At 44.6% G+C, this 140,357-nt stretch overlaps 7 protein-coding genes across 30 annotated transcripts in view; 6 read left to right on the plus strand and 1 right to left on the minus strand.

The window, feature by feature from the left end:
• Window positions 1-6,367: 6,367 nt before the first annotated feature.
• Window positions 6,368-38,426, minus strand: nherf2 (NHERF family PDZ scaffold protein 2). The gene is made up of 6 exons (XM_090195250.1): window positions 37,714-38,426; window positions 34,657-34,968; window positions 11,011-11,220; window positions 10,129-10,282; window positions 9,393-9,601; window positions 6,368-9,128 (listed from the first exon to the last, which is right to left on the minus strand). Exons 1-6 carry the CDS (start codon window positions 37,918-37,920, stop codon window positions 8,967-8,969), a joined length of 1,254 nt encoding a protein of 417 aa, XP_090051376.1. The 5' UTR covers window positions 37,921-38,426; the 3' UTR covers window positions 6,368-8,966.
• A 10,411-nt stretch (window positions 38,427-48,837) lies between these two features.
• On the plus strand, window positions 48,838-65,291 carry LOC110515930 (alpha-2-macroglobulin-like). 5 transcript variants are annotated; one of them, XM_090195251.1, is made up of 37 exons: window positions 48,838-48,907; window positions 49,451-49,538; window positions 49,722-49,902; window positions 50,285-50,441; window positions 51,437-51,489; window positions 52,314-52,334; window positions 52,593-52,758; window positions 52,847-52,931; window positions 53,738-53,888; window positions 53,990-54,110; window positions 54,266-54,375; window positions 54,457-54,630; window positions 55,408-55,641; window positions 56,031-56,097; window positions 56,172-56,317; window positions 56,454-56,603; window positions 56,936-57,088; window positions 57,231-57,318; window positions 57,487-57,637; window positions 57,905-58,130; window positions 58,215-58,341; window positions 58,466-58,587; window positions 58,682-58,733; window positions 58,811-58,894; window positions 59,000-59,176; window positions 59,665-59,740; window positions 59,914-60,070; window positions 60,172-60,246; window positions 62,815-62,977; window positions 63,252-63,442; window positions 63,699-63,914; window positions 64,057-64,181; window positions 64,410-64,500; window positions 64,607-64,675; window positions 64,788-64,893; window positions 65,002-65,055; window positions 65,189-65,291. In XM_090195251.1, exons 2-36 carry the CDS (start codon window positions 49,453-49,455, stop codon window positions 65,040-65,042), a joined length of 4,392 nt encoding a protein of 1,463 aa, XP_090051377.1. In that variant the 5' UTR covers window positions 48,838-48,907; window positions 49,451-49,452; the 3' UTR covers window positions 65,043-65,055; window positions 65,189-65,291. The 5 variants fall into 5 exon arrangements, with proteins under 5 accessions (XP_090051377.1, XP_090051378.1, XP_090051379.1 ...); XM_090195252.1 differs by having other exon boundaries at window positions 57,490-57,637; XM_090195253.1 differs by having other exon boundaries at window positions 56,175-56,317.
• Window positions 65,292-68,560: 3,269 nt separating this feature from the next.
• On the plus strand, window positions 68,561-80,683 carry LOC110493403 (alpha-2-macroglobulin-P). Of its 4 annotated transcripts, none has more exons than XM_090195256.1 (28): window positions 68,561-68,773; window positions 69,793-69,880; window positions 70,064-70,244; window positions 70,627-70,783; window positions 71,779-71,831; window positions 72,656-72,676; window positions 72,935-73,100; window positions 73,189-73,273; window positions 74,080-74,230; window positions 74,332-74,452; window positions 74,608-74,717; window positions 74,799-74,972; window positions 75,750-75,983; window positions 76,373-76,439; window positions 76,514-76,659; window positions 76,796-76,945; window positions 77,278-77,430; window positions 77,573-77,660; window positions 77,829-77,979; window positions 78,247-78,472; window positions 78,557-78,683; window positions 78,808-78,929; window positions 79,024-79,075; window positions 79,153-79,236; window positions 79,342-79,518; window positions 80,007-80,082; window positions 80,256-80,412; window positions 80,514-80,683. In XM_090195256.1, the coding sequence occupies exons 2-28, from the start codon at window positions 69,795-69,797 to the stop codon at window positions 80,658-80,660; spliced, it is 3,462 nt and encodes a 1,153-aa protein (XP_090051382.1). In that variant the 5' UTR covers window positions 68,561-68,773; window positions 69,793-69,794; the 3' UTR covers window positions 80,661-80,683. The 4 variants fall into 4 exon arrangements, with proteins under 4 accessions (XP_090051382.1, XP_090051383.1, XP_090051384.1 ...); XM_090195257.1 differs by having other exon boundaries at window positions 77,832-77,979; XM_090195258.1 differs by having other exon boundaries at window positions 76,517-76,659.
• Window positions 80,684-82,894: 2,211 nt separating this feature from the next.
• LOC149978712 (ovostatin-like) lies at window positions 82,895-85,028 on the plus strand. Its single transcript, XM_090194593.1, has 9 exons — window positions 82,895-82,907; window positions 82,989-83,179; window positions 83,436-83,651; window positions 83,794-83,918; window positions 84,147-84,237; window positions 84,344-84,412; window positions 84,525-84,630; window positions 84,739-84,792; window positions 84,926-85,028. Exons 1-8 carry the CDS (start codon window positions 82,895-82,897, stop codon window positions 84,777-84,779), a joined length of 852 nt encoding a protein of 283 aa, XP_090050719.1. The 3' UTR covers window positions 84,780-84,792; window positions 84,926-85,028.
• Window positions 85,029-90,713: 5,685 nt separating this feature from the next.
• LOC110513015 (alpha-2-macroglobulin-like) lies at window positions 90,714-106,849 on the plus strand. Of its 5 annotated transcripts, none has more exons than XM_090195260.1 (37): window positions 90,714-90,948; window positions 91,953-92,040; window positions 92,224-92,404; window positions 92,787-92,943; window positions 93,484-93,536; window positions 93,873-93,893; window positions 94,152-94,317; window positions 94,406-94,490; window positions 95,297-95,447; window positions 95,549-95,669; window positions 95,825-95,934; window positions 96,016-96,189; window positions 96,967-97,200; window positions 97,590-97,656; window positions 97,731-97,876; window positions 98,013-98,162; window positions 98,495-98,647; window positions 98,790-98,877; window positions 99,046-99,196; window positions 99,464-99,689; window positions 99,774-99,900; window positions 100,025-100,146; window positions 100,241-100,292; window positions 100,370-100,453; window positions 100,559-100,735; window positions 101,223-101,298; window positions 101,472-101,628; window positions 101,730-101,804; window positions 104,373-104,535; window positions 104,810-105,000; window positions 105,257-105,472; window positions 105,615-105,739; window positions 105,968-106,058; window positions 106,165-106,233; window positions 106,346-106,451; window positions 106,560-106,613; window positions 106,747-106,849. In XM_090195260.1, exons 1-36 carry the CDS (start codon window positions 90,903-90,905, stop codon window positions 106,598-106,600), a joined length of 4,440 nt encoding a protein of 1,479 aa, XP_090051386.1. In that variant the 5' UTR covers window positions 90,714-90,902; the 3' UTR covers window positions 106,601-106,613; window positions 106,747-106,849. The 5 variants fall into 5 exon arrangements, with proteins under 5 accessions (XP_090051386.1, XP_090051387.1, XP_090051388.1 ...); XM_090195261.1 differs by having other exon boundaries at window positions 90,736-90,948; window positions 99,049-99,196; XM_090195262.1 differs by having other exon boundaries at window positions 90,736-90,948; window positions 97,734-97,876.
• A 5,287-nt stretch (window positions 106,850-112,136) lies between these two features.
• LOC149978713 (alpha-2-macroglobulin-like) lies at window positions 112,137-129,949 on the plus strand. Of its 5 annotated transcripts, none has more exons than XM_090195266.1 (37): window positions 112,137-112,758; window positions 113,763-113,850; window positions 114,034-114,214; window positions 114,596-114,752; window positions 115,293-115,345; window positions 116,539-116,559; window positions 116,818-116,983; window positions 117,072-117,156; window positions 117,947-118,097; window positions 118,199-118,319; window positions 118,745-118,854; window positions 118,975-119,148; window positions 119,940-120,173; window positions 120,558-120,624; window positions 120,699-120,844; window positions 120,972-121,121; window positions 121,457-121,609; window positions 121,748-121,835; window positions 121,999-122,146; window positions 122,414-122,639; window positions 122,724-122,850; window positions 122,950-123,071; window positions 123,166-123,217; window positions 123,295-123,378; window positions 123,487-123,663; window positions 124,136-124,211; window positions 124,385-124,541; window positions 124,643-124,717; window positions 127,488-127,650; window positions 127,923-128,113; window positions 128,370-128,585; window positions 128,728-128,852; window positions 129,043-129,133; window positions 129,240-129,308; window positions 129,449-129,551; window positions 129,660-129,713; window positions 129,847-129,949. In XM_090195266.1, exons 1-36 carry the CDS (start codon window positions 112,713-112,715, stop codon window positions 129,698-129,700), a joined length of 4,434 nt encoding a protein of 1,477 aa, XP_090051392.1. In that variant the 5' UTR covers window positions 112,137-112,712; the 3' UTR covers window positions 129,701-129,713; window positions 129,847-129,949. The 5 variants fall into 5 exon arrangements, with proteins under 5 accessions (XP_090051392.1, XP_090051391.1, XP_090051393.1 ...); XM_090195265.1 differs by having other exon boundaries at window positions 112,315-112,758; window positions 121,996-122,146; XM_090195267.1 differs by having other exon boundaries at window positions 112,542-112,758; window positions 120,702-120,844; window positions 121,996-122,146.
• A 2,887-nt stretch (window positions 129,950-132,836) lies between these two features.
• Window positions 132,837-140,357, plus strand: part of LOC110513709 (alpha-2-macroglobulin-like) — a 17,202-nt gene continuing 9,681 nt past the window's right edge. For 7 of the 9 annotated variants that reach the window (XM_090195282.1, XM_090195283.1, XM_090195284.1 and 4 more), the window contains exons 1-13: window positions 133,411-133,458; window positions 134,482-134,569; window positions 134,753-134,933; window positions 135,312-135,468; window positions 136,000-136,052; window positions 136,569-136,589; window positions 136,848-137,013; window positions 137,102-137,186; window positions 137,977-138,127; window positions 138,229-138,349; window positions 138,775-138,884; window positions 139,007-139,180; window positions 139,972-140,205. In XM_090195282.1, the coding sequence (XP_090051408.1) occupies window positions 134,484-134,569; window positions 134,753-134,933; window positions 135,312-135,468; window positions 136,000-136,052; window positions 136,569-136,589; window positions 136,848-137,013; window positions 137,102-137,186; window positions 137,977-138,127; window positions 138,229-138,349; window positions 138,775-138,884; window positions 139,007-139,180; window positions 139,972-140,205 (1,539 nt within the window). In that variant the 5' untranslated portion in view covers window positions 133,411-133,458; window positions 134,482-134,483. Of the gene's footprint in view, window positions 133,459-134,481; window positions 134,570-134,752; window positions 134,934-135,311; window positions 135,469-135,999; window positions 136,053-136,568; window positions 136,590-136,847; window positions 137,014-137,101; window positions 137,191-137,976; window positions 138,128-138,228; window positions 138,350-138,774; window positions 138,885-139,006; window positions 139,181-139,971; window positions 140,206-140,357 lie in introns of those variants that run through there. The other 2 variants (XM_090195285.1, XM_090195290.1) reach the window with 2 other exon arrangements.

Genomic DNA, 140,357 nt, shown 5'->3' on the forward strand with positions numbered 1-140,357 from the left:
GTATAGGTTAATATGAGGTGTCCAGGTATAGGTTAATATGAGGTGTCCATGTGTAGGTTAATATGAGGTTGCCAGGTCCAGGTATAGGCTAATATGAGGTTGCCAGGTCCAGGTATAGGCTAATATGAGGTTGCCAGGTCCAGGTATAGGCTAATATGAGGTTTCCAGGTATAGGCTAGTATGAGGTTGCCAGGTCCAGGTATAGGTTAATATGAGGTTGCCAGGTCCAGGTATAGGTTAATATGAGGTTGCCAGGTCCAGGTATAGGCTAATATGAGGTTGCCAGGTCCAGGTTAATATGAGGTTGCCAGGTCCAGGTTAATATGAGGTTGCCAGGTCCAGGTATAGGTTAATATGAGGTTGCCAGGTCCATGTATAGGTTAATATGAGGTTGCCAGGTCCATGTATAGGTTAATATGAGTTTGCCAGGTCCAGGTATAGGCTAATATGAGGTTGCCAGGTCCAGGTAGTGTCCCCCCCAGATTGTATGCTACGCTTACTGTATCAGGTGTTGCCAGGTTCAGGTAGCCTACAGGCTAATATGGGGTTGCCAGTTTTCAGGTATTCTTCCCCCCCGAGCCACTGAAAATCCCTGACAGACTGTGTGATACAATATCAGGTTTCCAGGTCTGGGAAGCTGAATGGGTATGAATGAGTGAGTTGCCAGATATTCCTACTGTATCAGGTTTCCAGGTTCTGTGTAGAGTTTCCCCCCCAGCCATTGGAAATGTCCCAGAATCACTTCACCAGGAACCCCCCTGGCTACTGGGAACAGTCTCACTGTGTGTGTGTCAGAGGAGGCTGGTAGGAGGAGCTATTGGAGGATGGGCTCATTGTTATGGCTGGAATGGAGTCAATGGAACGATATACGACACTTCAAACCACATGATTGACTCCGTTCCATTTACGTTCCTATAGCTCCTCCCACCAGCCTCCACTTGTGTGTGTGTGTGTGTCAATCGCCTAACCACAGACTATCGCTGCAGCGCAGCACCAGGCGCCCCGCAGTAACCCTATCGTCTAAGCGCAGCCTGGACGTGCCAAAATATGCCCTTTCCCCCTCCCTCCTTCAACTAAATGTACTCCTGCAGATGAAGAATGTTTCGGTCTATTCGTCACAATACGAAGCAATTCTGAGGGCGCTGTGCGCTATGCGTCATGTTCCATTCACCGGTAATGGCACGTGGCCCGCTTGGCATTCCAGCACTGAGAAGAAGGGAATAAAGTAACTGGGGAGTAAATTGCTACTACATTGAACAATATCCTTCACATCCCAATATATTCAACTAGATTTAAGGTGCTATACAACGTGTGACATTTAGACCTAGTAGTGTTAAAAAGCTACCACATCTCTGGTTATAGGACACTTACCGCGGTGCAGTGTTTTGTAAATGGAAAAAAATCCTGAACACTATTTACAATTATTATTATTTTTTGACCTTGTTTTTACTCCGTTCTTCTCGCACCCTTCGGTGGCTCTGAGAAAGGTTTTCGGTTAACCCGTCTACTACTACGGGACTGGAGCTGCTAATGTGTGTGCGAACAAAGGCAACGATCAGCGCGCTCTGACAGGAAAGGGAATTCATTTTGATTGACGTCAGAGGCATAGGTCCTCCTTTCTCCGGAGAGAGAGAGCGAGAGAGAAAGAGTAAGTGTGTGTGTGTGTGTGTGTGTGTGTGTGTGTGTGTGTGTGTGTGTGTGTGTGTTTGCACAGCCATACACTATAAGAGACAAGTCAAGGCCACACCATAATGAGGCTAAAGTCACTGTACAACTTTACACTTCGAGGGTCTTTATTGGCATGGGAAACATATGTTAACATTGCCAAAGCAAGTGAAATAGATAATAAACAGAAGAGAAATAAACAATAAAAATGAACAGTAAACATTACACTCACAAAAGTTCCAAAATAATAGATAGATAATGTCATTATGTCTATGCACAGTGTTGTTACGATGTGCAAATACTTAAAGTACAAAAGGGAAAAAGAGCGAGAGACAGACTGACTGAGACAATGAAGGAGAGAGGTAAAGAGAGAGAGACTGAGACAATGAAGGAGAGAGGTAAAGAGAGAGAGAGACAGACAGACTGAGACAATGAAGGAGAGAGGTAAAGAGAGAGAGACAGACTGAGACAATGAAGGAGAGAGGTAGAGAGAGACAGACTGAGACAATGAAGGAGAGAGGTAAAGAGAGAGAGACAGACAGACTGAGACAATGAAGGAGAGAGGTAAAGAGAGAGACAGACTGAGACAATGAAGGAGAGAGGTAAAGAGAGAGAGACAGACAGACTGAGACAATGAAGGAGAGAGGTAAAGAGAGAGAGACAGACAGACTGAGACAATGAAGGAGAGAGGTAGAGAGAGAGAGACAGACAGACTGAGACAATGAAGGAGAGAGGTAAAGAGAGAGAGACAGACAGACTGAGACAATGAAGGAGAGAGGTAGAGAGAGAGAGACAGACAGACTGAGACAATGAAGGAGAGAGGTAAAGAGAGAGAGACAGACAGACTGAGACAATGAAGGAGAGAGGTAGAGAGAGAGAGACAGACAGACTGAGACAATGAAGGAGAGAGGTAGAGAGAGAGAGACAGACAGACTGAGACAATGAAGGAGAGAGGTAAAGAGAGAGAGACAGACAGACTGAGACAATGAAGGAGAGAGGTAGAGAGAGAGAGACTGAGACAATGGAGAGAGGTAAAGAGAGAGACAGACTGAGAAAATGAAGGAGAGAGAGACAGACTGAGACAATGGAGGAGAGAGGTAAAGAGAGAGAGACAGACTGAGACAATGAAGGAGAGAGGTAAAGAGAGAGAGACAGACAGACTGAGACAATGAAGGAGAGAGGTAGAGAGAGAGAGACAGAGACAATGGAGAGAGGTAAAGAGAGAGACAGACTGAGACAATGAAGGAGAGAGGTAAAGAGAGAGAGACAGACAGACTGAGACAATGAAGGAGAGAGGTAGAGAGAGAGAGACAGAGACAATGGAGAGAGGTAAAGAGAGAGACAGACTGAGAAAATGAAGGAGAGAGAGACAGACTGAGACAATGGAGGAGAGAGGTAAAGAGAGAGAGACAGACTGAGACAATGAAGGAGAGAGGTAAAGAGAGAGACAGACTGAGACAATGAAGGAGAGAGGTAAAGAAAGAGAGAGACTGAGACAATGAAGGAGAGAGGTAAAGAGAGAGAGAGACAGACAGAAAATGAAGGAGAGAGGTAAAGAAAGAGAGAGACTGACACAATGAAGGAGAGAGGTAAAGAAAGAGAGACTGAGACAATGAAGGAGAGAGAGACAGACTGAGACAATGAAGGAGAGAGGTAAAGAGAGAGAGACAGACTGAGACAATGAAGGAGAGAGGTAAAGAGAGAGAGACAGACAGACAATGAAGGAGAGAGAGACAAACTGAGAATGAAGGAGAGAGGTAAAAGAGACAGACTGAGACAATGAAGGAGAGAGGTAAAGAGAGAGAGACAGACTGAGACAATGAAGGAGAGAGGTAAAGAGAGAGACTGACACAATGAAGGAGAGAGGTAAAGAGAGACATACAGGTGGTCTCCACGTGTTCCTGTCTGACTTGTACAGTTTATATTACTGCTCATAATCCCTCACTGATGAAAGACAACACACACTATGCTGTTGAAAGACTGTCTGCCAGTCTATATACATTGCCATGTGTTAACATGATCCCTCTAGTCTAGAGGCTACAGATATATGGTAAATACGTGATGGTGTTGAGAGTGGAGTGTGTGTGTGTGTGTGTGTGTGTGTGTGTGTGTGTGTGTGTGTGTGTGTGAAGAGCTGCTTTGTAAAATCAAGCTAAATAAACCAGCACGAAAGTAATGGGGGGAAATGAGGCTGAACGCTACACACACACACGTAAACACACACCAGCGCACACACACACCCGCGTAAACACACCATCGCACACACACACACACATACCCGAGTAAACACACCAGCGCACACACCCGCGTAAACACACACCAGCGCACACACCTACAGGGAGAGAGAAAGAGTGTCTGTGTGTTTACAGTGAACTTGTTTTATGTGTTTGCCTTTTCATGTGTGTAAATGTGTTAGACTTCCTGTTTGTCTGTACAGTGTTTGTCCTCGTTCAATGCTGTTGTTTCCCCTTCTAGCAGATACTGTGTGTCATTAAGCTGCTGTTGTTGCCCCTTCTAGCAGATACTGTGTGTCATTAAGCAGCTGTTGTTCAGGCTGCTCTATCACTTCCTGCAACACGGCCCCCTGAGACACAGGTCTGGGATCAGGTTCCACCACTCACAACCAATGTGCGCAGCTCCCCAGGGACTGCTGCTGCGCAGAAGAAAAATCAGCCGCGCAGAGAAGCACGAGATTCAACCTCCCTCAACTGTCTAGTTTCCCCCTTAGTTAACAATATCAACCCTTTACTGTGGGAATTGTGATCGAATCAACGTAATTATTAGCTACGTTCAATGCAACATACCGAAACAAAACCAACGATTCAAGAGACTTTGTTGTAGACAGAACTCATCAGAGTAGGATTCTAATGCGTTGACATGCACATACTCTAATCTAAACAGACCGGTGCGCCGTAACCAATCAGAGCTGCAGTAGGCCTATATGCAAATAAACCACTGCCATATATGTGCTATTCACGTTGAACGTGACTGTCTTTACAGAATCAGCGGTCGTGAGAAGATGAGCTGTTTTGAGATCAAAGTGAGAGCTGCATTTAGTCACGTGTGCACATTTGTTCATATCCTTTGCTAGTTTGTGAGTTATCAGCCCAGTTATAGATACGTTTGAGTCAGCAATGGGGGAGTGTTTGTTTCCTACAAGACACAACACGTGTGCATTTCTAGACATCATTTGAAAAGTGACTCCGGTAAAGAGCTTTTTTGTCTTAAAGGGGCAGTGTTGTATTTTGAGACAGGCTTGAATAAGCTAAGTAGCCAATCGGCAGAGGGAAGCATAATTAGTCTGATTCTCTGTAATAATGGGATGAGAATAATAATGCATTCTATTTCATAAAGTGGTTTCTTGCATCAAACGACTAGAACAACATTTTCAGTCGCCTCCTTGTCTAAAGGACAAGTGGATTAACAGGTTCATGTCAACAAGCCCTGAATGTGTTTTTCAAACGTCTCATAGAATGTAGCCTACATTGAACACCACACATTGGCTGCTACTGTAGGCTGAATGATAGAACAGATATTTCCATGTTAAAATATTATGGGATGCATTTTCTCCATTGTTTTTGATGGTAGACCTACATTATGATCAAATAGCCACATTAGCCTACTTGACCACTGTTAAAACTGCAACTTAAAGCTGGTAGAGCCTCAGTGTTCACAGTAAAACTGTAACTTAAAGCTGGTACAGCCTCAGTGTTCACAGTAAAACTGTAACTTAAAGCTGGTACAGCCTCAGTGTTCACAGTAAAACTGTAACTTAAAGCTGGTACAGCCTCAGTGTTCACAGTAAAACTGTAACTTAAAGCTGGTACAGCCTCAGTGTTCACAGTAAATCTGTAACTTAAAGCTGGTAGAGCCTCAGTGTTCACAGTAAAACTGTAACTTAAAGCTGGTACAGCCTCAGTGTTCACAGTAAATGCGTGCTGGACCTGAAATTTGCTCAGCCCCGGAAAGAATATTAGAGGGAACATTGCTCACAACTCTGTTGTTAAGGCTCCTCTATCACTTCCTGCAGCATGGCCCCCCTTAGACACAGGTCTCAGATCAGGTTACACCACTCACAACTCAATCATTAATCATTAGGGGAGTCTAATACACAGCTGGCCTTACATCAGTGTCTATGGGCAACTTCATCCTACTTCTGGGGTGTATTCAGGGACGTGAAATACTTTGAACGTTGCAGATAGAAATATATTGAATAGAGTTCACACCATTCTCTGTTCTATTGGACAGGCAATCATGTCTGTTCTACATGATACATTTCTATCTGAATGTTCTGTCGGTTACACCCTCCTGAGAAGACCAATGTTTAGCATATCTCTGTTTAATCAAACTACAACACATGCGGTTCAATGTGCTTATCATAATAATAATAAAGGCTGCTCCTGTAATTCATTGACTGGGGAGTTGTCTCCATCTGGTGGCCACAGCATGTAACTGCATATCTCTGAGCTAGTGAGACCATACACTTGTTCCAGCTTTCACTTTTCACATGTCTACATGTTTGGCATCACTGCCTTTGACAAGTGGGATCTATCTACCATATATCACTTTAAAATATGTGAGAAAATGTCCCCTCAAAACACATTTAAGAATTATTCTAGATCATATTGATTGTGAAGAGATGGTGCAACAAAAGAGAAACCATACCACTGCTCATCTACAGCAATACAGAACGACAGTGTTAAACATTTATTTTGTCATTTTATTTCATATTAATGTCCAGTCCACTTTGTGTTCATATAATAGCCTTGGTTACAGTAGATTCATATTTACAACTGGAGAGATGATCACATTTAAAAGTAACTCAGTTACATTAGATACAAATCTACAACTGGAGAGATGATCACATTAAAAGTAACTTAGTTACATTAGATACAAATCTACAACTGGAGAGATGATCACATTAAAAGTAACTTAGTTACATTAGATACAAATCTACAACTGGAGAGATGATCACATTAAAAGTAACTTAGTTACATTAGATACAAATCTACAACTGGAGAGATGATCACATTAAAAGTAAGGCCGGGATTCACTATTCACCTTTTAAAGGGAAAGTTCCCGCGATCGCAGAAGACCGCATTCTCGGCAAATTCTGCACATGTCGGCTCCATTGTCAATTACCTTTAAATGTCATCCGTGCTACAATGCAGATCTAGCGCTGATCTGATTGAATCCCGGCACTGAGACATCGGTCTGCACTGAAACTAGCTTAGCTTCGTAACCAAACTAGTCAAACGAACTAAAATGGGTCCATTTATGAATTCCTCTAAAAAGAGATGAATGTTTGAGGACAATGAAAGTGGGATTCAACCACAAACAATAATATAATTACACAAAATATAAACAAATCTAGAGCTTAACCTGGCTCCTCCCATTTCTTCCTTCAACTCAGAGTTCTGTTCTGGACAGCAGAGACAGACAAAGCTAGCTGGGTGTGTCTTACTTTCCAACCGGAAATTGTGACAGAATAAAAACCAAATATTTAAATACTAGAAGAACACAGTTTGTAAACAAATTGCTAATAATATCACAGAATAATATAACTCAGTCATAATCACATAAATAGTGGTTTTATCTTAATGGCGAACCGTTCAGGCATTTGTTGGCCTACACATTGACACAAGTCTCTCTCTGCAGTCTAGGCAACATTTATGCTGTAGAGTTCAGTCAACCCAATGTAATGCACCCAATTCCCAATGTGTCTCCTCTTCCCTCATTACAAAGGACTTCAGTAACTCGTATCTCTTCATCTGAAAATCCATTGAGATCCTGGACTTTCCTTCTCTACCTCTGTGACGCCCATCACACTAATTTGAGTGTTTGTCTCTGTTTCTCAGTGTCTCTTCATCTCACGGTCAGAGGACTTTGATTCATCCCTTCAGTCTGTCCATCATTCAGACGTCCGTGTCTATGACCTGATGTGGTTCCTACGTACCTCATTTATACATCTGAGAAGCTGGCTTCTATACTCTCAAAAGGGCTATGTAGAACCATTTGTCCCTGTTGAACCCTCTGGAAAAGGTTCCAGGTAAGAACCAGGTCAGGTCAGACGATAACCCCTTTAGGTTCCAAACAGCAGCCTTTCAAGAGTTCTATTTGGAACAAGAGGTTCTATCTGGAACCAAAAAGGGTTCTTTATTGTGCCTTGGAGTTAGATCTTAGCGCAGCATCTGCTGTGACCGTGAAGTCCGGTCCGTGAGAGGAAGACTCGGCCACAGGGGTCACATCTGTAAGCCGGCCCGGATGTTGTGGTGTCCTGACGTTCTTACCTCAGTGAGATCTAATAAAACTAGGATCAGATCCTTCCCTATACAATTTATTGTATTCATTATGACATAAAAAAAACCTCAAAACTGATCCTAGATCAGTACTCCTACTTTGAGACACTTTGTGGATACAGGCCCACATCTCAGTCTTTTGGGAAACAATCCACCCTGTTTTTCTGTGGAGGGTGAAGAGGTGGGGTTCGGTGTGTGGCGGTTGGGCCAGTGAATGTTTCTTACTAGTTGCTGTAGAAGGAAAAAAAAACTTTCAGTAAAGTCACAGCTCTGAGAAACCTTTAGGAGCCATGGAAACTAGAGCCATGGAAACAAGAGCCATGGAAACAAGTGGAACTGAGTCAATTATCCTGGCTAAATACTTCAACATGATTTATCCTCATCCTAAGGTACTGTAATAATCCATAGTAGTGGTATATGGAGGTGTAGCAGATATGGGACGGTCATGGCTGCTCATGGTCACGTGATGAGGGAGCCCCGCTTGTGACTTCACAATAAGTGTTGGCCCTCAGACACACAGGGAATTTCCTCTTTGTCTAATGGTTAAGATGATGGTTTGTCCCGTGGGAGACCAGGGTTCAGATCCTGCCGGGGACAGAGGCTTTCTGTGTTTTTCTCAGAATTGTTTCGGAGCCACTGCAGCCTTTTATCTTGATTGGCTGGTGAAGCTCTGTCACATGACACACCATAACGAGCAGCCGAGCAGCAGCGGGAGGTCGTCCTATCGCCTCTCACCACAAAACATTGGCTGGTGAAGCTCTGTCACATGACACACCATAACGAACGTCAGCCGAGCAGCAGCGGGGGGTCCTCCTATCGCTTCTCACCACAGAACATTGGCTGCCATTTTCTATTAATTTCCCACAATGAAATTGTCTCCGGGCTGATGATCTACTGCGCACGGCCAACATTGGTTATGGTGTGTCCCTGTGCCAGACCTTTACCAACCTTGAGGTACTTAAGAACATTGTTGTGAAGGTTCTGTGTGGTTCTGTGTGGTTCTCAGAAGTTGCTGAAGATCTCCTGTTTCTTGCTCCAGTCCATAGGGGGCGCTTTCTTCTTGCCATGTTGGGCCCTCTCTTTGGCCTCGGCTGCCGTGGGGCTCAGATGCAGACCGCTGTCCAGGAACGGGTCTGAAACACGGCGCTCATAATCCTCAGGGACCTAGAGAGATACACGTACGCAGGCATGCACACACACACACACACACACACACACACACACACACACACACACACACACACACACACACACATTCAGATACACGTACGCAGGCACACACACACACACATACATACAGGTATTCAGATACACGTACGCAGGCACACACACATACATACAGGTATTCAGATACACGTACACAGGCACACACACACACACACACACACACACACACACACACACACACACACACACACACACACTCACCTGAATGCTCATATCTGAGCTGCTGAATTCTGATTGGGTAGTCGAGCCACGTGAGTACTGGGAATTGGTCTGTGAATTGGGCGAGCCATTTGTGATTGGTGAGCCCATCAGGGTGACGTTGATGATTGGTGGATCCATTGGAGTGAGGTCAGTGGTTGAAGAGGGGGTGGGTGGGGCGCTGTCTGTCATTGGCTCGTCCACATAGACCTCTGGAACGCAGGAACAAACCACATGAGCAACTTGACAAAATCTTTACAGATGAATCCTTCAAACTGAAATATGTTTGTGGTCATTAATGGTTTAGATGCAAATATGAGAGAGAGAGAGCACACACAGAGAGAGAGAGAGCACACAGAGAGAGAGAGAGCACACAGAGAGAGAGAGAGAGAGAGAGAGAGAGAGAGAGAGAGCAGAGAGAGAGAACACCGAGAGTGAGAGATAGATAGAGAGAGAGAGAGAGAGAGCACACAGAGAGAGAGAACACCGAGAGTGAGAGATAGAGAGAGAGAGAGAGAGAGAGCACACAGAGAGAGAGAGAGAACACACAGAGATAGAGAGAGAACACACACAGAGAGAGAGAGAGCACACAGAGAGAGAGAGAGAGAGCACAGAGAGAGAGAGAGAGAGAACACACAGAGAGAGAGAGAGCACACAGAGAGAGAGAGAGAGCACACAGAGAGAGAGAGAGAGAGAGAGAACACACAGAGAGAGAGAGAGAGCAAGAGAGAGAGATGACCTTTGACATGTGTGCTGGTGGGCGTGACCCCGAGCCTCTTGAACAGCTCGTCTGTTTCCGCGTCGACCACCAGGAGGCGTGTCTCGTCCCCCCCGCCACGTATAAACGCCACCACCTCTGAGTGTCTCAACGCCTCGATGTTCACTCCATTCACCTGGGGGAGGAGAGGAGGATGAATTCATGAGTGAATGGATGTTATTAGCCACATGTAAAATGTTTATAGAGCTGCCTGAACCATTGGCCTCCATTTACCTGGGGGAGGAGAGGAGTAGTTTTACAGGCAGACATTGGAAATAACTATTTGTTCTTAACTGACCTGCAGGAAATCTGTCAGGTATCCAGAATCTCTGATTTATGCATCTAGGACTGATTTTAAACTAGATTTGAAGATACTTGCTTTATTGCTAAATGTATGTGTGTATGTTGTGTGTATGTCAATTGTGACAAAAAAAAATTGATGTATATGATCACTACCAAGTTGGTTTTTAGCAAGTTATACAAAGCTGCAGTTACACAACCTGTCCAGTAGTTAGCACATGACTCCAGCCCCTGTGACTGGGATGTAAGCGAGAGAGAGAAGGCAGTGATCTGTAATCTGATTTCGTTAAGCTCCGTGGCAACTTTAATTTTGCATATCTCTCTCTCTCTCTCTCACTCTTTCTCTCATCCTACACATTCCTAATGTGTCCTGAATCACACACACACACAAATGCACCCCCACCCTCCCTCCCACACTAACCCTACAGGGTAACCTAACCTGCCAAAGTCCATGTAATAAGCTCTTATCTAAGCTAATCTCATCTCTGTGTGTGTGTGTCTAAGGTAACACACACACACATACACACACAGACTGTCTCTCTCTCTCTCTCGATCTGGCCCTACCTCCACCAGCCTGTCCCGGGATCTGAGGTCTGCGTGTTGGGCGGGGGACCCGGGATCCACGCTGCGTATGAACTGTCCTCGCCGTGTTCTGTCACTGTGCAGGTTGAACCCGTATCCCAGCTCCCCCTTCACCATGTGACACAGCCGGGGGAGGAGCTCCACCGTCGCCATGGGAAACTCTGTATCTAACGACGCTGTCTCCGATGGCAACTACAGATAGAGAGACAGAGAGAGAGAGGAAACACAATGACAGAAAAGGTTTGACATTGTAATTTAAAATCTAAGTTCTAATTTGGTTCAGTAGTGGTGGAACGTAACTCAAGAGTATTCTGATGGCAGCTTTGAGAGTGAAGACCATAACAAACAGACAGAGAGTGAAGACCTTAACAAACAGACAGTGAGTGAAGACCATAACAAACAGACAGTGAGTGAAGACCATAACAAACGGACAGTGAGTGAAGACCATAATGAACAGACAGTAAAGACCATAACAAACAAACAGACAGTGAGTGAAGACCATAACAAACAAACAGACAGTGAGTGAAGACCATAACAAACAGACAGAGAGTGAAGACCATAACAGACAGACAGTGAGTGAAGACCATAACAGACAGACAGTGAGTGAAGACCATAACAAACAGACAGTGAGTGAAGACCATAACAAACAGACAGTGAGTGAAGACCATAACAAACAGACAGTGAGTGAAGACCATAACAAACAGACAGTGAGTGAAGACCATAACAAACAGACAGTGCAGACCATAACAAAACAGACAGTGAAGACCTTAACAAACAGACAGTGAAGACCATAACAAACAAACAGACAGTGAGTGAAACCCATAACAAACAGACAGTGAGTGAAGACCATAACAAACAGACAGTGAGTGAAGACCATAACAAACAGACAGTGAGTGAAGACCATAACAAACAGACAGTGAGTGAAGACCATAACAAACAGACAGTGAGTGAAGACCATACAAACAGACAGTGAGTGAAGACCATAACAAACAGACAGTGAGTGAAGACAATATCAAAACAGACAGAGAGTGAAGACCATAACAAACAGACAGTGAGTGAAGACCATAACAAACAGACAGAGAGTGAAGACCATAACAAACAGACAGTGAGTGAAGACCATAACAAACAGACAGTGAGTGAAGACCATAACAAACAGACAGTGAGTGAAGACCATAACAAACAGACAGTGAGTGAAGACCATACAAACAGACAGTGAGTGAAGACCATACAAACAGACAGTGAGTGAAGACCATAACAAACAGACAGTGAGTGAAGACCATAACAAACAGACAGTGAGTGAAGACCATAACAAACAGACAGTGAAGACCATAACAAACAGACAGAGAGTAAAGACCTTAACAAACAGACAGAGAGTGAAGACCATAACAAACAGACAGTGAGTGAAGACCATAACAAACAGACAGTGAGTGAAGACCATAACAAACAGACAGTGAGTGAAGACCATACAAACAGACAGTGAGTGAAGACCATACAAACAGACAGTGAGTGAAGACCATAACAAACAGACAGTGAGTGAAGACCATAACAAACAGACAGTGAGTGAAGACAATATCAAAACAGACAGAGAGTGAAGACCATAACAAACAGACAGTGAAGACCTTAACAAACAGACAGTGAAGACCATAACAAACAGACAGTGAGTGAAGACCATAACAAACACAGTGAAGACCATAACAAACAAACAGACAGTGAGTGAAGACCATAACAAACAGACAGAGAGTGAAGACCATAACAAACAGACAGTGAGTGAAGACCATAACAAACAGACAGAGAGTGAAGACCATAACAAACAGACAGTGAGTGAAGACCATAACAAACAGACAGAGAGTGAAGACCATAACAAACAGACAGAGAGTGAAGACCATAACAAACAGACAGTGAGTGAAGACCATAACAAACAGACAGTGAAGACCATAACAAACAGACAGAGAGTAAAGACCTTAACAAACAGACAGAGAGTGAAGACCATAATGAACAGACAGTGAGTGAAGACCATAACAAACAGACAGAGAGTGAAGACCATAACAAACAGACAGTGAGTGAAGACCATAACAAACAGACAGTGAGTGAAGACCATAACAAACAGACAGTGAAGACCATAAAACAGACAGTGAAGACCATAAAACAGACAGAGTGAAGACCATAACAAACAGCCAGTGAGTGAAGACCATAACAAACAGACAGAGAGTGAAGACCATAACAAACAGACAGTGAGTGAAGACCATAATGAACAGACAGAGAGTGAAGACCATAACAAACAGACAGTGAGTGAAGACCATAACAAACAGACAGTGAGTGAAGACCATAACAAACAGACAGCGAGTGAAGACCATAACAAACAGACAGTGAGTGAAGACCATAACAAACAAACAGAGAGTGAAGACCATAACAAACAGACAGTGAGTGAAGACCATAACAAACAAACAGACAGTGAAGACCATAACAAACAGACAGTGAGTGAAGACCATAACAAACAGACAGTGAAGACCATAACAAACAGACAGAGAGTAAAGACCTTAACAAACAGACAGAGAGTGAAGACCATAATGAACAGACAGTGAGTGAAGACCATAACAAACAGACAGAGAGTGAAGACCATAACAAACAGACAGTGAGTGAAGACCATAACAAACAGACAGTGAGTGAAGACCATAACAAACAGACAGTGAAGACCATAAAACAGACAGTGAAGACCATAAAACAGACAGAGTGAAGACCATAACAAACAGACAGTGAGTGAAGACCATAATGAACAGACAGAGAGTGAAGACCTTAACAAACAGCCAGTGAGTGAAGACCATAACAAACAGACAGTGAGTGAAGACCATAACAAACAGACAGAGAGTGAAGACCATAACAAACAGACAGAGAGTGAAGACCATAACAAACAGACAGTGAGTGAAGACCATAACAAACAGACAGTGAAGACCATAACAAACAGACAGAGAGTAAAGACCTTAACAAACAGACAGAGAGTGAAGACCATAATGAACAGACAGTGAGTGAAGACCATAACAAACAGACAGAGAGTGAAGACCATAACAAACAGACAGTGAGTGAAGACCATAACAAACAGACAGTGAAGACCATAAAGCAGACAGTGAAGACCATAAAACAGACAGAGTGAAGACCATAAAACAGACAGAGTGAAGACCATAACAAACAGACAGTGAGTGAAGACCATAATGAACAGACAGAGAGTGAAGACCTTAACAAACAGCCAGTGAGTGAAGACCATAACAAACAGACAGAGAGTGAAGACCATAACAAACAGACAGTGAGTGAAGACCATAATGAACAGACAGAGAGTGAAGACCATAACAAACAGACAGTGAGTGAAGACCATAACAAACAGACAGAGAGTGAAGACCATAACAAACAGACAGTGAGTGAAGACCATAACAAACAGACAGTGAGTGAAGACCATAACAAACAGACAGTGAAGACCATAACAAACAGACAGAGAGTAAAGACCTTAACAAACAGACAGAGAGTGAAGACCATAATGAACAGACAGTGAGTGAAGACCATAACAAACAGACAGAGAGTGAAGACCATAACAAACAGACAGTGAGTGAAGACCATAACAAACAGACAGTGAAGACCATAAAGCAGACAGTGAAGACCATAAAACAGACAGAGTGAAGACCATAAAACAGACAGAGTGAAGACCATAACAAACAGACAGTGAGTGAAGACCATAATGAACAGACAGAGAGTGAAGACCTTAACAAACAGCCAGTGAGTGAAGACCATAACAAACAGACAGAGAGTGAAGACCATAACAAACAGACAGTGAGTGAAGACCATAATGAACAGACAGAGAGTGAAGACCATAACAAACAGACAGTGAGTGAAGACCATAACAAACAGACAGAGAGTGAAGACCATAACAAACAGACAGTGAGTGAAGACCATAACAAACAAACAGAGAGTGAAGACCATAACAAACAGACAGTGAAGACCATAACAAACAGACAGTGAGTGAAGACCATAATGAACAGACAGAGAGTGAAGACCATAACAAACAGACAGTGTGTCTGTGGGGGTATGTCTCTATCAGTTTTGCACATCGAGAGACTGACATTTTTTCCCATTCCTCCTTGCAAAACAGCTCGAGCTCAGTGAGGTTGGATGGAGAGCATTTGTGAACAGCAGTTTTCAGTTTTTTCCACAGATTCTCGATTGGATTCAGGTCTGGACTTTGACTTGGCCATTCTAACACCTGGATATGTTTATTTTTGAACCATTCCATTGTAGATTTTGCTTTATGTTTTGGATCATTGTCTTGTTGGAAGACAAATCTCCGTCCCAGTCTCAGGTCTTTTGCAGACTCCATCAGGCTTTCTTCCAGAATGGTCCTGTATTTGGCTCCATCCATCTTCCCATCAATTTTAACCATCTTCCCTGTCCCTGCTGAAGAAAAGCAGGCCCAAACCATGATGCTGCCACCACCATGTTTGACAGTGGGGATGGTGTGTTCAGCTGTGTTGCTTTTACGCCAAACATAACGTTTTGCATTGTTGCCAAAAAGTTCAATTTTGGTTTCATCTGACCAGAGCACCTTCTTCCACATGTTTGGTGTGTCTCCCAGGTGGCTTGTGGCAAACTTTAAACAACACTTTTTATGGATATCTTTAAGAAATGGCTTTCTTCTTGCCACTCTTCCATAAAGGCCAGATTTGTGCAATATACGACTGATTGTTGTCCTATGGACAGAGTCTCCCACCTCAGCTGTAGATCTCTGCAGTTCATCCAGAGTGATCATGGGCCTCTTGGCTGCATCTCTGATCAGTCTTCTCCTTGTATGAGCTAAAAGTTTAGAGGGACGGCCAGGTCTTGGTAGATTTGCAGTGGTCTGTACTCCTTCCATTTCAATATTATCGCTTGCACAGTGCTCCTTGGGATGTTTAAAGCTTGGGAAATCTTTTTGTATCCAAATCCGGCTTTAAACTTCTTCACAACAGTATCTCGGACCTGCCTGGTGTGTTCCTTGTTCTTCATGATGCTCTCTGCGCTTTTGACGGACCTCTGAGACTATCACAGTGCCGGTGCATTTATACGGAGACTTGATTACACACAGGTGGATTGTATTTATCATTAGTCATTTAGGTCAACATTGGATCGTTCAGAGATCCTCACTGAACTTCTGGAGAGAGTTTGCTGCACTGAAAGTAAAGGGGCTGAATAATTTTGCACGCCCAATTTTTCAGTTTTTGATTTGTTAAAAAAGTTTGAAATATCCAATAAATGTCGTTCCACTTCATGATTGTGTCCCACTTGTTGTTGATTCTTCACAAAAAAATACAGTTTTATATCTTTATGTTTGAAGCCTGAAATGTGGCAAAAGGTCGCAAAGTTCAAGGGGGCCGAATACTTTCGCAAGGCACTGTAGATGTATATGTAAGTTATTAGTTAATCTCTTCAGATATATTTCACTGAGACCCTCCCCACCTACCTACCTACCTATCTACATATACAAATAAAAAAAATCTTCATAATTACATATATTTCAGCAGTTAGGGGGGGAAAAAATGCATGAGCACAAAAATCTATAGTTGATGAGATTAATGAGATAGAGTGAAAGAGGTGTGTGTTGTTACAGAGACCCGTGCTGCCACACAGTGTGTGACAGCTCTCTCCCTCACACACACACACACACCCCCCACACACCGTTCTCTGTCCCCGTCCTAACCCGTTCTCTCTCGCTGCTCCAGAGTTGAAACAGGGATAATGTTGTGGTAATGTGATCAGTCTTCTATAAGCGTGACCCAGTACTCTTTGTGTGACTCAGAATATCTGGAAACACACACACCTGCACACATACACACATACACACACACACCTACACACACACACCTATACACCTACACACCTACACACACACACACACACACACACACACCTACACACACACACCTACATACACACACCTACACACATACACACACACACACACACCTACACACACACACACCTACACACATACACACACACACACCTACACACATACACACACCTACACACCCACACACACAATGCGGATGTGTGTGTCGCCGTTTGTCACAGTTTGTGCCATGGCAACAAACCAGAACACCTTGACGACTGGTTGCCATGGCTGACAGGGTGTTTAAGGTGAGTTGGAGTGTTAATGCTCCAGGACATGGGAGGAAGGGAGGGAGGGAGGGAGGGAGGGAGGGAGGGAGGGAGGGAGGGAGGGAGGGAGGGAGGGAGGGAGGGGGAGGGAGAGAGGGACTTCTGATGTCTTGGTTGGCCTCTTTATGTCCTCCCTACACCAGCTAAATCCAGAACCATATATACACTCTATATCTGTCTCTGTCCTAATCAACCAACCGACACACACCAGTCCCAAAACATCTGTCTGGTACCAACATCAAACTGACCTCAAAAGCTCAAAGCCTGTCTATCTCCCTGGAGGGTATTTATTTGGGGGTCAACTGGGGAATATCTCTGAAGTCACAGTTTTCCATGGCAAGGAAGAGGAGGCTGAAGAGGAGGCTGAAGAGGAAGGTGAAGAGGAGGCCGAAGAGGAGGCTGAAGAGGAGGCTGAAGAGGAGGCCGAAGAGGAGGGTGAAGAGGAGGCCGAAGAGGAGGGTGAAGAGGAGGCTGAAGAGGAAGGTGAAGAGGAGGCTGAAGAGGAGGCCGAAGAGGAGGCTGAAGAGGAGGCTGAAGAGGAGGCTGAAGAGGAAGGTGAAGAGCAGGCTGAAGAGGAGGCCGAAGAGGAGGCCGAAGAGGAGGCCGAAGAGAAGGCTGAAGAGGAAGGTGAAGAGGAGGCCGAAGAGGAGGCCGAAGAGGAGGCTGAAGAGGAGGCCGAAGAGGAGGGTGAGTCAGGATTAGATGTGTGATGAGGGTCAGGGTTAAATTAGTTTCCTGTAGCAACAGATTTAGAAGTCTAGATAATGACGGTTGGAGTTGGAGGTGAGAGATCAGCCGGTAATAGATAACAGTAACCAGACAGTCAGATTGATCAGTCCGTAATAGATACCAGTAACCAGACAGTCAGATTGATTAGCCGGTAATAGATACCAGTAACCAGACAGTCAGATTGATCAGCCGGAAATAGATACCAGTAACCAGACAGTTAGATTGATCAGACGGAAATAGATACCAGTAACCAGACAGTCAGATTGATCAGCCGGTAATAGATAACAGTAACCAGACAGTCAGATTGATCAGTCCGTAATAGATACCAGTAACCAGGCAGTCAGATTGATTAGCCGGTAATAGATACCAGTAACCAGACAGTCAGATTGATCAGCCGGAAATAGATACCAGTAACCAGACAGTTAGATTGATCAGACGGAAATAGATACCAGTAACCAGACAGTCAGATTGATCAGCCCGTAATAGATACCAGTAACCAGACAGTCAGATTGATCAGCCCGTAATAGATACCAGTAACCAGACAGTCAGATTGATCAGCCGGTAATAGATACCAGTAACCAGACAGTCAGATTGATCAGCCCGTAATAGATACCAGTAACCAGACAGTCAGATTGATCAGCCGGTAATAGATACCGGTAACCAGACAGCCAGATTGATCAACCGGTAACCAGACAGTCAGATTGATCAGCCGGTAACCAGACAGTCAGATTGATCAGCCGGTAACAGATACCAGTAACCAGACAGTCAGATTGATCAACCGGTAACCAGACAGTCAGATGTATCAGCCGGTAATAGATACCAGTAACCAGACAGTCAGATTGATCAGCCGGTAATAGATACCAGTAACCAGACAGTCAGATTGATCAGCCCGTAATAGATACCAGTAACCAGACAGTCAGATTGATCAGCCGGTAACAGATACCAGTAACCAGACAGTCAGATTGATCAACCGGTAACCAGACAGTCAGATGTATCAGCCGGTAATAGATACCAGTAACCAGACAGTCAGATTGATCAGCCGGTAATAGATACTGGTAACCAGACAGTCAGATTGATCAGCCCGTAATAGATACCAGTAACCAGACAGTCAGATTGATCAGCCGGTAATAGATACCGGTAACCAGACAGCCAGATTGATCAACAGGTAACCAGACAGCCAGATAGATCAACCGGAAACCAGACAGTCAGATTGATCAGCCGGTAACAGATACCAGTAACCAGACAGTCAGATAGATCAACCGGAAACCAGACAGTCAGATTGATCAGCCGGTAACCAGACAGTCAGATTGATCAGCCGGTAATAGATACCAGTAACCAGACAGTCAGATTGATCAACCGGTAACCAGACAGTTAGATTGATCAGCTAGTACTGGAGCAGAGTGTTCCTATGAAGATAACAGTCTGGTTATGTAATGCAATAAGGGCGTCTGCCAGGATAACACAATATGCTACGGAACAATGCCCGCTGTGTGTGGGTGTGTGGGTGTGTGGGTGTGTGGGTGTGTGGGTGTGTGTGCGCGTGTGCGTGTGTGTGTGTGTGTGTGTATGTGTGTGTGTGTGTATGTGTGTGTGTGTGTGTCTGCAGACAAATGAAGAGCATTAGGCATATAGGTGTTGACCATCACATGGGGAACTATTTATAGTTCTAGAAATTAATTTCAACAAATACACTGTCTCTATAATCCCTCTAACTAAACCATACTGTCTCTATAATCCCTCTAACTAAACCATACTGTCTGTAATCCCTCTAACTAAACCACACTGTCTCTGTAATCCCTCCAACTAAACCACACTGTCTCTGTAATCCCTCTAACTAAACCACACTGTCTCTGTAATCCCTCTAACTAAACCATACTGTCTCTGTAATCCCTCTAACTAAACCATACTGTCTGTAATCCCTCTAACTAAACCATACTGTCTGTAATCCCTCTAACTAAACCATACTGTCTCTATAATCCCTCTAACTAAACCATACTGTCTGTAATCCCTCTAACTAAACCATACTGTCTCTATAATCCCTCTAACTAAACCATACTGTCTGTAATCCCTCTAACTAAACCATACTGTCTGTAATCCCTCTAACTAAACCACACTGTCTCTGTAATCCCTCCAACTAAACCACACTGTCTCTGTAATCCCTCTAACTAAACCACACTGTCTCTGTAATCCCTCTAACTAAACCATACTGTCTCTGTAATCCCTCTAACTAAACCATACTGTCTGTAATCCCTCTAACTAAACCATACTGTCTCTGTAATCCCTCTAACTAAACCATACTGTCTCTGTAATCCCTCTAACTAAACCACACTGTCTCTGTAATCCCTCTAACTAAACCATACTGTCTCTGTAATCCCTCTAACTAAACCATACTGTCTGTAATCCCTCTAACTAAACCATACTGTCTGTAATCCCTCTAACTAAACCATACTGTCTCTATAATCCCTCTAACTAAACCATACTGTCTGTAATCCCTCTAACTAAACCATACTGTCTCTATAATCCCTCTAACTAAACCATACTGTCTGTAATCCCTCTAACTAAACCATACTGTCTGTAATCCCTCTAACTAAACCACACTGTCTCTGTAATCCCTCCAACTAAACCACACTGTCTCTGTAATCCCTCTAACTAAACCACACTGTCTCTGTAATCCCTCTAACTAAACCATACTGTCTCTGTAATCCCTCTAACTAAACCATACTGTCTGTAATCCCTCTAACTAAACCATACTGTCTCTGTAATCCCTCTAACTAAACCATACTGTCTCTGTAATCCCTCTAACTAAACCATACTGTCTCTGTAATCCCTCTAACTAAACCACACTGTCTCTGTAATCCCTCTAACTAAACCATACTGTCTCTGTAATCCCTCTAACTAAATCATACTGTCTCTATAATCCCTCTAAACCATACTGTCTCTGTAATCCCTCTAACTAAATCATACTGTCTCTATAATCCCTCTAAACCATACTGTCTCTGTAATCCCTCTAACTAAACCATACTGTCTCTGTAATCCCTCTAACTAAACCATACTGTCTCTGTAATCCCTCTAAACCATACTGTCTCTATAATCCCTCTAAACCATACTGTCTCTGTAATCCCTCTAAACCATACTGTCTCTATAATCCCTCTAAACCATACTGTCTCTATAATCCCTCTAAACCATACTGTCTCTGTAATCCCTCTAACTAAATCATACTGTCTCTGTAATCCCTCTAAACCATACTGTCTCTATAATCCCTCTAAACCATACTGTCTCTATAATCCCTCTAAACCATACTGTCTCTATAATCCCTCTAAACCATACTGTCTCTGTAATCCTTCTAAACCATACTGTCTCTATAATCCCTCTAAACCATACTGTCTCTATAATCCCTCTAAACCATACTGTCTCTGTAATCCCTCTAAACCATACTGTCTCTATAATCCCTCTAAACCATACTGTCTCTATAATCCCTCTAAATCATACTGTCTCTGTAATCCCTCTAAACCATACTGTCTCTGTAATCCCTCTAACTAAATCATACTGTCTCTATAATCCCTCTAAACCATACTGTCTCTGTAATCCCTCTAACTAAACCATACTGTCTCTGTAATCCCTCTAACTAAACCATACTGTCTCTGTAATCCCTCTAACTAAACCATACTCTCTCTGTAATCCCTCTAAACCATACTGTCTCTGTAATCCTTCTAAACCATACTGTCTCTGTAATCCCTCTAAACCATACTGTCTCTGTAATCCCTCTAACTAAATCATACTGTCTCTATAATCCCTCTAAACCATACTGTCTCTGTAATCCCTCTAACTAAATCATACTGTCTCTATAATCCCTCTAAACCATACTGTCTCTGTAATCCCTCTAAACCATACTGTCTCTGTAATCCTTCTAAACCATACTGTCTCTATAATCCCTATAACTAAACCATACTGTCTCTGTAATCCCTCTAAACCATACTGTCTCTGTAATCCCTCTAACTAAATCATACTGTCTCTATAATCCCTCTAAACCATACTGTCTCTGTAATCCTTCTAAACCATACTGTCTCTGTAATCCCTCTAAACCATACTGTCTCTGTAATCCCTCTAACTAAATCATACTGTCTCTATAATCCCTCTAAACCATACTGTCTCTGTAATCCTTCTAAACCATACTGTCTCTGTAATCCCTCTAAACCATACTGTCTCTGTAATCCCTCTAACTAAATCATACTGTCTCTATAATCCCTCTAAACCATACTGTCTCTGTAATCCTTCTAAACCATACTGTCTCTGTAATCCCTCTAAACCATACTGTCTCTGTAATCCCTCTAACTAAATCATACTGTCTCTATAATCCCTCTAAACCATACTGTCTCTGTAATCCTTCTAAACCATACTGTCTCTGTAATCCCTCTAAACCATACTGTCTCTGTAATCCCTCTAACTAAATCATACTGTCTCTATAATCCCTCTAAACCATACTGTCTCTGTAATCCTTCTAAACCATACTGTCTCTGTAATCCTTCTAAACCATACTGTCTCTGTAATCCCTCTAACTAAAACAACTTCCTACGGGTTTCAATCAGAGGCACATAGCACTTGAAATATAAAAGTACTTTCTGATTGCTTCTACACCTTCAATGCTTGCTGATTGTGGTTTTAGGCTGGGTTTCTGTACAGCACTTTGAGATATCAGCTGATGTACGAAGGGCTATATAAATACATTTGATTTGATTTGATTGAGCTGAAATCTGCAGCGTTTATCGTGAATAGGATATCATTAACGGTAGTTCAATGCGCTCGTCGCCAACATGCTGTATACGGGAAGTATTCAGACCCCTTGACGTTTTAAAACCTTTTGATACGTTACAGCCTCATTCTAGAATCCCCCTCATCAACCTACACACTCCATTATGACAAAGCACAAACAGGTTCTTATACATTTTTGCACATTTTTTTTTTTTAAACCCTGAAATATCACATTTACATAAGTATTCAGACCCTTTACTCAGTACTTTGTTGAAGCACCTTAGGCAGCGATTACAACCTTGAGTCTTCTTGGGTTTGAGACTACAAGCTTGGCACACCTGTATTTGGGAGGTTTCTCCCATTCTTCTCTGCAGATCCTCTCAAACTCTGTCAGGTTGGATGGGGAGTGTCGCTGCACAGCTATTTTCAGGTCTCTCCAGAGATTTTAGATCGGGTTCAAGTCTGGGCTCTGGCTCAGGCTGGGCCACTCAATGACATTCAGAGACTTATCCCGAAGCCACTCCTGCGTTGTCTTGGCTGTGTGCTTAGGGTCGTTGTCCTGTTGGAAGGTGAACCTTTGCCCCAGTCTGAGGTCCTGAGCGTTCTGGAGCAGGTTTTCATCAAGGATCTCTCTGTACTTTGCTCTGTTCATCTTTGCCTCGATCCTGACTAGTCTCCAAGTCCCTGCCGCTGAAAAACATCCCCACAGCATGCTGCCACCACCATGCTTCACCGTAGGGATGGTGCCAGGTTTCCTCCAGACGTGATGCTTGGCATTCAGGCCAAAGAGTTCAATCTTGGTTTCATCAGTCCAGAGAATCTTGTTTCTGATGGTCTGAGTCCTTTAGGTGCCTTTTGGTAAACTCCAAGCGGGCTGTCATGTGCCTTTTTACTGAGGAGTGGCTTTCGTCTGGCCTCTCTACCATAAAGGCCTGTTTGGTGGAGTGGTGCAGAGATGGTTATCTTTCTGGAAGGTTCTCCCAACGCCACAGAGGAACTCTGGAGCTCTGTCAATTTCAAGTCTCAGAGCAAAGGGTCTGAATACTTATGTAAATAAGGTATTTCTGTTTTCGCTTTGTCATTATCGGGTATTGCATGTAGATAGATTTTTTATTATTATTTTTATCCTTAAATAAACTTTCAGAATGCACTGTAGATGTGAACTAGGCCACAGACAGGGGAACGTGGATATAGCAACACTGTGTGTGTCTGTGCTCCCCGTCTGTAAAACAACGCCCCTCCTCCTGCTTCGTTTCATTTCAGAGTGTATTGTAGAAGCTGCAGTACAGTATGTATGTCATCTGATAGGGCTGCATCAGTTCCCCAGCAGTGACGCAACACCCTTCACACCTCCACAGGTAGGCCTACAGGGTGAAGAACATGCAAACAGCAGACAAAAGGGGAGAGTATGTGTTATGTGTGAGTGTGTGTGTGTGTGTGTGTGTGTGTGTGTGTGTGTGTGTGTGTGTGTGTGTGTGTGTGTGTGTGTGTGTGTGTGTGTGTGTGTGTGTGAGAATGAGCAAGAAAAGGAGAAAGGGGGGAGAAATATCTGCTCAGTTTGAATACCTGTAGAATGTTGGGCCACCCACCACAGTTTGAATATCTGTAGAATGTTGGGCCACCCACCACAGTTTGAATACCTCTAGAATGTTGGGCCACCCACCACAGTTTGAATACCTGTAGAATGTTGGGCCACCCACCACAGTTTGAATACCTGTAGAATGTTGGGCCACCCACCACAGTTTGAATACCTGTAGAATGTTGGGCCACCCACCACAGTTTGAATACCTGTAGAATGTTGGGCCTCCCACCACAGTTTGAATACCTGTAGAATGTTGGGCCACCCACCACAGTTTGAATACCTGTAGAATGTTGGGCCACCCACCACAGTTTGAATACCTGTAGAATGTTGGGCCACCCACCACAGTTTGAATACCTCTAGAATGTTGGGCCACCCACCACAGTTTGAATACCTGTAGAATGTTGGGCCACCCACCACAGTTTGAATACCTCTAGAATGTTGGGCCTCCCACCACAGTTTGAATACCTGTAGAATGTTGGGCCACCCACCACAGTTTGAATTCCTGTAGAATGTTGGGCCTCCCACCACAGTTTGAATACCTGTAGAATGTTGGGCCACCCACCACAGTTTGAATACCTGTAGAATGTTGGGCCACCCACCACAGTTTGAATACCTGTAGAATGTTGGGCCTCCCACCACAGTTTGAATACCTGTAGAATGTTGGGCCACCCACCACAGTTTGAATTCCTGTAGAATGTTGGGCCTCCCACCACAGTTTGAATACCTGTAGAATGTTGGGCCACCCACCACAGTTTGAATACCTGTAGAATGTTGGGCCACCCACCACAGTTTGAATACCTGTAGAATGTTGGGCCACCCACCACAGTTTGAATACCTGTAGAATGTTGGGCCACCCACCACAGTTTGAATACCTGTAGAATGTTGGGCCACCCACCACAGTTTGAATACCTGTAGAATGTTGGGCCACCCACCACAGTTTGAATACCTGTAGAATGTTGGGCCACCCACCACAGTTTGAATACCTGTAGAATGTTGGGCCACCCACCACAGTTTGAATACCTGTAGAATGTTGGGCCACCCACCACAGTTTGAATACCTGTAGAATGTTGGGCCACCCACCACAGTTTGAATACCTGTAGAATGTTGGGCCACCCACCACAGTTTGAATACCTGTAGAATGTTGGGCCACCCACCACAGTTTGAATACCTGTAGAATGCTGGGCCACCCACCACCATATTCCCTATTTAGTTCAATACTTTTGACCAGGGTCCATAGGTTAAAAGTAGTGCACTATATAAGGACTAGTGATGTGTAGCTCGTGAACGACTCTTTTTACTGACTCGAGAGTCATGATTCGTTTTTCTGAGTGACTTGTTCATTTTAGTCGGTGGTTTGACCTGCTTGTGCTGGCTGCAGTGAATCCTACAGATGGATTAAAAGCTAGTTATGCTTGATCTGGATGCTCTGACTGGAGGGTGTGACGCAATTGCGGAGCCTCCAGAGGCCAAATTGAGCTCCATCCCACATGATGTTGTAACAATGTGGAGGGCTCCATATAGCTCTGCATTGACATGATTGGTTGAAGGTAGGTCGGGGTGGGAGCTCCTGTGTAAACGCAAACTCACTTCCTTGACAACTTCTTTCACAACAGCTCTGCTCAGCAGCTCAAGAAGTATGAGTTCGCTGACTTTTGCAGAGGCTGTATCACCCACCGTAAGTGCTGCTCGGCCAATGCAGATACTGGCCATGCAGCGAGCGGCTCTAACACAAGCTCCTTTGGCTCAGTGGCTCGACTTTATATCTCAGTGCTCCAGAGACGTGCTCCGACCACCAACTGTCTGTCATATACGCGCAGGAAAATAGACCATGAGAAGAAACCTACATATTTAGAACTGATAAGGTGCAAGAATTAAAGCAATTAATTTGTTATCGAATGTTTTTGATGAACACTGTTTTGTAGAACCAAAACATACACAGCCTCTGCTCAAGAACTAATCTTTCTGGGGAGTCTGCAGTTCGCGAAGGACTTTACCACCTTGCCTGGCAACCCAGACTACTTGCTCCGGTCCAAACGCCCACTGACGTTACTTCTCCGCAATGAGAAAGTTTGTAGCGAAAGACAGAGCAGCGGAAGAGTCGTCAGGCTGCTAATAACCCGGCCGGCAGTCAAGCAATGCATTCCGCCAAGAGTCGTTCACAATCTAGTCCGGTTTCAAATGTATCAATAAATAATCTTATTTGTATGCCTAGCAATCAACAAATGTACATTGTTTAAAGCACACGTTTACAAACCTCAACCACAAATGACAGCTCCAATAAGCCCCCTATTGTGAACTAGAGGATTGTAGAATCATGACTCTTTCGAGTTTTCTATTCGCCGGTAACGGGGCCTGCGGACTCTGAACATTACTGCCTCAAATGAACGAAATATTAGTTTTTTTTAATGAAAAGACCTTAGTTAGTAAAAAGAGCCAAACTTCCCATCACTATAACAGGGATCTTTTGTTTTGGGGATTTGGGGTCCTAAAGGACAGGGTTTGGACCGGAGCCAAACCAGATCAGCAAAGGAACAACAACAAAGCACTGAGGTTCTAAAGGACATTATGACACCTGAGATCTTTGGAGAAAAAAAAAACCTGTATCCTTTCAAATATCTCTGTACATGGACACCATACCAGTTTTAAATGTAGCAGATTGTGATTGGGTTGTATTGTTACCTTGGGAACAGAGAGGCGTGCAATAAACAGGGAGACACAAAGGTATTGAGAGTCTTTTTTGCTGACATGTCAAAAAGGGGTGGTGAGTGATGTAATAACAGGTACCAAGGACAGACTGTGTATCTGACCTGCTCTGGTCCATGGACAGACTGTGTGTATCTGACCTGCTCTGGTCCATGGACAGACTGTGTGTCTGACCTGCTCTGGTCCATGGACAGACTGTGTATCTGACCTGCTCTAGACCATGGACAGACTGTATCTGACCTGCTCTAGTCCATGGACAGACTGTGTATCTGACCTGCTCTGGTCCATGGACAGACTGTGTATCTGACCTGCTCTGGTCCATGGACAGACTGTGTATCTGACCTGCTCTAGTCCATGGACAGACTGTGTATCTGACCTGCTCTGGTCCATGGACAGACTGTGTATCTGACCTGCTCTAGTCCATGGACAGACTGTGTATCTGACCTGCTCTGGTCCATGGACAGACTGTGTATCTGACCTGCTCTAGTCCATGGACAGACTGTGTATCTGACCTGCTCTAGTCCATGGACAGACTGTGTGTTTCTGACCTGCTCTAGTCCATGGACAGACTGTGTATCTGACCTGCTCTGGTCCATGGACAGACTGTGTATCTGACCTGCTCTAGTCCATGGACAGACTGTGTATCTGACCTGCTCTAGTCCATGGACAGACTGTGTATCTGACCTGCTCTAGTCCATGGACAGACTGTGTATCTGACCTGCTCTAGTCAATGGACAGACTGTGTGTTTCTGACCTGCTCTAGTCCATGGACAGACTGTGTATCTGACCTGCTCTAGTCCATGGACAGACTGTGTATCTGACCTGCTCTAGTCCATGGACAGACTGTGTATCTGACCTGCTCTAGTCCATGGACAGACTGTGTATCTGACCTGCTCTGGTCCATGGACAGACTGTGTATCTGACCTGCTCTGGTCCATGGACAGACTGTGTATCTGACCTGCTCTAGTCCATGGACAGACTGTGTATCTGACCTGCTCTAGTCTATGGACAGACTGTGTGTATCTGACCTGCTCTAGTCCATGGACAGACTATGTGTATCTGACCTGCTCTAGTCCATGGACAGACTGTGTATCTGACCTGCTCTAGTCCATGGACAGACTATGTGTATCTGACCTGCTCTAGTCCATGGACAGACTGTGTATCTGACCTGCTCTAGTCCATGGACAGACTGTGTATCTGACCTGCTCTGGTCCATGGACAGACTGTGTATCTGACCTGCTCTAGTCCATGTGTATCTGACCTGCGTGCAATAAACAGGGAGACACAAAGGTATTGAGAGTCTTTTTTGCTGACATGTCAAAAAGGGGTGGTGAGTGATGTAATAACAGGTACCAAGGACAGACTGTGTATCTGACCTGCTCTGGTCCATGGACAGACTGTGTGTATCTGACCTGCTCTGGTCCATGGACAGACTGTGTGTCTGACCTGCTCTGGTCCATGGACAGACTGTGTATCTGACCTGCTCTAGACCATGGACAGACTGTATCTGACCTGCTCTAGTCCATGGACAGACTGTGTATCTGACCTGCTCTGGTCCAAGGACAGACTGTGTATCTGACCTGCTCTGGTCCATGGACAGACTGTGTATCTGACCTGCTCTAGTCCATGGACAGACTGTGTATCTGACCTGCTCTGCTCCAAGGACAGACTGTGTATCTGACCTGCTCTGGTCCATGGACAGACTGTGTATCTGACCTGCTCTAGTCCATGGACAGACTGTGTATCTGACCTGCTCTAGTCCATGGACAGACTGTGTATCTGACCTGCTCTGACCAATGGACAGACTGTGTATCTGACCTGCTCTGGTCCATGGACAGACTGTGTATCTGACCTGCTCTAGTCCATGGACAGACTGTGTATATCTGACCTGCTCTGGTCCATGGACAGACTGTGTGTTTCTGACCTGCTCTGGTCCATGGACAGACTGTGTATCTGACCTGCTCTGGTCCATGGACAGACTGTGTTTCTGACCTGCTCTAGTCCATGGACAGACTGTGTATCTGACCTGCTCTAGTCCATGGACAGACTGTGTATCTGACCTGCTCTGGTCCATGAACAGACTGTGTATCTGACCTGCTCTAGTCCATGGACAGACTGTGTATCTGACCTGCTCTGGTCCATGGACAGACTGTGTTTCTGACCTGCTCTAGTCCATGGACAGACTGTGTATCTGACCTGCTCTAGTCCATGGACAGACTGTGTATCTGACCTGCTCTGGTCCATGAACAGACTGTGTATCTGACCTGCTCTAGTCCATGGACAGACTGTGTATCTGACCTGCTCTGGTCCATGGACAGACTGTGTGTATCTGACCTGCTCTAGTCCATGGACAGACTATGTGTATCTGACCTGCTCTAGTCCATGGACAGACTGTGTATCTGACCTGCTCTAGTCCATGGACAGACTATGTATATCTGACCTGCTCTAGTCCATGGACAGACTGTGTATCTGACCTGCTCTAGTCCATGGACAGACTGTGTATCTGACCTGCTCTGGTCCATGGACAGACTGTGTATCTGACCTGCTCTAGTCCATGGACAGACTGTGTATCTGACCTGCTCTAGTCCATGGACAGACTGTGTGTATCTGACCTGCTCTGGTCCATGGACAGACTGTGTGTATCTGACCTGCTCTAGTCCATGGACAGACTGTGTGTATCTGACCTGCTCTGGTCCATGGACAGACTGTGTGTATCTGACCTGCTCTAGTCCATGGACAGACTGTATCTGACCTGCTCTAGTCCATGGACAGACTGTGTGTATCTGACCTGCTCTGGTTCATGGACAGACTGTGTATCTGACCTGCTCTAGTCCATGGACAGACTGTGTATCTGACCTGCTCTGGTCCATGGACAGACTGTGTATCTGACCTGCTCTAGTCCATGGACAGACTGTGTATCTGACCTGCTCTGGTCCATGGACAGACTGTGTATCTGACCTGCTCTAGTCCATGGACAGACTGTGTATCTGACCTGCTCTAGTCCATGGACAGACTGTGTATCTGACCTGCTCTGGTCCATGGACAGACTGTGTATCTGACCTGCTCTAGTCCATGGACAGACAGTGTATCTGACCTGCTCTAGTCCATGGACAGACTGTGTATCTGACCTGCTCTAGTCCATGGACAGACTGTGTATCTGACCTGCTCTAGTCCATGGACAGACTGTGTGTTTCTGACCTGCTCTAGTCCATGGACAGACTGTGTATCTGACCTGCTCTAGTCCATGGACAGACTGTGTATCTGACCTGCTCTAGTCTATGGACAGACTGTGTATCTGACCTGCTCTGGTCCATGGACAGACTGTGTATCTGACCTGCTCTGGTCCATGGACAGACTGTGTATCTGACCTGCTCTGGTCCATGGACAGACTGTGTATCTGACCTGCTCTAGTCCATGAACAGACTGTGTATCTGACCTGCTCTGGTCCATGGACAGACTGTGTATCTGACCTGCTCTAGTCCATGGACAGACTGTGTATCTGACCTGCTCTGGTCCATGGACAGACTGTGTATCTGACCTGCTCTAGTCCATGGACAGACTGTGTGTCTGACCTGCTCTGGTCCATGGACAGACTGTGTATCTGACCTGCTCTAGTCCATGAACAGACTGTGTGTCTGACCTGCTCTGGTCCATGGACAGACTGTGTATCTGACCTGCTCTAGTCCATGGACAGACTGTGTGTATCTGACCTGCTCTAGTCCATGGACAGACTGTGTATCTGACCTGCTTTAGTCCATGAACAGACTGTGTGTATCTGACCTGCTCTAGTCCATGGACAGACTGTGTGTATCTGACCTGCTCTAGTCCATGGACAGACTGTGTGTATCTGACCTGCTCTGGTCCATGGACAGACTGTGTATCTGACCTGCTCTGGTCCATGGACAGACTGTGTATCTGACCTGCTCTGGTCCATGGACAGACTGTGTATCTGACCTGCTCTGGTCCATGGACAGACTGTGTATCTGACCTGCTCTAGTCCATGGACAGACTGTGTGTATCTGACCTGCTCTAGTCCATGGACAGACTGTGTGTTTCTGACCTGCTCTAGTCCATTGACAGACTGTGTGTATCTGACCTGCTCTGGTCCATGGACAGACTGTGTGTATCTGACCTGCTCTAGTCCATGGACAGACTGTGTGTATCTGACCTGCTCTGGTCCATGGACAGACTGTGTGTATCTGACCTGCTCTAGTCCATGGACAGACTGTGTGTATCTGACCTGCTCTGGTCCATGGACAGACTGTGTGTATCTGACCTGCTCTAGTCCATGGACAGACTGTATCTGACCTGCTCTAGTCCATGGACAGACTGTGTGTATCTGACCTGCTCTGGTCCATGGACAGACTGTGTATCTGACCTGCTCTGGTCCATGGACAGACTGTGTATCTGACCTGCTCTAGTCCATGGACAGACTGTGTGTATCTGACCTGCTCTAGTCCATGGACAGACTGTGTGTTTCTGACCTGCTCTAGTCCATGGACAGACTGTGTGTATCTGACCTGCTCTGGTCCATGGACAGACTGTGTGTATCTGACCTGCTCTAGTCCATGGACAGACTGTGTGTATCTGACCTGCTCTGGTCCATGGACAGACTGTGTGTATCTGACCTGCTCTAGTCCATGGACAGACTGTGTGTATCTGACCTGCTCTGGTCCATGGACAGACTGTGTGTATCTGACCTGCTCTAGTCCATGGACAGACTGTATCTGACCTGCTCTAGTCCATGGACAGACTGTGTGTATCTGACCTGCTCTGGTCCATGGACAGACTGTGTATCTGACCTGCTCTGGTCCATGGACAGACTGTGTGTATCTGACCTGCTCTAGTCCATGGACAGATTGTGTGTATCTGACCTGCTCTGGTCCATGGACAGACTGTGTGTATCTGACCTGCTCTAGTCCATGGACAGACTGTATCTGACCTGCTCTAGTCCATGGACAGACTGTGTATCTGACCTGCTCTAGTCCATGTACAGACTGTGTGTATCTGACCTGCTCTAGTCCATGGACAGACTGTGTATCTGGCCTGCTCTGGTCCATGCCTGACGGCTGATCTAATTCCCTCTAACTCTGATCTCTCCTCAACAACACAGGTGTGTTTGAACGCAGAGTGGGAGGTAGAATAAGATAGAGAGAGTGTGTGTCTCTCTGTGTGTGTGTGTGTGCGTGTGTGTGTGTGTGTGTGTGTGTGTGTGTGTGTGTGTGTGTGTGTGTGTGTGTGTGGTGTGTGTGTGTGTGTGTGTGTGTGTGTGTGTGTGTGTGTGTGTGTGTGTGTGTGTGTGTGTGTGTGTGTGTGTGTGGTTGCAAATTAAAAACATCTTACCAACACAGATAACAGCTATATGCCGGAAGCTCGATTAATCACAAACAATATCTCATTGCTCTTACTCTCTCTCTCTCTCGCCTCGCTGCTCGTTCATTCACTAGCAGAAATAGCCGGCTGTCTAATTAAAGCACTGGTTAGTAAAATGGATAGGATTTAACAGATTCCAATTCAGGCACTGGTCACAGTATGTAGGATTTAAACCAATCACAGCCCACCAGGTGCCTGTCTGATCCTGATTATCTGACAGGTAAAACAACACTCTCCTCTCCTCTCCTCTCCTTTCCTCTCCTCTCCTCTCCTCTCCTCTCCTCTCCTCTCCTCTCCTCTCCTCTCCTCTCCTCTCCTCTCCTCTTCTCTCCTCTCCTCTCCTCTCCTCTCCTCTCCTCTCCTCTCCTCTCCTCTCCTCTCCTCTCCTCTCCTCTCCTCTCCTCTCCTCTCCTCTCCTCTCATCTCATGTCTGTCTGTCTGTCTGTCTGTCTATATTTATCTCAACTGGGTCAGAGCAGTTTACCATCTGTTTCTCCAGACCAATTCACTCTCCTCCTCTCTGAGTACACAGTGAATTACCATATTCATCAAGTGTCTTAAAGTAGGAGTGCTGATCTAAGATCAGTTTCATCTTGTTTTTGTTGTTGTCTTTTTACCCATTTTTCTCCCCAATTGGTAGTTACAGTCTTGTCCCATCGCTGCAACTCCCCTACGGACTCGGGAGAGGCGAAGGTCAAGAGCCATGCGTCCTCCGAAACACGACCCTGCCAAGCCACACTGCTTCTTGACACACTGCTTGTTTAACCCGGAAGCCAGCCGCACCAATGTGTCAGAGGAAACACCGTACAGCTGGTGACCTAAGTCAGCTTGTAGGCACCCTGCCCACCACAAGGAGTTGCTAGAGTGCGATGGGACAAGGAAATCCCGGCCGGCCAAACCCTCCCCTAACCCGGACGACACTGGGCCAAACCCTCCCCTAACCCGGACGACACTGGGCCAATTGTGCGCCACCTCATGGGTCTCCCGGTCACGGCCGGGTGTGACACAGCCTGGGATTGAACCCGGGGCTGTAGTGATGCCTAAAAACCGCTGTGCCACTCGGGAGGTACATTTCACATTTTAGATTATAATGAATAAGACTACATGGACTTGATCAGCACTCCACCTCCTACACACTTTGTGGATAAAGACCCTGCAATTCAAGTTAGGAGCTGAACAGCTGAACTGGAAAGGAAGGGTTAACTATTGTGACCCTGGTATAATAGTGAGGCAATTTAAACAAAAAAAACATTTAGCAGACCATCTTATCCAAAGTGGTGACAGTAGTGTGCCCATAAATTTGCATACTGCCCCCCCCCCCCCCCCCCCGTGGGAATCAAACCCACAGCCCTGGCGTTGCAAGGACCAACTGAGCCACACAGGACCTGTAGTGGACACTCTTGCAGCCAGTCCCAAATCGTTCCCTATCCCTTCACCTTGGCCCTAACCCCTCGATGTTAGTGAATGAAAACATTGAAGGGTTAGGGCCAAGCGGAGGGGGGTAACGAACTGGGACTGGGTTCACTAGATATTAAATAAGTGTTAGGGCCAAGAGGAGGGAGGTAACGAACTGGGACTGGGTTCACTAGATATTAAATAAGTGTTAGGGCCAAGAGGAGGGAGGTAACGAACTGGGACTGGGTTCACTAGATATTAAATAAGTGTTAGGGCCAAGAGGAGGGAGGTAACGAACTGGGACTGGGTTCACTAGATATTAAATAAGTGTTAGGGCCAAGAGGAGGGAGGTAACGAACTGGGACTGGGTTCACTAGATATTAAATAAGTGTTAGGGCCAAGAGGAGGGAGGTAACGAACTGGGACTGGGTTCACTAGATATTAAATAAGTGTTAGGGCCAAGAGGAGGGAGGTAACGAACTGGGACTGGGTTCACTAGATATTAAATAAGTGTTAGGGCCAAGAGGAGGGGGGTAACGAACTGGGACTGGGTTCACTAGATATTAAATAAGTGTTAGGGCCAAGAGGAGGGGGGTAACGAACTGGGACTGCCTAGCAGCGCTAGGTTCACTAGATATTAAATACAACTGTTTTTGTGCTTAGAGAGTGACCAAGTAACCTCACTGAATAGATACCATCTACCATCTACCATCTCCCCACTGAATAGATACCATCTACCATCTACCCTACCCACTGAATAGATACCATCTACCATCTACCCACTGAATAGATACCATCTACCATCTACCCTACCCACTGAATAGATACCATCTACCATCTACCCTACCCACTGAATAGATACCATCTACCATCTACCCTACCCACTGAATAGATACCATCTACTCTACCACATCACCTACCCTTTTCTTGGTGCCAATCATCAGGCTTGACGTCGGCGATCGTGTATCCGTCCTTCTGGGTGAGGCAGAGGTGTGTTTGACTGCTTTAGTGAGGATGTGTATGGGTGAGGGTGAGGGTGAGAGGACTTCCCCCTGGGCTACAGGGGAGGCTGAGGGGGAAGTGAAGTGGGAGGGCCGGGGAGAGAGATTGCCCATCTCAACGGCGAGGTCCTCTGTGCAGGCCAGCCCATGACTACGCAGGTAATCATCTGTCTCTTTGTCGATGACCAGCAACCTGGTGCGATGCTCCACTGTTCTGATACGATGCACTACCTAGGGGGAAGAGGGCGATAGAGACAGCGACACAATTAGACCCAACCAAACCACGAGAAAACACTACCTAGGGGGAAGAGGGCGATAGAGACAGCAACACAATTAGACCCAACCGAACCACGAGAAAACAAAAAGAGAATTACTTGACACATTGGAAAGAATTAACAAAAAAAAACACAGCAAACTAGAATGCTATTTGGCCCTAAACAGAGAGTACACAGTGGCAGAATACCTGACCACTGTGACAGACACAAACTTAAGCTGCACTTCCTAACCTCCTCTCCAATGTATGACCATATTAGAGATACATATTTCCCTCAGATTACACAGATCCACAAAGAATTAAAAAAAACAAAACAGATTCTGATAAACTCTCATATCTACTGGGTGAAATTCCACAGTGTGCCATCACAGCAGCAAGATTTGTGACCTGTGAAGAATAAACACCATTGTAAATACAACCTATATTTATGCTTATTTATTTTCCCTTTTGTACTTTAACCATTTGTACATCATTACAACACTGTATATATATATATATAATATGACATTTATAATGTCTTTATTCTTTTGTAACTTCTGTGAGTGTAATGTTTACTGTTCATTTTTATTGTTTATTTCACTTTTGTATATTATCTACCTCACTTGCTTTGGCAACGTTAACACGTTTCCCATGCCAATAAAGCCCCTTGAATTGAATTGAATTGAGAGAGAGGAGGGGAGAGGGGGAGGAGGGGAGAGAGGAGAGATATAGGGAGAAAAAGAGAGAGGGGGAGGAGGGGAGAGAGGAGAGATATAGGGAGAAAAAGAGAGAGGGGGAGGAGGGGAGAGAGGAGAGATATAGGGAGAAAAATAGAGAGGGGGAGGAGGGGAGATATAGGGAGAAAAAGAGAGAGGGGGAGGAGGGGAGAGAGGAGAGATATAGGGAGAAAAAGAGAGAGGGGGAGGAAGGGAGAGAGGAGAGATATAGGGAGAAAAAGAGAGAGGGGGAGAGAGGAGAGATATAGGGAGGAAAAGAGAGAGGGGGGAGAGAGGAGAGATATAGGGAGAAAAAGAGAGAGGGGGAGGAGGGGAGAGAGGAGAGATATAGGGAGAAAAAGAGAGAGGGGGAGGAGGGGAGAGAGGAGAGATATAGGGAGAAAAAGAGAGAGGGGAGGAGGGGAGAGAGGAGAGATATAGGGACAAAAAGAGAGAGGGGGAGGAGGGGAGAGAGGAGAGATATAGGGAGAAAAAGAGAGAGGGGGAGGAGGGGAGAGAGGAGAGATATAGGGAGAAAAAGAGAGAGGGGGAGGAGGGGAGAGAGGAGAGATATAGGGAGGAAAAGAGAGAAGGGGGAGAGAGGAGAGAGGAGAGATATAGGGAGAAAAAGAGAGAGGGGAGGAGGGAAGAGAGGAGAGATATAGGGAGAAAAAGAGAGAGGGGAGGAGGGGAGAGAGAGAGAGAGAGAGAGAGAGAGAGAGAGAGAGAGAGAGAGAGAGAGAGAGTCATGGGTTAACATGGAGAGTAGGGTTGTCAATTCCATTTTAATTAAGAAAGTAAACCAAATTCCAATTCCAAATTTTCCTCATTGAAAAGCATTGAAGAGAATTAGAATTTCAGTGTAGACTACTTCCTGAATGGGCTGGAATTGAACTGGATTTGACCCCAACCCTGCTGGAGACAGGGGTAGTTAAAGGGTTAAAAGGTGATCCGACCACATCTAGGGCAAATAGCTGTTGGTGTGACAACCTCAACCCAGTTTCAAAGACCTGAGTTTGTTTTTAACACAACTAACACACATAGTTCCAGCTCCACAATACCTTCCATTGATTCCCATGACAATAAGGGCTCATTTGACCCAGTTCACTGTCCATCCCCTTAGACTACGGGAAGTTCGTCTGTAATGTCTTTTTCGTTATGTGTCGGACACCAGGAAAACTAGATGTCACCGTTGACGTCGGCTAAATGGGATCTAATCACATCTAAATCTTAAATGGGCAAACAGGTAGAAGGTAACCTCTTGTCTGTGGTTCACACGCATACTGTAACACACACACACACTCACACACTCAAACGGACACACACACACACTCAAACGGACACACACACTCGAGTCGCACTCACACACACACACACACACACACACACACACACACACACACTCAAACGGACACACACACTCAAACGGACACACACACTCGAGTCGCACTCACACACACACACACACACACACACACACACACACACAGAGAGAGAGAGACAAAAGAGAGAGTACATCTGACCACTGTGACTGACCCAGACTTAAGGAAAGCTTTGACTATGTACAGACTCAGTGAGCATAGCCTTGCTATTGAGAAAGGCCGCCGTAGGCAGACCTGGCTCTCAAGAGAAGACAGGCTATGTGCTCACTGCCCACAAAATGAGGTGGAAACTGAGCTGCACTTCCTGTACTTTCTGCCACAAGAAAAGGGCAACAAGTGAAGCACAAACATCATTGTAAATACAACTCATATTTATGTTGATTTATTTTCCCCTTTGTACTTCAACTGTTTGCACATGGTTACAACACTGTACATACCCATAATATAACATCTTAAATGTCTCTATTATTTTGAAACTTTCGTGAGTGTAATGTTTACTGTTCATTTCTGATTATTTCACTTTTGTTCATCTATTTCACTTGCTTTGGCAATGTAAACATATGTTTCCCATGCCAATGAAGCCGTTTGAATTTAAATTGAATTTAGAGAGAGAGAGAGCACTCACTTGATAGTGCGTCTCGTCTTCCACGTTTTCCCCGTTCACTTCCACGACCCGGTCCCCCGCGCGCAGCCCCGAAAGCTCCGCGGACGAACCGGGTTCCACTTTCCGTATGAACTGTCCGCCTTTATTCCGCTCGCCGTGAAGGTGAAAGCCGTACCCACGCGGCCCTTTCGTTAGGAAACAAAGCCGCGGTCTCAGCTCCCACTCCATTCTGTAGAATGTCCGTGTGAAAAATCTAGAGTCCGATGAAAGTCTGAAGTTCCTCGAACCTGGAACCAGGTTACGTTAGGCTACCTATCCCAGGTAGGACAGGAGTTTCAGTCCGAAGGAACGATCACAGACATCCGCGGCCCAAAACTCCCCTTTCGCCATGATGATGCGCATTGGTGTGACTGTGCTGAACACAGACAAAAGTATCCAAACCACAAAGTCAAAAGAAAGACATATACACGTTGGCTACTGAAAGGGAGGAGAGATGTCAATCAATCCGAAATAGCAGCACACAGTCTAACACTAACCCCACAGTCCCCGGGGCTGGAAAAAAGATAACGTAAAGTTGTTCAACTAGGACACTGAATTACAGTAGATTACCTCGAGCCTACCCGAGGGTTTATCCAGAAGATCAAAGATTAAGGGATAGCTGCTTCACACACACACACACAGTAGCCTAAATCCCCGTCAGTGTGTGTCTGTGTAGCCTAAATCCCCGTCAGTGTGTGTGTGTGTGTGTGAGAGAGAAAGAGAGAGAGAGAGAGAGAGAGAGAGAGAGAGAGAGAGAGAGAGAGAGAGAGAGAGAGAGAGAGAGAAAGAGAGAAGGCTATCCTGTCCCACTCCTCGCTACAGTGGCAATGACGAATAGCAACAGGTGCCTCTGCGTTCCGTTCTGTTCGCAACTGCACAGCGCGACACATACACTCTGCTGTAAAAACACTCCTGGGAGAAATATGATGATACATTGCCCATATAGGCTAAAAGAGATCCAGGAAGCGCTTATATACCTGCTGCCCGAGTCCCACGCCTGATAATACATCTATTTCCCGTTATATAGTCTGGATACACTGATCTAAGGTCAGTTTTGCACACCCCAGTCTAATGGTTAAGGTCGGGGTTGAGGGAGGGTGATCTGATGCTAGATCTGTGCCTATGAGCAACTTCTACTGCCGCAAAAGGCAGGTAGTTTCATGATTGCGACCTGGATAAGAGGGAAGTCTTCCTCATCTGTTGGCTGTGAAAGAAAGAGACAGAGGAAAAGAGGCTGAGAGAGGAAAAGAGAGAGAGAGACAGAGGAAAATAGGAAGAGAGAGAGAGGAAGAGAGAGAGAGACAGAGGAAAATGGGAAGAGAGCGAGAGGAAGAGAGAGAGAGAGAGACAGAGGAAAAGAGGCTGAGAGAGAGGAAGAGAGAGAGACAGAGGAAAAAAGGATGAGAGAGAGGAAGAGAGAGACAGAGAGAGAGTACACTAATAATTAGGGGTTCAACAAGGGTTCTTCTAAGATCCTCAACATTCTTTGAAGAACCTTAGGGTTCGTGGAACTGAAAATTGCCCCCAAAAGGTTCTTCCAAGAACCCCATAGGAGGTGGGGTTCATCGTGGAACCTCCTTAGTAGTTGGGGGTTCTTGCAGGAGCCTAACTGCCCAACTGAAACATTTGGATTTGAAAGGACAGCAGGAACTTAACTGAAGAACGTAAAGATCTCCTCAATTTAAGATAAGGTTTGTACCATGTAAGATCTAAATGTATATTGTTTTATGATGATACCATCTGTCTTTTCATATTTGTGCAAATCTTTCTAAAACAAAGAAAATGGACACAATTCAGTGGATATCAATCAACAAATAGGTAATAATATCTACTGTAGGCTATAGGAATATGTTGAAGGCTATAGGAATATGTTGAAGGCTATAGGAATATGTTGAAGGCTATAGGAATATGTTGAAGGCTATAGGAATATGTACTGTAGGCTATAGGAATATGTTGAAGGCTATAGGAATATGTACTGTAGGCTATAGGAATATGTTGAAGGCTATAGGAATATGTTGTAGGCTATAGGAATATGTTGAAGGCTATAGGAATATGTACTGTAGGCTATAGGAATATGTTGAAGGCTATATGAATATGTACTGTAGGCTATAGGAATATGTTGAAGGCTATATGAATATGTTGAAGGCTATAAGAATATGTTGAAGGCTATAGGAATATGTTGAAGGCTATAAGAATATGTTGAAGGCTATAAGAATATGTACTGTAGGCTATAAGAATATGTACTGTAGGCTATAAGAATATGTTGAAGGCTATATGAATATGTTGAAGGCTATAAGAATATGTTGAAGGCTATAGGAATATGTTGAAGGCTATAAGAATATGTTGAAGGCTATAGGAATATGTTGAAGGCTATAAGAATATGTTGAAGGCTATAAGAATATGTTGAAGGCTATAAGAATATGTACTGTAGGCTATAGGAATATGTTGAAGGCTATAGGAATATGTACTGTAGGCTATAGGAATATGTTGAAGGCTATAGGAATATGTACTGTAGGCTATAGGAATATGTTGAAGGCTATAGGAATATGTACTGTAGGCTATAGGAATATGTTGAAGGCTATAGGAATATGTACTGTAGGCTATAGGAATATGTTGAAGGCTATAGGAATATGTACTGTAGGCTATAGGAATATGTTGAAGGCTATAGGAATATGTACTGTAGGCTATAGGAATATGTTGAAGGCTATAGGAATATGTACTGTAGGCTATAGGAATATGTTGAAGGCTATATGAATATGTTGAAGGCTATAAGAATATGTTGAAGGCTATAGGAATATGTTGAAGGCTATAAGAATATGTTGAAGGCTATAAGAATATGTTGAAGGCTATAAGAATATGTACTGTAGGCTATAAGAATATGTACTGTAGGCTATAAGAATATGTTGAAGGCTATATGAATATGTTGAAGGCTATAAGAATATGTTGAAGGCTATAGGAATATGTTGAAGGCTATAAGAATATGTTGAAGGCTATAGGAATATGTTGAAGGCTATAAGAATATGTTAAAGGCTATAAGAATATGTTGAAGGCTATGAGAACATGTACTGTAGGCTATAAGAATATGTACTGTTGGCTATAAGAATATGTTGAAGGCTATAAGAATATGTTGAAGGCTATAAGAATATGTTGAAGGCTATAAGAATATGTTGAAGGCTATAAGAATATGTTGAAGGCTATAAGAATATGTTGAAGGCTATATGAATATGTTGAAGGCTACATGAATATGTACTGTAGGCTATAAGAATATGTACTGTAGGCTATAAGAATATGTTGAAGGCTATAAGAATATGTTGAAGGCTATAAGAATATGTTGAAGACTATAAGAACATGTTGAAGGCTATAAGAATATGTACTGTAGGCTATAAGAATATGTTGAAGGCTATAAGAATGTGTACTGTAGGCTATAAGAATATGTACTGTAGGCTATAGGAATATGTTGAAGGCTATAAGAATATGCACTATAGGCTATAGGAATATGTTGAAGGATATAAGAATATGTTGAAAGCTATGAGAATATGTTGAAGGCTATAAGAATATGTTGAAGGCTATAAGAATATGTACTGTAGGCTATAGGAATATGTTGAAGGCTATAAGAACATGTTGAAGGCTATGAGAATATGTTGAAGGCTATAAGAATATGTTGAAGGATATGAGAATATGTTAAGGCTATAAGAATATGTACTGTAGGCTATAGGAATATGTTGAAGGCTATAAGAATATGTTGAAGGCTATGAGAATATGTTGAAGGCTATAAGAATATGTTGAAGGATATGAGAATATGTTAAGGCTATGAGAATATGTTGAAGGATATGAGAATATGTACTGTAGGCTATAGGAATATGTTGAAGGCTATAAGAATATGTTGAAGGCTATGAGAATATGTTGAAGGCTATAAGAATATGTTGAAGGATATGAGAATATGTTAAGGCTATAAGAATATGTACTGTAGGCTATAGGAATATGTTGAAGGCTATAAGAATATGTTGAAGGCTATGAGAATATGTTGAAGGCTATAAGAATATGTTGAAGGATATGAGAATATGTTAAGGCTATAAGAATATGTACTGTAGGCTATAGGAATATGTTGAAGGCTATAAGAATATGTTGAAGGCTATGAGAATATGTTAAGGCTATGAGAATATGTTGAAGGATATGAGAATATGTTAAGGCTATGAGAATATGTTGAAGGATATGAGAATATGTTAAGACTAGCTGTATTGGGTGCAGATGACTGAACTGCTCACTTTTGTGTCTGTGTCTGCAGGTATAAAGACGAGGAGGCATAAAATAGTATGTCAATAGGTATTGGTATGTTATGCAGATCACATACCATCCTCCTCCCTTGCCTCTTCAATAAATATCCCACAGGCCTCTACATTATGGACAAGGTATGTTTATGAAAACATAAGGAATACCTGACATGATGACTCCTTGCTGTCCCCAGTCCACCTGACTGTGCTGCTGCTCCAGTTTCAACTGTTCTGCCATATTATTATTCGACCATGCTGGTCATTTATGAACATTTTAACATCTTGGCCATGTTCTGTTATAATCTCCACCCGGCACAGCCAGAAGAGGACTGGCCACCCCACATAGCCTGGTTCCTCTCTAGGTTTCTTCCTAGGTTTTGGCCTTTCTAGGGAGTTTTTCCTAGCCACCGTGCTTCTACACCTGCATTGCTTGCTGTTTGTGGTTTTAGGCTGGGTTTCTGTCTCCCAGGCTGCAGTGTCCTTAATGTGTCTCCCGGGCTGCAGTGTCCTTTTTGTGTCTCCCGGGCTGCAGTGTCCTTATTGAGTCTCCCAGGCTGCAGTGTCCTTATTGAGCCTCCCAGGCTGCAGTGTCCTTATTGAGTCTCCCAGGCTGCAGTGTCCTTATTGAGTCTCCCAGGCTGCAGTGTCCTTATTGAGTCTCCCAGGCTGCAGTGTCCTTATTGAGTCTCCCAGGCTGCAGTGTCCTTATTGAGCCTCCCAGGCTGCAGTGTCCTTATTGAGCCTCCCAGGCTGCAGTGTCCTTATTGAGTCTCCCAGGCTGCAGTGTCCTTATTGAGTCTCCCAGGCTGCAGTGTCCTTATTGAGTCTCCCAGGCTGCAGTGTCCTTATTGAGCCTCCCAGGCTGCAGTGTCCTTATTGAGCCTCCCAGGCTGCAGTGTCCTTATTGAGTCTCCAGGGCTGCAGTGTCCTTATTGAGTCTCCCAGGCTGCAGTGTCCTTATTGAGTCTCCCAGGCTGCAGTGTCTATACAGTCCTATCAGTGAGATTCAGTGGAAAACTAAGTCAATATAGTTGAAGTAAATAGTTGATGTAGGACTAGGATAAATATCCATCCAGGATGTTTACTTCCTGGATACTCATCTGTTGCTTGACTCAACTAGAGAGAGCTCTTATTGCCTAATCACACGTTTAGGTTATTATAATTAGGTTATAATAATCTCTCGTGGATGGACTATGTAAACATAAATGGTGTTTCTGATCAAATTACGCAAGATTTAAGTTGTGGGTTACCCGAGATGAAGTATAACTGTGTATAAGGGACTCTTCCATCAGTAAATGATGGATTAGACCAATAGGCCTACAGTTGTTAGATGCTGTAGAATCAAATAGTAGGGAAAAATACACATTCAACCCACTTTAGAACACAGGAATACTCATGCAACCCTCTTTAGAACACAGGAATACTCATCCAACCCTCTTTAGAACACAGGAATACTCATCCAACCCTGTTTAGAACACAGGAATACTCATCCAACCCTGTTTAGAACACAGGAATACTCATCCATCCCTGTTTAGAACACAGGAATACTCATCCAACCCTGCTTAGAAAACAGGAAAACTCATCCAACTCTGTTTAGAACACAGGAATACTCATCCAACCCTGTTTAGAACACAGGAATACTTATCCAACCCTGTTTAGAACACAGGAATACTCATCCAACCCTCTTTAGAACACAGGAATACTCATCCAACCCTGTTTAGAACACAGGAATACTCATCCAACCCTGCTTAGAACAAAGGAATACTCATCCAACCCTGTTTAGAACACAGGAATACTCATCCAACCCTCTTTAGAACACAGGAATACTCATCCAACCCTCTTTAGAACACAGGAATACTCATCTAACCTTGTTTAGAACACAGGAATACTCATCCAACCCTGTTTAGGACACAGGAATACTCATCCAACCCTCTTTAGAACACAGGAATACTCACCCAACCCTGTTTAGAACACAGGAATACTCATCCAACCCTGTTTAGAACACAGGAATACTCATCCAACCCTGTTTAGAACACAGGAATACTCATTCAACCCTCTTTAGAACACAGGAATACTCATCCAACCCTCTTTAGAACACAGGAATAATCATCCAACCCTGTTTAGAACACAGGAATACTCATCCAACCCTCTTTAGAACACAGGAATACTCATCCAACCCTGTTTAGAACACAGGAATAGCATAACGTTGACTCTAAATTTGATCTAGTAAAAAACAAAACCAAGACCAAGTAATAGGAATAATAGGCAATAGTCTCCTAAGTGTCTTATTCTGACCCACTGTACAGCAGCACCACCTGGAGGACGGTTATATAAATGCATTTCACACCATGCCACAAAATAAAGAGCACATTTCTAATAGATTTTTGTTGTTGTTGTAAAAGGTAATATGATATTTACAGAAAAAAAACTGTAATTGTCCTTAAAGTATATGTATATTTTATTACTAATGTTACGGCCCCGACTACAACAACAAAATACTTAAATACATGTAGTTTTGTCCTTGAAACCTTTCATCAAAATACTGTAGAATTCCATTCATTCCTATGGAGGAATGCTCCTACTGGGGAGTGCCAATATGGTAGACCAGCGGTTTCAAAGCCTAGAGAATGATAGAGGCCTCTAGTGGCCAAGAGGCTGTATAGCATGGGCAGCACCATTTAGAGCTTCCACCATTTTTATGTACTCAACTGGGTGGGACTTCCAACTTCATTGGCTGATCACTCCTGGTGACCATGTTGGAGTGATGTCCTACCAGGACAGCCAATCGTGAGAAAGAAAATTGACTACTTCAAAATGGATATTGCCTCACGCTGTCACAGGCGCTACAGCGTACCACAGTATTAGTCATAATACCCATAAAACCTAGTGGTCAAACAAGGAAATGTTTATCATAAAGAACTACAGGTGCCTACACGAAACACAGCCCTTATTTGAAATATTTCTGCTGATGTAAAAAGGGCTTTTTGTAAATACATTTGATTTTGATTTAAAAGAAGAAAATTGACTACAGCAAATTGGAGATTGCCTCACAGACGCCATCATGGGAATGATATAGGGATTTCTCTATTATTCTCTATGATCTCAATGGAGTCATGGGGAAGAACTCAATTGCATACTCCTCGCGTCCTCTTTCCTCGTCTCCTTCTCAAAACCCATTGGAGGAAAAAGGTCAGAGGGGCGGGACCTTTAGCTTTCTCATCCAATGGGTTTTGAGGAGGAGAGAGGACGTGAGGAATATGCAATTGAGATCTTCCCATGTGCAATGTGTCTGAAAGTAGGCGTTATGAAAGATGTGGGTGGATCAACAGAAGTGCGTGTATGGAAAGCGAATCAGCTAATTGGGTAGATTTGTTGCCAGTCAAGAAAGTTTTGTGTGGCTGATTGGGCTGCACAACTTGATAAACCAGTGTAGCATATTGGCTATTCTCCTAACCTGCTACGTTAGTTCTCCTAACCTGCTACGTTAGTTCTCCTAACCTGCTACGTTAATTCTCCTAACCTGCTACGTTAATTCTCCTAACCTGCTACGTTAATTCTCCTAACCTGCTACGTTAATTCTCCTAACCTGCTACGTTAATTCTCCTAACCTGCTACGTTAGTTCTCCTAACCTGCTACGTTAGTCCTAACCTGCTACGTTAGTTCTCCTAACCTGCTACGTTAGTTCTCCTAACCTGCTACGTTAGTTCTCCTAACCTGCTACGTTAGTTCTCCTAACCTGCTACGTTAGTCCTAACCTGCTACGTTAGTTCTCCTAACCTACTACGTTAGTTATCCTAACCTGCTACGTTAGTTCTCCTAACCTGCTACGTTAGTTCTCCTAACCTGCTACGTTAGTTATCCTAACCTGCTACGTTAGTTCTCCTAACCTGCTACGTTAGTTCTCCTAACCTGCTACGTTAGTTCTCCTAACCTGCTACGTTAGTCCTAACCTGCTACGTTAGTTCTCCTAACCTGCTACGTTAGTTATCCTAACCTGCTACGTTAGTTCTCCTAACCTGCTACGTTAGTTCTCCTAACCTGCTACGTTAGTTCTCCTAACCTGCTACGTTAGTTCTCCTAACCTGCTACGTTAGTTCTCCTAACCTGCTACGTTAATTCTCCTAACCTGCTACGTTAGTTCTCCTAACCTGCTCCGTTAATTCTCCTAACCTGTTACGTTAATTCTCCTAACCTGCTACGTTAGTTCTCCTAACCTGCTACGTTAGTGTCCTAACCTGCTACATTAATTCTCCTAACCTGCTACGTTAGTTCTCCTAACCTGCTACGTTAGTTCTCCTAACCTGCTACGTTAGTTCTCCTAACCTGCTACGTTAGTTCTCCTAACCTGCTCCGTTAATTCTCCTAACCTGTTACGTTAATTCTCCTAACCTGCTACGTTAGTTCTCCTAACCTGCTACGTTAGTTCTCCTAACCTGCTACATTAATTCTCCTAACCTGCTACGTTAGTTCTCCTAACCTGCTACGTTAGTTCTCCTAACCTGCTACGTTAATTCTCCTAACCTGCTACGTTAGTTCTCCTAACCTGCTCCGTTAATTCTCCTAACCTGTTACGTTAATTCTCCTAACCTGCTACGTTAGTTCTCCTAACCTGCTACGTTAGTTCTCCTAACCTGCTACGTTAGTTCTCCTAACCTGCTACGTTAGTTCTCCTAACCTGCTACATTAATTCTCCTAACCTGCTACGTTAGTTCTAACCTGCTACGTTAGTTCTAACCTGCTACGTTAGTTCTAACCTGCTACGTTAGTTCTAACCTGCTACGTTAGTTCTAACCTGCAACGTTAGTTTTCCTAACCTGCTACGTTAGTTCTAACCTGCTACGTTAGTTCTAACCTGCTACGTTAGTTCTAACCTGCTATTTTAGTTCTAACCTGCTACGTTAGTTCTAACCTGCTACGTTAGTTCTAACCTGCTACGTTAGTTCTAACCTGCTACATTAGTTCTAACCTGCTATTTTAGTTCTAACCTGCTACGTTAGTTCTAACCTGCTACTTTAGTTCTAACCTGCTATTTTAGTTCTCCTAACCTGCTACGTTAGTTCTAACCTGCTACGTTAGTTCTAACCTGCTACATTAGTTCTAACCTGCTATTTTAGTTCTAACCTGCTACGTTAGTTCTAACCTGCTACTTTAGTTCTAACCTGCTATTTTAGTTCTCCTAACCTGCTACGTTAGTTCTAACCTGCCATGTTATGGATAAAAGGATAAATAGTGTATTGCTTTTAAACATGTGCATGTTTTTTCTCCTCTGACAAAACAAACGCTGATTCAAACTGGGTTTGGCAGATTTCTTCTGCAGTAGGAAACATGACTATCCTCAATGAAAGGTGGCTATCGAAGAGAGGACGACACTCTTCCCGTTTGCCAACCAACGAACTGACACAGTGCTCGACCACTCAACCACTTATTGGTTTCTGGGTCATGGAGTAGAGAGGACGGTCTTTTGCTCAAACAAGAATCTCCCCAACTCTGCAGTTACCCATTCTTGTCTCATTGGCCAATAGATATGCCTGGTTCATAAACAAGAGGGAGGTGGGAATTTACCCCTTGTGAAGTAAATACCATTTGGATGCATTGAAGTGCTTTGAACTCGTTGAGAAAAACACTGATTGGCTAATGGCCAACAAGCTGTGCAAAACATAAACTAACAGTAAAGCCATCATGCATGTAAACCAATTATAGTGTTCAAAAACCATATTAATACACTGAACACAAATATAAACGCAGGAAGTAAAGTGCTGAGGAGTATTTCTGTCTGTAATAAAGCTCTTTTGTGGGGAAAAACTAATTCTGATTGGCTGATCCTGGCTTCCCAGTGGGTGGGCCTGGCTCCCCAGCGGGTGGGCCTGGCTCCCCAGCGGGTGGGTCTGGCTCCCAGTGGGTGGGCCAGGCTCCCCAGCGGGTGGGTCTGGCTCCCCAGCGGGTGGGTCTGTCTCCCAGCGGGTGGGCCAGGCTCCCAGCGGGTGGGCCTGGCTCCCCAGCGGGTGGGTCTGGCTCCCAGTGGGTGGGCCAGGCTCCCAGTGGGTGGGCCTGGCTCCCCAGCGGGTGGGCCTATGCCCTCTCAGGCCCACCCATAGCTGCACCCCTGCCCAGTTATGTGAAATCCATAGATTAGGGCCTAATGAATTAATTTCAGATGACTGATTTCCTTATATGATCTGTTACTCTGCAAAATCTTTGAAATTGTTGCATGTTGTGTTTATATTTATTTTTATATTTTTGTTTAGTATAGATAGCTTTTTTTTATAAACAATGTTTTGTTGTTGCATTTCAAGTGGATTTTTCCCAGTTTTATGTGGTAATTTCCCACTTCCCACTTGGATACGAACGCATCAATAGTGTAAGCAATTCAGGGTTTATATAGGCCCGGGAGGAGTTTGCACATGGTGATACGGGATTGCATTCGTTTTGTAACCGGGCTGCCTTCCGGCATGAGCCAGGTGCCGCCAAAGGCGAATTCGGTTCAAAACAAGGTTAAGCACGTGGAGTAATGATTTAGGATAGTTTCATATGCATGTCATTGGCCTAAGTTTTCGGTGTTGACAAAATCCCCATTATGTGCTTTAGCTGCCTTTCCAATATTGGAAAACTCGACCATTTTATCGAAAAGACATGATGATGATCCTGAACGATGGACCATGCTGCCTTGTTGACTATTATGAATGGGCAGCGCAGATTACTGTTCCTTTTGAGAGGCGCTCCTCCCTACCGGTTATGCCCGGTCAAGTGCAACCCAGGTTCAGCTTAATCGAACGTCTTCAATATCCAGCAGGTGTGCGCGCTTAGTAAATAGAAAACAAATCCGGAACTAGCCGCGCACCTGCAGGATATTTAAGAAGACGTGACCGAGTCTTCTCATTTCTAAATCGATATACAAATCGCGGTGGTGAGTATCCCTTGACCACAGGTGTTATGGCAACTTGTGGTGCAATCATTATTCACATAACAGGTCGGCGATTAACTTCTAATAAATTAACGCTTAACTTTAATATTTTTTTTTTTTTTTTTACATTCATCTGATATTTTACAGGCTATAGCAAATGCACTCTAAAAGTGTTTAGTAACATAGACTATGCACACTAGACTAACATTGATTTTGTTAGTCACTCACTCAGTTATCATTAAAATGGCATAGTCATGGGGGAATGTCTAGAATTGACGGACATAAGAGTGCATTTGGCCTCTTCTTTCTGCCCATTGGCAAAAATGATTAATTGCATGAAATTGATCATACAATTGTTAAATTCTTTGCCCAATGGTAGAATGACAGGAAATGAACTTGCAGTAGGCAGGTCTTCCTAGTAGGAATACTAGTCATAACTGGTTTGACAATTGCCTGCAATCTGTATCCCATCTAGACACAACCTGTATACAGTGCAGTAGGAATACTGGGTCATAACAGACTTGTTGGTTTATTTTTCTCCTTTAGTCATGGTTCTTCCTGGGCTTCAGGTTTGGAGATGGATCCTCTTTGCCTGCATTCACTGGCTTTGTGTCTGTCAAGAGACTCCAAGACCGTAAGTCCATCTGCAGTTAGAATTTAGTGATCAGACTTGCTTCTCTCGTCTCTGTTTAACGTTCTCTTGTCGGAGCAATTTTTCATCTCCCCTTTCTGCAGATCTTTATCCCCCTGTATATTTCACCTGGCTTTGGGTTTAGAGATGTACTGATGTTCCTGTTGCCGGGTGTGTTCTCTGTAGGGTTTACATGGTAGCCGTTCCTGCAGTGATCCAGGCAGGCTCAGAGGCCAAGCTTTGTGCCAGCCTTCTGCAGCCCAACGAGACCCTGGTCATGACCGTATCTCTGATTGCCGACGGGCAGAACAAGAGACTTCTCCACCAGAGTTCTGACCAAGAGTTTCACCGCTGTGTCCAGTTTCAGGTCAGCCCAGCACTGGTGGACTTCCAGAACCATTCCATTAAGAGTGGACTCTACTGCTCAGCTTTGATGCATCGCTTAGGTTCTTTGTGCAATGGCAGCTTATTTTATGGTTAATGTCAGTGGTGGCCTACCAGAACTTTTCTGTGATTCGGGCTCCAATTTGTACCAGGTTTTGATTGAATGCTAGTATGTACTACTGAGACAATTTATATATGTAACTTACAGCAGGCTGACTGCATAATGGGATCCCTGCAGTAGTTAAACGCTCTACCTTGAAGTGGCTAGTGGCTCTTACCAACTGGGCCACACGGCACCACACTTGATTGTCCTATGTTATCGGGCCGTTTGTTCACCGGTGTTGCCCTGTTTCCGTCCCTGACAGGCCCCTTGTGTGAAGAGCGACGAAGTGCAGAACTTTAAGGTGGAGGTTCGAGGAGAAACATTCCTATCAACAGAGGAGAGAAGGGTCATGATCAAACCCTACAGCCCCATGACGTTCATCCAAACGGACAAACCAATCTACAAACCAGGACAAACGGGTAATGTTAGAGCCAGTACACCTTTAGTCTGGTTGCTAAGAAACGGGCCAATTAGGTGTTGGCATGTTCTGTAATGGTTTACTCTGGGGCGTTGCCCTTTTTGGGCCCCTGACCCCATTTTGACATCAACAGTTATCCACGACCCCACCATGCTCCCTTTGTTTATTTGAGGCTATAACAGTATTACAATGAAGTGTTGTTTGTGCGGCCTCCCGGGTGGCACCAGAGATTCTGGGTTTGCGCCCAGGCTCTGTCGTAACCGGCCGCGACCGGGAGGTCCGTGGGGCGACGCACAATTGGCCTAGCGTCGTCCGGGTTAGGGAGGGTTTGGCCGGTAGGGATATTCTTGTCTCATCGCGCACCAGCGACTCCTGTGGTGGGCCGGGTGCAGTGCGCGCTAACCAAGGTTGCCAGGTGCACGGTGTTTCCTCCGACACATTGGTGCGGCTGGCTTCCGGGTTGGATGCGCGCTGTGTTAAGAAGCAGTGCGGCTTGGTTGGGTTGTGTATCGGAGGACACATGACTTTCAACCTTCGTCTCTCCTGAGCCCGTACGGGAGTTGTAGCGATGAGACAAGATAGTAGCTACTAAACAATTGGATACCACGAAATTGGGGAGAAAAAAGGGGATAAAATTCAAAAACAAAACTAAAATGAATGAAATATTGTTTGAAATGCATCAGGCAATAATTGTGTAGAAAAGAACCCCATCATTGCTGGCAAAGCTCTTCCCCAGTCTGGTCCCGTCCTCTCTGTTCTAACGTCCTGCATTATGAGGATTGTAGAGGGAAGCGATAGACATCTGAAGAGCCTCGTTGTTCAGGAATGTGGTGCAGATGCAGTAAATCCCCCTGGGTTCACTCAGGATATGTACACTGGAATCAGGCTGGGAATCCTCAACCAGTATTTCTGGGAATCCTTGGAATTGAGAAAGTTGCCTGAAATTCTGCTTCTAATATTCTCATTGTGTTTGGTCTTGTCGTTGGCTGTTTACAGTGCTTTTTAGAGTCGTCACCTTGGATACCAATTTTAGCCCCGTCAATCAGCTGGTGAGTTGAAAATATACGATTGACAATAGTATTTTAGTTCAGTCTCTACTATTTCAATCCAAGATGCAGAAGTGTCACAATACTGTGATGGACAACGCAGTCTGGGATTATGCACAGCAATCAACCAGCCAGGACATGAGGCTTCCATTCATATCGGTCAGATTGGAATGTATGGGGTCATCTTTTCCTGAGATTGAATTGCAAATGCTACATGTGATGTGTATGTTAAGTGACCAAGCCAATCAGCTGTCTAGTAGCTGTAGACAGCGATGCTCTGATGTTTACGTTAAGTGACTAAGCCAATCAGCTGTCTAGTAGCTGTAGACAGCGATGCTCTGATGTTTACGTTAAGTGACCAAGCCAATCAGCTGTCTAGTAGCTGTAGACAGCGATGCTCTGATGTTTACGTTAAGTGACCAAGCCAATCAGCTGTCTAGTAGCTGTAGACAGCTATGCTCTGATGTTTACGTTAAGTGACCAAGCCAATCACCTGTCTAGTAGCTGTAGACAGCTATGCTCTGATGTTTACGTTAAGTGACCAAGCCAATCAGCTGTCTAGTAGCTGTAGACAGCTATGCTCTGATGTTTACGTTAAGTGACCAAGCCAATCACCTGTCTAGTAGCTGTAGACAGCTATGCTCTGATGTTTACGTTAAGTGACCAAGCCAATCACCTGTCTAGTAGCTGTAGACAGCTATGCTCTGATGTTTACGTTAAGTGACCAAGCCAATCACCTGTCTAGTAGCTGTAGACAGCTATGCTCTCTTTTGGCATTGGAGTTCTTAATGAAACATGACCCCGTCTCTTGTCTTTGCCCTTCACAGTACAACATTGTGGAACTTGAGGTAAGATCCTTGCTGGTGTAACTTTATGTTGACTGTCAGTGTAAAGACTGCAGCATTATGACTCCCCCTGCTAGCTAGGTCCTCATATCCACCTACTGTACAAGTTAGCTAAATACTTCCAATCAGCGTTGTGTGTAATCTGGGCCCTCTTCAGTAGATTAATGTTGCAGATATAACTGACTCCTTGTCCTGTATACTGTTGTGAACGCTCCACAACGTTGTGTCCTGCTGAACATGCCCCTTCCTATGAACCAACAGGACGTTAATCACAACCGGATTGGACAGTGGGTCAACACTACATCCAGTGGCAACATTCTGCAGCTTTCTCACCCCCTGAACTCTGAAGCCCCTGTAGGATCCTATACCATTGTAGTGTGGATTGGTGGAGAGAAAATCTACCACAACTTCAAGGTAGAACAGTATGGTAGGTTGAGTTTCTCTTTCATGCTCGGTGATGTTGCATCACAATCCCGGAACGTTCTGGAGTTCACTGCTGTTCTTTTTATCTGTAGTTTTGCCCAAGTTTGAGATCAACATGAACCTCACTGACAAGATCAGCGTTGTTCAAGAGGAGTATGAAGTGAAAGTGTGTGCAGAGTGAGTAAACACTATTGGTGATTTGCAATGTACTGTAGTTACAAGGTGATGTGGAACTCCACTACATGTCATTAATTATCTCATTACGCGAAGGCAGACCTGGGTTCAACTGCTATTAGAAGTATTACATTAACTTTCACATTTCAAATGAAGGATTTGAAAATACAAGTAAATAACATTGTATTGGTCACAACACGTGTTTGGTTCATGTTGAGGGTGCAGCGATATAGATGATCAATGCCAGAGGTATAGAATACAGTATAAACATATGAGATGAGTAATGCAAGGTATGTAAGCATTATTAGTGACTACTATTCCAATGATGTCAAGTCTGTAGGCAGCAGCCTCTGCTAGTACTGTAGCTTCATTTGATAATACACTTGGAAATTGTTATGCATTTGAGGATACTCTAATCCACTTATTTAAATATAGAAGTCCTTAAATATGCATGTGGTCTGCATTAATGACCCATGCTAATTGAAGACCTATAGTGCTACTGCTCAAGTCTTCAACTGCTGCTAGGATCCCTGAGATTTGTTAGTGGCATTTACGTGACCAGCTGGTTCTTCGGTCATAAAGCATCTCAGATTAGGATGGCTGTTCTAGGATCAGGTCCCAGCCTTGACATGTGACCTCGTTCATTATGATCTATAGTTAAAACTGATCCCGTTCTGAGCCTCTATGAATACAGGTCCAGATTCATTGACCGTGTTCAACGCCTGACTTCAAGCCTTTAGGTCTTACGTTTTCAATATGGTAACTGGATGCAGGAAGTTGACACTTGTCTTGTTGTGAATTGAAATCAGATACACGTATGGGCAGCCTGTACCTGGTGAAGCAGGGGTGAAGTTGTGCCGACCTTTGGTGGACAATGCAGTGATACCAATAACAGTTGATGAGCGAAATCCACAAGGAGTTCCTGATTACACACCTCCATGCCACAAAGAGTCAATAGAGGTCTGTCTGCTTTCCTAAAACGAGTAGTGCTGTTTTTACCAACATATGACATTTTGAATGGGATTTAAATGTGTTTTTGTGGTTCTGCCTGCTTTTCCTAGATGGACCATACTGGCTGTGCTTCTTATGTCTTCAACATGGCACTTTTCACAAAGAACGCAGGAGAGAAATTGCTGGGAGACGTGTTTAGTTTCCATGCAGAAGTACAGGAGGAGGGGACAGGCAAGTCCTCATCACAATCATTATGAGATGCATCATGTTGACTCAATACAAAACCCTTCATTTCACTTCAGCTGATGGCGACGTAACTATTGGCTGTTTCATTAGATCAGGTTCCCTAACTGTCCTATAAAACCATATTTGTTTTAATTTGACAGGTATTACACTGTCAGAGGAGAGAAATGTAGAGCTCTCCTATGTGATTGGAGAATTCACATTTGTTGACACGCCCCAAATCTATGAGCATGGATCAATTATCGAAGGCAAGGTAAGTCCAAATGGTGTTCCTGTTGCATTGTGGATGCTTGGTTTGTCCTGCTTCCTGAACTGCTTCCCGCCCTTTCCTCAGATAAATGCTGTTCGATTTAACAACACACCCATCTCTGACATGTTAGTCTACCTGTTCGAGGAGAAAGGCTGGTCCTCATATCTACGACTACAGAACCTAACCACGGACAGTCGTGGTATTGCCAGGTTCTCCGTCAACACAACCAGTCTGCCCAAAGAGAATATTAACCTCGTAGTAAGTATGATTCCTTCTAGGTTTGAGAGACTTTATACTCGATGCCAGTCTCTGGGACTATACAATATCTACATCTTAAATAGAACTATAACTAATTAAACTTTATTATATCTGATTAATAATGTTAATTCATAAGGAAGGGATTGTGTTTTTTTTAAGCAAGCAAAAAGGGTCGTTAACCTGTGGTTGAACCGACTCAACTTAGCTCTGGGATGTTTAGATAAGGTAGAGTTTTCCATTATCTGGAACTGTCTCTTAAATAGTGATGGATGAAGGTGAATCTGGATAAGTGTGTGTCTGGAGTGAGCGAGCTAGTGGGTTGGAATCAACTTTTGAACCTGTTCTGTCCTGGTCATAGGAGGAAAGACATTTTATAACCTATGACGTCATATTTTGTATATAAACTGTTGGTGGTTTCATGGCAGCGAGCTCCGAGAATAAATACTGTCATCTAATTTTGATAAGACTGGTCCCTGTCTATTTTATACAAATAAGAATCTTACACATTCTTAAACAGAGTGCATTTAATTAATGAACACACAGGAATTATGACATTCCTGTGACGGGGGAACCAAAATGTGCACCGCTTGGGCTCCCCAGGACAGTTGGGGAAACGATGCCCAGAGGTCATGACCCTAACAGGCTAGGTGGAAGTAAGGTGGATCTGTTACCATATTGCTTCCTGTCATCCTCTCAGATCCCCACTGTATATAGGATGGGCTCTAGGGGTTGATTTAGGATTGGGCCTTTAGTTTCTATTCCTTTTGTTCCTTTCAGGTAAGCGACACCCCACAAGTGGAGTACCCAGGATACAGGGTCCCCTATTTCAACAGAGGGCAACACCTACTCTCGCTGATCCAGCCCGCTGCCCCTGACATTAAACCGTCCAGCTCCCTGGCTATTCAGAAGGTGGAGAAACCACTGGCGTGTGGGCAGGCGGTGTCCATCACCATCCGCTATGCCATCGTAGGGGAGACTGTCCCAAAGGGCTCTGTGGCTGTCCTCTACCTGGTGAGTAGAACCAGGAACAACCTGCAAACCCATGGTGCCTCTCAAACAGCACCATATTTCCTATTTGCACTCCTTTTGACCAGGATCATGTCAGACATTTCCCGAGACACTTTCAAAGGAAGGATGTTCCTAAACTACACCAATACTCCTAATCAACCACTGTAACCCAACCTTGCTCATGTTACAAATTGGAATTCGTAATATATAAATAATACATTTAGCGAAGTCATAACCGATATAAAATGGATGATGGGCATCCACAAATGAATAGGTGCTAACGTATCATACTAATGGGAGTCGTGGATTTGTTAACCGTGTTACGTCTACCCCATGAGTCCAGGTTGCAACGTCTCCACTCTGTTGCTGAGAACTGTTTCCTTTCCCTCCAGGCCTTGTCCAGAGGGGTCATAGTTCAGCATGGACACATCAATGTTACTGTGCAGCAGGACAGTCCTGGTGAGTGAGTTTCATGAAGTGATTCTGAACGTTCTGGAAGGTGCTTAATGAGTGACCTGCTCTTTGCGTTGCAGTAGCCGAGGGTGACGTCACCTTGACGTTGGCAGTGGTCCCAGAGATGGCGCCGGTGGTTCAGCTCCTGGTGTACAGTATGCTACCCAGTGAGACTGTCATCGCCCACAGCATGAACTTCCCCACTGAGAAATGCTTCAGGAACAAGGTGTGTGTGTGTGGAGGAGTCTGGCATATCCCCAGTGACTGTACATCACAAACATTGTTGTCATTTTATGAAAGGTGTCCAGTATTTCCATGCAGACTGTAATCATACCTGGAGTAATGGTATCTGTGTCTGCCAGGTGTTGGTGGAGTTCTCACCCTCCAACGCTGTCCCAGGGGAGGAGAACACCCTGCATCTCTCGGCCCGGCCCGGTTCCCTCTGTGGCCTCGGTGCTGTTGACCAGAGTGTTGGCATCATGGAGCCAGGGAAGAGGCTGGATGCTGACAAGGTAACACAGCTCACTGAAGTGAACAGTGGTACCACCATACCTACTGTTTTGGTGGTGCTGGGAATACAACCAGTGACCACAGCAGACATGGAGTGGATCTGTTCACTGTTGGGAGCTTTTATCAAATGTGATGGGACTCATTCTCTGGCTTGAGGCCCACTTTCTATTGCCTCTCAGTAACTGGAAAGCACCTCCTTGTTGATGGGACAACTTTCTAAACGTTTAGCAACGGACAACAAAATGGAGTGTTTCCCCAAGTAGTCGTTTCAGTCTGTTCTGTTTGGTCCCCAATGAACAAGGTCATTTCACACCTCCCTGTTGTCCCTTTCCAGATATTTAATTTGCTACCGGTCAAGGAGACGACCTATGTTCCCTACGAGCTTGAAGATCCAGTAGCATGTTTACGCGTTAGACCAAGGAGATCCATAATACCACACCCATATGGACCGTCTGAGCAGACAAATGATCCTTATGCAGTTTTTCAGGTAAATATTTCTGCCCTGTTTTCTCAACTTGAAGCCTCTTTTTGTTCTTTCTGGGAAGAATCAGTCACCATACTGTTACAATGTGTTAAAATGAATAGAATGACAAACTGACTTATTACTAAATTGGTTCTGCTATTTCTAGACACTGGGATTGAAGCTAGCGACTAACCTGGATATAAGAGTACCTTCCTGCCTCAGTTACCAGGGGAACCAGTACTATCGCTCCTATGGTGAGATGTCCTTACCAACCCTTATTCTCATTGCCAAGTCTAATGAATCTTGGGTTATGGATGACCTTTTGCTAGAATAACAAAGCCTGGTTAAACTGGTCTAAACACTGAGCCCAGCATTCAGTCTATTTTTAACTTGACACTAATGGCCATATTTTGTGTTGGTAGTAGCTTACAGCCTAATGGCTAGGCCTGGATCAGCAGGTCCTAGACTTGAAATGGCTGTGGCTGGTGGACTTGCCGCTCCACCTCCGCCACCCATACAGACGGTCCGTACATTCTTCCCTGAGACATGGATTTGGGACCTTGTGGAAGTTGGGTAAGTGCTCTGCAGAGTGAGGCCGACCTCTGGTGAAAGCCCTCTTAGCTCTTGCCTCGTATCCAAACAGTAGTGGTGCAGATTAGGAACCTGAACCTCTGTAAACTGTAGGTCAGCTTCCTCTTAGGAAATACCCTTTGACCTCAATGGGTGTCCCTGGTTAGATAAAGCTTAAATGCATTTGTAACAACAAACTGTGTTGAAATTAGTCTTTCTCTATTAGACACGTGGTGGCTTTCTGTTTGAACTCTGACCTCTGTATTCCAGGGAGTCTGGATCTCTAGATGTCCCCCTGACAGTCCCAGACACCATCACCACCTGGGAGACTGAGGTCTTCTGCCTGGCCCCCAGTGGCTTTGGTCTGGCTCCTCTGGTGGAGCTCACGGTCTTCCAGCCCTTCTTCCTGGAGCTCACCCTGCCCTACTCAGTCATCCGGGGAGAGCACTTTGAGCTGAAGGCCACTGTGTTTAACTACCTCTCCAAGTGCATCATGGTACGACGCTGCACCAGGATGGTTTCTTGAGTTGTATTGTTTGTGTCGTACCACGTTATCTTACCCCGTGTTCCTCTTTGGCAGGTTTCTGTGACTCCAGCTCTTTCCTCAGACTACACTCTCACACCCTTGCGTGATGTCCAGGACTCCTCGTGCTTGTGTGCCAATGGACGAAAGACCTTCAGTTGGACTATGGCCCCCTCTGTCCTGGGTTAGTCTTCATCTGTTCAAACGACAGAATGGATGTCAACCTGAGTTGTGTACTGGCACCGTATTGGCTGTTGTGTACTGGCACCGTATTGGATGTTGTGTAACCTGCGCTGTCCTGTGTGTAGGGGTTTTGAACGTGTCTGTTAGTGCGGCGGCTGTCCGGTCCCAGACTGCGTGTGACAACGGGGTTGTGAACGTACCGGAGAGAGGACGCGTTGACACAGTCACACGGAGCCTGCTGGTGAAGGTATGTAGTCTACCGCTGTGGGAGAACTAACGTTAGGTAGCACAGATACTGTCTAGTGGAACTGCCTCTGAAATGAATCCCTCTCCTCCTCCAGGCTGAGGGAACAGAGAAGAGCCACACCTACAACTGGTTGCTGTGTCCTACTGGTCAGTAATGAATCAACGTTGAATGTTTACGGTGGTTGACGTGATCATCTTCATTCAGCTCCTCTTTGTGTCCACAGGAGAAGCTCTGACGGAGGAGGTGGAACTGCAACTTCCCCAGAATGTGGTGGATGGCTCTGCTAGGATTTCCCTCTCGGTTCTGGGTAAAATAAACCATTGTGTAGTGGTGGGAAGACGAACCTTCTCAGTGACGATGCTGCTGTTTGCTGAAGAGGACAGTCTGTAACAGAAGTCCCTTTTCTCTGTAGGGGACATCCTGGGTCGGGCCCTCAACAACCTGGATGGACTGTTGCAGATGCCGTATGGGTGTGGGGAGCAGAATATGGCCCTGCTCTCCCCCAATATCTACATCCTGGAGTACCTGAGGAACACAGAGCAGCTCACGCCAGCCATCCTAGAAAAGGCCACCAAGTTCCTCACTAGTGGTAGGAGAGTCCCTTCAAATCTGTCTTGATTAGATGCCAAATCCACAAACCGGGCTGGATTTGTCCAATTAGAGGATTTCGTTTTCTATTTTAAAGTGTTTCTCCACGGTGTACCCTGCTGTCATGGTAACAGCGGAGCTGCATGACAGATGATCTCAATGTCTTAACATCACTGACCCAACACATGGTTTTCTACTGAAGTCATTTGATGGTAGAATATTGACACTGTCTCATAGCACCCTATTCCTTACATAGGGCAGGACTCTCCAACCTTGTTACTGTCCTGTATGTAGGTTTTCACTCCAACCCTAATCTCGCTCCCCTTCTAATAATTAGCTGGTTGAATGGGGGTTAATTACAACTTGGTTGGAGGGTAGCTCTCCGTGAACAGGGTTGGAGAGCCCTGAGATATAAGGAGCCGTTTGGGGCACAACTCTGGGAATAGAACAAGCGCTTGGTCACCGTTGATGATAAAAACCCACCGGCAGGTTACCAACGGCAGCTGAACTACAAGAATGCTGATGGTGCGTACAGCACGTTTGGACAAGGCTTGGGGAACACCTGGTGAGTACTTGGCTTGTTTTTCACCTACTGGTAGTTTCAATGACGTATTGACCAATCAAATGGCATCTCTGGCATGGAGACGCTGGATAGGACAGCTGACGCGTGTGATGTCATGACTTGGAGCTTGACGATACGATGTTAGGGCTTTTAAATGAATCCACTTCTTTCTTCAGGCTGACTGCTTTTGTCTTGAGATCCTTTGGCAAAGCCCAGTCTTTCATCTATGTTGACCCGGCAACGATGGAGCAATCCAAGACTTGGTTGGAACGTCAACAAGGCCAACGTGGCTGTTTCAGAACTTTAGGGAAGCTCTTGAACAACAGAATTAAGGTATTTATATTGCTAATAAACTGGTTGTCTGTTTCGTCAGACCGGCCGTAGTTTGATTTCAACAGGCTAGATACAGTTGGTGTCTTGACATTGTTTTCTAGGGTGGAGTGACGGATGAAGTCACACTGACGGCTTACATCACTGCTTCAATGCTGGAGCTCAACATGTCCGTGACGGTAAGTAGCTTCACTCCATGGAACCATTTCTCACACCGTCATTACAGGCAACTCATTCAGCCTCCTGTATGAAATCTGTCTCACATCAACTGTCATTTACAGCTTCTACGACGTAGTGAAGTCATTTCTCTGCCAGTAGCCTATGAAATAACAAAGAATGGGCTTAGATCTGTAAGGGAACACCCCCCTGAAATGGACAAAAATGAATGGGAAGTCATTGGCATGGACAAACCATATACACGGTGTCTAATACCACTCAATTTGGCGTTTCGTTCAAAGTTGATTGCAAATGGCAAATGCCAGGTGTAACACTTTGAAAATCCAACAGGTGGCGAGCGCGCTCCACTGTGGTTTTTCATATTGCAAATGCAACAAGTCAACATCAAAAAGCAACATTTTGAAAAAGTGAGAAATTCTAAAACCTAGCAACCCCTTAAAGTGCTTTCTGGACCGTTTTTCGAAATTCTTTTGATTTGTGTCAATTACACATGTATAAGAACTTCATCAACATACTTTAGCCATTTAAAAAAAATATATATTTTTTTTACTTGTGCATAAGGCATATGTTTTGTCCATTTGCAATGTGATTTCATAGTCAAAAGTAACTTTTTTGGGGGCCAAATGCCATAAGAAATTTGACATGCTCAAATCCTGCAGGAATGTGAAATTGACTGGCATGATGAACTCGGGATGGCTGGGCAGTGATTCTGGTACCTCACTGTTTAAACATATTGCAAATGGACAATAGTCACCAGCAAGTCACTGTCAATTAGATATCATTCTGACACCAAACCCACTTTTTCCAACTCGTTTAGTAGCCACAGAGCTGGCCCAAAATTCACAACACCTTCTATTCAAACCATAATAAAAACGTAGTTACGTTCCAGCTGCGGGTCCAGTTCTGATGTTGTGTAGGCCTAGCTGAGGCAACCCCGAATCCCAAGTTTTGGCTCGCTAGGTCATTTGGTGCCCGAGCAAGACCCTAATTGGTGCTGAAAATGCACTTTTTTCCATGCCTTGCTACGGGGTCCTTGAGTGAGCTATCGGACCAAAACGTTGGGGTCCGTCTATATGGGCCGAGGCGGTCGCAATGCACCTAGTCTTGCGACTCTGGGACATTTCTAAATGTTGTCATTTTCGTGATGGTCAAAATGAATTGAAGTCATTGCAAATGTACGAGGCTGTTTCTCGCTCCGAGAACCTTCTATTGCGTGCTGAGTTACGTGGCTCTATCGACCTGAGGTCTAGAACAGGTTTCGGAACTCTAGGTCTGACGGTTCTTTAAAAGTTCCAACAAGGTTAACTAATGCAGGCACTGTCTGTCTCTACGCACCCCAATGGGTCCCTCCTGCCAAGCTGTGTGAATGATTTTATGGGAATCATGACTGATTTACAGTTCATGGGGGTTGCCTAATCACACATGAAGTTTTGGACAGATCTGACCATTTTAACCCTTCAAAACAGCCACTATGACACCATTTAAGGCACGTCCGGTTGGCAGAGGAAGCTATAAATAAACTCCTATCCTGATTGGGGTATGCCTTTACAGAATCCTGAGTTTTTTTAAAAAAGTCTTTATGTTAAGAACTGAGTTATTTACGGAGGGTTTAGTGAGTGTTATTTCAGAAAATCACAAATCTCGCAGAGCTCCGCAGCACACTGTAAAAAGATTCGCATGAACACCCTGCAACTGGATCTGTAACTGTTTAAAAAAAAAAAATGGACGATTTCTCTTAAATGACGATGGATAAATGGCTGGTTCTTTTTTTTAATTGACACCAGAGGCTCCTTGACTTTGACGTGAAGCGGAAAAATTATTGCTCTATTTTCATTTTGGACCTTTTTTCCCAGAAAAATGGCCATAACTCAACCGTTGAGGCCTAGACGCCATCTTGTTCGGGGCCAACTGCCCATCATGCCAAACCTACGCTCACCAAGTTTTGGCTTCGAAATATTTTCAGTTTAGGAGAAGGCCACGTCGTGATGTTTTGTACATTTGCAATATGATTGCTTATGCCCTCTTGTGGGATTTACCGGGACAGTGGAAAAATGACACATTTTATAAAACGGAAACCGAATGTCTGAGTTCGTTTGACTTCCCGGTAGATCCGGCCCAGCCGCACGGCCCGACGCCGTCCGTGAATTTTACAAACGTTTTCGGACGTCTATTAAGGGACCGTATATTTGCAATATGGACTCTCACTAACCACATGGCGAATGTCAAAATGTTCCCTTAAGGTATGTTACTACTGATATTAGGCTCTGTATGCTTCTGTAAAGTGAGAAAGGAAATGTGCTGTAGTCTGGTCCCAGATATGTTGGTGTTTATTTTTAGAGTGCCATGCCTCTTTAGCAGGGGACCTCTGCATGTACAGAAATTATACCCTTTACAAATGCAACGTAATAAAATGTACAAGGAAAAACAATCCCGTTCCTCAGCAAAAAGTGTTCCCTAATCAACAATTTGAACTGCCTGAGGCCCCAGAACAGCAAGTTGAATGGAACCCAGTCCAAACTGATCTGGGACCAGGCTGGCTTTTAATGTGCTGCTGTCATTCTGTGCTCTAGGATCATGTTGTGGACCACAGCTTGTCTTGCCTGAAGAACTCCACCAGTGATTTGTCCAACACCTACGCTACTGCTCTGCTGGCCTACACCTTCACCCTGGCAGGTGACATGGAGACACGGGCCCGGCTTCTGCAGCACCTCGACACCATCTCATTTCAAGAGGGTGAGCTATATCCTGGTAGCGCTGTCTTGCCTTGATTGAGCATGCCTGGATAATGGAGTACTCCTAAAAGTGCAAACCCTCAGACCATCTGGCACTCCAGAGAGGCCCAATAAAATGATTAATTTTAAATTATTGTTAAGAAGAAAAAAAAAACTCTTGCTCCTAAAAAATGTTTTGGACATGAATTGGGGAGGTCAGAACTTTGTATTGTGTAGTCTGTATTAGGATGAATAAGCTAGTCCTTATTCTGGTGTGTGTGCTCCTCAACCCTCAGGGGGTCTCCTGCACTGGTCCCAGTCCTCCTCTGAGACCTCGCCCTCCCTGGAGGTGGAGATCAGCTCCTACGTTCTGCTGGCGTCCCTCAGTGCCTCTTCTCGGTCGACCTCTGACCTGGGCTACGCCTCCCGCATCGTCAGGTGGCTGGTGAGGCAGCAGAACGCCTACGGAGGCTTCTCTTCCACCCAGGTATACTTTCTAAACACCAGTGGTCTGAAATGGTGCACTAGTACAAACATTGACTCGTATCAGACCACAGGGCATGTGTTCTTCATGTCCAACCTGGTGAGGCTCCCTTCCACTGATAGAGCCTAGAAACCATCATCGTAATGGCTGGAATTGGGATTTAGTCACTTTAGCAACTGTTCAATGTGAGAAATATTCAACCCTTTTAAAATGGTCTCTTTTCATTTTGAACTGATTGTCCTGTGGTGTGCATGTCTAGGACACGGTGGTGGCCCTCCAGGCCCTGGCTCTCTACTCCACCAGGGTGTTCAGTAGAGGAGGAGCCAGCACAGTGACGGTCAGGTCTCCCAGTGGGGACCGGTGCCTCTTCCATGTGAACCAAAACAACAAGCTTCTGTACCAGGAGAGGGCGCTGCAGGACACAGAAGGGAAGTACAGCGTTGAAGTGCAGGGCAGTGCTTGTGCCTCAGTGCAGGTCAGTGAAAACACATCTCTCCTCCAGTCCTGTGGCGCAAGATGCCCTTTAATACACAGTACAGGGAAGCTGTTTCTTCTGGCTCATAAAATGTTTGTATTCGGACAGGATGGTTTCCCTGACTTCCTCTTCTCTATCCCAGGTGGTGCTCCGCTACAACGTCCCTACTCCTACCAGAAGCACAACGCTCAGTATCCAGGTGACTCCAGAGGTGGACTGCAACAGGAAGTCTTTGAGACCCAGAGTCACGCTGAAGCTCCAGTCTCGGTCAGAATGAAGGACATATTTGTATGCATTCTAGTAAATGTGTGATCTTGGAGCGTGACCTGCAGAATGGGTTTGACCCAAATTAATTAGTGTTATACCTGTGTATAGGTTATTGACTTTCTAGTTGGTACCTCGGCTTGGATCAGTCAGAATGCTTATCTGGTCTTTATGGCTAAAGTAATCCAAGCATTTTGATTATTAAAATCAGCTGTCAATCATCTTTCTCAGATATCATGGAAAGGAGCTCACCACCAATATGATTATAGTGGATTTGAAAATGCTCTCTGGGTTTTCTCCAGATCCAGACTCTTTGGGGAGGGTGAGTTGTTGGGACCTTTATCCATGGAGGTCTTGCCTCGTCTGTGTCCCTTTGTTTAAGGATGACGGTTCTTTGTTCATGCAATATCAATGACTTGTCTTCACAGCTGCGGGGTTCAAGTCAAGTGGATCGTGTTGATATCAAAGATGACCATGTGTTAATGTACTTGACAGAGGTGAGGTGAAAACCATTCACATGGCGCTTCATTTAAACATAATATATTTTGATGTACAGTAACTTCTGCTTTGATCATTTAATGACCCGTTTGTTTGTTTTTCTCCCAACAGCTGACATCACTACTTCCTTTCCACATCACCCTGGACATCATACAGGAGTTCCCAGTACAGAATCTAAAGCCAGCAGTGGTCAAGATCTATGACTACTACCAGCCAAGTAAGTTACTCTACTAACCCTCCCCAAAACGTTATTTTTACCCTCTTCTGAGGAACATTTGGTCAAGTTGTTTTCATTTACTGAGACGAAGCTGTCTTACGGTTACAGGTGACAAGGCTGAGACAGAATACGTCTTCCCTTGCAACTAGGGGTTCCAAGCTGGTGAGCTACTTGAAATCTGGAGTTATTGGTGATGAATTGTGTACTATACATGATTTAGGGAGCCAGTCTTCCTTTAATCTAAATGTTGGTCAGTTTGCTAAAGGATTCATTAAATGTCTTTGCTCCTCGACAGATGGAAGAAGATGACATTGATGTCACACCTGCAACCCTTGAGACGTCTTTCAAGTGCTGAAGTAAAACTATGGATCTGGAAATAAAGTGTTTCATTAAAACCCTTTTCTGGAGCCTGTTGTCTCTGAGCAGTGAGGTGAATATTGAGGCAGTGGTGTTCATCCTGGGGTACATTAAGCAATGTGATTGGGTCCAGTAAACAGAGCAGCTCTCTGGAGGTGTAGTTTCCATCTGTGCTGTTAATCAGGGTCGCCAACTGTACAAAGTTGTAGATGTTGGGTTCTCATCTCTTCTGTTCCTCAGTCTGGGACATGGACCCCTGTATTTATGAAGGCCCTGTTCTTTTAGTTCTCATCAGGGAATGGGTCAGGACATGTTACCACTAAATGACATTAACGTCTTACTGTGATCTCCTGATGAATGGTGTGGGCAGGGCAAGATGTGGTGGTAAACACCTCACAAATCAATGAGATTAACTGAACAATTGACGACCCAACAGATACTCTAGAGCCCTACTGACAACGACTCACTAAATTCTATGAAAGAAACGTATGCAAACATGCTGTGAAAACAGTAGTTGAAAAGCCGTGTTTATGGCCTGACAATGGGAAAGAAAAGACCTGTTCTGGGTTGTCTCCTGTACCTGCTGAGCTGTCAAACTAAACCATTACTGTACTTACCATGACAATACCAGATGTTTTGGTTCAGAGAAGATTGAAACGAGCCCTCTTGATTGGACAGTACGCAACAATAGATCTGACAGTCAGTTGGCTCCAGTAATGCAGTGGTCACCAAACCACCCTGTAGTCTCCTGGGGGAACTCCATCACTTGTGGCACTGAGCTTTACTCACATTGTTAATTCCAAATGGACCTCTGACCCCTACACATCTTAGTCACTCTGGTATATCTGCAAGGATTATGTCAGTGGTATTGTAGGTAGCCTAGTGGTTAGGGTGTTGGGCCAGTAACTGAAAGGTTGCTAGATAGAATCCCTGAGCTGATCTGTCGTTCTGCCCCTGAACAAGGCAGTTAACCCACTGTTCCTAGGCTGTAAATAAGAATTTGTTATTAACTGACTTGCCTAGTTAAAGGGTACATTAATTGTCAGGTCGCTATGTTTTGAGAACAAAACATTAAGGGCCGACTGTCTTGGACAAACAAATGTGTTTGAGATCATTTGAAAAATAATTTTATTGAACATTTATTAGTTGAAGTAAAAATCCAAATGTAAGGATTTGAAGGTCATTAGATTTGGGGTGTTGTGAGAATTTCTATCAAAATAAATAGTGCACAGAAATTCGGTCAAAAATCTCCCCGCTAAAGAAATTAATACCACTGGGCTAGAAGGAGTTACCACCCTATCTCTAGTACCGCTCATTTCACATCAGTCAGGGGAAGTGACAAGAGCAAACTTTGGGAGGAAGGAGAGAATTGGGACGCGGTCCTGACATTTCTGAAGAGTTCTGTCGTATCATGTAGAGAAGGTTTTGGCTTTCGACTTCCTCTTTCTGGGCAGCAGAGGGGAGAGGGTGGTAGCCAGAGGTTCCTCTTTGACCGGTGTGGCTGAAGGGGGTGGTAACCGCGAACCAGGCTCCAGCTTGACCCTGGAGGTCTTGGGGGAGTGTGGTGAGCGAGGTGACCCAACTTTAGGCCTCTTGGCTGGGGAGGCTTGGTGGGCGGAGGGGCAGCTGTGGTGGTTCAGACACACGGAGCAGAGGATTGACAGGTAGACACACCTGTTGACCAAACCCCACCAGCAACCAGTTGATCTCACTCCATAGATCCCTGTGTCGGGGAAGAGAGAGGAAGATCACCATCCCCGTCTTCATCAAAATCATGTCGGACAGAAATCACAAGGCAAAATGTTTCTCTTTCCTGCTGTAAGGGATCTGATTGGTCAGTGACTGGTTAACGAGTGACCTGATGGGTCAGAGGTAGAGGAAGTGGTGGTTACCAAGGTGACACCAGTCTTCCAGGGCCTTGGGTGACTCCTCTGGGTTCTTGGTCCCACCTCTCGTCCGTCCCAGCCGGTTGGAGATACGATGGACGTGTGTCCAGCCACACACACAAAACAAAAAGTAGAATGAAACTATCCCATGAGAAGACGCCCACTATATAATCCAATAGAACTACCACTCTGCACCTGATCAGACCACATCACATGCAGACTAGAATATGGCATTCGTAGTCCTATATGAGCCATACCTACCTATGCCAGAGACCTGGTGCCAGGTGATGTCCATGGCCAGGTGAGCCATCTTGGGTCCTACTCCAGGTAGTCGTACCAGGCCCTCCACTGTGTTAGGGATGTCCCCTCTAAACTTCCTCTGGAGCATCACTGACGTCTGCTTCAGGTACTTCACCTTGGTCTGGAGGAGGGGGGGGGGGGTAGGAGAGAAGACATGTCAAGGTTTTATTCATAAGTATTCACACCCCTTGACTTTTTCCACATGGTACAGCTTGAATGTAAAATGGATTACACTGAGATTTGTTTGGTCACCTACCCACAATACCCCATAATGTTAAAGTGGAATTGTTTTTTATTTGTCTTTTTTTACAAATAAAAAGCTGAAATGTCTTGTCAATAAGTATTCAACCTCTTTGTTATGGCAAGCCTAAATAAATGTGCTGAACAAGTCACGTATGTTGCATGTACTCACTGTGTGCAGTAACGACTACCTCATCATCATCATGTGCAGTAACGACTACCTCATCTCTGTACCCCACACATAGAATTATCTGTAAGGACCCTCAGTCGAGCAGTGAATTTCAAACAGATTCAACCACAAAAACTAGGAAGGTTTTCCAATGTCTCAAAGTAGAGCAGATGAGTTGGTAGATGGGTAAAAATAAAAAGCAGATATTGAATATCTCTTTCAACATGAAGTTATTAATTACACTTTGGATGGTGTGTCGATACACCCAGTCACTACAAAGATACAGGCGTCCTTCCCAACTCAGTTGCCAGAGAGGAAGGAAACTGCTCGGGGATTTTACCATGAGGCCAATGGTGACTTTAAAACAGTTACAGAGTTTAATGGCTGTGATAGGAGGGGATTCAATTATCTGTCCTGCGTTACCCCGGTGGAAGGAGTGTCTGGGATGCCTCTGGAGCATGAGCCAGGTGCCCCTTTCAAAGCCAGCTCAAAACAAAGTGATGTAGGTCAAATCTAATTTTTTTTGTCACACATTTTATTTGTCACATGCGCGAATACAAGTGTAGACTTTACCGTGAAATGCTGACTTACAAGCCCTTAACCAACAGTGCAGTTCAAGAAGAAGAAAATATTGACCAAGTAGACTAAAATAAAAAGTAACACAATAAGAATAACAATAACGAGGCTATATACAAGGGGCACCGGTACCGAGTCCACAGGCTAGTTGAGGTAATCAACATGCTGCCTTGTTGACAATATGATCGAGCATTTGAAATGGCCGTTCAGTCTAATCGAACTCCCTGAATATCCAGCAGGTGCGAGCGCTTAGTAATTAGAAGGGAAAAAAGTCCGGAACTAAGGATATTTATAGGGACATGACCGACGGGGGTTGTTTACTTTCGACCGAGTCCACAAACAACCCGCTGCGGTGAGTATGCCTAGTGCACAGGTGCTATAGCGACTTGTGTTGCAATCATATACCCAAAACAATAGTTTTTTGAAATGTTACTTGCATCTGGTCTTTTACAGGCTATACCAAATGCAATCCAAAAGGGTTTAGAAACATAATACTTTCTCCTCGTGCACGCTAGACACACTTTTACAATCTGTGTTTGGCGCCCAGTTTCTAGCCCGATATATTGTAACTCGGTCTAGAAGAAACACTAACCTACATGCAACTGAGCCTTTTTACCGACCTGTCTGCAGCCTGGTCTCATGGACTATACGTAACATAGTAAAAGTATTTCTGCCAGGCTGAAATCTGTATGAAATGTTAAGTTTGGTATTTTTACAGAAGACTGACAGCTACTTCAGGCAATAACCAAAAGGGTGGAGGGGTGGGTGTAGTAAAACTGACGTATAGCATTTTGGGTAATAAGCAACTTCATCTACTTTGGAACTACTTAGCTAAAAGGGTTAAGGTTAGCCAACATGCTAACCACCTTTACTCCTAATGTTTAGCCTGGATAATGTTAGCTACCTAGTTCATGTTGGCCACAACAAATTGGAATTTGTAAGATGTCTGTTTTTAACATCATATGAAATGGATGGACATCCACGACTGTAATACATATAAAATGTCATATATCATACTTGGTTTTCGGTTTTGCGTACAAAATGATAGGAAATGGTCTGAGACCAGGTTGGTGCCTGTTTGGGGAAGCTTCTCCCTGTCTGGTGGTATGTCAGTGGGTAGATGCTTCTGATATGGAGTGCATGGTTTGCAGTGCCCAGGAAAGAATTTTAAATTCAATTTTGGTCTCACCTGCTTCTCTGTAGACTTGTATTTTATTAGCCAACCCTTAACCTATATCTCCTGACCTGCTGTGGAAGCTCTAACCTTTTATAGGTGACGTCAATTGACAATCTGGATCCCACACAACCTGTATACTGTGCAGTAGGAATACTGGGTCATAACAGACTTGTTGGTTTATTTTTCTCCTTTAGTCATGGTTCTTCCTGGGCTTCAGGTTTGGAGATGGATCCTCTTTGCCTGCATTCACTGGCTTTGTGTCTGTCAAGAGACTCCAAGACCGTAAGTCCATCTGCAGTTAGAATTTAGTGATCAGACTTGCTTCTCTCGTCTCTGTTTAACGTTCTCTTGTCGGAGCAATTTTTCATCTCCCCTTTCTGCAGATCTTTATCCCCCTGTATATTTCACCTGGCTTTGGGTTTAGAGATGTACTGATGTTCCTGTTGCCGGGTGTGTTCTCTGTAGGGTTTACATGGTAGCCGTTCCTGCAGTGATCCAGGCAGGCTCAGAGGCCAAGCTTTGTGCCAGCCTTCTGCAGCCCAACGAGACCCTGGTCATGACCGTATCTCTGATTGCCGACGGGCAGAACAAGAGACTTCTCCACCAGAGTTCTGACCAAGAGTTTCACCGCTGTGTCCAGTTTCAGGTCAGCCCAGCACTGGTGGACTTCCAGAACCATTCCATTAAGAGTGGACTCTACTGCTCAGCTTTGATGCATCGCTTAGGTTCTTTGTGCAATGGCAGCTTATTTTATGGTTAATGTCAGTGGTGGCCTACCAGAACTTTTCTGTGATTCGGGCACCAATTTGTACCAGGTTTTGATTGAATGCTAGTATGTACTACTGAGACAATTTATATATGTAACTTACAGCAGGCTGACTGCATAATGGGATCCCTGCAGTAGTTAAACGCTCTACCTTGAAGTGGCTAGTGGCTCTTACCAACTGGGCCACACGGCACCACACTTGATTGTCCTATGTTATCGGGCCGTTTGTTCACCGGTGTTGCCCTGTTTCCGTCCCTGACAGGCCCCTTGTGTGAAGAGCGACGAAGTGCAGAACTTTAAGGTGGAGGTTCGAGGAGAAACATTCCTATCAACAGAGGAGAGAAGGGTCATGATCAAACCCTACAGCCCCATGACGTTCATCCAAACGGACAAACCAATCTACAAACCAGGACAAACGGGTAATGTTAGAGCCAGTACACCTTTAGTCTGGTTGCTAAGAAACGGGCCAATTAGGTGTTGGCATGTTCTGTAATGGTTTACTCTGGGGCGTTGCCCTTTTTGGGCCCCTGACCCCATTTTGACATCAACAGTTATCCACGACCCCACCATGCTCCCTTTGTTTATTTGAGGCTATAACAGTATTACAATGAAGTGTTGTTTGTGCGGCCTCCCGGGTGGCACCAGAGATTCTGGGTTTGCGCCCAGGCTCTGTCGTAACCGGCCGCGACCGGGAGGTCCGTGGGGCGACGCACAATTGGCCTAGCGTCGTCCGGGTTAGGGAGGGTTTGGCCGGTAGGGATATTCTTGTCTCATCGCGCACCAGCGACTCCTGTGGTGGGCCGGGTGCAGTGCGCGCTAACCAAGGTTGCCAGGTGCACGGTGTTTCCTCCGACACATTGGTGCGGCTGGCTTCCGGGTTGGATGCGCGCTGTGTTAAGAAGCAGTGCGGCTTGGTTGGGTTGTGTATCGGAGGACACATGACTTTCAACCTTCGTCTCTCCTGAGCCCGTACGGGAGTTGTAGCGATGAGACAAGATAGTAGCTACTAAACAATTGGATACCACGAAATTGGGGAGAAAAAAGGGGATAAAATTCAAAAACAAAACTAAAATGAATGAAATATTGTTTGAAATGCATCAGGCAATAATTGTGTAGAAAAGAACCCCATCATTGCTGGCAAAGCTCTTCCCCAGTCTGGTCCCGTCCTCTCTGTTCTAACGTCCTGCATTATGAGGATTGTAGAGGGAAGCGATAGACATCTGAAGAGCCTCGTTGTTCAGGAATGTGGTGCAGATGCAGTAAATCCCCCTGGGTTCACTCAGGATATGTACACTGGAATCAGGCTGGGAATCCTCAACCAGTATTTCTGGGAATCCTTGGAATTGAGAAAGTTGCCTGAAATTCTGCTTCTAATATTCTCATTGTGTTTGGTCTTGTCGTTGGCTGTTTACAGTGCTTTTTAGAGTCGTCACCTTGGATACCAATTTTAGCCCCGTCAATCAGCTGGTGAGTTGAAAATATACGATTGACAATAGTATTTTAGTTCAGTCTCTACTATTTCAATCCAAGATGCAGAAGTGTCACAATACTGTGATGGACAACGCAGTCTGGGATTATGCACAGCAATCAACCAGCCAGGACATGAGGCTTCCATTCATATCGGTCAGATTGGAATGTATGGGGTCATCTTTTCCTGAGATTGAATTGCAAATGCTACATGTGATGTGTATGTTAAGTGACCAAGCCAATCAGCTGTCTAGTAGCTGTAGACAGCGATGCTCTGATGTTTACGTTAAGTGACTAAGCCAATCAGCTGTCTAGTAGCTGTAGACAGCGATGCTCTGATGTTTACGTTAAGTGACCAAGCCAATCAGCTGTCTAGTAGCTGTAGACAGCGATGCTCTGATGTTTACGTTAAGTGACCAAGCCAATCAGCTGTCTAGTAGCTGTAGACAGCTATGCTCTGATGTTTACGTTAAGTGACCAAGCCAATCACCTGTCTAGTAGCTGTAGACAGCTATGCTCTGATGTTTACGTTAAGTGACCAAGCCAATCAGCTGTCTAGTAGCTGTAGACAGCTATGCTCTGATGTTTACGTTAAGTGACCAAGCCAATCACCTGTCTAGTAGCTGTAGACAGCTATGCTCTGATGTTTACGTTAAGTGACCAAGCCAATCACCTGTCTAGTAGCTGTAGACAGCTATGCTCTGATGTTTACGTTAAGTGACCAAGCCAATCACCTGTCTAGTAGCTGTAGACAGCTATGCTCTCTTTTGGCATTGGAGTTCTTAATGAAACATGACCCCGTCTCTTGTCTTTGCCCTTCACAGTACAACATTGTGGAACTTGAGGTAAGATCCTTGCTGGTGTAACTTTATGTTGACTGTCAGTGTAAAGACTGCAGCATTATGACTCCCCCTGCTAGCTAGGTCCTCATATCCACCTACTGTACAAGTTAGCTAAATACTTCCAATCAGCGTTGTGTGTAATCTGGGCCCTCTTCAGTAGATTAATGTTGCAGATATAACTGACTCCTTGTCCTGTATACTGTTGTGAACGCTCCACAACGTTGTGTCCTGCTGAACATGCCCCTTCCTATGAACCAACAGGACGTTAATCACAACCGGATTGGACAGTGGGTCAACACTACATCCAGTGGCAACATTCTGCAGCTTTCTCACCCCCTGAACTCTGAAGCCCCTGTAGGATCCTATACCATTGTAGTGTGGATTGGTGGAGAGAAAATCTACCACAACTTCAAGGTAGAACAGTATGGTAGGTTGAGTTTCTCTTTCATGCTCGGTGATGTTGCATCACAATCCCGGAACGTTCTGGAGTTCACTGCTGTTCTTTTTATCTGTAGTTTTGCCCAAGTTTGAGATCAACATGAACCTCACTGACAAGATCAGCGTTGTTCAAGAGGAGTATGAAGTGAAAGTGTGTGCAGAGTGAGTAAACACTATTGGTGATTTGCAATGTACTGTAGTTACAAGGTGATGTGGAACTCCACTACATGTCATTAATTATCTCATTACGCGAAGGCAGACCTGGGTTCAACTGCTATTAGAAGTATTACATTAACTTTCACATTTCAAATGAAGGATTTGAAAATACAAGTAAATAACATTGTATTGGTCACAACACGTGTTTGGTTCATGTTGAGGGTGCAGCGATATAGATGATCAATGCCAGAGGTATAGAATACAGTATAAACATATGAGATGAGTAATGCAAGGTATGTAAGCATTATTAGTGACTACTATTCCAATGATGTCAAGTCTGTAGGCAGCAGCCTCTGCTAGTACTGTAGCTTCATTTGATAATACACTTGGAAATTGTTATGCATTTGAGGATACTCTAATCCACTTATTTAAATATAGAAGTCCTTAAATATGCATGTGGTCTGCATTAATGACCCATGCTAATTGAAGACCTATAGTGCTACTGCTCAAGTCTTCAACTGCTGCTAGGATCCCTGAGATTTGTTAGTGGCATTTACGTGACCAGCTGGTTCTTCGGTCATAAAGCATCTCAGATTAGGATGGCTGTTCTAGGATCAGGTCCCAGCCTTGACATGTGACCTCGTTCATTATGATCTATAGTTAAAACTGATCCCGTTCTGAGCCTCTATGAATACAGGTCCAGATTCATTGACCGTGTTCAACGCCTGACTTCAAGCCTTTAGGTCTTACGTTTTCAATATGGTAACTGGATGCAGGAAGTTGACACTTGTCTTGTTGTGAATTGAAATCAGATACACGTATGGGCAGCCTGTACCTGGTGAAGCAGGGGTGAAGTTGTGCCGACCTTTGGTGGACAATGCAGTGATACCAATAACAGTTGATGAGCGAAATCCACAAGGAGTTCCTGATTACACACCTCCATGCCACAAAGAGTCAATAGAGGTCTGTCTGCTTTCCTAAAACGAGTAGTGCTGTTTTTACCAACATATGACATTTTGAATGGGATTTAAATGTGTTTTTGTGGTTCTGCCTGCTTTTCCTAGATGGACCATACTGGCTGTGCTTCTTATGTCTTCAACATGGCACTTTTCACAAAGAACGCAGGAGAGAAATTGCTGGGAGACGTGTTTAGTTTCCATGCAGAAGTACAGGAGGAGGGGACAGGCAAGTCCTCATCACAATCATTATGAGATGCATCATGTTGACTCAATACAAAACCCTTCATTTCACTTCAGCTGATGGCGACGTAACTATTGGCTGTTTCATTAGATCAGGTTCCCTAACTGTCCTATAAAACCATATTTGTTTTAATTTGACAGGTATTACACTGTCAGAGGAGAGAAATGTAGAGCTCTCCTATGTGATTGGAGAATTCACATTTGTTGACACGCCCCAAATCTATGAGCATGGATCAATTATCGAAGGCAAGGTAAGTCCAAATGGTGTTCCTGTTGCATTGTGGATGCTTGGTTTGTCCTGCTTCCTGAACTGCTTCCCGCCCTTTCCTCAGATAAATGCTGTTCGATTTAACAACACACCCATCTCTGACATGTTAGTCTACCTGTTCGAGGAGAAAGGCTGGTCCTCATATCTACGACTACAGAACCTAACCACGGACAGTCGTGGTATTGCCAGGTTCTCCGTCAACACAACCAGTCTGCCCAAAGAGAATATTAACCTCGTAGTAAGTATGATTCCTTCTAGGTTTGAGAGACTTTATACTCGATGCCAGTCTCTGGGACTATACAATATCTACATCTTAAATAGAACTATAACTAATTAAACTTTATTATATCTGATTAATAATGTTAATTCATAAGGAAGGGATTGTGTTTTTTTTAAGCAAGCAAAAAGGGTCGTTAACCTGTGGTTGAACCGACTCAACTTAGCTCTGGGATGTTTAGATAAGGTAGAGTTTTCCATTATCTGGAACTGTCTCTTAAATAGTGATGGATGAAGGTGAATCTGGATAAGTGTGTGTCTGGAGTGAGCGAGCTAGTGGGTTGGAATCAACTTTTGAACCTGTTCTGTCCTGGTCATAGGAGGAAAGACATTTTATAACCTATGACGTCATATTTTGTATATAAACTGTTGGTGGTTTCATGGCAGCGAGCTCCGAGAATAAATACTGTCATCTAATTTTGATAAGACTGGTCCCTGTCTATTTTATACAAATAAGAATCTTACACATTCTTAAACAGAGTGCATTTAATTAATGAACACACAGGAATTATGACATTCCTGTGACGGGGGAACCAAAATGTGCACCGCTTGGGCTCCCCAGGACAGTTGGGGAAACGATGCCCAGAGGTCATGACCCTAACAGGCTAGGTGGAAGTAAGGTGGATCTGTTACCATATTGCTTCCTGTCATCCTCTCAGATCCCCACTGTATATAGGATGGGCTCTAGGGGTTGATTTAGGATTGGGCCTTTAGTTTCTATTCCTTTTGTTCCTTTCAGGTAAGCGACACCCCACAAGTGGAGTACCCAGGATACAGGGTCCCCTATTTCAACAGAGGGCAACACCTACTCTCGCTGATCCAGCCCGCTGCCCCTGACATTAAACCGTCCAGCTCCCTGGCTATTCAGAAGGTGGAGAAACCACTGGCGTGTGGGCAGGCGGTGTCCATCACCATCCGCTATGCCATCGTAGGGGAGACTGTCCCAAAGGGCTCTGTGGCTGTCCTCTACCTGGTGAGTAGAACCAGGAACAACCTGCAAACCCATGGTGCCTCTCAAACAGCACCATATTTCCTATTTGCACTCCTTTTGACCAGGATCATGTCAGACATTTCCCGAGACACTTTCAAAGGAAGGATGTTCCTAAACTACACCAATACTCCTAATCAACCACTGTAACCCAACCTTGCTCATGTTACAAATTGGAATTCGTAATATATAAATAATACATTTAGCGAAGTCATAACCGATATAAAATGGATGATGGGCATCCACAAATGAATAGGTGCTAACGTATCATACTAATGGGAGTCGTGGATTTGTTAACCGTGTTACGTCTACCCCATGAGTCCAGGTTGCAACGTCTCCACTCTGTTGCTGAGAACTGTTTCCTTTCCCTCCAGGCCTTGTCCAGAGGGGTCATAGTTCAGCATGGACACATCAATGTTACTGTGCAGCAGGACAGTCCTGGTGAGTGAGTTTCATGAAGTGATTCTGAACGTTCTGGAAGGTGCTTAATGAGTGACCTGCTCTTTGCGTTGCAGTAGCCGAGGGTGACGTCACCTTGACGTTGGCAGTGGTCCCAGAGATGGCGCCGGTGGTTCAGCTCCTGGTGTACAGTATGCTACCCAGTGAGACTGTCATCGCCCACAGCATGAACTTCCCCACTGAGAAATGCTTCAGGAACAAGGTGTGTGTGTGTGGAGGAGTCTGGCATATCCCCAGTGACTGTACATCACAAACATTGTTGTCATTTTATGAAAGGTGTCCAGTATTTCCATGCAGACTGTAATCATACCTGGAGTAATGGTATCTGTGTCTGCCAGGTGTTGGTGGAGTTCTCACCCTCCAACGCTGTCCCAGGGGAGGAGAACACCCTGCATCTCTCGGCCCGGCCCGGTTCCCTCTGTGGCCTCGGTGCTGTTGACCAGAGTGTTGGCATCATGGAGCCAGGGAAGAGGCTGGATGCTGACAAGGTAACACAGCTCACTGAAGTGAACAGTGGTACCACCATACCTACTGTTTTGGTGGTGCTGGGAATACAACCAGTGACCACAGCAGACATGGAGTGGATCTGTTCACTGTTGGGAGCTTTTATCAAATGTGATGGGACTCATTCTCTGGCTTGAGGCCCACTTTCTATTGCCTCTCAGTAACTGGAAAGCACCTCCTTGTTGATGGGACAACTTTCTAAACGTTTAGCAACGGACAACAAAATGGAGTGTTTCCCCAAGTAGTCGTTTCAGTCTGTTCTGTTTGGTCCCCAATGAACAAGGTCATTTCACACCTCCCTGTTGTCCCTTTCCAGATATTTAATTTGCTACCGGTCAAGGAGACGACCTATGTTCCCTACGAGCTTGAAGATCCAGTAGCATGTTTACGCGTTAGACCAAGGAGATCCATAATACCACACCCATATGGACCGTCTGAGCAGACAAATGATCCTTATGCAGTTTTTCAGGTAAATATTTCTGCCCTGTTTTCTCAACTTGAAGCCTCTTTTTGTTCTTTCTGGGAAGAATCAGTCACCATACTGTTACAATGTGTTAAAATGAATAGAATGACAAACTGACTTATTACTAAATTGGTTCTGCTATTTCTAGACACTGGGATTGAAGCTAGCGACTAACCTGGATATAAGAGTACCTTCCTGCCTCAGTTACCAGGGGAACCAGTACTATCGCTCCTATGGTGAGATGTCCTTACCAACCCTTATTCTCATTGCCAAGTCTAATGAATCTTGGGTTATGGATGACCTTTTGCTAGAATAACAAAGCCTGGTTAAACTGGTCTAAACACTGAGCCCAGCATTCAGTCTATTTTTAACTTGACACTAATGGCCATATTTTGTGTTGGTAGTAGCTTACAGCCTAATGGCTAGGCCTGGATCAGCAGGTCCTAGACTTGAAATGGCTGTGGCTGGTGGACTTGCCGCTCCACCTCCGCCACCCATACAGACGGTCCGTACATTCTTCCCTGAGACATGGATTTGGGACCTTGTGGAAGTTGGGTAAGTGCTCTGCAGAGTGAGGCCGACCTCTGGTGAAAGCCCTCTTAGCTCTTGCCTCGTATCCAAACAGTAGTGGTGCAGATTAGGAACCTGAACCTCTGTAAACTGTAGGTCAGCTTCCTCTTAGGAAATACCCTTTGACCTCAATGGGTGTCCCTGGTTAGATAAAGCTTAAATGCATTTGTAACAACAAACTGTGTTGAAATTAGTCTTTCTCTATTAGACACGTGGTGGCTTTCTGTTTGAACTCTGACCTCTGTATTCCAGGGAGTCTGGATCTCTAGATGTCCCCCTGACAGTCCCAGACACCATCACCACCTGGGAGACTGAGGTCTTCTGCCTGGCCCCCAGTGGCTTTGGTCTGGCTCCTCTGGTGGAGCTCACGGTCTTCCAGCCCTTCTTCCTGGAGCTCACCCTGCCCTACTCAGTCATCCGGGGAGAGCACTTTGAGCTGAAGGCCACTGTGTTTAACTACCTCTCCAAGTGCATCATGGTACGACGCTGCACCAGGATGGTTTCTTGAGTTGTATTGTTTGTGTCGTACCACGTTATCTTACCCCGTGTTCCTCTTTGGCAGGTTTCTGTGACTCCAGCTCTTTCCTCAGACTACACTCTCACACCCTTGCGTGATGTCCAGGACTCCTCGTGCTTGTGTGCCAATGGACGAAAGACCTTCAGTTGGACTATGGCCCCCTCTGTCCTGGGTTAGTCTTCATCTGTTCAAACGACAGAATGGATGTCAACCTGAGTTGTGTACTGGCACCGTATTGGCTGTTGTGTACTGGCACCGTATTGGATGTTGTGTAACCTGCGCTGTCCTGTGTGTAGGGGTTTTGAACGTGTCTGTTAGTGCGGCGGCTGTCCGGTCCCAGACTGCGTGTGACAACGGGGTTGTGAACGTACCGGAGAGAGGACGCGTTGACACAGTCACACGGAGCCTGCTGGTGAAGGTATGTAGTCTACCGCTGTGGGAGAACTAACGTTAGGTAGCACAGATACTGTCTAGTGGAACTGCCTCTGAAATGAATCCCTCTCCTCCTCCAGGCTGAGGGAACAGAGAAGAGCCACACCTACAACTGGTTGCTGTGTCCTACTGGTCAGTAATGAATCAACGTTGAATGTTTACGGTGGTTGACGTGATCATCTTCATTCAGCTCCTCTTTGTGTCCACAGGAGAAGCTCTGACGGAGGAGGTGGAACTGCAACTTCCCCAGAATGTGGTGGATGGCTCTGCTAGGATTTCCCTCTCGGTTCTGGGTAAAATAAACCATTGTGTAGTGGTGGGAAGACGAACCTTCTCAGTGACGATGCTGCTGTTTGCTGAAGAGGACAGTCTGTAACAGAAGTCCCTTTTCTCTGTAGGGGACATCCTGGGTCGGGCCCTCAACAACCTGGATGGACTGTTGCAGATGCCGTATGGGTGTGGGGAGCAGAATATGGCCCTGCTCTCCCCCAATATCTACATCCTGGAGTACCTGAGGAACACAGAGCAGCTCACGCCAGCCATCCTAGAAAAGGCCACCAAGTTCCTCACTAGTGGTAGGAGAGTCCCTTCAAATCTGTCTTGATTAGATGCCAAATCCACAAACCGGGCTGGATTTGTCCAATTAGAGGATTTCGTTTTCTATTTTAAAGTGTTTCTCCACGGTGTACCCTGCTGTCATGGTAACAGCGGAGCTGCATGACAGATGATCTCAATGTCTTAACATCACTGACCCAACACATGGTTTTCTACTGAAGTCATTTGATGGTAGAATATTGACACTGTCTCATAGCACCCTATTCCTTACATAGGGCAGGACTCTCCAACCTTGTTACTGTCCTGTATGTAGGTTTTCACTCCAACCCTAATCTCGCTCCCCTTCTAATAATTAGCTGGTTGAATGGGGGTTAATTACAACTTGGTTGGAGGGTAGCTCTCCGTGAACAGGGTTGGAGAGCCCTGAGATATAAGGAGCCGTTTGGGGCACAACTCTGGGAATAGAACAAGCGCTTGGTCACCGTTGATGATAAAAACCCACCGGCAGGTTACCAACGGCAGCTGAACTACAAGAATGCTGATGGTGCGTACAGCACGTTTGGACAAGGCTTGGGGAACACCTGGTGAGTACTTGGCTTGTTTTTCACCTACTGGTAGTTTCAATGACGTATTGACCAATCAAATGGCATCTCTGGCATGGAGACGCTGGATAGGACAGCTGACGCGTGTGATGTCATGACTTGGAGCTTGACGATACGATGTTAGGGCTTTTAAATGAATCCACTTCTTTCTTCAGGCTGACTGCTTTTGTCTTGAGATCCTTTGGCAAAGCCCAGTCTTTCATCTATGTTGACCCGGCAACGATGGAGCAATCCAAGACTTGGTTGGAACGTCAACAAGGCCAACGTGGCTGTTTCAGAACTTTAGGGAAGCTCTTGAACAACAGAATTAAGGTATTTATATTGCTAATAAACTGGTTGTCTGTTTCGTCAGACCGGCCGTAGTTTGATTTCAACAGGCTAGATACAGTTGGTGTCTTGACATTGTTTTCTAGGGTGGAGTGACGGATGAAGTCACACTGACGGCTTACATCACTGCTTCAATGCTGGAGCTCAACATGTCCGTGACGGTAAGTAGCTTCACTCCATGGAACCATTTCTCACACCGTCATTACAGGCAACTCATTCAGCCTCCTGTATGAAATCTGTCTCACATCAACTGTCATTTACAGCTTCTACGACGTAGTGAAGTCATTTCTCTGCCAGTAGCCTATGAAATAACAAAGAATGGGCTTAGATCTGTAAGGGAACACCCCCCTGAAATGGACAAAAATGAATGGGAAGTCATTGGCATGGACAAACCATATACACGGTGTCTAATACCACTCAATTTGGCGTTTCGTTCAAAGTTGATTGCAAATGGCAAATGCCAGGTGTAACACTTTGAAAATCCAACAGGTGGCGAGCGCGCTCCACTGTGGTTTTTCATATTGCAAATGCAACAAGTCAACATCAAAAAGCAACATTTTGAAAAAGTGAGAAATTCTAAAACCTAGCAACCCCTTAAAGTGCTTTCTGGACCGTTTTTCGAAATTCTTTTGATTTGTGTCAATTACACATGTATAAGAACTTCATCAACATACTTTAGCCATTTAAAAAAAATATATATTTTTTTTACTTGTGCATAAGGCATATGTTTTGTCCATTTGCAATGTGATTTCATAGTCAAAAGTAACTTTTTTGGGGGCCAAATGCCATAAGAAATTTGACATGCTCAAATCCTGCAGGAATGTGAAATTGACTGGCATGATGAACTCGGGATGGCTGGGCAGTGATTCTGGTACCTCACTGTTTAAACATATTGCAAATGGACAATAGTCACCAGCAAGTCACTGTCAATTAGATATCATTCTGACACCAAACCCACTTTTTCCAACTCGTTTAGTAGCCACAGAGCTGGCCCAAAATTCACAACACCTTCTATTCAAACCATAATAAAAACGTAGTTACGTTCCAGCTGCGGGTCCAGTTCTGATGTTGTGTAGGCCTAGCTGAGGCAACCCCGAATCCCAAGTTTTGGCTCGCTAGGTCATTTGGTGCCCGAGCAAGACCCTAATTGGTGCTGAAAATGCACTTTTTTCCATGCCTTGCTACGGGGTCCTTGAGTGAGCTATCGGACCAAAACGTTGGGGTCCGTCTATATGGGCCGAGGCGGTCGCAATGCACCTAGTCTTGCGACTCTGGGACATTTCTAAATGTTGTCATTTTCGTGATGGTCAAAATGAATTGAAGTCATTGCAAATGTACGAGGCTGTTTCTCGCTCCGAGAACCTTCTATTGCGTGCTGAGTTACGTGGCTCTATCGACCTGAGGTCTAGAACAGGTTTCGGAACTCTAGGTCTGACGGTTCTTTAAAAGTTCCAACAAGGTTAACTAATGCAGGCACTGTCTGTCTCTACGCACCCCAATGGGTCCCTCCTGCCAAGCTGTGTGAATGATTTTATGGGAATCATGACTGATTTACAGTTCATGGGGGTTGCCTAATCACACATGAAGTTTTGGACAGATCTGACCATTTTAACCCTTCAAAACAGCCACTATGACACCATTTAAGGCACGTCCGGTTGGCAGAGGAAGCTATAAATAAACTCCTATCCTGATTGGGGTATGCCTTTACAGAATCCTGAGTTTTTTTTAAAAAGTCTTTATGTTAAGAACTGAGTTATTTACGGAGGGTTTAGTGAGTGTTATTTCAGAAAATCACAAATCTCGCAGAGCTCCGCAGCACACTGTAAAAAGATTCGCATGAACACCCTGCAACTGGATCTGTAACTGTTTAAAAAAAAAAAATGGACGATTTCTCTTAAATGACGATGGATAAATGGCTGGTTCTTTTTTTTAATTGACACCAGAGGCTCCTTGACTTTGACGTGAAGCGGAAAAATTATTGCTCTATTTTCATTTTGGACCTTTTTTCCCAGAAAAATGGCCATAACTCAACCGTTGAGGCCTAGACGCCATCTTGTTCGGGGCCAACTGCCCATCATGCCAAACCTACGCTCACCAAGTTTTGGCTTCGAAATATTTTCAGTTTAGGAGAAGGCCACGTCGTGATGTTTTGTACATTTGCAATATGATTGCTTATGCCCTCTTGTGGGATTTACCGGGACAGTGGAAAAATGACACATTTTATAAAACGGAAACCGAATGTCTGAGTTCGTTTGACTTCCCGGTAGATCCGGCCCAGCCGCACGGCCCGACGCCGTCCGTGAATTTTACAAACGTTTTCGGACGTCTATTAAGGGACCGTATATTTGCAATATGGACTCTCACTAACCACATGGCGAATGTCAAAATGTTCCCTTAAGGTATGTTACTACATAAATTATTGTTAAGAAGAAAAAAAAAACTCTTGCTCCTAAAAAATGTTTTGGACATGAATTGGGGAGGTCAGAACTTTGTATTGTGTAGTCTGTATTAGGATGAATAAGCTAGTCCTTATTCTGGTGTGTGTGCTCCTCAACCCTCAGGGGGTCTCCTGCACTGGTCCCAGTCCTCCTCTGAGACCTCGCCCTCCCTGGAGGTGGAGATCAGCTCCTACGTTCTGCTGGCGTCCCTCAGTGCCTCTTCTCGGTCGACCTCTGACCTGGGCTACGCCTCCCGCATCGTCAGGTGGCTGGTGAGGCAGCAGAACGCCTACGGAGGCTTCTCTTCCACCCAGGTATACTTTCTAAACACCAGTGGTCTGAAATGGTGCACTAGTACAAACATTGACTCGTATCAGACCACAGGGCATGTGTTCTTCATGTCCAACCTGGTGAGGCTCCCTTCCACTGATAGAGCCTAGAAACCATCATCGTAATGGCTGGAATTGGGATTTAGTCACTTTAGCAACTGTTCAATGTGAGAAATATTCAACCCTTTTAAAATGGTCTCTTTTCATTTTGAACTGATTGTCCTGTGGTGTGCATGTCTAGGACACGGTGGTGGCCCTCCAGGCCCTGGCTCTCTACTCCACCAGGGTGTTCAGTAGAGGAGGAGCCAGCACAGTGACGGTCAGGTCTCCCAGTGGGGACCGGTGCCTCTTCCATGTGAACCAAAACAACAAGCTTCTGTACCAGGAGAGGGCGCTGCAGGACACAGAAGGGAAGTACAGCGTTGAAGTGCAGGGCAGTGCTTGTGCCTCAGTGCAGGTCAGTGAAAACACATCTCTCCTCCAGTCCTGTGGCGCAAGATGCCCTTTAATACACAGTACAGGGAAGCTGTTTCTTCTGGCTCATAAAATGTTTGTATTCGGACAGGATGGTTTCCCTGACTTCCTCTTCTCTATCCCAGGTGGTGCTCCGCTACAACGTCCCTACTCCTACCAGAAGCACAACGCTCAGTATCCAGGTGACTCCAGAGGTGGACTGCAACAGGAAGTCTTTGAGACCCAGAGTCACGCTGAAGCTCCAGTCTCGGTCAGAATGAAGGACATATTTGTATGCATTCTAGTAAATGTGTGATCTTGGAGCGTGACCTGCAGAATGGGTTTGACCCAAATTAATTAGTGTTATACCTGTGTATAGGTTATTGACTTTCTAGTTGGTACCTCGGCTTGGATCAGTCAGAATGCTTATCTGGTCTTTATGGCTAAAGTAATCCAAGCATTTTGATTATTAAAATCAGCTGTCAATCATCTTTCTCAGATATCATGGAAAGGAGCTCACCACCAATATGATTATAGTGGATTTGAAAATGCTCTCTGGGTTTTCTCCAGATCCAGACTCTTTGGGGAGGGTGAGTTGTTGGGACCTTTATCCATGGAGGTCTTGCCTCGTCTGTGTCCCTTTGTTTAAGGATGACGGTTCTTTGTTCATGCAATATCAATGACTTGTCTTCACAGCTGCGGGGTTCAAGTCAAGTGGATCGTGTTGATATCAAAGATGACCATGTGTTAATGTACTTGACAGAGGTGAGGTGAAAACCATTCACATGGCGCTTCATTTAAACATAATATATTTTGATGTACAGTAACTTCTGCTTTGATCATTTAATGACCCGTTTGTTTGTTTTTCTCCCAACAGCTGACATCACTACTTCCTTTCCACATCACCCTGGACATCATACAGGAGTTCCCAGTACAGAATCTAAAGCCAGCAGTGGTCAAGATCTATGACTACTACCAGCCAAGTAAGTTACTCTACTAACCCTCCCCAAAACGTTATTTTTACCCTCTTCTGAGGAACATTTGGTCAAGTTGTTTTCATTTACTGAGACGAAGCTGTCTTACGGTTACAGGTGACAAGGCTGAGACAGAATACGTCTTCCCTTGCAACTAGGGGTTCCAAGCTGGTGAGCTACTTGAAATCTGGAGTTATTGGTGATGAATTGTGTACTATACATGATTTAGGGAGCCAGTCTTCCTTTAATCTAAATGTTGGTCAGTTTGCTAAAGGATTCATTAAATGTCTTTGCTCCTCGACAGATGGAAGAAGATGACATTGATGTCACACCTGCAACCCTTGAGACGTCTTTCAAGTGCTGAAGTAAAACTATGGATCTGGAAATAAAGTGTTTCATTAAAACCCTTTTCTGGAGCCTGTTGTCTCTGAGCAGTGAGGTGAATATTGAGGCAGTGGTGTTCATCCTGGGGTACATTAAGCAATGTGATTGGGTCCAGTAAACAGAGCAGCTCTCTGGAGGTGTAGTTTCCATCTGTGCTGTTAATCAGGGTCGCCAACTGTACAAAGTTGTAGATGTTGGGTTCTCATCTCTTCTGTTCCTCAGTCTGGGACATGGACCCCTGTATTTATGAAGGCCCTGTTCTTTTAGTTCTCATCAGGGAATGGGTCAGGACATGTTACCACTAAATGACATTAACGTCTTACTGTGATCTCCTGATGAATGGTGTGGGCAGGGCAAGATGTGGTGGTAAACACCTCACAAATCAATGAGATTAACTGAACAATTGACGACCCAACAGATACTCTAGAGCCCTACTGACAACGACTCACTAAATTCTATGAAAGAAACGTATGCAAACATGCTGTGAAAACAGTAGTTGAAAAGCCGTGTTTATGGCCTGACAATGGGAAAGAAAAGACCTGTTCTGGGTTGTCTCCTGTACCTGCTGAGCTGTCAAACTAAACCATTACTGTACTTACCATGACAATACCAGATGTTTTGGTTCAGAGAAGATTGAAACGAGCCCTCTTGATTGGACAGTACGCAACAATAGATCTGACAGTCAGTTGGCTCCAGTAATGCAGTGGTCACCAAACCACCCTGTAGTCTCCTGGGGGAACTCCATCACTTGTGGCACTGAGCTTTACTCACATTGTTAATTCCAAATGGACCTCTGACCCCTACACATCTTAGTCACTCTGGTATATCTGCAAGGATTATGTCAGTGGTATTGTAGGTAGCCTAGTGGTTAGGGTGTTGGGCCAGTAACTGAAAGGTTGCTAGATAGAATCCCTGAGCTGATCTGTCGTTCTGCCCCTGAACAAGGCAGTTAACCCACTGTTCCTAGGCTGTAAATAAGAATTGGTTCTTAACGGACTTGGTTAATTTTTTATTTATCCTTTTGTCAGGTCGCTTTGTTTTGGGAACAAAACATTAGTGGCAGTTATTGTTTGGGACAATATACATGTTTGAGATCATTTGAAAAATAATTTTATTGAGAACCTTTGTTGGTTTATTAGCTTTGGTGTTGTGAGAATTTCTCATCAAAATAAATGGGGTCCACAGAAATTTGGTCCAAAAATGGTGTCCCCGCTAAAGAAGTTAATACCACTGGGCTAGTAGGAGTTACCACCCTATTTATTGTACAGCTCATTTCAAATCAGTCAAGGGAAGTGGCAAGGAGAGAGAAATGTGACAACGTCCCTACATCTGTAAAGGGATTCTACCTCCTTCTGTCGTATCATGTAGAGAAGGTTTTGGCTTGGACTTCCTCTTTCTGGGCAGCAGAGGAGGGGAGAGGGTGGTAGCCAGAGGTTCCTCTTTGACCCTGCAGTGGTGAGCGAGGGGACCCAACTTTAGGCTTCTTGGCTGGGGAGGCTTGATGGGTGGTGGGGCAGCTGTGCTGCGAGGATTGACAGGTTGACCAAACCCCACCAACCAGTTGATCTCACTCCATAGATCCCTGTGTCTGGGAAGATCATCAATCGCAGTCTTCATCAAAATCATGTCGGACAGAAATCACAAGGCAAAATGTTTCTCTTTCCTGCTGTAAGGGATCTGATTGGTCAGTGACTGGTGTCGTGTCTTTATCATAAAATTGAAGACTTAGTTTTTATCAAAGATTCTCTAATTAGTATTATGTGATTAAACTGATTAATCATGTAACTAACTAGGCAGTTGGGGCACCAAGGAAAATATTCAGATTACAAAGTTATAATTTCCTAAACTTTTCAGGTATTTTATCTGATCAATTAGTCTTCGAATTAATGAATAATTTACTTTACCTCACGTTAGTCTCATTCCAAATGTCGTAAATTGTTGGTTATCTGCACGAACCCAGTCTTTACTATGAGTCATCCATACATCAATTGTCTTAAATCATTTATTAACTTAGTTTGTTTATGCATTTCTGTGCATTACTAAGTAAAAATGGTTCGAAAAATGGCGGCTTGTTAGACAAAAGGGGATGTGGGGGTCACCTGAGAAGTCACCACAGAGTTGATAATTATAACAATTGAAATACTAATCCTTTGCACATGAACGCTCACTCATTCGGGAACAATTGCAATCAATATATTTTTGCGCTCAGTGTGTCGTCTTGATAGCTGTTGAAAAGTTTGTTTATTTTGTAGAATTGTCGGTCGTGGTTAGAGGGGATAGTTCAGAGCGACATTCATTCATGTTTTGTAGAATGGCGGTTGTCGTTCTTTGCGTTCAATGATACCGAATTCCTAGCTGCAGACTAGTAATTAATATCAAAGACTTGTTCTTATTCTGTCGGTATCGATAGTCTAAGAGTTTAACCACGTGGTATGGTTAAAAGATTCAGCAATGGTCTGCAACCTTTGTCCTCTCGTAATGGAGAAAAACATGGTCTATTGAGGACTTCTCAAGATTGGGGTTTTATTCGGAATTGCAGAAAAGGGCCTGACCCTAACTGGGCTCATGGGCGGTCCTCTGATTTAGTTCAACTCAAAAGGGAATTGGGAGTTTCCTTCATTAAAAAGTCCAAAATCACATGACACAATTTTACAAACAGTATCATCCTCACTCATTCATCTTATACAACAATTAGATGTAAACCTCATATCTGAGGCTATTATATAAACAGCGTTATGGTAATGTGGCCGCACCGTCTTCCATGAGCTTCCCCAAAATGTAACGGACGGACCAGTTCGAAGCTGGATTCTTCACCCATCTTTTATACCTTCTCCGGAACATAAATGTTGTTCGGACCTCAAGTTCTGTGAGGTGGAAGCAATTTCTTTGTTCTCTATGAAACTTCCCTCTGTCTCTATACTGTGTGGCCATTGTCGTAGAAAATCGGTTCAAATATGACACTTGTAAGAACTTGTGAAATCAATATAGGCTTTTAATACAACGTAAAGCAAGCCGGAGTGGTCCGCGGAACACACGCCTTTCCAGAGCACTCGCTCTGATTTATACACATACAACATATGAGTCCATCCCACATGCAAATGAAGTTACTTCCCTCAGTCCATCTGCCACCATTATATCCCAATCTGTGCATCCTGCTTGTTCAGCTCGATAACGCCCATATCTGCTTTCAGTCAAGTTATAATGGTGACAGGACCTCTTCATGTCCCAAAAATAATACATGCCTATCTTATGCTATGGGCCCCCTTACGTTCAGCCTGGTGTGTTCTTTGGTATGTCTGTCCTTATTAGGACTCGTAGACTGTGTCTCTTCTGACATTCCTTCAGCATCTTCATGTCCTAAAAATATATGGCCTATGTCTATAGTCCATCAGTTGGTCATTTGGCTGACCCCCTCCTTTGTATGTCCCTCTGACCTTGGTATGTCCAGCTGTCCTATGCTCTCATGGCCTTACTCTGGCCTCCTGTCCTATACAATAGACAATGCATTTTACCAGAATGACAAATGCACTCCAAGTGTATCTTTCTCCTGTGTTACAGTATTATGTTTCTCCCTATATGTACATCTTTCTCCCACACCATGAGGCAGGGTCTTCTCTAGGAATTTGTGACCTCGCTGACCACAGCAGCCTGGTTGAAGGAGCAGAGAGGTGCTCTCTGTACCCAAAGAGGGCAACGTCATGACACTGGTTAACGAGTGACCTGATGGGACAGAGGTAGAGGAAGTGGTGGTGTCACCTTGGTAACCAGTCTTCCAGGGCCTTGCGTGTCTCCTCTGGGTTCTTGGTCCCACCTCTCGTCCGTCCCAGCCGGTTGGAGATTCGGTGGACGTGTGTGTGTGTGTGTGTACATAGACACACACACACAATAAAAACAAAAGATAGAATGAAAGTATCCCATGACGAGACGCCCACTATATAATCCAATAGAACTACCACTCTGCACCTGATCAGACCACATCACAACATGCAGACTAGAATATGGGATTTGTAGTCCTAAATGAGCCATACCTACCTTTGCCAGAGACCTGGTGCCAGGGGAGCCATCTTGGGTCCTACTCCAGGTAGTCGTACCAGGTCCTCCACTGTGTTAGGGATGTGATAATGGGGATTTATTTGATCATGTCAATGATTAGAATATTCCACCCTGAAACCATATGATTGTATGAAATTGATTAGTCATGATGAAATTGATTAGAATAATGAGATTATTCTAATGGTGTGTGTGGTACCAATAAGTGAGTACTGATGGTGATGGTGGCCACACAAAATATTGACACTTTGGGCCCACTCACTTTTGTTGCCACTGTTTAGACATTAATGGCTGTGTGTTGAGTTATTTTGAGGGGACAGCAAATTTACACTGTTATACAAGCTGTACACTCACTACTTTACATTGTAGCAAAGTGTCATTTCTTCAGTGTTGTCACATGAAAACATATACTCAAATATTTACAAAAATGTGAGGGGTGTACTCACTTTTGTGATATACTGTATACATCCGTGTGTGTAGGTTGTCTATTATAGTATCTTAAAAACAGACTGAGCAAGATTCGGTGCCGACCTTGGTCGGGGCCACCGAGAGTACTTCCCAGGGTCTCCCTATCTTGAGGGAGGATGGGGAGTAAGTCACGGATTCCCCTAAACTTTGTCAGCTGGGTAGGAGAACATTGTGTGCTAATGTTAGTGTGAATGTGTGTGAGTGAGAAGCCAGTATAAAATGAATTGTTTTGTACAACAGACCAGCGCTCTCGTAAATAAACTTTCTGACTATCGTAGCTGGGCCTCCGTCTGATTCATTTCAACCAGTTTCTTACAAATTCTGGCCTTCAGGCTGAGTACTTCATTGAATTGGGTTTATGAACATTGAGAACATAATTCTCGTGACAGGATGTTACCTCTAAACTCCCTCTGGAGCATCACTGACGTTTGCTTCAGGTGCTTCACCTTGGTCTGGAGGGGGGAGGGGAGGGGAGGGGGGGGGGGCGTAGGAGAGAAGACAGTAACGACTACCTCATCATCATCATGTGCAGTAACGACTACCTCATCTCTGTACCCCACACATAGAATTATCTGGAAGGTCCCTCAGTCGAGCAGTGAATTTCAAACACAGATTCAACCACAAAAACTAGGAAGGTTTTCCAATGTCTCATAAAGTAGAGCAGATGGGTTGGTAGATGGTTTAAAATAAAAAGCAGATATTGAATATCTCTTTCAACATGGTGAAGTTATCAATTACACTATGGATGGTGTGTCGATACACCCAGTCACTACAAAGATACAGGCGTCCTTCCCAACTCAGTTGCCAGAGAGGAAGGAAACTGCTCGGGGATTTTACCATGAGGCCAATGGTGACTTTAAAACAGTTACAGAGTTTAATGGCTGTGATAGGAGGGGATTCAATTATCTGTCCTGCGTTACCCCGGTGGAAGGAGTGTCTGGGATGCCTCTGGAGCATGAGCCATGTGCCCCTTTCAAAGCCAGCTCAAAACAAAGTGATGTAGGTCAAATCTAATTTTTTTTGTCACACATTTTATTTGTCACATGCGCGAATACAAGTGTAGACTTTACCGTGAAATGCTTACTTACAAGCCCTTAACCAACAGTGCAGTTCAAGAAGAAGAAAATATTGACCAAGTAGACTAAAATAAAAAGTAACACAATAAGAATAACAATAACGAGGCTATATACAAGGGGCACCGGTACCGAGTCCACAGGCTAGTTGAGGTAATCAACATGCTGCCTTGTTGACAATATGATCGAGCATTTGAAATGGCCGTTCAGTCTAATCGAACTCCCTGAATATCCAGCAGGTGCGAGCGCTTAGTAATTAGAAGGGAAAAAAGTCCGGAACTAAGGATATTTATAGGGACATGACCGATGGGGGTTGTTTACTTTCGACCGAGTCCACAAACAACCCGCTGCGGTGAGTATGCCTAGTGCACAGGTGCTATAGCAACTTGTGTTGCAATCATATACCCAAAAACAACCGTTTTTTTTTAATGACTTGTATCTGGTCTTTTACAGGCTATACCAAATGCAATCCAAAAGGGTTTAGCAACATAATACTTTCTCCTCGTGCACGCTAGACACACTTTTGCAATCTGTGTTTGGCGCCCAGTTTCTAGCCCGATATATTGTAACTCGGTTTAGAAGAAACACTAACCTACATGCAATTGAGCCTTTTTTACCGACCCGTGTCTGCAGCCTGGTCTCATGGACTATAGGTAACATAGTAAAAGTAAATCTGCCAGGCTGGAATCTGTATGAGATGTTACGTTTGGTATTTTTACAGAAGACTGACAGCTACTTAAGGCAATAACCAAAAGGGTGGAGGGGTGGGTGTAGTAAAACTGACGTGTAACATTTTGGGTAATAAGCACCATCTACTTAGGTAAAAGGGGTTAAGGTTAGCCAACATGCTAACCACCTTTACTCCTAATGTTTAGCCTAGATAATGTTAGCTACCTAGTTCATGTTGGCCACAACAAATTGGAATTTGTAAGATGTCTGTTAACAGCATATGAAATGGATGGACATCCACGACTGTAATACATATAAAATGTAATATCATACTTGGTTTTCGGTTTTGCGTACAAAATGATAGGGAATGGTCTGAGACCAGGTTGGTGCCTGTTTGGGGATGCTTCTCCCTGTCTGGTGGTATGTCAGTGGGTAGATGCTTCTGATATGGAGTGCATGGTTTGCAGTGCCCAGGAAATAATTTTAAATTCAATTTTGGTCTCACCTGCTTCTCTGTAGACTTGTATTTTATTAGCCAACCCTTAACCTATATCTCCTGACCTGCTGTGGAAGCTCTAACCTTTTATAGGTGAAGTCAATTGACAATCTGGATCCCACACAACCTGTATACTGTGCAGTAGGAATACTGGGTCATAACAGACTTGGTGGTTTATTTTTCTCCTTTAGTCATGGTTCTTCCTGGGCTTCAGGTTTGGAGATGGATCCTCTTTGCCTGCATTCACTGGCTTTGTGTCTGTCAAGAGACTCCAAGACCGTAAGTCCATCTGCAGTTAGAATTTAGTGATCAGACTTGCTTCTCTCGTCTCTGTTTAACGTTCTCTTGTCGGAGCAATTTTTCATCTCCCCTTTCTGCAGATCTTTATCCCCCTGTATATTTCACCTGGCTTTGTGTTTAGAGATGTACTGATGTTCCTGTTGCCGGGTGTGTTCTCTGTAGGGTTTACATGGTAGCCGTTCCTGCAGTGATCCAGGCAGGCTCAGAGGCCAAGCTTTGTGCCAGCCTTCTGCAGCCCAACGAGACCCTGGTCATGACCGTATCTCTGATGGCCGACGGGCAGAACAAGAGACTTCTCCACCAGAGTTCTGACCAAGAGTTTCACCGCTGTGTCCAGTTTCAGGTCAGCCCAGCACTGGTGGACTTCCAGAACCATTCCATTAAGAGTGGACTGTACTGCTCAGCTTTGATGCATCGCTTAGGTTCTTTGTGCAATGGCAGCTTATTTTATGGGAAATGTCAGTGGTGACCTACCAGAACTTTCCTGTGATTCGGGCTCCAATTTGTACCAGGTTTTGATTGAATGCTAGTATATACTATTGAGACCATTTATATATGTAACTTACAGCAGGCTGAATGCATAATGGGATCCCTGCAGGAGTTAAACGCTTTACCTTGAAGTTGCTAGTGGCACGCTCTTACCAACTGGGCCACACGGCACCACATTTGAATGTCCTATGTTATCGGTCCGTTTACTGACGTTGCCCTGTTTCCGGCTCTGACAGGCCCCTCGTGTGAAGAGCGACAAAGTGCTGAACTTTAAGGTGGAGGTTCGAGGGGAGACTTTTCTATCAACAGAGGAGAGAAGGGTCATGATCAAACCCTACAGCCCCATGACGTTCATCCAAACGGACAAACCAATCTACAACCCAGGACAAACGGGTAATGTTAGAGCCGGTACACCTTTAGTCTGGTTGCTAAGAAACGGGCCAATGTTCTGTAATGGTTTACTCCGGGGCGTTGACCTTTTTGGGCCCCTGACCCCATTTTGACATCAACAGTTATCCACGACCCCACCATGCTCCCTTTGTTTATTTGAGGCTATAACAGTTTTACAATGAAGTCCTGTCAGACTGAAATCTGAAGGAAGTATTGTTTGAAATGCATCAGGCAATAATTGTGTAGAAAAGAACCCCATCATTGCTGGCAAAGCTCTTCCCCAGTCTGGTCCCGTCCTCTCTGTTCTAACGGCATGCATTATGAGGATTGTAGAGGGAAACGGTAGACATCTGAAGAGCCTCGTTGTTCAGGAATGTGGTGCAGATGCAGTAAATCCCCCTGGGTTCACTCAGGATATGTACACTGGAATCAGGCTGGGAATCCTCAACCAGTATTTCTGGGAATCCTTGGAATTGAGAAAGTTGCCTGAAATTATGCTTCTAATATTCTCATTGTGTTTGTCTTGTCGTTGGCTGTTTACAGTGCTTTTTAGAGTCGTCACCTTGGATACCCATTTTAGCCCCGTCAATCAGCTGGTGAGTTGAAAATATACGTTTGAAAATAGTATTTTAGTTCAGTCTCTACTATTTCAATCCAAGATGCAGAAGTGTCACAATACTGTGATGGACAACGCAGTCTGGGATTATGCACAGCAATCAACCAGCCAGGACATGAGGCTTCCATTCATATAGGTCAGATTGGAATGTATGGGGTCATCTTTTCCTGAGATTGAATTGCAAATGCTACATGTGATGTGTATGTTAAGTGACCAAGCCAATCAGCTGTCTAGTAGCTGTAGACAGCGATGCTCTGTTTTGGCATTGGAGTTCTTAATGAAACCTGACCCCATCTCTTGTCTTTGCCCTTCACAGTACAACATTGTGGAACTTGAGGTAAGATCCTTGTTGGTGTAACTTTATGTTGACTGTCAGTGTAAAGACTGCAGCATTATGACTCCCCCTGCTAGCTAGGTCCTCACTTCCACCTACTGTAGAAGTTGGCTAAATGCATCCAATCAGCGTTGTGTGTAATCTGGGCCCTCTTCAGTAGATGACTGTTGCAGATAGAATTGACTCCTTGTCCTGTATACTGTTGTGAACTTTCCACAACGTTGTGTCCTGCTGAACATGCCCCTTCCTATGAACCAACAGGACGTTAATCACAACCGGATTGGACAGTGGGTCAACACTACATCCAGTGGCAACATTCTGCAGCTTTCTCACCCCCTGAACTCTGAAGCCCCTGTAGGATCCTATACCATTGTAGTGTGGATTGGTGGAGAGAAAATCTACCACAACTTCAAGGTAGAACAGTATGGTAGGTTGAGTTTCTCTTTCATGCTCGGTGATGTTGCATCACAATCCCGGAACGTTCTGGAGTTCACTGCTGTTCTTTTTATCTGTAGTTTTGCCCAAGTTTGAGATCAACATGAACCTCACTGACAAGATCAGCGTTGTTCAAGAGGAGTATGAAGTGAAAGTGTGTGCAGAGTGAGTAAACACTATTGGTGATTTGCAATGTACTGTAGTTACAAGGTGATGTGGAACTCCACTACATGTCATTAATTATCTCATTACGCGAAGGCAGACCTGGGTTCAACTGCTATTAGAAGTATTACATTAACTTTCACATTTCAAATGAAGGATTTGAAAATACAAGTAAATAACATTGTATTGGTCACAACACGTGTTTGGTTCATGTTGAGGGTGCAGCGATATAGATGATCAATGCCAGAGGTATAGAATACAGTATAAACATATGAGATGAGTAATGCAAGGTATGTAAGCATTATTAGTGACTACTATTCCAATGATGTCAAGTCTGTAGGCAGCAGCCTCTGCTAGTACTGTAGCTTCATTTGATAATACACTTGGAAATTGTTATGCATTTGAGGATACTCTAATCCACTTATTTAAATATAGAAGTCCTTAAATATGCATGTGGTCTGCATTAATGACCCATGCTAATTGAAGACCTATAGTGCTACTGCTCAAGTCTTCAACTGCTGCTAGGATCCCTGAGATTTGTTAGTGGCATTTACGTGACCAGCTGGTTCTTCGGTCATAAAGCATCTCAGATTAGGATGGCTGTTCTAGGATCAGGTCCCAGCCTTGACATGTGACCTCGTTCATTATGATCTATAGTTAAAACTGATCCCGTTCTGAGCCTCTATGAATACAGGTCCAGATTCATTGACCGTGTTCAACGCCTGACTTCAAGCCTTTAGGTCTTACGTTTTCAATATGGTAACTGGATGCAGGAAGTTGACACTTGTCTTGTTGTGAATTGAAATCAGATACACGTATGGGCAGCCTGTACCTGGTGAAGCAGGGGTGAAGTTGTGCCGACCTTTGGTGGACAATGCAGTGATACCAATAACAGTTGATGAGCGAAATCCACAAGGAGTTCCTGATTACACACCTCCATGCCACAAAGAGTCAATAGAGGTCTGTCTGCTTTCCTAAAACGAGTAGTGCTGTTTTTACCAACATATGACATTTTGAATGGGATTTAAATGTGTTTTTGTGGTTCTGCCTGCTTTTCCTAGATGGACCATACTGGCTGTGCTTCTTATGTCTTCAACATGGCACTTTTCACAAAGAACGCAGGAGAGAAATTGCTGGGAGACGTGTTTAGTTTCCATGCAGAAGTACAGGAGGAGGGGACAGGCAAGTCCTCATCACAATCATTATGAGATGCATCATGTTGACTCAATACAAAACCCTTCATTTCACTTCAGCTGATGGCGACGTAACTATTGGCTGTTTCATTAGATCAGGTTCCCTAACTGTCCTATAAAACCATATTTGTTTTAATTTGACAGGTATTACACTGTCAGAGGAGAGAAATGTAGAGCTCTCCTATGTGATTGGAGAATTCACATTTGTTGACACGCCCCAAATCTATGAGCATGGATCAATTATCGAAGGCAAGGTAAGTCCAAATGGTGTTCCTGTTGCATTGTGGATGCTTGGTTTGTCCTGCTTCCTGAACTGCTTCCCGCCCTTTCCTCAGATAAATGCTGTTCGATTTAACAACACACCCATCTCTGACATGTTAGTCTACCTGTTCGAGGAGAAAGGCTGGTCCTCATATCTACGACTACAGAACCTAACCACGGACAGTCGTGGTATTGCCAGGTTCTCCGTCAACACAACCAGTCTGCCCAAAGAGAATATTAACCTCGTAGTAAGTATGATTCCTTCTAGGTTTGAGAGACTTTATACTCGATGCCAGTCTCTGGGACTATACAATATCTACATCTTAAATAGAACTATAACTAATTAAACTTTATTATATCTGATTAATAATGTTAATTCATAAGGAAGGGATTGTGTTTTTTTTAAGCAAGCAAAAAGGGTCGTTAACCTGTGGTTGAATCGACTCAACTTAGCTCTGGGATGTTTAGATAAGGTAGAGTTTTCCATTATCTGGAACTGTCTCTTAAATAGTGATGGATGAAGGTGAATCTGGATAAGTGTGTGTCTGGAGTGAGCGAGCTAGTGGGTTGGAATCAACTTTTGAACCTGTTCTGTCCTGGTCATAGGAGGAAAGACATTTTATAACCTATGACGTCATATTTTGTATATAAACTGTTGGTGGTTTCATGGCAGCGAGCTCCGAGAATAAATACTGTCATCTAATTTTGATAAGACTGGTCCCTGTCTATTTTATACAAATAAGAATCTTACACATTCTTAAACAGAGTGCATTTAATTAATGAACACACAGGAATTATGACATTCCTGTGACGGGGGAACCAAAATGTGCACCGCTTGGGCTCCCCAGGACAGTTGGGGAAACGATGCCCAGAGGTCATGACCCTAACAGGCTAGGTGGAAGTAAGGTGGATCTGTTACCATATTGCTTCCTGTCATCCTCTCAGATCCCCACTGTATATAGGATGGGCTCTAGGGGTTGATTTAGGATTGGGCCTTTAGTTTCTATTCCTTTTGTTCCTTTCAGGTAAGCGACACCCCACAAGTGGAGTACCCAGGATACAGGGTCCCCTATTTCAACAGAGGGCAACACCTACTCTCGCTGATCCAGCCCGCTGCCCCTGACATTAAACCGTCCAGCTCCCTGGCTATTCAGAAGGTGGAGAAACCACTGGCGTGTGGGCAGGCGGTGTCCATCACCATCCGCTATGCCATCGTAGGGGAGACTGTCCCAAAGGGCTCTGTGGCTGTCCTCTACCTGGTGAGTAGAACCAGGAACAACCTGCAAACCCATGGTGCCTCTCAAACAGCACCATATTTCCTATTTGCACTCCTTTTGACCAGGATCATGTCAGACATTTCCCGAGACACTTTCAAAGGAAGGATGTTCCTAAACTACACCAATACTCCTAATCAACCACTGTAACCCAACCTTGCTCATGTTACAAATTGGAATTCGTAATATATAAATAATACATTTAGCGAAGTCATAACCGATATAAAATGGATGATGGGCATCCACAAATGAATAGGTGCTAACGTATCATACTAATGGGAGTCGTGGATTTGTTAACCGTGTTACGTCTACCCCATGAGTCCAGGTTGCAACGTCTCCACTCTGTTGCTGAGAACTGTTTCCTTTCCCTCCAGGCCTTGTCCAGAGGGGTCATAGTTCAGCATGGACACATCAATGTTACTGTGCAGCAGGACAGTCCTGGTGAGTGAGTTTCATGAAGTGATTCTGAACGTTCTGGAAGGTGCTTAATGAGTGACCTGCTCTTTGCGTTGCAGTAGCCGAGGGTGACGTCACCTTGACGTTGGCAGTGGTCCCAGAGATGGCGCCGGTGGTTCAGCTCCTGGTGTACAGTATGCTACCCAGTGAGACTGTCATCGCCCACAGCATGAACTTCCCCACTGAGAAATGCTTCAGGAACAAGGTGTGTGTGTGTGGAGGAGTCTGGCATATCCCCAGTGACTGTACATCACAAACATTGTTGTCATTTTATGAAAGGTGTCCAGTATTTCCATGCAGACTGTAATCATACCTGGAGTAATGGTATCTGTGTCTGCCAGGTGTTGGTGGAGTTCTCACCCTCCAACGCTGTCCCAGGGGAGGAGAACACCCTGCATCTCTCGGCCCGGCCCGGTTCCCTCTGTGGCCTCGGTGCTGTTGACCAGAGTGTTGGCATCATGGAGCCAGGGAAGAGGCTGGATGCTGACAAGGTAACACAGCTCACTGAAGTGAACAGTGGTACCACCATACCTACTGTTTTGGTGGTGCTGGGAATACAACCAGTGACCACAGCAGACATGGAGTGGATCTGTTCACTGTTGGGAGCTTTTATCAAATGTGATGGGACTCATTCTCTGGCTTGAGGCCCACTTTCTATTGCCTCTCAGTAACTGGAAAGCACCTCCTTGTTGATGGGACAACTTTCTAAACGTTTAGCAACGGACAACAAAATGGAGTGTTTCCCCAAGTAGTCGTTTCAGTCTGTTCTGTTTGGTCCCCAATGAACAAGGTCATTTCACACCTCCCTGTTGTCCCTTTCCAGATATTTAATTTGCTACCGGTCAAGGAGACGACCTATGTTCCCTACGAGCTTGAAGATCCAGTAGCATGTTTACGCGTTAGACCAAGGAGATCCATAATACCACACCCATATGGACCGTCTGAGCAGACAAATGATCCTTATGCAGTTTTTCAGGTAAATATTTCTGCCCTGTTTTCTCAACTTGAAGCCTCTTTTTGTTCTTTCTGGGAAGAATCAGTCACCATACTGTTACAATGTGTTAAAATGAATAGAATGACAAACTGACTTATTACTAAATTGGTTCTGCTATTTCTAGACACTGGGATTGAAGCTAGCGACTAACCTGGATATAAGAGTACCTTCCTGCCTCAGTTACCAGGGGAACCAGTACTATCGCTCCTATGGTGAGATGTCCTTACCAACCCTTATTCTCATTGCCAAGTCTAATGAATCTTGGGTTATGGATGACCTTTTGCTAGAATAACAAAGCCTGGTTAAACTGGTCTAAACACTGAGCCCAGCATTCAGTCTATTTTTAACTTGACACTAATGGCCATATTTTGTGTTGGTAGTAGCTTACAGCCTAATGGCTAGGCCTGGATCAGCAGGTCCTAGACTTGAAATGGCTGTGGCTGGTGGACTTGCCGCTCCACCTCCGCCACCCATACAGACGGTCCGTACATTCTTCCCTGAGACATGGATTTGGGACCTTGTGGAAGTTGGGTAAGTGCTCTGCAGAGTGAGGCCGACCTCTGGTGAAAGCCCTCTTAGCTCTTGCCTCGTATCCAAACAGTAGTGGTGCAGATTAGGAACCTGAACCTCTGTAAACTGTAGGTCAGCTTCCTCTTAGGAAATACCCTTTGACCTCAATGGGTGTCCCTGGTTAGATAAAGCTTAAATGCATTTGTAACAACAAACTGTGTTGAAATTAGTCTTTCTCTATTAGACACGTGGTGGCTTTCTGTTTGAACTCTGACCTCTGTATTCCAGGGAGTCTGGATCTCTAGATGTCCCCCTGACAGTCCCAGACACCATCACCACCTGGGAGACTGAGGTCTTCTGCCTGGCCCCCAGTGGCTTTGGTCTGGCTCCTCTGGTGGAGCTCACGGTCTTCCAGCCCTTCTTCCTGGAGCTCACCCTGCCCTACTCAGTCATCCGGGGAGAGCACTTTGAGCTGAAGGCCACTGTGTTTAACTACCTCTCCAAGTGCATCATGGTACGACGCTGCACCAGGATGGTTTCTTGAGTTGTATTGTTTGTGTCGTACCACGTTATCTTACCCCGTGTTCCTCTTTGGCAGGTTTCTGTGACTCCAGCTCTTTCCTCAGACTACACTCTCACACCCTTGCGTGATGTCCAGGACTCCTCGTGCTTGTGTGCCAATGGACGAAAGACCTTCAGTTGGACTATGGCCCCCTCTGTCCTGGGTTAGTCTTCATCTGTTCAAACGACAGAATGGATGTCAACCTGAGTTGTGTACTGGCACCGTATTGGCTGTTGTGTACTGGCACCGTATTGGATGTTGTGTAACCTGCGCTGTCCTGTGTGTAGGGGTTTTGAACGTGTCTGTTAGTGCGGCGGCTGTCCGGTCCCAGACTGCGTGTGACAACGGGGTTGTGAACGTACCGGAGAGAGGACGCGTTGACACAGTCACACGGAGCCTGCTGGTGAAGGTATGTAGTCTACCGCTGTGGGAGAACTAACGTTAGGTAGCACAGATACTGTCTAGTGGAACTGCCTCTGAAATGAATCCCTCTCCTCCTCCAGGCTGAGGGAACAGAGAAGAGCCACACCTACAACTGGTTGCTGTGTCCTACTGGTCAGTAATGAATCAACGTTGAATGTTTACGGTGGTTGACGTGATCATCTTCATTCAGCTCCTCTTTGTGTCCACAGGAGAAGCTCTGACGGAGGAGGTGGAACTGCAACTTCCCCAGAATGTGGTGGATGGCTCTGCTAGGATTTCCCTCTCGGTTCTGGGTAAAATAAACCATTGTGTAGTGGTGGGAAGACGAACCTTCTCAGTGACGATGCTGCTGTTTGCTGAAGAGGACAGTCTGTAACAGAAGTCCCTTTTCTCTGTAGGGGACATCCTGGGTCGGGCCCTCAACAACCTGGATGGACTGTTGCAGATGCCGTATGGGTGTGGGGAGCAGAATATGGCCCTGCTCTCCCCCAATATCTACATCCTGGAGTACCTGAGGAACACAGAGCAGCTCACGCCAGCCATCCTAGAAAAGGCCACCAAGTTCCTCACTAGTGGTAGGAGAGTCCCTTCAAATCTGTCTTGATTAGATGCCAAATCCACAAACCGGGCTGGATTTGTCCAATTAGAGGATTTCGTTTTCTATTTTAAAGTGTTTCTCCACGGTGTACCCTGCTGTCATGGTAACAGCGGAGCTGCATGACAGATGATCTCAATGTCTTAACATCACTGACCCAACACATGGTTTTCTACTGAAGTCATTTGATGGTAGAATATTGACACTGTCTCATAGCACCCTATTCCTTACATAGGGCAGGACTCTCCAACCTTGTTACTGTCCTGTATGTAGGTTTTCACTCCAACCCTAATCTCGCTCCCCTTCTAATAATTAGCTGGTTGAATGGGGTTAATTACAACTTGGTTGGAGGGTAGCTCTCCGTGAACAGGGTTGGAGAGCCCTGAGATATAAGGAGCCGTTTGGGGCACAACTCTGGGAATAGAACAAGCGCTTGGTCACCGTTGATGATAAAAACCCACCGGCAGGTTACCAACGGCAGCTGAACTACAAGAATGCTGATGGTGCGTACAGCACGTTTGGACAAGGCTTGGGGAACACCTGGTGAGTACTTGGCTTGTTTTTCACCTACTGGTAGTTTCAATGACGTATTGACCAATCAAATGGCATCTCTGGCATGGAGACGCTGGATAGGACAGCTGACGCGTGTGATGTCATGACTTGGAGCTTGACGATACGATGTTAGGGCTTTTAAATGAATCCACTTCTTTCTTCAGGCTGACTGCTTTTGTCTTGAGATCCTTTGGCAAAGCCCAGTCTTTCATCTATGTTGACCCGGCAACGATGGAGCAATCCAAGACTTGGTTGGAACGTCAACAAGGCCAACGTGGCTGTTTCAGAACTTTAGGGAAGCTCTTGAACAACAGAATTAAGGTATTTATATTGCTAATAAACTGGTTGTCTGTTTCGTCAGACCGGCCGTAGTTTGATTTCAACAGGCTAGATACAGTTGGTGTCTTGACATTGTTTTCTAGGGTGGAGTGACGGATGAAGTCACACTGACGGCTTACATCACTGCTTCAATGCTGGAGCTCAACATGTCCGTGACGGTAAGTAGCTTCACTCCATGGAACCATTTCTCACACCGTCATTACAGGCAACTCATTCAGCCTCCTGTATGAAATCTGTCTCACATCAACTGTCATTTACAGCTTCTACGACGTAGTGAAGTCATTTCTCTGCCAGTAGCCTATGAAATAACAAAGAATGGGCTTAGATCTGTAAGGGAACACCCCCCTGAAATGGACAAAAATGAATGGGAAGTCATTGGCATGGACAAACCATATACACGGTGTCTAATACCACTCAATTTGGCGTTTCGTTCAAAGTTGATTGCAAATGGCAAATGCCAGGTGTAACACTTTGAAAATCCAACAGGTGGCGAGCGCGCTCCACTGTGGTTTTTCATATTGCAAATGCAACAAGTCAACATCAAAAAGCAACATTTTGAAAAAGTGAGAAATTCTAAAACCTAGCAACCCCTTAAAGTGCTTTCTGGACCGTTTTTCGAAATTCTTTTGATTTGTGTCAATTACACATGTATAAGAACTTCATCAACATACTTTAGCCATTTAAAAAAAATATATATTTTTTTTACTTGTGCATAAGGCATATGTTTTGTCCATTTGCAATGTGATTTCATAGTCAAAAGTAACTTTTTTGGGGGCCAAATGCCATAAGAAATTTGACATGCTCAAATCCTGCAGGAATGTGAAATTGACTGGCATGATGAACTCGGGATGGCTGGGCAGTGATTCTGGTACCTCACTGTTTAAACATATTGCAAATGGACAATAGTCACCAGCAAGTCACTGTCAATTAGATATCATTCTGACACCAAACCCACTTTTTCCAACTCGTTTAGTAGCCACAGAGCTGGCCCAAAATTCACAACACCTTCTATTCAAACCATAATAAAAACGTAGTTACGTTCCAGCTGCGGGTCCAGTTCTGATGTTGTGTAGGCCTAGCTGAGGCAACCCCGAATCCCAAGTTTTGGCTCGCTAGGTCATTTGGTGCCCGAGCAAGACCCTAATTGGTGCTGAAAATGCACTTTTTTCCATGCCTTGCTACGGGGTCCTTGAGTGAGCTATCGGACCAAAACGTTGGGGTCCGTCTATATGGGCCGAGGCGGTCGCAATGCACCTAGTCTTGCGACTCTGGGACATTTCTAAATGTTGTCATTTTCGTGATGGTCAAAATGAATTGAAGTCATTGCAAATGTACGAGGCTGTTTCTCGCTCCGAGAACCTTCTATTGCGTGCTGAGTTACGTGGCTCTATCGACCTGAGGTCTAGAACAGGTTTCGGAACTCTAGGTCTGACGGTTCTTTAAAAGTTCCAACAAGGTTAACTAATGCAGGCACTGTCTGTCTCTACGCACCCCAATGGGTCCCTCCTGCCAAGCTGTGTGAATGATTTTATGGGAATCATGACTGATTTACAGTTCATGGGGGTTGCCTAATCACACATGAAGTTTTGGACAGATCTGACCATTTTAACCCTTCAAAACAGCCACTATGACACCATTTAAGGCACGTCCGGTTGGCAGAGGAAGCTATAAATAAACTCCTATCCTGATTGGGGTATGCCTTTACAGAATCCTGAGTTTTTTTTAAAAAGTCTTTATGTTAAGAACTGAGTTATTTACGGAGGGTTTAGTGAGTGTTATTTCAGAAAATCACAAATCTCGCAGAGCTCCGCAGCACACTGTAAAAAGATTCGCATGAACACCCTGCAACTGGATCTGTAACTGTTTAAAAAAAAAAAATGGACGATTTCTCTTAAATGACGATGGATAAATGGCTGGTTCTTTTTTTTAATTGACACCAGAGGCTCCTTGACTTTGACGTGAAGCGGAAAAATTATTGCTCTATTTTCATTTTGGACCTTTTTTCCCAGAAAAATGGCCATAACTCAACCGTTGAGGCCTAGACGCCATCTTGTTCGGGGCCAACTGCCCATCATGCCAAACCTACGCTCACCAAGTTTTGGCTTCGAAATATTTTCAGTTTAGGAGAAGGCCACGTCGTGATGTTTTGTACATTTGCAATATGATTGCTTATGCCCTCTTGTGGGATTTACCGGGACAGTGGAAAAATGACACATTTTATAAAACGGAAACCGAATGTCTGAGTTCGTTTGACTTCCCGGTAGATCCGGCCCAGCCGCACGGCCCGACGCCGTCCGTGAATTTTACAAACGTTTTCGGACGTCTATTAAGGGACCGTATATTTGCAATATGGACTCTCACTAACCACATGGCGAATGTCAAAATGTTCCCTTAAGGTATGTTACTACTGATATTAGGCTCTGTATGCTTCTGTAAAGTGAGAAAGGAAATGTGCTGTAGTCTGGTCCCAGATATGTTGGTGTTTATTTTTAGAGTGCCATGCCTCTTTAGCAGGGGACCTCTGCATGTACAGAAATTATACCCTTTACAAATGCAACGTAATAAAATGTACAAGGAAAAACAATCCCGTTCCTCAGCAAAAAGTGTTCCCTAATCAACAATTTGAACTGCCTGAGGCCCCAGAACAGCAAGTTGAATGGAACCCAGTCCAAACTGATCTGGGACCAGGCTGGCTTTTAATGTGCTGCTGTCATTCTGTGCTCTAGGATCATGTTGTGGACCACAGCTTGTCTTGCCTGAAGAACTCCACCAGTGATTTGTCCAACACCTACGCTACTGCTCTGCTGGCCTACACCTTCACCCTGGCAGGTGACATGGAGACACGGGCCCGGCTTCTGCAGCACCTCGACACCATCTCATTTCAAGAGGGTGAGCTATATCCTGGTAGCGCTGTCTTGCCTTGATTGAGCATGCCTGGATAATGGAGTACTCCTAAAAGTGCAAACCCTCAGACCATCTGGCACTCCAGAGAGGCCCAATAAAATGATTAATTTTAAATTATTGTTAAGAAGAAAAAAAAAACTCTTGCTCCTAAAAAATGTTTTGGACATGAATTGGGGAGGTCAGAACTTTGTATTGTGTAGTCTGTATTAGGATGAATAAGCTAGTCCTTATTCTGGTGTGTGTGCTCCTCAACCCTCAGGGGGTCTCCTGCACTGGTCCCAGTCCTCCTCTGAGACCTCGCCCTCCCTGGAGGTGGAGATCAGCTCCTACGTTCTGCTGGCGTCCCTCAGTGCCTCTTCTCGGTCGACCTCTGACCTGGGCTACGCCTCCCGCATCGTCAGGTGGCTGGTGAGGCAGCAGAACGCCTACGGAGGCTTCTCTTCCACCCAGGTATACTTTCTAAACACCAGTGGTCTGAAATGGTGCACTAGTACAAACATTGACTCGTATCAGACCACAGGGCATGTGTTCTTCATGTCCAACCTGGTGAGGCTCCCTTCCACTGATAGAGCCTAGAAACCATCATCGTAATGGCTGGAATTGGGATTTAGTCACTTTAGCAACTGTTCAATGTGAGAAATATTCAACCCTTTTAAAATGGTCTCTTTTCATTTTGAACTGATTGTCCTGTGGTGTGCATGTCTAGGACACGGTGGTGGCCCTCCAGGCCCTGGCTCTCTACTCCACCAGGGTGTTCAGTAGAGGAGGAGCCAGCACAGTGACGGTCAGGTCTCCCAGTGGGGACCGGTGCCTCTTCCATGTGAACCAAAACAACAAGCTTCTGTACCAGGAGAGGGCGCTGCAGGACACAGAAGGGAAGTACAGCGTTGAAGTGCAGGGCAGTGCTTGTGCCTCAGTGCAGGTCAGTGAAAACACATCTCTCCTCCAGTCCTGTGGCGCAAGATGCCCTTTAATACACAGTACAGGGAAGCTGTTTCTTCTGGCTCATAAAATGTTTGTATTCGGACAGGATGGTTTCCCTGACTTCCTCTTCTCTATCCCAGGTGGTGCTCCGCTACAACGTCCCTACTCCTACCAGAAGCACAACGCTCAGTATCCAGGTGACTCCAGAGGTGGACTGCAACAGGAAGTCTTTGAGACCCAGAGTCACGCTGAAGCTCCAGTCTCGGTCAGAATGAAGGACATATTTGTATGCATTCTAGTAAATGTGTGATCTTGGAGCGTGACCTGCAGAATGGGTTTGACCCAAATTAATTAGTGTTATACCTGTGTATAGGTTATTGACTTTCTAGTTGGTACCTCGGCTTGGATCAGTCAGAATGCTTATCTGGTCTTTATGGCTAAAGTAATCCAAGCATTTTGATTATTAAAATCAGCTGTCAATCATCTTTCTCAGATATCATGGAAAGGAGCTCACCACCAATATGATTATAGTGGATTTGAAAATGCTCTCTGGGTTTTCTCCAGATCCAGACTCTTTGGGGAGGGTGAGTTGTTGGGACCTTTATCCATGGAGGTCTTGCCTCGTCTGTGTCCCTTTGTTTAAGGATGACGGTTCTTTGTTCATGCAATATCAATGACTTGTCTTCACAGCTGCGGGGTTCAAGTCAAGTGGATCGTGTTGATATCAAAGATGACCATGTGTTAATGTACTTGACAGAGGTGAGGTGAAAACCATTCACATGGCGCTTCATTTAAACATAATATATTTTGATGTACAGTAACTTCTGCTTTGATCATTTAATGACCCGTTTGTTTGTTTTTCTCCCAACAGCTGACATCACTACTTCCTTTCCACATCACCCTGGACATCATACAGGAGTTCCCAGTACAGAATCTAAAGCCAGCAGTGGTCAAGATCTATGACTACTACCAGCCAAGTAAGTTACTCTACTAACCCTCCCCAAAACGTTATTTTTACCCTCTTCTGAGGAACATTTGGTCAAGTTGTTTTCATTTACTGAGACGAAGCTGTCTTACGGTTACAGGTGACAAGGCTGAGACAGAATACGTCTTCCCTTGCAACTAGGGGTTCCAAGCTGGTGAGCTACTTGAAATCTGGAGTTATTGGTGATGAATTGTGTACTATACATGATTTAGGGAGCCAGTCTTCCTTTAATCTAAATGTTGGTCAGTTTGCTAAAGGATTCATTAAATGTCTTTGCTCCTCGACAGATGGAAGAAGATGACATTGATGTCACACCTGCAACCCTTGAGACGTCTTTCAAGTGCTGAAGTAAAACTATGGATCTGGAAATAAAGTGTTTCATTAAAACCCTTTTCTGGAGCCTGTTGTCTCTGAGCAGTGAGGTGAATATTGAGGCAGTGGTGTTCATCCTGGGGTACATTAAGCAATGTGATTGGGTCCAGTAAACAGAGCAGCTCTCTGGAGGTGTAGTTTCCATCTGTGCTGTTAATCAGGGTCGCCAACTGTACAAAGTTGTAGATGTTGGGTTCTCATCTCTTCTGTTCCTCAGTCTGGGACATGGACCCCTGTATTTATGAAGGCCCTGTTCTTTTAGTTCTCATCAGGGAATGGGTCAGGACATGTTACCACTAAATGACATTAACGTCTTACTGTGATCTCCTGATGAATGGTGTGGGCAGGGCAAGATGTGGTGGTAAACACCTCACAAATCAATGAGATTAACTGAACAATTGACGACCCAACAGATACTCTAGAGCCCTACTGACAACGACTCACTAAATTCTATGAAAGAAACGTATGCAAACATGCTGTGAAAACAGTAGTTGAAAAGCCGTGTTTATGGCCTGACAATGGGAAAGAAAAGACCTGTTCTGGGTTGTCTCCTGTACCTGCTGAGCTGTCAAACTAAACCATTACTGTACTTACCATGACAATACCAGATGTTTTGGTTCAGAGAAGATTGAAACGAGCCCTCTTGATTGGACAGTACGCAACAATAGATCTGACAGTCAGTTGGCTCCAGTAATGCAGTGGTCACCAAACCACCCTGTAGTCTCCTGGGGGAACTCCATCACTTGTGGCACTGAGCTTTACTCACATTGTTAATTCCAAATGGACCTCTGACCCCTACACATCTTAGTCACTCTGGTATATCTGCAAGGATTATGTCAGTGGTATTGTAGGTAGCCTAGTGGTTAGGGTGTTGGGCCAGTAACTGAAAGGTTGCTAGATAGAATCCCTGAGCTGATCTGTCGTTCTGCCCCTGAACAAGGCAGTTAACCCACTGTTCCTAGGCTGTAAATAAGAATTGGTTCTTAACGGACTTGGTTAATTTTTTATTTATCCTTTTGTCAGGTCGCTTTGTTTTGGGAACAAAACATTAGTGGCAGTTATTGTTTGGGACAATATACATGTTTGAGATCATTTGAAAAATAATTTTATTGAGAACCTTTGTTGGTTTATTAGCTTTGGTGTTGTGAGAATTTCTCATCAAAATAAATGGGGTCCACAGAAATTTGGTCCAAAAATGGTGTCCCCGCTAAAGAAGTTAATACCACTGGGCTAGTAGGAGTTACCACCCTATTTATTGTACAGCTCATTTCAAATCAGTCAAGGGAAGTGGCAAGGAGAGAGAAATGTGACAACGTCCCTACATCTGTAAAGGGATTCTACCTCCTTCTGTCGTATCATGTAGAGAAGGTTTTGGCTTGGACTTCCTCTTTCTGGGCAGCAGAGGAGGGGAGAGGGTGGTAGCCAGAGGTTCCTCTTTGACCCTGCAGTGGTGAGCGAGGGGACCCAACTTTAGGCTTCTTGGCTGGGGAGGCTTGATGGGTGGTGGGGCAGCTGTGCTGCGAGGATTGACAGGTTGACCAAACCCCACCAACCAGTTGATCTCACTCCATAGATCCCTGTGTCTGGGAAGATCATCAATCGCAGTCTTCATCAAAATCATGTCGGACAGAAATCACAAGGCAAAATGTTTCTCTTTCCTGCTGTAAGGGATCTGATTGGTCAGTGACTGGTGTCGTGTCTTTATCATAAAATTGAAGACTTAGTTTTTATCAAAGATTCTCTAATTAGTATTATGTGATTAAACTGATTAATCATGTAACTAACTAGGCAGTTGGGGCACCAAGGAAAATATTCAGATTACAAAGTTATAATTTCCTAAACTTTTCAGGTATTTTATCTGATCAATTAGTCTTCGAATTAATGAATAATTTACTTTACCTCACGTTAGTCTCATTCCAAATGTCGTAAATTGTTGGTTATCTGCACGAACCCAGTCTTTACTATGAGTCATCCATACATCAATTGTCTTAAATCATTTATTAACTTAGTTTGTTTATGCATTTCTGTGCATTACTAAGTAAAAATGGTTCGAAAAATGGCGGCTTGTTAGACAAAAGGGGATGTGGGGGTCACCTGAGAAGTCACCACAGAGTTGATAATTATAACAATTGAAATACTAATCCTTTGCACATGAACGCTCACTCATTCGGGAACAATTGCAATCAATATATTTTTGCGCTCAGTGTGTCGTCTTGATAGCTGTTGAAAAGTTTGTTTATTTTGTAGAATTGTCGGTCGTGGTTAGAGGGGATAGTTCAGAGCGACATTCATTCATGTTTTGTAGAATGGCGGTTGTCGTTCTTTGCGTTCAATGATACCGAATTCCTAGCTGCAGACTAGTAATTAATATCAAAGACTTGTTCTTATTCTGTCGGTATCGATAGTCTAAGAGTTTAACCACGTGGTATGGTTAAAAGATTCAGCAATGGTCTGCAACCTTTGTCCTCTCGTAATGGAGAAAAACATGGTCTATTGAGGACTTCTCAAGATTGGGGTTTTATTCGGAATTGCAGAAAAGGGCCTGACCCTAACTGGGCTCATGGGCGGTCCTCTGATTTAGTTCAACTCAAAAGGGAATTGGGAGTTTCCTTCATTAAAAAGTCCAAAATCACATGACACAATTTTACAAACAGTATCATCCTCACTCATTCATCTTATACAACAATTAGATGTAAACCTCATATCTGAGGCTATTATATAAACAGCGTTATGGTAATGTGGCCGCACCGTCTTCCATGAGCTTCCCCAAAATGTAACGGACGGACCAGTTCGAAGCTGGATTCTTCACCCATCTTTTATACCTTCTCCGGAACATAAATGTTGTTCGGACCTCAAGTTCTGTGAGGTGGAAGCAATTTCTTTGTTCTCTATGAAACTTCCCTCTGTCTCTATACTGTGTGGCCATTGTCGTAGAAAATCGGTTCAAATATGACACTTGTAAGAACTTGTGAAATCAATATAGGCTTTTAATACAACGTAAAGCAAGCCGGAGTGGTCCGCGGAACACACGCTTTTCCAGAGCACTCGCTCTGATTTATACACATACAACATATGAGTCCATCCCACATGCAAATGAAGTTACTTCCCTCAGTCCATCTGCCACCATTATATCCCAATCTGTGCATCCTGCTTGTTCAGCTCGATAACGCCCATATCTGCTTTCAGTCAAGTTATAATGGTGACAGGACCTCTTCATGTCCCAAAAATAATACATGCCTATCTTATGCTATGGGCCCCCTTACGTTCAGCCTGGTGTGTTCTTTGGTATGTCTGTCCTTATTAGGACTCGTAGACTGTGTCTCTTCTGACATTCCTTCAGCATCTTCATGTCCTAAAAATATATGGCCTATGTCTATAGTCCATCAGTTGGTCATTTGGCTGACCCCCTCCTTTGTATGTCCCTCTGACCTTGGTATGTCCAGCTGTCCTATGCTCTCATGGCCTTACTCTGGCCTCCTGTCCTATACAATAGACAATGCATTTTACCAGAATGACAAATGCACTCCAAGTGTATCTTTCTCCTGTGTTACAGTATTATGTTTCTCCCTATATGTACATCTTTCTCCCACACCATGAGGCAGGGTCTTCTCTAGGAATTTGTGACCTCGCTGACCACAGCAGCCTGGTTGAAGGAGCAGAGAGGTGCTCTCTGTACCCAAAGAGGGCAACGTCATGACACTGGTTAACGAGTGACCTGATGGGACAGAGGTAGAGGAAGTGGTGGTGTCACCTTGGTAACCAGTCTTCCAGGGCCTTGCGTGTCTCCTCTGGGTTCTTGGTCCCACCTCTCGTCCGTCCCAGCCGGTTGGAGATTCGGTGGACGTGTGTGTGTGTGTGTGTACATAGACACACACACACAATAAAAACAAAAGATAGAATGAAAGTATCCCATGACGAGACGCCCACTATATAATCCAATAGAACTACCACTCTGCACCTGATCAGACCACATCACAACATGCAGACTAGAATATGGGATTTGTAGTCCTAAATGAGCCATACCTACCTTTGCCAGAGACCTGGTGCCAGGGGAGCCATCTTGGGTCCTACTCCAGGTAGTCGTACCAGGTCCTCCACTGTGTTAGGGATGTGATAATGGGGATTTATTTGATCATGTCAATGATTAGAATATTCCACCCTGAAACCATATGATTGTATGAAATTGATTAGTCATGATGAAATTGATTAGAATAATGAGATTATTCTAATGGTGTGTGTGGTACCAATAAGTGAGTACTGATGGTGATGGTGGCCACACAAAATATTGACACTTTGGGCCCACTCACTTTTGTTGCCACTGTTTAGACATTAATGGCTGTGTGTTGAGTTATTTTGAGGGGACAGCAAATTTACACTGTTATACAAGCTGTACACTCACTACTTTACATTGTAGCAAAGTGTCATTTCTTCAGTGTTGTCACATGAAAACATATACTCAAATATTTACAAAAATGTGAGGGGTGTACTCACTTTTGTGATATATTGTATACATCCGTGTGTGTAGGTTGTCTATTATAGTATCTTAAAAACAGACTGAGCAAGATTCGGTGCCGACCTTGGTCGGGGCCACCGAGAGTACTTCCCAGGGTCTCCCTATCTTGAGGGAGGATGGGGAGTAAGTCACGGATTCCCCTAAACTTTGTCAGCTGGGTAGGAGAACATTGTGTGCTAATGTTAGTGTGAATGTGTGTGAGTGAGAAGCCAGTATAAAATGAATTGTTTTGTACAACAGACCAGCGCTCTCGTAAATAAACTTTCTGACTATCGTAGCTGGGCCTCCGTCTGATTCATTTCAACCAGTTTCTTACAAATTCTGGCCTTCAGGCTGAGTACTTCATTGAATTGGGTTTATGAACATTGAGAACATAATTCTCGTGACAGGATGTTACCTCTAAACTCCCTCTGGAGCATCACTGACGTTTGCTTCAGGTGCTTCACCTTGGTCTGGAGGGAGGGGGGGGGGGGGCGTAGGAGAGAAGACAGTAACGACTACCTCATCATCATCATGTGCAGTAACGACTACCTCATCTCTGTACCCCACACATAGAATTATCTGGAAGGTCCCTCAGTCGAGCAGTGAATTTCAAACACAGATTCAACCACAAAAACTAGGAAGGTTTTCCAATGTCTCATAAAGTAGAGCAGATGGGTTGGTAGATGGTTTAAAATAAAAAGCAGATATTGAATATCTCTTTCAACATGGTGAAGTTATCAATTACACTATGGATGGTGTGTCGATACACCCAGTCACTACAAAGATACAGGCGTCCTTCCCAACTCAGTTGCCAGAGAGGAAGGAAACTGCTCGGGGATTTTACCATGAGGCCAATGGTGACTTTAAAACAGTTACAGAGTTTAATGGCTGTGATAGGAGGGGATTCAATTATCTGTCCTGCGTTACCCCGGTGGAAGGAGTGTCTGGGATGCCTCTGGAGCATGAGCCATGTGCCCCTTTCAAAGCCAGCTCAAAACAAAGTGATGTAGGTCAAATCTAATTTTTTTTGTCACACATTTTATTTGTCACATGCGCGAATACAAGTGTAGACTTTACCGTGAAATGCTTACTTACAAGCCCTTAACCAACAGTGCAGTTCAAGAAGAAGAAAATATTGACCAAGTAGACTAAAATAAAAAGTAACACAATAAGAATAACAATAACGAGGCTATATACAAGGGGCACCGGTACCGAGTCCACAGGCTAGTTGAGGTAATCAACATGCTGCCTTGTTGACAATATGATCGAGCATTTGAAATGGCCGTTCAGTCTAATCGAACTCCCTGAATATCCAGCAGGTGCGAGCGCTTAGTAATTAGAAGGGAAAAAAGTCCGGAACTAAGGATATTTATAGGGACATGACCGATGGGGGTTGTTTACTTTCGACCGAGTCCACAAACAACCCGCTGCGGTGAGTATGCCTAGTGCACAGGTGCTATAGCAACTTGTGTTGCAATCATATACCCAAAAACAACCGTTTTTTTTTAATGACTTGTATCTGGTCTTTTACAGGCTATACCAAATGCAATCCAAAAGGGTTTAGCAACATAATACTTTCTCCTCGTGCACGCTAGACACACTTTTGCAATCTGTGTTTGGCGCCCAGTTTCTAGCCCGATATATTGTAACTCGGTTTAGAAGAAACACTAACCTACATGCAATTGAGCCTTTTTTACCGACCCGTGTCTGCAGCCTGGTCTCATGGACTATAGGTAACATAGTAAAAGTAAATCTGCCAGGCTGGAATCTGTATGAGATGTTACGTTTGGTATTTTTACAGAAGACTGACAGCTACTTAAGGCAATAACCAAAAGGGTGGAGGGGTGGGTGTAGTAAAACTGACGTGTAACATTTTGGGTAATAAGCACCATCTACTTAGGTAAAAGGGGTTAAGGTTAGCCAACATGCTAACCACCTTTACTCCTAATGTTTAGCCTAGATAATGTTAGCTACCTAGTTCATGTTGGCCACAACAAATTGGAATTTGTAAGATGTCTGTTAACAGCATATGAAATGGATGGACATCCACGACTGTAATACATATAAAATGTAATATCATACTTGGTTTTCGGTTTTGCGTACAAAATGATAGGGAATGGTCTGAGACCAGGTTGGTGCCTGTTTGGGGATGCTTCTCCCTGTCTGGTGGTATGTCAGTGGGTAGATGCTTCTGATATGGAGTGCATGGTTTGCAGTGCCCAGGAAATAATTTTAAATTCAATTTTGGTCTCACCTGCTTCTCTGTAGACTTGTATTTTATTAGCCAACCCTTAACCTATATCTCCTGACCTGCTGTGGAAGCTCTAACCTTTTATAGGTTAAGTCAATTGACAATCTGGATCCCACACAACCTGTATACTGTGCAGTAGGAATACTGGGTCATAACAGACTTGGTGGTTTATTTTTCTCCTTTAGTCATGGTTCTTCCTGGGCTTCAGGTTTGGAGATGGATCCTCTTTGCCTGCATTCACTGGCTTTGTGTCTGTCAAGAGACTCCAAGACCGTAAGTCCATCTGCAGTTAGAATTTAGTGATCAGACTTGCTTCTCTCGTCTCTGTTTAACGTTCTCTTGTCGGAGCAATTTTTCATCTCCCCTTTCTGCAGATCTTTATCCCCCTGTATATTTCACCTGGCTTTGTGTTTAGAGATGTACTGATGTTCCTGTTGCCGGGTGTGTTCTCTGTAGGGTTTACATGGTAGCCGTTCCTGCAGTGATCCAGGCAGGCTCAGAGGCCAAGCTTTGTGCCAGCCTTCTGCAGCCCAACGAGACCCTGGTCATGACCGTATCTCTGATGGCCGACGGGCAGAACAAGAGACTTCTCCACCAGAGTTCTGACCAAGAGTTTCACCGCTGTGTCCAGTTTCAGGTCAGCCCAGCACTGGTGGACTTCCAGAACCATTCCATTAAGAGTGGACTGTACTGCTCAGCTTTGATGCATCGCTTAGGTTCTTTGTGCAATGCCAGCTTATTTTATGGTTAATGTCAGTGGTGACCTACCAGAACTTTTCTGTGATTCGGGCTCCAATTTGTACCAGGTTTTGATTGAATGCTAGTATATACTATTGAGACCATTTATATATGTAACTTACAGCAGGCTGAATGCATAATGGGATCCCTGCAGGAGTTAAACGCTCTACCTTGAAGTGGCTAGTGGCTCTTACCAACTGGGCCACACGGCACCACATTTGAATGTCCTATGTTATCGGTCCATTTGTTCACCGTGTGTCCCTGTTTCCGGCCCTGACAGGCCCCTCGTGTGAAGAGCGACAAAGTGCAGAACTTTATGGTGGAGGTTCGAGGAGAAACATTCCTATCAACAGAGGAGAGAAGGGTCATGATCAAACCCTACAGCCCCATGACGTTCATCCAAACGGACAAACCAATCTACAAACCAGGACAAACGGGTAATGTTAGAGCCGGTACACCTTTAGTCTGGTTGCTAAGAAACGGGCCAATGTTCTGTAATGGTTTACTCCGGGACGTTGACCTTTTTGGGCCCCTGACCCCATTTTGACATCAACAGTTATCCACGACCCCACCATGCCCCCTTTGTTTATTTGAGGCTATAACAGTTTTACAATGAAGTCCTGTCAGACTGAAATCTGAAGGAAGTATTGTTTGAAATGCATCAGGCAATAATTGTGTAGAAAAGAACCCCATCATTGCTGGCAAAGCTCTTCCCCAGTCTGGTCCCGTCCTCTCTGTTCTAACATCCTGCATTATGAGGATTGTAGAGGGAAACGGTAGACATCTGAAGAGCCTCGTTGTTCAGGAATGTGGTGCAGATGCAGTAAATCCCCCTGGGTTCACTCAGGATATGTACACTGGAATCAGGCTGGGAATCCTCAACCAGTATTTCTGGGAATCCTTGGAATTGAGAAAGTTGCCTGAAATTCTGCTTCTAATATTCTCATTGGGTTTGTTTTGTCGTTGGCTGTTTACAGTGCTTTTTAGAGTCGTCACCTTGGATACCCATTTTAGCCCCGTCAATCAGCTGGTGAGTTGAAAATATACGTTTGACAATAGTATTTTAGTTCAGTCTCTACTATTTCAATCCAAGATGCAGAAGTGTCACAATACTGTGATGGACATAGCAGTCTGGTATCATGTACAGCAATCAACCAGCCAGGACATGAGGCTTCCATTCATATAGGTCAGATTGGAATGTATGGGGTCATCTTTTCCTGAGATTGAATTGCAAATGCTACATGTGATGTGTATGTTAAGTGACCAAGCCAATCAGCTGTCTAGTAGCTGTAGACAGCTCTGCTCTGATGTTTACATTAAGTGACCAAGCCAACCAGCTGTCTAGTAGCTGTAGACAGCTATGCTCTGATGTTTACGTTAAGTGACCAAGCCAATCACCTGTCTAGAAGCTGTAGACAGCTCTGCTCTGATGTTTACGTTAAGTGACCAAGCCAATCACCTGTCTAGAAGCTGTAGACAGCTCTGCTCTGATGTTTACGTTAAGTGACCAAGCCAATCACCTGTCTAGAAGCTGTAGACAGCGATGCTCTGATGTTTACGTTAAGTGACTAAGCCAATCACCTGTCTAGTAGCTGTAGACAGCGATGCTCTGATGTTTACGTTAAGTGACTAAGCCAATCACCTGTCTAGTAGCTGTAGACAGCTCTGCTCTGATGTTTACGTTAAGTGACCAAGCCAATCACCTGTCTAGAAGCTGTAGACAGCTCTGCTCTGATGTTTACGTTAAGTGACCAAGCCAATCACCTGTCTAGAAGCTGTAGACAGCTCTGCTCTGATGTTTACGTTAAGTGACCAAGCCAATCACCTGTCTAGAAGCTGTAGACAGCTCTGCTCTGATGTTTACGTTAAGTGACCAAGCCAATCACCTGTCTAGAAGCTGTAGACAGCTCTGCTCTGATGTTTACGTTAAGTGACCAAGCCAATCACCTGTCTAGTAGCTGTAGACAGCTCTGCTCTGATGTTTACGTTAAGTGACCAAGCCAATCACCTGTCTAGAAGCTGTAGACAGCTCTGCTCTGATGTTTACGTTAAGTGACCAAGCCAATCACCTGTCTAGAAGCTGTAGACAGCTCTGCTCTGATGTTTACGTTAAGTGACCAAGCCAATCACCTGTCTAGTAGCTGTAGACAGCGATGCTCTGATGTTTTGGCATTGGAGTTCTTAATGAAACCTGACCCCGTCTCTTGTCTTTGCCCTTCACAGTACAACATTGTGGAACTTGAGGTAAGATCCTTGTTGGTGTAACTTTATGTTGACTGTCAGTGTAAAGACTGCAGCATTATGACTCCCCCTGCTAGCTAGGTCCTCATATCCACCTACTGTACAAGTTAGCTAAATACTTCCAATCAGCGTTGTGTGTAATCTGGGCCCTCTTCAGTAGATGAATGTTGCAGATATAACTGACTCCTTGTCCTGTATACTGTTGTGAACTTTCCACAACGTTGTGTCCTGCTGAACATGCCCCTTCCTATGAACCAACAGGACGTTAATCACAACCGGATTGGACAGTGGGTCAACACTACATCCAGTGGCAACATTCTGCAGCTTTCTCACCCCCTGAACTCTGAAGCCCCTGTAGGATCCTATACCATTGTAGTGTGGATTGGTGGAGAGAAAATCTACCACAACTTCAAGGTAGAACAGTATGGTAGGTTGAGTTTCTCTTTCATGCTCGGTGATGTTGCATCACAATCCCGGAACGTTCTGGAGTTCACTGCTGTTCTTTTTATCTGTAGTTTTGCCCAAGTTTGAGATCAAAATGAACCTCACTGAGAAGATCAGCGTTGTTCAAGAGGAGTATGAAGTGAAAGTGTGTGCAGAGTGAGTAAACACTATTGGTGATTTGCAATGTACTGTAGTTACAAGGTGATGTGGAACTCCACTACATGTCATTAATTATCTCATTACGCGAAGGCAGACCTGGGTTCAACTACTATTAGAAGTGTTACGTTTACTTTCACATTTCAAATGAAGGATTTGAAAATACAAGTAAATAACATTGTATTGGTCACAACACGTGTTTGGTTCATGTTGAGGGTGCAGCGATATAGATGATCAATGCCAGAGGTATAGAATACAGTATAAACAAATGAGATGAGTAATGCAAGGTATGTAAGCATTATTAGTGACTAGTATTCCAATGATGTCAAGTCTGTAGGCAGCAGCCTCTGCTAGTACTGTAGCTTCATTTGATAATACACTTGGAAATTGTTATGCATTTGAGGATACTCAAATACACTTATTTAAATATGCATGTGGTCTGCATTAATGACCCATGCTAATTGAAGACCTATAGTGCTACTGCTCAAGTCTTAAACTGCTGCTAGGATCCCTGAGATTTGTTAGTGGCATTTACGTGACCAGCTGGTTCTTCGGTCATAAAGCATCTCAGATTAGGATGGCTGTTCTAGGATCAGGTCCCAGCCTTGACATGTGACCTCGTTCATTATGATCTATAGTTAAAACTGATCCTGTTCTGAGGCTCTATGAATACAGGTCCAGATTCATTGACCGTGTTCAACGCCTGACTTCAAGCCTTTAGGTCTTATGTTTTTAATATGGTAACTGGATGCAGGAAGTTGACACTTGTCTTGTTGTGAATTGAAATCAGATACACGTATGGGCAGCCTGTACCTGGTAAAGCAGGGGTGAAGTTGTGCCGACCTTTGGTGGACAATGCAGTGATACCAATAACAGTTGATGAGCGAAATCCACAAGGAGTTCCTGATTACACACCTCCATGCCACAAAGAGTCAATAGAGGTCTGTCTGCTTTCCTAAAACGAGTAGTGCTGTTTTTACCAACCTATGACATTTTGAATGGGATTTAAATGTGTTTTTGTGGTTCTGCCTGCTTTTCCTAGATGGACCATACTGGCTGTGCTTCTTATGTCTTCAACATGGCACTTTTCACAAAGAATGCAGGAGAGAAATTGCTGGGAGACGTGTTTAGTTTCCATGCAGAAGTACAGGAGGAGGGGACAGGCAAGTCCTCATCACAATCATTATGAGATGCGTCATGTTGACTCAATACAAAACCCTTCATTTCACTTCAGCTGATGGCGACGTAACTATTGGCTGTTTCATTAGATCAGGTTCCCTAACTGTCCTGGGGTTCCCCCTGGGTTCATGTTTTGGTTTTTGCCCGAGCGCTACACAGCTGACTGGAATAACCATCTCATAATGTAGTTGTGATTAGAATCCGCTGTAGTGCCAGGGCAAGAAACTACACGGTGCACCCGGGGGGGGTCCCAGAACTGAGTTTGGGTTACTCTGCGTTGGTAAGAGCTTTTTGACCGTTGGTGCTGCAGCAGGGTTTTATATAATGCTGTTTTAATGTTCTGTGGAAGCTGCACTGCAATTCACTTTCTGCTTTGTGAAATAAAACCATATTTGTTTTAATTTGACAGGTATTACACTGTCAGAGGAGAGAAATGTAGAGCTCTCCTATGTGATTGGAGAATTCACATTTGTTGACACGCCCCAAATCTATGAGCATGGATCAATTATCGAAGGCAAGGTCAGTCCAACTGGTGTTCCTGTTGCATTGTGGATGCTTGGTTTGTCCTGCTTCCTGAACTACCAGTATGTGGTGTCACTTCATTCATACAACCCCCCCCCCCCCCCCCCTTTTCTTCAGATAAATGCTGTTCGATATAACAACACACCCATCTCTGACATGTTAGTCTACCTGTTCGAGGAGAAAGGCTGGTCCTCATATCTACGACTACAGAACCTAACCACGGACAGTCGTGGTATTGCCAGGTTCTCCGTCAACACAACCAGTCTGCCCAAAGAGAATATTAACCTCGTAGTGAGTATGATTCCTTCTAGGTTTGAGAGACTTTATAATCGATGCCAGTCTCTGGGCCTATACAATATCTACATCTTAAATAGAACTATAATAAAGTTTAATTAGTTAATCTGATTAATAATGTTAATTCATAAGGAAGGGATTGGGTTTTTAAGCAAGCAAAAAGGGTCGTTAACCTGTGGTTGAACCGACTCAACTTAGCTCTGGGATGTTTAGATAAGGTAGAGTTCTCCATTATCTGGAACTGTCTTCTAAATAGTGATGGATGAAGGTGAAGATTCCAGAAGTGAATCTGGATAAGTGTGTCTGGAGTGAGCGAGCTAGTGGGTTGGAATCAACTGTTGAACCTGTTCTGTCCTGGTCATAGGAGGAAAGACATTTTATAACCTATGACGTCATATTTTGTATATAAACTGTTGGGGGTTTCATGGCAGCGAGCTCTGAGAATAAATACTGTCATCTAATTTTGATAAGACTGGTCCCTGTCTATTTTATACAAATAACAATCTTACAAATTCTTAAACAGAGTGCATTTAATTAATGAACACACATAGGAATTATGACATTCCTGTGACGGGGGAACCAAAACGTGCACCGCTTGGGGTCCCCAGGACAGTTGGGGAAACGATGCCCAGAGGTCATGACCCTAACAGGCTAGGTGGAAGTAAGGTGGATCTGTTACCATATTGCTTCCTGTCATCCTCTCAGATCCCCGTTGTATATAGGAGGGGCTCTAGGGGTTGATTTAGGATTGGGCCTTTAGTTAGACTCTTCCTTTTGTTCCTTTCCAGGTGAGCGACACCCCACAAGTGGAGTACCCAGGATACAGGGTCCCCTATTTCAACAGAGGGCAACACCTACTCTCGCTGATCCAGCCCGCTGCCCCTGACATTAAACCGTCCAGCTCCCTGGCTATTCAGAAGGTGGAGAAACCACTGGCGTGTGGGCAGGCGGTGTCCATCACCATCCGCTATGCCATCGTAGGGGAGACTGTCCCAAAGGGCTCTGTGGCTGTCCTCTACCTGGTGAGTAGAACCAGGAACAACCTGCAAACCCATGGTGCCTCAAACAGCACCATATTTCCTATTTGCACTCCTTTTGACCAGGATCATGTCAGGCCCGAGCCACACTTTCAAAGGAAGGATGTTCCTAAACTACACCAATACTCCTAATCAACCACTGTAACCCAACCTTGCTCATGTTACAAATTGGAATTCGTAATATATAAATAATACATTTAGCGAAGTCATAACCGATATAAAATGGATGATGGGCATCCACAAATGAATAGGTGCTAACGTATCCTACTAATGGGAGTCGTGGATTTGTTAACCGTGTTACGTCTACCCCATGAGTCCAGGTTGCAACGTCTCCACTCTGTTGCTGAGAACTGTTTCCTTTCCCTCCAGGCCTTGTCCAGAGGGGTCATAGTTCAGCATGGACACATCAATGTTACTGTGCAGCAGGACAGTCCTGGTGAGTGAGTTTCATGAAGTGATTCTGAACGTTCTGGAAGGTGCTTAATGAGTGACCTGCTCTTTGCGTTGCAGTAGCCGAGGGTGACGTCACCTTGACGTTGGCAGTGGTCCCAGAGATGGCGCCGGTGGTTCAGCTCCTGGTGTACAGTATGCTACCCAGTGAGACTGTCATCGCCCACAGCATGAACTTCCCCACTGAGAAATGCTTCAGGAACAAGGTGTGTGTGTGTGTGTGTGGAGGAGTCTGGCATATCCCCAGTGACTGTACATCACAAACATTGTTGTCATTTTATGAAAGGTGTCCAGTATTTCCATACCTGGAGTAATGGTATCTGTGTCTGCCAGGTGTTGGTGGAGTTCTCACCCTCCAACGCTGTCCCAGGGGAGGAGAACACCCTGCATCTCTCGGCCCGGCCCGGTTCCCTCTGTGGGCTCAGTGCTGTTGACCAGAGTGTTGGCATCATGGAGCCAGGGAAGAGGCTGGATGCTGACAAGGTAACACAGCTCACTGAAGTGAACAACAGTGGTACCACCATACCTACTGTTTTGGTGGTGCTGGGAATACAACCAGTGACCACAGCAGACATGGAGTGGATCTGTTCACTGTTGGGAGCTTTTATCAAATGTGATGGGACTCATTCTCTGGCTTGAGGCCCACTTTCTATTGACTCTCAGTAACTGGAAAGCACCTCCTTGTTGATGGGACAACTTTCTAAACGTTTAGCAACGGACAACAAAATGGAGTGTTTCCCCAAGTAGTCGTTTCAGTCTGTTCTGTTTGGTCCCCAATGAACAAGGTCATTTCACACCTCCCTGTTGTCCCATTCCAGATATTTGATTTGCTACCGGTCAAGGAGACGACCTATGTTCCCTACGAGCTTGAAGATCCAGTAGCATGTTTACGCGTTAGACCAAGGAGATCCATAATACCACACCCATATGGACCGTCTGAGCAGACAAATGATCCTTATGCAGCTTTTCAGGTAAATATTTCTGCCCTGTTTTCTCAACTTGAAGCCTCTTCTTTCTGGGAAGAATCAGTCACCATACTGTTACAATGTGTTAAACTTAATAGAATGACAAACTGACTTTTATTACTAAATTGGTTCTGCTTTTTCTAGACACTGGGATTGAAGCTAGCGACTAACCTGGATATAAGAGTACCTTCCTGCCTCAGTTACCAGGGGAACCAGTACTATCGCTCCTATGGTGAGATGTCCTTACCAACCCTTATTCTCATTGCCAAGTCTAATGAATCTTGGGTTATGGATGACCATTTGCTAGAATAACAAAGCCTGGTTAAACTGGTCTAAACACTGCATGCACTCACTGAGCCCAGCAGCATTCAGTCTATGTTTTGTGTTGGTAGTAGCTTACAGCCTAATGGCTAGGCCTGGATCAGCGGGTCCTAGACTTGAAATGGCTGTGGCTGGTGGACTTGCCGCTCCACCTCCGCCACCCATACAGACGGTCCGTACATTCTTCCCTGAGACATGGATTTGGGACCTTGTGGAAGTTGGGTAAGTGCTCTGCAGAGTGAGGCCGACCTCTTGTGAAAGCCCTCTTAGCTCTTGCCTCGTATCCAAACAGTAGTGGTGTAGATTAGGAACCTGAACCTCTGTAAACTGTAGGTCAGCTTCCTCTTAGGAAATACCCTTTGACCTCAATGGGTGTCCCTGGTTAGATAAAGCTTAAATGCATTTGTAACAACAAACTGTGTTGAAATTAGTCTTTCTCTATTAGACACGTGGTGGCTTTCTGTTTGAACTCTGACCTCTGTATTCCAGGGAGTCTGGATCTTTAGATGTCCCCCTGACAGTCCCAGACACCATCACCACCTGGGAGACTGAGGTCTTCTGCCTGGCCCCCAGTGGCTTTGGTCTGGCTCCTCTGGTGGAGCTCACGGTCTTCCAGCCCTTCTTCCTGGAGCTCACCCTGCCCTACTCAGTCATCCGGGGAGAGCACTTTGAGCTGAAGGCCACTGTGTTTAACTACCTCTCCAAGTGCATCATGGTACGACGCTGCACCAGGATGGTTTCTTGAGTTGTATTGTTTGTGTCGTACCACGTTATCTTACCCCGTGCTCCTCTTTGGCAGGTTTCTGTGACTCCAGCTCTTTCCTCAGACTACACTCTCACACCCTTGCGTGATGTCCAGGACTCCTCGTGCTTGTGTGCCAATGGACGAAAGACCTTCAGTTGGACTATGGCCCCCTCTGTCCTGGGTTAGTCTTCATCTGTTCAAACGGCAGAATGGATGTCAACCTGAGTTGTGTACTGTCACCGTATTGGATGTTGTGTAACCTGCGCTGTACTGTGTGTAGGGGTTTTGAACGTGTCTGTTAGTGCGGCGGCTGTCCGGTCCCAGACTGCGTGTGACAACGGGGTTGTGAACGTACCGGAGAGAGGACGCGTTGACACAGTCACACGGAGCCTGCTGGTGAAGGTATGTAGTCTACCGCTGTGGGAGAACTAACGTTAGGTAGCACAGATACTGTCTAGTGGAACTGCCTCTGAAATGAATCCCTCTCCTCCTCCAGGCTGAGGGAACAGAGAAGAGCCACACCTACAACTGGTTGCTGTGTCCTACTGGTCAGTAATGAATCAACGTTGAATGTTCACGGTGGTTGACGTGATCATCTTCATTCAGCTCCTCTTTGTGTCCACAGGAGAAGCTCTGACGGAGGAGGTGGAACTGCAACTTCCCCAGAATGTGGTGGATGGCTCTGCTAGGATTTCCCTCTCGGTTTTGGGTAAAATAAACCATTGTGTAGTGGTGGGAAGACGAACCTTCTCCAGTGACGATGCTGCTGTTTGCAGAAGAGAACAGTCTGTAACAGAAGTCCCTTGTTTCTCTGTAGGGGACATCCTGGGTCGGGCCCTCAACAACCTGGATGGACTGTTGCAGATGCCGTATGGGTGTGGGGAGCAGAATATGGCCCTGCTCTCCCCCAATATCTACATCCTGGAGTACCTGAGGAACACAGAGCAGCTCACGCCAGCCATCCTAGAAAAGGCCACCAAGTTCCTCACTAGTGGTAGGAGAGTCCCTTAAAATCTGTCTTGATTAGATGCCAAATCCACAAACCGGGCTGGATTTGTCCAATTAGAGGATTTCGTTTTCTCCACAGTGTACCCTGCTGTCATGTTAACAGCGGAGCTGCATGACAGATGATCTCAATGTCATAACATCACTGACCCAACACATGGTTTTCTACTGAAGTCATTTGATGGTAGAATATTGACACTGTCTCATAGCACCCTATTCCTTACATAGGGCAGGACTCTCCAACCTTGTTACTGTCCTGTATGTAGGTTTTCACTCCAACCCTAATCTCGCTCCCCTTCTAATAATTAGCTGGTTGAATGGGGGTTAATTACAACTTGGTTGGAGGGTAGCTCTCCGTGAACAGGGTTGGAGAGCCCTGAGATATAAGGAGCCGTTTGGGGCACAACTCTGGGAATAGAACAAGCGCTTGGTCACCGTTGATGATAAAAACCCACCGGCAGGTTACCAACGGCAGCTGAACTACAAGAATGCTGATGGTGCGTACAGCACGTTTGGACAAGGCTTGGGGAACACCTGGTGAGTACTTGGCTTGTTTTTCACCTACTGGTAGTTTCAATGACGTATTGACCAATCAAATGGCATCTCTGGCATGGAGACGCTGGATAGGACAGCTGACGTGTGTGATGTCATGACTTGGAGCTTGACGATACGATGTTAGGGCTTTTAAATGAATCCACTTCTTTCTTCAGGCTGACTGCTTTTGTCTTGAGATCCTTTGGCAAAGCCCAGTCTTTCATCTATGTTGACCCGGCAACGATGGAGCAATCCAAGACTTGGTTGGAACGTCAACAAGGCCAACGTGGCTGTTTCAGAACTTCAGGGAAGCTCTTGAACAACAGAATGAAGGTATTTATATTGCTAATAAACTGGTTGTCTGTTTCGTCAGACCGGCCGTAGTTTGATTTCAACAGGCTAGATACAGTTGGTGTCTTGACATTGTTTTCTAGGGTGGAGTGACGGATGAAGTCACACTGACGGCTTACATCACTGCTTCAATGCTGGAGCTCAACATGTCCGTGACGGTAAGTAGCTTCACTCCATGGAACCATTTCTCACACCGTCATTACAGGCAACTCATTCAGCCTCCTGTATGAAATCTGTCTCACATCAACTGTCATTTACAGCTTCTACGACGTAGTGAAGTCATTTCTCTGCCAGTAGCCTATGAAATAACAAAGAATGGGCTTAGATCTGTAAGGGAACACCCCCCCTGAAATGGACAAAAATGAATGGGAAGTCATTGGCACTGGACAAACCATATACACGGTGTCCAATACCACTCAATTCGGCGTCGTTTCGTTCAAAGTTGATTGCAAATGCCATATGGCAAATGCCAGGTGTAACACTTTGAAAATCCAACAGGTGGCGAGTGCGCTCCACTGTGGTTTTTCATATTGCAAATGCAACACAAGTCAACATCAAAAAGCAAAATTTTGAAAAAGTGAGAAATTCAAAAACCTAGCAACCCCTTAAAGTGCTTTCTGGACCGTTTTTCAAAATTCTTTTGATTTGTGTCAATTACACATGTATAAGAACTTCAACATACTTCAGCCATTGAATTTATTTTTTACTTGTGCATAAGGCATATGTTTTGTCCATTTGCAATGTGATTTCATAGGAAGTCAAAAGTAACTTTTTTGGGGGGCCAAATGCCATAAGAAATTTGACATGCTCAAAAATCCTGCAGAAATGCAAAATTGACCGGCCTGTTTAACACAGGATGGCCGGGCATTGATAGTGGTTCTTCATCGCTCGTTGTGTTGATTTCATTATGTCCATTGGTTTATGTTTTCTCACTTTTGCAAATTCACTGTGCATTTGCAATATGGTTCAATGGGCATTTACCATCACGGATTTGTCATGCTATAAAAATCCTGCAGGAATGCGAAATTGACTGGCCCAATGAACTCGGGATGGCTGGGCAGTGATTCTGGTACCTCACTGTTTAAACATATTGCAAATGGACAATAGTCACCAGCAAGTCACTGTCCATCAGTCAATTAGATATCATTCTGACACCAAACCCACTTTTTCCAACTCGTTTAGTAGCCAACTATCACATACTACAGAGCTGGCCCAAAATTCACAACGCCTTCTATTCAAACCATAATAAAAACGTAGTTGCGTTCCAGCTGCGGGTCCAGTTCTAATGTTATGTGTAGGCCTAGCTGAGGCAACCCCGAATCCCAAGTTTTGGCTCGATAAGTAATTTGGTGCCCGAGCAAGACCCTAATTGGTGCTGGAAATCCACTTTTTTCCATTCCTTGCTACGGGGTCCTTGAATGAGCTATCGGACAAAAACGTTGGTCCGTCTATATGGGCCGAGGCGGTCGCAATGCACCTAGTCTTGCGACTCTGGGACATTTCTAAATGTTGTCATTTTCGTGATGGTCAAAATGAATTGACGTCATTGCAGATGTACGAGGCTGTTTCTCGGTCCGAGAACCTTCTAGAGCCACGTAACTCACCACGCACTATCGACCTGAGGTCTAGAACAGATTTCGGAACTCTAGGTCTGACGGTTCTTTTTTAGCTCGAACAAAGGTAACTATTGCAGGCTGTCTCTACACACCCCAATGGGTCCCTCCTGCCAAGCTGTGTGATTTAGTTTTTCTTGGTAATTTTATGGGAATCATGACGGATTTACAGTTCATGGGGGTTGCCTAATCACACATATGAAGCTTTGAAAAGGTCTGACCATTTTAACCCTTCAAAACAGCCACTATGACACCATTTAAGGCACTTCCGGTTTACAGAATACTGAGTTTTTTTAAAAGTCTTTATGTTAAGAACTGAGTTATTTACGGAGGGTTTAGTGAGTGTTATTTCAGAAAATCACATATCTCGCAGAGCTCCGCAGCACACTTTAAAAAGATTCGTATGAACACCCTGCATCTGAATCTGTAACTGTTAAAAAAAAAAAAAAGAACATCACCAATTTGACATTGTACGATTTCTCTTAAATGGCGATAGATAAATGGCTGGTTCTTTTTTTTTATTGACACCAGAGGCTCCTTGACTTTGACGTGAAGCGGAAAAATTATTGCTCTATTTTCATTTTGGACCTTTTTTCCCAGTAAAATGGCCATAACTCAACCGTTGAGGCCTAGACGCCATCTTGTTCGGGGCCAACTGCCCATCATGCCAAACCTACGCTCACCAAGTTTTGGCTTCGAAATATTTTCAGTTTAGGAGAAGGCCACATCGTGATGTTTTGTACATTTGCAATATGATTGCTTATGCCCTCTTGTGGGATTTACCGGGACAGTGGAAAAATGACAAATTTTATAAAACGGAAACTGAATGTCTGAGTTCGTTTGACTTCCCGGTAGATCCGGCCCTGCCGCACGGCCCGACGCCGTCCGTGAATTTTACAAACGTTTTCGGACGTCTAGTAAGGGACCGTATATTTGCAATATGGACTCTCACTAACCACATGGCGATTGTCAATGTTCCCTTAAGGTATGTTACTACTGATATTAGGCTCTGTATGCTACTGTAAAGTGAGAAAGGAAATGTGCTGTAGTCTGGTCCCAGATCTGTTTGTGTTTATTTTTAGAGTGCCATGCCTCTTTAGCAGGGGACCTCTGCATGTACAGAAATTATACCCTTTACAAATGCAACGTAATAAAATGTACAAGGAAAAACAATCCCGTTCCTCAGCAAAAAGTGTTCCCTAATCAACAATTTGAACTGCCTGAGGCCCCAGAACAGCAAGTTGAATGGAACCCAGTCCAAACTGATCTGGGACCAGGCTGGCTTTTAATGTGCTGCTGTCATTCTGTGCTCTAGGATCATGTTGTGGACCACAGCTTGTCTTGCCTGAAGAACTCCACCAGTGATTTGTCCAACACCTACGCTACTGCTCTGCTGGCCTACACCTTCACCCTGGCAGGTGACATGGAGACACGGGCCCGGCTTCTGCAGCACCTCGACACCATCTCATTTCAAGAGGGTGAGCTATATCCTGGTAGCGCTGTCTTACCTTGATTGAGCATGCCTGGATAATGGAGTACTCCTAAAAGTGCAAACCCTCAGACCATCTGGCACTCCAGAGAGGCCCAATAAAATGATTAATTTTAAATTATTGTTAAGAAGAAAAAAAATACTCTTGCTCCTAAAAAATGTTTTGGACATGAATTGGGGAGGTCAGAACTTTGTATTGTGTAGTCTGTATTAGGATGAATAAGCTAGTCCTTATTCTGGTGTGTGCTCCTCAACCCTCAGGGGGTCTCCTGCACTGGTCCCAGTCCTCCTCGGAGACCTCACCCTCCCTGGAGGTGGAGATCAGCTCCTACGTTCTGCTGGCGTCCCTCAGTGCCTCTTCTCGGTCGACCTCTGACCTGGGCTACGCCTCCCGCATCGTCAGGTGGCTGGTGAGGCAGCAGAACGCTTACGGAGGCTTCTCTTCCACCCAGGTATACTTCCTAAACGCCAGTGGTCTGAAATGGTGCACTAGTACAAACATTGACTTGTATCAGACCACAGGGCATGTGTTCTTCATGTCCAACCTGGTGAGGCTCCCTTCCACTGCTAGAGCCTAGAAACCATCATCGTAATGGATGGAATTGGGATTTAGTCACTTTAGCAACTGTTCAATGTGAGAAATATTCAACCCTTTTAAAATGGTCTCTTTTCATTTTGAACTGATTGTCCTGTGGTGTGCATGTCTAGGACACGGTGGTGGCCCTCCAGGCCCTGGCTCTCTACTCCACCAGGGTGTTCAGTAGAGGAGGAGCCAGCACAGTGACGGTCAGGTCTCCCAGTGGGGACCGGTGCCTCTTCCATGTGAACCAAAACAACAAGCTTCTGTACCAGGAGAGGGCGCTGCAGGACACAGAAGGGAAGTACAGCGTTGAAGTGCAGGGCAGTGCTTGTGCCTCAGTGCAGGTCAGTGAAAACACATCTCTCCTCCAGTCCTGTGGCGCAAGATGCCCTTTAATACACAGTACAGGGAAGCTGTTTCTTCTGGCTCATAAAATGTTTGTATTCGGACAGGATGGTTTCCCTGACTTCCTCTTCTCTATCCCAGGTGGTGCTCCGCTACAACGTCCCTACTCCTACCAGAAGCACAACGCTCAGTATCCAGGTGACTCCAGAGGTGGACTGCAACAGGAAGTCTTTGAGACCCAGAGTCACGCTGAAGCTCCAGTCTCGGTCAGAATGAAGGACATATTTGTATGAATTCTAGTAAATGTGTGACCTGCAGAATGGGTTTGACCCAAATGAATTAGTTTTGTTATACCTGTGTATATTGACCTTCTAGTTGGTACCTCGGCTTGGATCAGTCAGAATGCTTATCTGGTCTTTATGGATAAAAAAATCAGCTGTCAATCATCTTTCTCAGATATCATGGAAAGGAGCTCACCACCAATATGATTATAGTGGATTTGAAAATGCTCTCTGGGTTTTCTCCAGATCCAGACTCTTTGGGGAGGGTGAGTTGTTGGGACCTTTATCCATGGAGGTCTTGCCTCGTCTGTGTCCCTTTGTTTAAGGATGACGGTTCTTTGTTCATGCGATATCAATGACTTGTCTTCACAGCTGCGGGGTTCAAGTCAAGTGGATCGTGTTGATATCAAAGATGACCATGTGTTAATGTACTTGACAGAGGTGAGGTGAAAACCATCTATCAGTCTGAAACCATTCACATGGCACTTCATATAATGGGCTTCATTTAAGCATAATATTTTTTGATGTACAGTAACTTCTGCTTTGATCATTTAATGACCCGTTTGTTTTTCTCCCAACAGCTGACATCACTTCCTTTCCACATCACCCTGGACATCATACAGGAGTTCCCAGTACAGAATCTAAAGCCAGCAGTGGTCAAGATCTATGACTACTACCAGCCAAGTAAGTTACTCTACTAACCCTCCCCAAAACGTTATTTTTACCCTCTTCTGAGGAACATTTGGTCAAGTTGTTTTCATTTACTGAGACGAAGCTGTCTTACGGTTACAGGTGACCAGGCTGAGACAGAATACGTCTTCCCTTGCAACTAGGGGTTCCAAGCTGGTGAGCTACTTGAAATCTGGAGTTATTGATGATGAATTGTGTACTATACATGATTTAGGGAGCCAGTCTTCCTTTAATCTAAATGTTGGTCAGTTTGCTAAAGGATTCATTAAATGTCTTTGCTCCTCGACAGATGGAAGAAGATGACATTGATGTCACACCTGCAACCCTTGAGACGTCTTTCAAGTGCTGAAGTAAAACTATTGATCTGGAAATAAAGTGTTTCATTAAAACCCTTTTCTGGAGCCTGTTGTCTCTGAGCAGTGAGGTGAATATTGAGGCAGTGGTGTTCATCCTGGGGTACATTAAGCAATGTGATTGGGTCCAGTAAACAGAGCAGCTCTCTGGAGGTGTAGTTTCCATCTGTGCTGTTAATCAGGGTCGCCAACTGTACAAAAGTGTTCACAACTTTGGCTTCTCATCTCTTTTGTTCCTCAGTCTGTGACATGGACCCCTGTAGTTATGAAGGCCTGGTTCTTTTAGTTCTCATCAGGGAATGGGTCAGGACATATTACCACTAAATGACATTAACGTCTTACTGTGATCTCATGATGAATGGTGTGGGCAGGGCAAGATGTGGTGGTAAACACCTCACAAATCAATGAGATTAACTGAACAATTGACGACCCAACAGATACTATAGAGCCCTACTGACAACGACTCCCTAAATTCTATGAAAGAAACGTATGCAAACATGCTGTGAAAACAACAGTAGTTGAAAAGCAGTGTTTATGGCCTGACAATGGGAAAGAAAAGACCTGTTCTGGGTTGTCTCCTGTACCTGCGGAGCTGTCAAACTAAAACCATCACTGTACTTACCATGACAATACCAGATGTTTTGGTTCAGAGAAGATTGAAACGAGCCCTCTTGATTGGACAGTACGCAACAATAGATCTGACAGTCAGTTGGCTCCAGTAATGCAGTGGTCACCAAACCACCCTGTAGTCTCCTGGGGGAACTCCATCACTTGTGGCACTGAGCTTTACTCACATTGTTAATTCCAAATGGACCTCTGACCCCTACACATCTTAGTCACTCTGGTATATCTGCAAGGATTATGTCAGTGGTATTGTAGGTAGCCTAGTGGTTAGGGTGTTGGGCCAGTAACTGAAAGGTTGCTAGATAGAATCCCTGAGCTGATCTGTCGTTCTGCCCTTGAACAAGGCAGTTAACCCACTGTTCCTAGGCTGTAAATAAGAATTTGTTCTTAACTGACTTGCCTAGTTAAAGGGTACATTAATTGTCAGGTCGCTATGTTTTGAGAACAAAACATTAAGGGCCGACTGTCTTAGACAAACAAATGTGTTTGAGATCATTTGAAAAATAATTTTATTGAACATTTATTAGTTGAAGTAAAAATCCAAATGTAAGGATTTGAAGGTCATTAGATTTGGGGTGTTGTGAGAATTTCTATCAAAATAAATAGTGCACAGAAATTCGGTCAAATCTCCCCGCTAAAGAAATTAATACCACTGGGCTAGAAGGAGTTACCACCCTATCTCTAGTACCGCTCATTTCACATCAGTCAGGGGAAGTGACAAGAGCAAACTTTGGGAGGAAGGAGAGAATTGGGACGCGGTCCTGACATTTCTGAAGGGATGCTACCCTCTTCTGTCGTATCATGTAGAGAAGGTTTTGGCTTTCGACTTCCTCTTTCTGGGCAGCAGAGGGGAGAGGGTGGTAGCCAGAGGTTCCTCTTTGACCGGTGTGGCTGAAGGGGGTGGTAACCCCAAACCAAGCGAACCAGGCTCCAGCTTGACCCTGGAGGTCTTGGGGGAGTGTGGTGAGCGAGGTGACCCAACTTTAGGCCTCTTGGCTGGGGAGGCTTGGTGGGCGGAGGGGCAGCTGTGGTGGTTCAGACACACGGAGCAGAGAGGATTGACAGCTAGACACACCTGTTGACCAAACCCCACCAGCAACCAGTTGATCTCACTCCATAGATCCCTGTGTCGGGGAAGAGAGAGGAAGATCACCATCCCCGTCTTCATCAAAATCATGTCGGACAGAAATCACAAGGCAAAATGTTTCTCTTTCCTGCTGTAAGGGATCTGATTGGTCAGTGACTGGTTAACGAGTGACCTGATGGGTCAGAGGTAGAGGAAGTGGTGGTTACCAAGGTGACACCAGTCTTCCAGGGCCTTGGGTGACTCCTCTGGGTTCTTGGTCCCACCTCTCGTCCGTCCCAGCCGGTTGGAGATACGATGGACGTGTGTCCAGCCACACACACAAAACAAAAAGTAGAATGAAACTATCCCATGAGAAGACGCCCACTATATAATCCAATAGAACTACCACTCTGCACCTGATCAGATCACATGCAGACTAGAATATGGCATTCGTAGTCCTATATGAGCCACACCTACCTATGCCAGAGACCTGGTGCCAGGTGATGTCCATGGCCAGGTGAGCCATCTTGGGTCCTACTCCAGGTAGTCGTACCAGGCCCTCCACTGTGTTAGGGATGTCCCCTCTAAACTTCCTCTGGAGCATCACTGAGGTCTGCTTCAGGTACTTCACCTTGGTCTGGAGGAGGGGGGGGGGGGGGGGGTAGGAGAGAAGACATGTCAAGGTTTTATTCATAAGTATTCACACCCCTTGACTTTTTCCACATGGTACAGCTTGAATGTAAAATGGATTACACTGAGATTTGTTTGGTCACCTACCCACAATACCCCATAATGTTAAAGTGGAATTGTTTTTTATTTGTCTTTTTTTACAAATAAAAAGCTGAAATGTCTTGTCAATAAGTATTCAACCTCTTTGTTATGGCAAGCCTAAATAAATGTGCTGAACAAGTCACGTATGTTGCATGTACTCACTGTGTGCAGTAACGACTACCTCATCATCATCATGTGCAGTAACGACTACCTCATCTCTGTACCTCACACATAGAATTATCTGTAAGGACCCTCAGTCGAGCAGTGAATTTCAAACAGATTCAACCACAAAAACTAGGAAGGTTTTCCAATGTCTCAAAGTAGAGCAGATGAGTTGGTAGATGGGTAAAAATAAAAAGCAGATATTGAATATCTCTTTCAACATGAAGTTATTAATTACACTTTGGATGGTGTGTCGATACACCCAGTCACTACAAAGATACAGGCGTCCTTCCCAACTCAGTTGCCAGAGAGGAAGGAAACTGCTCGGGGATTTTACCATGAGGCCAATGGTGACTTTAAAACAGTTACAGAGTTTAATGGCTGTGATAGGAGGGGATTCAATTATCTGTCCTGCGTTACCCCGGTGGAAGGAGTGTCTGGGATGCCTCTGGAGCATGAGCCAGGTGCCCCTTTCAAAGCCAGCTCAAAACAAAGTGATGTAGGTCAAATCTATTTTTTTTTGTCACACATTTTATTTGTCACATGCGCGAATACAAGTGTAGACTTTACCGTGAAATGCTGACTTACAAGCCCTTAACCAACAGTGCAGTTCAAGAAGAAGAAAATATTGACCAAGTAGACTAAAATAAAAAGTAACACAATAAGAATAACAATAACGAGGCTATATACAAGGGGCACCGGTACCGAGTCCACAGGCTAGTTGAGGTAATCAACATGCTGCCTTGTTGACAATATGATCGAGCATTTGAAATGGCCGTTCAGTCTAATCGAACTCCCTGAATATCCAGCAGGTGCGAGCGCTTAGTAATTAGAAGGGAAAAAAGTCCGGAACTAAGGATATTTATAGGGACATGACCGACGGGGGTTGTTTACTTTCGACCGAGTCCACAAACAACCCGCTGCGGTGAGTATGCCTAGTGCACAGGTGCTATAGCGACTTGTGTTGCAATCATATACCCAAAACAATAGTTTTTTGAAATGTTACTTGCATCTGGTCTTTTACAGGCTATACCAAATGCAATCCAAAAGGGTTTAGCAACATAATACTTTCTCCTAGTGCACGCTAGACACACTTTTACAATCTGTGTTTGGCGCCCAGTTTCTAGCCCGATATATTGTAACTCGGTCTAGAAGAAACACTAACCTACATGCAACTGAGCCTTTTTACCGACCTGTCTGCAGCCTGGTCTCATGGACTATACGTAACATAGTAAAAGTATTTCTGCCAGGCTGAAATCTGTATGAAATGTTAAGTTTGGTATTTTTACAGAAGACTGACAGCTACTTCAGGCAATAACCAAAAGGGTGGAGGGGTGGGTGTAGTAAAACTGACGTATAGCATTTTGGGTAATAAGCAACTTCATCTACTTTGGAACTACTTAGCTAAAAGGGTTAAGGTTAGCCAACATGCTAACCACCTTTACTCCTAATGTTTAGCCTGGATAATGTTAGCTACCTAGTTCATGTTGGCCACAACAAATTGGAATTTGTAAGATGTCTGTTTTTAACATCATATGAAATGGATGGACATCCACGACTGTAATACATATAAAATGTAATATCATACTTGGTTTTCGGTTTTGCGTACAAAATGATAGGAAATGGTCTGAGACCAGGTTGGTGCCTGTTTGGGGAAGCTTCTCCCTGTCTGGTGGTATGTCAGTGGGTAGATGCTTCTGATATGGAGTGCATGGTTTGCAGTGCCCAGGAAAGAATTTTAAATTCAATTTTGGTCTCACCTGCTTCTCTGTAGACTTGTATTTTATTAGCCAACCCTTAACCTATATCTCCTAACCTGCTGTGGAAGCTCTAACCTTTTATAGGTGAAGTCAATTGACAATCTGGATCCCATCTAGACACAACCTGTCTACAGTGCAGTAGGAATACTGGGTCATAACAGACTTGGTGGTTTATTTTTCTCCTTTAGTCATGGTTCTTCCTGGGCTTCAGGTTTGGAGATGGATCCTCTTTGCCTGCATTCACTGGCTTTGTGTCTGTCAAGAGACTCCAAGACCGTAAGTCCATCTGCAGTTAGAATTTAGTGATCAGACTTGCTTCTCTCGTCTCTGTTTAACGTTCTCTTGTCGGAGCAATTTTTCATCTCCCCTTTCTGCAGATCTTTATCCCCCTGTATATTTCACCTGGCTTTGGGTTTAGAGATGTACTGATGTTCCTGTTGCCGGGTGTGTTCTCTGTAGGGTTTACATGGTAGCCGTTCCTGCAGTGATCCAGGCAGGCTCAGAGGCCAAGCTTTGTGCCAGCCTTCTGCAGCCCAACGAGACCCTGGTCATGACTATATCTCTGATGGCCGACGGGCAGAACGAGAGACTTCTCTACCAGAGTTCTGACCAAGAGTTTCACCGCTGTGTCCAGTTTCAGGTCAGCCCAGCACTGGTGGACTTCCAGAACCATTCCATTAAGAGTGGACTGTACTGCTCAGCTTTGATGCATCGCTTAGGTTCTTTGTGCAATGCCAGCTTATTTTATGGTTAATGTCAGTGGTGACCTACCAGAACTTTTCTGTGATTCGGGCTCCAATTTGTACCAGGTTTTGATTGAATGCTAGTATATACTATTGAGACCATTTATATATGTAACTTACAGCAGGCTGAATGCATAATGGGATCCCTGCAGGAGTTAAACGCTCTACCTTGAAGTTGCTAGTGGCTCTTACCAACTGGGCCACACGGCACCACATTTGAATGTCCTATGTTATCGGTCCGTTTACCGACGTTGCCCTGTTTCCGGCCCTGACAGGCCCCTCGTGTGAAGAGCGACAAAGTGCTGAACTTTAAGGTGGAGGTTCGAGGGGAGACTTTTCTATCAACAGAGGAGAGAATGGTCATGATCAAACCCTACAGCCCCATGACGTTCATCCAAACGGACAAACCAATCTACAACCCAGGACAAACGGGTAATGTTAGAGCCAGTACACCTTTAGTCTGGTTGCTAAGAAACGGGCCAATGTTCTGTAATGGTTTACTCCGGGGCGTTGACCTTTTTGGGCCCCTGACCCCATTTTGACATCAACAGTTATCCACGACCCCACCATGCTCCCTTTGTTTATTTGAGGCTATAACAGTTTTACAATGAAGTCCTGTCAGACTGACATCTGAAGGAAGTATTGTTAGAAATGCATCAGGCAATAATTGTGTAGAAAAGAACACCATCATTGCTGGCAATGCTCTTCCCCAGTCTGGTCCCGTCCACTCTGTTCTAACGTCATGCGTGGCTTATGAGGATTGTGGAGGGAAACAGTAGACATCTGAAGAGCCTCGTGGTGCAGATGCAGTAAATCCCCCTGGGTTCACTCAGGATATGTACACTGGAATCAGGCTGGAAATCCTCAACCAGTATTTCTGGGAATCCTTGGAATTTAGAAAGTTGCCTGAAATTCTGCTTCTAATATTCTCATTGGGTTTGTCTTGTCGTTGGCTGTTTACAGTGCTTTTTAGAGTCGTCACCTTGGATACCCATTTTAGCCCCGTCAATCAGCTGGTGAGTTGAAAATATATGATTGACAATAGTATTTTAGTTCAGTCTCTACTATTTCAATCCAAGATGCAGAAGTGTCACAATACTGTGATGGACATAGCAGTCTGGTATTATGTACAGCAATCAACCAGCCAGATCATGAGGCTTCCATTCATATAGGTCAGATTGGAATGTATGGGGTCATCTTTTCCTGAGATTGAATGGCAAATGATACATGTGATGTTTACATTAAGTGACCAAGCCAATCACCTGTCTAGTAGCTGTAGACAGCTATGCTCTGATGTTTACGTTAAGTGACCAAGCCAATCACCTGTCTAGTAGCTGTAGACAGCTATGCTCTGTTTACGTTAAGTGACCAAGCCAATCACCTGTCTAGTAGCTGTAGACAGCTATGCTCTGATGTTTACGTTAAGTGACCAAGCCAATCACCTGTCTAGTAGCTGTAGACAGCGATGCTCTGTTTTGGTATTGGAGTTCTTAATGAAACATGACCCCATCTCTTGTCTTTGCCCTTCACAGTACAACATTGTGGAACTTGAGGTAAGATCCTTGTTGGTGTAACTTTATGTTGACTGTCAGTGTAAAGACTGCAGCATTATGACTCCCCCTGCTAGCTAGGTCCTCATATCCACCTACTGTACAAGTTAGCTAAATACTTCCAATCAGCGTTGTGTGTAATCTGGGCCCTCTTCAGTAGATGAATGTTGCAGATAGAACTGACTCCTTGTCCTGTATACTGTTGTGAACTCTCCACAACGTTGTGTCCTGCTGAACATGCCCCTTCCTATGAACCAACAGGACGTTAATCACAACCGGATTGGACAGTGGGTCAACACTACATCCAGTGGCAACATTCTGCAGCTTTCTCACCCCCTGAACTCTGAAGCCCCTGTAGGATCCTATACCATTGTAGTGTGGATTGGTGGAGAGAAAATCTACCACAACTTCAAGGTAGAACAGTATGGTAGGTTGAGTTTCTCTTTCATGCTCTGTAATGTTGCATCACAATCCCGGAACGTTCTGGAGTTCACTGCTGTTCTTTTTATCTGTAGTTTTGCCCAAGTTTGAGATCAAAATGAACCTCACTGACAAGATCAGCGTTGTTCAAGAGGAGTATGAAGTGAAAGTGTGTGCAGAGTGAGTAAACACTATTGGTGATTTGCAATGTACTGTAGTTACAAGGTGATGTGGAACTCCACTACATGTCATTAATTATCTCATTACGCGAAGGCAGACCTGGGTTCAACTGCTATTAGAAGTGTTACGTTTACTTTCACATTTCAAATGAAGGATTTGAAAATACAAGTAAATAACATTGTATTGGTCACAACACGTGTTTGGTTCATGTTGAGGGTGCAGCGATATAGATGATCAATGCCAGAGGTATAGAATACAGTATAAACATATGAGATGAGTAATGCAAGGTATGTAAGCATTATTAGTGACTAGTATTCCAATGATGTCAAGTCTGTAGGCAGCAGCCTCTGCTAGTACTGTAGCTTAATTTGATAATACACTTGGAAATTGTTATGCATTTGAGGATACTCAAATACACTTATTTAAATATGCATGTGGTCTGCATTAATGACCCATGCTAATTGAAGACCTATAGTGCTACTGCTCAAGTCTTAAACTGCTGCTAGGATCCCTGAGATTTGTTAGTGGCATTTACGTGACCAGCTGGTTCTTCGGTCATAAAGCATCTCAGATTAGGATGGCTGTTCTAGGATCAGGTCCCAGCCTTGACATGTGACCTCGTTCATTATGATCTATAGTTAAAACTGATCCTGTTCTGAGGCTCTATGAATACAGGTCCAGATTCATTGACCGTGTTCAACGCCTGACTTCAAGCCTTTAGGTCTTATGTTTTTAATATGGTAACTGGATGCAGGAAGTTGACACTTGTCTTGTTGTGAATTGAAATCAGATACACGTATGGGCAGCCTGTACCTGGTAAAGCAGGGGTGAAGTTGTGCCGACCTTTGGTGGACAATGCGGTGATACCAATAACAGTTGATGAGCGAAATCCACAAGGAGTTCCTGATTACACACCTCCATGCCACAAAGAGTCAATAGAGGTCTGTCTGCTTTCCTAAAACGAGTAGTGCTGTTTTTACCAACCTATGACATTTTGAATGGGATTTAAATGTGTTTTTGTGGTTCTGCCTGCTTTTCCTAGATGGACCATACTGGCTGTGCTTCTTATGTCTTCAACATGGCACTTTTCACAAAGAATGCAGGAGAGAAATTGCTGGGAGACGTGTTTAGTTTCCATGCAGAAGTACAGGAGGAGGGGACAGGCAAGTCCTCATCACAATCATTATGAGATGCGTCATGTTGACTCAATACAAAACCCTTCATTTCACTTCAGCTGATGGCGACGTAACTATTGGCTGTTTCATTAGATCAGGTTCCCTAACTGTCCTGGGGTTCCCCCTGGGTTCATGTTTTGGTTTTTGCCCGAGCGCTACACAGCTGACTGGAATAACCATCTCATAATGTAGTTGTGATTAGAATCCGCTGTAGTGCCAGGGCAAGAAACTACACGGTGCACCCGGGGGGGGTCCCAGAACTGAGTTTGGGTTACTCTGCGTTGGTAAGAGCTTTTTGACCGTTGGTGCTGCAGCAGGGTTTTATATAATGCTGTTTTAATGTTCTGTGGAAGCTGCACTGCAATTCACTTTCTGCTTTGTGAAATAAAACCATATTTGTTTTAATTTGACAGGTATTACACTGTCAGAGGAGAGAAATGTAGAGCTCTCCTATGTGATTGGAGAATTCACATTTGTTGACACGCCCCAAATCTATGAGCATGGATCAATTATCGAAGGCAAGGTCAGTCCAACTGGTGTTCCTGTTGCATTGTGGATGCTTGGTTTGTCCTGCTTCCTGAACTACCAGTATGTGGTGTCACTTCATTCATACAACCCCCCCCCCCCCCCCCCCCTTTTCTTCAGATAAATGCTGTTCGATATAACAACACACCCATCTCTGACATGTTAGTCTACCTGTTCGAGGAGAAAGGCTGGTCCTCATATCTACGACTACAGAACCTAACCACGGACAGTCGTGGTATTGCCAGGTTCTCCGTCAACACAACCAGTCTGCCCAAAGAGAATATTAACCTCGTAGTGAGTATGATTCCTTCTAGGTTTGAGAGACTTTATAATCGATGCCAGTCTCTGGGCCTATACAATATCTACATCTTAAATAGAACTATAATAAAGTTTAATTAGTTAATCTGATTAATAATGTTAATTCATAAGGAAGGGATTGGGTTTTTAAGCAAGCAAAAAGGGTCGTTAACCTGTGGTTGAACCGACTCAACTTAGCTCTGGGATGTTTAGATAAGGTAGAGTTCTCCATTATCTGGAACTGTCTTCTAAATAGTGATGGATGAAGGTGAAGATTCCAGAAGTGAATCTGGATAAGTGTGTCTGGAGTGAGCGAGCTAGTGGGTTGGAATCAACTGTTGAACCTGTTCTGTCCTGGTCATAGGAGGAAAGACATTTTATAACCTATGACGTCATATTTTGTATATAAACTGTTGGGGGTTTCATGGCAGCGAGCTCTGAGAATAAATACTGTCATCTAATTTTGATAAGACTGGTCCCTGTCTATTTTATACAAATAACAATCTTACAAATTCTTAAACAGAGTGCATTTAATTAATGAACACACATAGGAATTATGACATTCCTGTGACGGGGGAACCAAAACGTGCACCGCTTGGGGTCCCCAGGACAGTTGGGGAAACGATGCCCAGAGGTCATGACCCTAACAGGCTAGGTGGAAGTAAGGTGGATCTGTTACCATATTGCTTCCTGTCATCCTCTCAGATCCCCGTTGTATATAGGAGGGGCTCTAGGGGTTGATTTAGGATTGGGCCTTTAGTTAGACTCTTCCTTTTGTTCCTTTCCAGGTGAGCGACACCCCACAAGTGGAGTACCCAGGATACAGGGTCCCCTATTTCAACAGAGGGCAACACCTACTCTCGCTGATCCAGCCCGCTGCCCCTGACATTAAACCGTCCAGCTCCCTGGCTATTCAGAAGGTGGAGAAACCACTGGCGTGTGGGCAGGCGGTGTCCATCACCATCCGCTATGCCATCGTAGGGGAGACTGTCCCAAAGGGCTCTGTGGCTGTCCTCTACCTGGTGAGTAGAACCAGGAACAACCTGCAAACCCATGGTGCCTCAAACAGCACCATATTTCCTATTTGCACTCCTTTTGACCAGGATCATGTCAGGCCCGAGCCACACTTTCAAAGGAAGGATGTTCCTAAACTACACCAATACTCCTAATCAAC

The sequence above is a fragment of the Oncorhynchus mykiss genome, chromosome 13 (genome assembly GCF_057628025.1).
Source record: "Oncorhynchus mykiss isolate SJ-2025 chromosome 13, ASM5762802v1, whole genome shotgun sequence".
In the NCBI taxonomy this organism is placed as follows: domain Eukaryota; kingdom Metazoa; phylum Chordata; class Actinopteri; order Salmoniformes; family Salmonidae; genus Oncorhynchus; species Oncorhynchus mykiss.

What these genes read in the sequence shown, in the direction of transcription:
- nherf2 (XM_090195250.1), bottom strand. Translation starts at nt 37,920, where the DNA reads ATGGAGTGGGAGCTGAGACCGCGGCTTTGTTTCCTAACGAAAGGGCCG. An exon ending in TGATTGGCACCAAGAAAAGG is followed by an intron (nt 11,221 to 34,656) that starts GTAGGTGATGTG and finishes CTCTATCTGTAG; the next exon opens with TTGCCATCGGAGACAGCGTC. An exon ending in CCCGGGACAGGCTGGTGGAG is followed by an intron (nt 10,283 to 11,010) that starts GTAGGGCCAGAT and finishes CTCCTCCCCCAG; the next exon opens with GTGAATGGAGTGAACATCGA.
- LOC110515930 (XM_090195251.1), top strand. Translation starts at nt 49,453, where the DNA reads ATGGTTCTTCCTGGGCTTCAGGTTTGGAGATGGATCCTCTTTGCCTGC. An exon ending in CTTCAAGGTAGAACAGTATG is followed by an intron (nt 52,759 to 52,846) that starts GTAGGTTGAGTT and finishes TTTTATCTGTAG; the next exon opens with TTTTGCCCAAGTTTGAGATC. An exon ending in CTATGACTACTACCAGCCAA is followed by an intron (nt 64,894 to 65,001) that starts GTAAGTTACTCT and finishes TTACGGTTACAG; the next exon opens with GTGACAAGGCTGAGACAGAA.
- LOC110493403 (XM_090195256.1), top strand. Translation starts at nt 69,795, where the DNA reads ATGGTTCTTCCTGGGCTTCAGGTTTGGAGATGGATCCTCTTTGCCTGC. An exon ending in CTGTGGCTGTCCTCTACCTG is followed by an intron (nt 75,984 to 76,372) that starts GTGAGTAGAACC and finishes CTTTCCCTCCAG; the next exon opens with GCCTTGTCCAGAGGGGTCAT. An exon ending in TGTGCAGCAGGACAGTCCTG is followed by an intron (nt 76,440 to 76,513) that starts GTGAGTGAGTTT and finishes TTTGCGTTGCAG; the next exon opens with TAGCCGAGGGTGACGTCACC.
- LOC149978712 (XM_090194593.1), top strand. An exon ending in ATCCAGACTCTTTGGGGAGG is followed by an intron (nt 84,238 to 84,343) that starts GTGAGTTGTTGG and finishes TTGTCTTCACAG; the next exon opens with CTGCGGGGTTCAAGTCAAGT. An exon ending in TGTTAATGTACTTGACAGAG is followed by an intron (nt 84,413 to 84,524) that starts GTGAGGTGAAAA and finishes TTCTCCCAACAG; the next exon opens with CTGACATCACTACTTCCTTT.
- LOC110513015 (XM_090195260.1), top strand. Translation starts at nt 90,903, where the DNA reads ATGGGGGTTGTTTACTTTCGACCGAGTCCACAAACAACCCGCTGCG. An exon ending in CTGTGGCTGTCCTCTACCTG is followed by an intron (nt 97,201 to 97,589) that starts GTGAGTAGAACC and finishes CTTTCCCTCCAG; the next exon opens with GCCTTGTCCAGAGGGGTCAT. An exon ending in ACCTCTCCAAGTGCATCATG is followed by an intron (nt 99,690 to 99,773) that starts GTACGACGCTGC and finishes CCTCTTTGGCAG; the next exon opens with GTTTCTGTGACTCCAGCTCT.
- LOC149978713 (XM_090195265.1), top strand. Translation starts at nt 112,713, where the DNA reads ATGGGGGTTGTTTACTTTCGACCGAGTCCACAAACAACCCGCTGCG. An exon ending in CACCAAGTTCCTCACTAGTG is followed by an intron (nt 123,664 to 124,135) that starts GTAGGAGAGTCC and finishes ACCCACCGGCAG; the next exon opens with GTTACCAACGGCAGCTGAAC. An exon ending in ACGCTGAAGCTCCAGTCTCG is followed by an intron (nt 128,853 to 129,042) that starts GTCAGAATGAAG and finishes CATCTTTCTCAG; the next exon opens with ATATCATGGAAAGGAGCTCA.